Genomic DNA, 144179 nt, shown 5'->3' with positions numbered 1-144179 from the left:
GCACCCCTCAAAGACAAGTGACAGCTACTGAGAACTTCCAAGCTATATTTATTACCCAATTTAACAAGGCAAGATTTTACTTTGTTATGAGAAAAAAATGAGTTTCACTGAAGATGAATCATTGGTAAGAATATTGTTTCTTCCTTTATCCCGTGAATCTTCAAAGGACTACAAGTTATTTCATGTTGTTTAGAAGGCAGCTGTCCAAATACTTGTCTTGGTGTAGCCCCATCATCCATTCATTTAAACCATTATGTTATGACTCTGATTAGAACTGCCTTCAAAAAGATTTTCTTCTCATTGGAAAAAAAATCAAGTTAAAAAAAAGAAAACAAAAAAGATGTATCTTGAGATTTTTAAAGTATAAGACAATCTGAAATTTAGATCCAGTCTAAATTATTACAAAAAAAAAAAAAAAATTCACAGTAAGAGGTAAAGGCTATAAATTATTTCAACCTGTAAAATTTATTTATTTAGTTACATAATTTCAAAGTGAATGCTTTTGAAAGCATTAGAACTTCTTTTCTGATCATTTTGAAAGAAGAAATAGAAAAAAATATTCCTGGAAATTATTTTGCTTTTATTGAACTAACATTTTCTTATGGAAAAATGTTACATCAAAAACTTCCTAACATGCTCCAACTTTGAACTCCCTTAAATTATATTTTAATTAAGCTTATAATTTTGCAAAAAGTTACTGATTCACTTTGATATGAATAAAGAACCAGACCTGTAGCCTGGGATTCTAACGTACAGGTATTTGTCCTAAAAGAAAGTATGCTATGAAAGGAGTGTTCCTGATGTGCATTTCTGCTATGTGAAGTTCATTGTCACAATTTTTGTTGTCTCATGAGATAGTTCAATTATTCTTGTCCATTTCCTAATTAATCCTAAAATACAATAGACAATACATTTCTGGATGATTATATAATGGCTCAGGTAAATTTCTATGGCAGAAGACTGAAGAAAAAGTGACTACTCAAAAACTTTAAAAAGTGCTGCTTGGAAAGTCTTATTAAAATCATTATTAAAATAATGAAAAGAGCCTTGTGCATTTACTTAGTATTATTGGTTTCCTGTAACATGTCTGACAATCAGTTATAAAGTTTCTATTGTGTCCACTGTGGAGGCTTAGAACAATTTCATATTTTTTAACATTTTTTTCTTGTTTATTCTTTAGTGCAGGTGTAACAAGTTGCCTGCCTGAAGTAGCCTCTCTATTATTAGCGACATTCCTCCAGTTCTTCCTAATAAATTCTCATGTGGTTAACAATTCATGTCCTTGTTTGTGTTATGTTAACCATACAAAAAAATTTTTCTGGAAAGCTTAATATGGAGTAGTGCTTGATACTGCTGGTTTTCCAATCAATTTTGTAAGTTTTCTTTTTTTGGAGTTAATTGTTCTGCAGCTTTGGGGTACAATGTCTTGAAGAAGACTTCTCCAGGCCTATATCTAGAAGGAAGGAAATTGTTATTAAAATAACCCTCTCCTTTGACAGAGATCTACTTATCTCTTCATAATTCATTATTAAAAAAAAAAAAAGTACCCTCTCAAAAATGGATGCTTCTCTTCTTCCATTTAGAAGAGATTTAAAAAGTCCTTATGACAATAACATTCATAAATATAGTCATCTGTGAAAAGCTGCATCTGAGCTAAGTCACTAAGCTTGTTAAAGGTTATTAAACACTAGTAAATATTTTTCTTCTTCCACCTTAATTCTGAGTGATACATTCATGAAAAGACTTTACTAAGCTATTCCGCATGCCTTTAGGAAGGAGGAAGCCCAGAATGACATGACATCAAGGATGTTTTCTTCACTCTGACTTCTCTTTCAGTCTTGTGGCAAATTTCTGATTTTTTTTTTTTTCTAGCTATGATTTGTGAGAATGCAAATGGTACATTATAAAGGCTATCTGGAAGTGAAATATACACAACTTTATATATATATTGATTTGCCACAACACGGAGAGAACAAATAGCATTGTTCTTCCTCTGACACCTTTCTTTGTGACAACAATTTACACTTTGACCCTTTCCTTGTCTTCACAATAATTTAAACTTCTATGGTAAAATATTTAAAATTTAATATCTAGAGAGTGATGTTATAAATTTTCTGTGGAGTTATGTCATCTTTAGAGTTATGTTATAATGGGCTCACTTTCTGCATCTTTCATGCATTTTTCCATCTCCTACCAACTATAAAAGCCCTTCCAGAAAAATGGAAAAGCTTCTCAAAAGTTATCATACAATTGCCTAATTTAATTTGTGGTGCAGGAAAATTATTATAGTGAAATTCAATGTAAAATCTTATGGAAGGGCAAGGTTACATTTATTCACAAAATCTCTAATTGAGTTGCTGTAATGCAGTCACACTGTCATACTCACTCTCTAATAGATTTAATTCATTCACCACTCACATTCACAAACTCAATAGTAATAGAAAGATGCAGAACCCAGAACTTATACTGCGCAGACTAGAGTACAAATGTATAGTTTACTTGCTGGGAAGAAGGTGCAGGCTCAAGGAATGGGAGAGGAATCTGAGTCAAAGGAGTGATTCGCCAGCAGCAGATATTCACAGAAGACAGTAGATCACATATGGCTACTGATTCACTGGCAAAATAAAACTTGGTAATGGGATTTAAAGTTAACATATGTGAGAGTTTTTAAAGTTTGTTTCCTAAGGAGACAGAGACTTGTTGATTAGGCTGTCTGCATCCCTCCTTACCTCTGATAATTTTGAAGCATTCTGACAAAATTCAACCAAGTGAAACAATGAGGAAGACATACTAATATACTAAATTCCTATACTTTCTGTAAAAACGTAGCTGTGTCGATAAGAACACCATGAACACATTCCATGAGGGAAAGAATTTTGATAAAACTCAAATTTGAAAAGCATTAGAAGTTCTATACTCAAAGAATGAGAAGGGGTTCTCATATTTCTGTACATATATATAAGGATTCACATATTTCAGGTAGATGCTGTGGTCTCTAGAACTTTAGCTAAATCAGTTAGACACATAAACAAAATATTGTATATGCAAACAAAGACATGAGGGAATATTCTTTTTATTTTGAGATGTAACATAAATATGTTATTCATAATTTCCATTTTCTTACTAATGTAGGTGCAAGAGACCTATAAGCCATTCTGGTAACCTTTATCACAGTTCTGCAGAATGATGTTGTGTGTCTTGTTCAGTTTTTCCATGTTTTGTGTTTCTCATCACATGTTTTATTTTGTACTTCACCTATCTGCAACCTATCCTTGTTTGAATAAGACAATTCAAAAAGTTCTGAACAAGAGGATATTAAGAACTCTATCTTAAATATATTTATTAACTCAGATATATTGGAGATAGGGAGAGAGAAAATCTACCATATTTGTGGAAAAAATTCAGTGGAGTTGGTTTCACATTCAGTCAGATAAATCTGGATGATCTTTTCAGGGAATGCATACATACTTTAAGGGCTATAAAAGATGCTATTACATAAGCATGCAAAAAATCTACAAGGGAAGGACAGACTTTTTGAAAATAGTATTTTTCCTTTGTGTAAAATGTTCTGCAAAAGAAGACTCATCTGCGTATTATCCCTGTAGTGAGCCATTTAAACAGAAAGGCAAAAAGTTCTTTAACGACTATTTAAAAATCTTAACTTACCACTTAACATAGATTCTTATCACAACATCCATCTCTTGTGGCAACAGTGGTCTATTTTTTCATTTCTGATACAGTAAACAAGATTTGTCCATGGTCTGAACCTTGAGGTCATAGAATTATTGTTTCCAAGATATTTAATTTGAAAATATAATTTTTTTAAACTTTTTAAAATCTGTAAATTTTCCCACTGTTTCATTTATTAAATGGTTATACAGGATTATTAATTTTAATCTAGTTGTTGAATATGTAATTTGCACAAAATACGAATAAATGCTTCTTTTGAGAAGTGAAATAAAATGACAATGGCTGTCACAAGACAAGTAAGATGTGTATAAAAATATTTTTTGAAATGTGTAACATACCAAATCTTTGGGTTTTGGAAGATAGTTTGCTGACTAAACTCATCGTTTTAGTAAATTATTTTAAACTCAAAACACTGGTGTAGGTTTGTAATGAAAACTGCAGTACTTACCAGTGGACTAGAGGCAACCTTTCCACTGCCATGTTTTCTGAGCTGGATATAAGAGTAATATAAAACAAACAAAAAAATAGAATCAGTTGTAATAATAATAATTAAAAAAAACCCAACACATGGAAAACCAGCACGATTATTCAGAGTGGCACATGAGTACATGCATGCATATACACAGCCTCCCAAAAGTCACAAATACGCATAAAGACACTGACTGTTTTAATAGAACATTAATAAGAACCTTACATTTCAGACTGTATTTTCTCTTCTGCACTGCTTCAGGGACATTTTGTTTCTGGAGAAGGTACAGCATCACTGGCATGTAGCTGCCTACTAAAACCTCAGCTGTATACTTTCATGTCTTATAGCAATGAAAATCTAACTGGTATGTTTGGAAATGGATGGAATTTTGTGAATAAAGGTAGTCTTCTGTTGAATTGCTGCCATTTTAAGAGATAAATGGTGCATTCCTACGTTACTGTCTAAAATAAGTGCTGATTCTCTCCCATGATTTTGGCTGCTCATATCATTATTACTGCAGATGTCCTTAGCATCACAAGAAAGCAAGAGGTTAAGAAGATGAACTCCATGGAAATATGAAGTTACTACTTCCCACCATGATATATCTGTTTCCATCCTTGGAATATCTGGGAATGAAATGAATGATCGAAAGTTTTGTTTCAGATATTGTGATCTTATTCTTTCCTGATTAACACTTCTCCTTTTTTTTCAAGTTGCTCAGGAGGTTTATGTTATTCTTCTCTTCTCCTTAACATACATGAACTCTTGCTGGTCTTCATTAACAAAATGATCCTGATGAAGACTGAGGTCCCAGACATTTGTTGTCTTAAGGGTTCAGGAAAGGTTTCAAAGATTTATTTCTTCTTCCCTCTCTCTATGTAATTACATAGTAGTGGCCATAGCAATGCTGTACAGAGCAGATAGATCACTTTTTTCTACTTCCATCTGTAGGTATGGAAGGTATCTTTTATATTTTTAGGTATCTAATGTGGTCAATGCAACCAGTTCTTCTATATTACATAGACTACCAGTGGAATTTCCAAGATAATACCCTCTTGTATTACCATCTATATTACTATTCTCTAAAATTTCCCTCAGAACTTTACAGATATAACCTGCCTTCTCAATACTCATGTGTTTGATTGTACTGAAATTCACTGTTTTGGATTCAATCTATTTAGCCAAGATATTTATATTATGGTAGCAGTATCCTGCCCTATTATTTATTTACTTTCCCCCCAGTCTCTCTTATGAGCAGATTTTATTATCAAAGATATATAAATCATCATTCTAGATCATTAGGAAAAAAGCATTAGTGTCATACCTAGTATCAGTTCTTGAACTACCCCATTAGATTATGCTATAAACATTGATATCATTAGCAATGACAGTTTAAGATGTCATATACATGATACCAGACATGAAATCAGAATTCTGCTCAGGAGATAAAGCAGCTGTAAAATGTATCTTTTTTTAGAGAAAGAAGAGGCTACTAATTGTTTTAGACTGAGCTATAGTAGGTTACTCTTTATTAGTAATTTGTACATGGATATAGATAAAAAGCAAGTTCCTTGACTGCTGATTTATATTTGTAGATTTATTTACCGCTTTCTGTGTCTGAAATCAAAATAACCACTTCTATCTCCAGTTTAGAAACTATATTGTATTCTGATCTATGATCAGGCAGTTCTAGGATGTGAATCTCCAAACAAAAGAGAAATTTGTAACATTAAAATAAGCAGAAGCAGAACATGCACAACCCAATAAAATCCCACCCTTGATGACAAGTTGAGTCAGAAAATTAAGATAAATGCATGTCTGTCTTGCAAAAATTCAGAGGGGAAGGAGGAGGAAGACAGCTGCAGCTAATGTACCCGGAGTTTCCTCTCCAGTTCTTTTATTACCTTAATTTAAAATGAGTTTAGTGCTAATAAAGTTTCTAAGCAAAACAAAGTTTCAGATAACAGACAAGAGTTTGATTGCATAGGGAAAAAGGCAGAATGACTGCACAGGATCCAGCCCTCTGTTCAAACATAGAATTAGATTAGTTATAGAACGTTAGTTTTTTCTGCTACAGAGATTGGTAAACAAACATCTTTCTTGGCTTCACCTACTCACCTTTGTTACAAGCATAGGGAGCTTAGTAATTATATCTGCTGTGTAAGAGAAATAGCAGTATCCTTCATTCTGTGGCTTTATTTTCTCAATATGTGGCTGACTAGAAAATAAATGCTCAATGTAATTCACATAAAAGCCTGATGTTGACATTAGTGTGTTCAAGAGATTGCAATTTTGACCAAATTTGAACATGCAATTGTTTTAACTTGTAAAGAGACAGGATTCCCAAACTTGATCTTTTTCAAATCAAATTATTATTGTTAATAATTGTAATAATTTTGTCTTTCTGTTAATATGTTTTTACATAAGGGCATCCCATTTGACCTTTTCTGAATGTCAGCAATAATATTTAATATGAATATGCTTCACAGACACTTTAAATAATCATATAATGTTTAATATTAAAAGATAATAATCTTGGTATTTGTACTCAAAATGTCACTGAATATTGCATGAACAGTGATCACCCTAGCTTAATAGCAAGATGTGTATCCAAACCCTGGTATTGTCAGATAGCTTAGGAAATTAGTATGGAAGATAATTGTTTTCATGCATATTTGTTTTTTAATTACTGTGTGTAGAACACTCTTTTGTAAGGAATTTGATCATAAGGATCTGTCTTGAATGATTACCTGGAAATATGTGAAAAGGAAAAGAAAATATTAATTCCTTCTATTAATGAAGATGCATCTTAATGTTCTTGAATTCTAAAAATTCCTGGTAATCAATACATTGGAGACCATATCCAGTGAAAGGTCTAATTTCAGAGACTTAGTTCCCAAATGAACTATGTGTTAAGGCACTCCACACCAGTAGGAAATTCAGATTGAGTGATTTGAAAAAAAACACTTGAATTGACAAGAGACTTACAATGAACCAGTAGGAAGTATTATTTACATGTGGTGTGCTTGAAAAAGATAAAGAGTTTTTAAGTAAGATTTTCTTAAAAGTTTCTCCATGCACGTTGACTTAAATCCTAGAATTGCTTTCCAATGGAATTTTCCTACAATTGCTCTTTTCAGTATAATTCAGTAAGACCCACTGAGTTTGTCTAAAACTTGAATTCTGAACTAAAAGCCCTCTCTTTAAATTTTCAAAGCTGTCACCAAGAAAAGGGAGATCTATCTTTAGAGTTTTCCTCAGATTTAGGACCTTTAAGTCCACATATCCAGAGGAATTATGTGTGCACTGGTTTAAGGGGAAAAATAAACCAAACAACATACTTGACCATGAAGAAAAACCAGAGGACGTCTATCAGTAGTTCACTTTTTAAGGAGAGTGGATATAAAACCTGAATTTGTCAGGTTTTGCACTTTAGTATTGAGATTAGAGGAGGGATAACTTTGGTTTAAAAAAACCCCCTAAGAACAAATGAAAGATACTGCTTTAGAACAGGAATGAGGATTCACATCTCCCTTCATGAGTGCTCTTACTGCTACATAATAGTATTATACACTTGTCTGTATTGAATTCCATTATTCTGCAAATACCTTAATTCCCGTTGAAAGATCAACTGCCTGGCATATCCTGGAAGTGTCTATGTGTTGTGCATGTGTCATAGGATGAGATGGGCAGGTACAAGTTTGAAGGAATTATGACATCTCAAACGTTGTGCATGATAGATCTTCTGGCAAAAGACGCAGAAAATTTTAATTATGCATATGCAAGCACAGGATTTGAAGTCCCTGAATATCCGTTGGCCCAAGACTGAAGTAGGGACTTAAATAAAATTAATAGTAACATTATTATATCAATCTTGATACAAATTAATTGAAGGTTATAAATGGAATAATTCTGTTAGATGTTATTTCTGGAGGTATATAGTGACTGGTCTAGCCCTGAATTCAAGAAGATTGATGGCTATGAGGCCCATGTCTTCATAGCCAAACCTGTTTTCACAGAATCACAGAATCATCTAGGTTGGAAAAGACCTTGAAGATCATCTAGTCCAACCGTTAACCTAGCACTGACAGTTCCCAACAGCACCATATCCCTAAGCGCTATGTCAACCCGACTCTTACACACCTCCAGGGATGGGGACTCCACCACTGCCCTGGGCAGCCCATTCCAACGCCTAACAACCCATTCTGTAAAGAAATACTACCTAATATCCAGTCTAAACCTTCCCTGGTGCAACTTGAGGCCATTATCTCTTGTCCTATCGCTTTTTACTTGGTTAAAGAGACTCATCCCCAGCTCTCTGCAACCTCCTTTCAGGTAGTTGTAGAGGGCGATGAGGTCTCCCCTCAGCCTCCTCTTTTCCAGACTAACAACCCCAGTTCCCTCAGCCACTCCTCGTAAGACCTGTCCTCCAGACCCTTCACCAGTTTCATTGCCCTTCTTTGGACACGCTCGAGTAATTCAATGTCTTTTTTGTAGTGAGGGGCCCAAAACTGAACACAGTAATCGAGGTGTGGCCTCACCAGTGCTGAGTACAGGGTTAAGGTCACTTCCCTGTCCCTGCTGACCACACTATTTCTGATGCAAACCAGGATACCATTGGCCTTCTTGGCCACCTGGGCACACTGCTGGCTCATGTTCAGCCGGCTGTCAATCAACACCCCCAGGTCCCTCTCTGACTGGCAGCTCTCCAGCCACTCCTCCCCCAGCCTGTAGCGCTGCTGGGGGTTGCTGTGGCCAAAGTGCAGAACCCAGCATTTGGCCTTACTGAAACTCATGCAGTTGACCTTAAATATTGCTCCAGCCTGTCCAGATCTCTCTGTGGAGCCTCCCTACCCTCGAGCAGATCAACACTCCCACCCAACTTGGTCTCATCTGCAAATTTGCTGAGGATGCACTCGATCCCCTCATCTAGGTCATCAATAAAGATGTTAAACAGGAGTGGCCCCAAAACTGAGCCCTGGGGGACACCACTCTTGACAGGTCACCAACTGGATTTAACTTCATTAACCACAACTCTTTGAGTCCGGCCATCCAGCCAGTTTTTTACCCATCCAAACATGTGCCCATCCAAGCCACGAGCAGCCAGTATCGTCAGGAGAATGCTGCAGGAAACGGTGTCAAAGACCTTACTAAAATCAAGGTAGACAACATCCACATCTTTTCCCTCATCCAATAAGCAGGTCGCCCTGTCGAAGAAGGAGATCAGGTTTGTCAAGCAAGACCTGCGTTTCATAAACCCATGCTGACTGGGCCTGATCATCTGGTTGTCTCGCATGTGTTGTGTGAGGTTACTCAGGGTGAGCTGCTCCATCAGCTTCCCTGGCACCGAAGTCAAGCTGACGGGCCTGTAATTTGCTGGATCAACCTTCTGACCCTTCTTATAGATGGGCATCACATTGGCCAATTCCCAATCTGTCGGGACCTCCCCAGTCAGCCAGGATTGCTGGTAAATGATGGAAGGAAGCTTGGTGAGCACCCCAGCCAGCTCCTTCAGCACCCTCGGGTGTATCCCATCCGGTGTCATGGACTTGTGTATGTCTATGTGATGCAGTAGGTCACTGACTCTCTCCTCCTGGATTGGGAGGGGGGGGGGCTGTTGTTCTCCCAGTCTCTGTCTTCTGGCTGAGGGGGCTGGATTCCCTTAGTACAACTAGTCTTTTATTAAAGACTGCGGCAAAGAAGGCATTAAGCACCTCAGCCTTTTCCTCATCACTTGTTACCATGTTTCCTCCTGCATCTAGCAGGGGATGGAGGGTCTCTCTGGTCATTCTTTTGCTGCTCACATACTTATAAAAACATTTCTTGTTATTCTTGACTGCTGAAGCCAGATTAATTTACAGCTGGGCTTTAGACCTCCTGATTTCCACCCTGCATAGCCTCACAGCCTCTTTGTAATCATTGTGAGTGGCTAGCCCCTTCTTCCAAATGCCCTGAATTCTCCTTTTCTCCCTGAGTTGCAGCAAAGCTCCCTGTTTAGCCAGGGTGATCTTCCCTGTCGCTGGCTTCTCTTACAGCACCTGGGGACAACCTGCTCCTGTGCCATTAAGACTTTCTTCTTAAAGAGTGTCCAGCCTTCCTGGACTCCTATACCCTTCAGGATCATCTCCCAAGGGATTCTGTCAAGCAGGTGCCTAAACAAATCAAAGTTAGCCCTTTGGAAGTCCAGGATGTCAGTTCTGTTGCCTCCTCTCCTGGCCTCTCTAAGAGTAGAGAACTCTACTATTTCATGATCGCTGTGCCCTAGTTGACCTCCAACCGCCACATCATCCACCAGTCCTTCTCTGTTCACAAAGAGGAGATCCAGCAGGGCACCTTCTCTGGTTGGTTCACTCACCAGCTGCATCAGAAAATTATCTCCCATACATTCCAGGAATGTCTGGGTCTGGTCCCGCTCTGCTGTTTTGTATTTCCAGCAGATGTCTGGAAAGTTAACATCTCCCACAAGAACACGGGCAAGTGATCGTGAGATTTCTCCTACAACTCTCTGTCCTGGCTGGGTGGCCTATAATAGACTCCCACTACGACATCTGCCCTTTTGGCCTTCTCCCTGATTCTAACGCAAAGACACTCCACCCTGTCTTTACTACACTTGTACTCAAAGCAATCATAACAGTCCCTAACATACAGCGCCACCCCACCACCTCTCCTTCCTTGTCTATCCCTCCTAAAGAGCTTGTAGCCATCAATTGCCACACTCCAGTCATGGGAGACATCCCACCATGTTTCTGTAATAGCCACTATATCATAATCTTCCTGTTTTATCTCGGCTTCAAGCTCCTCCTTTTTGTTACCCATGCTGTGTCCATTGGTATGCATACACTTCAGATGGACTGATGTTTTTCCCCCTTCCCCCTTCAAATCTAGTTTAAAGCTTTCTCAGTGAGCCCAGATAACTCCTGCCCCAACATCCTTTTCCCCCTGTGGGACAGGTGCATCCCATCTGATGTCAAAAGGTCTGGCGTCCTGTATACTAACCCATGATAGAAAAATCCGAAACCCTGACGGTAACACCAGTCTTGGAGCCACAAGTTCATCTGTTGAGTTCTCCTGTATTCTTCTTCATCCATTCCCCCCAGCTAAAGGGATGGAGGAGAACACAATTTGTGCCTCTGACCCCTTAATCAGTTTTATTTCAGTAGTTTACAGTATGCGCCTTGGAGTTTCCGCTGCTGTCTTACAGATTTCTTAAACAAAGCCTACAACTTACTTATCTTCTTTCAAGAAAATAATTCTTTACCACAAAGCAAAGCACATACCTCATTTTCATTTAACTAAAATATTGCATATGAAAAACAAACCAACAAACAAAAAAAATCTCCTGCCCCAGGCAATAATTGCACCACCTGGAAAGCAGAAGCAGGTAAATCCATAGAGTTGCTGGAAAACTCTTCAAAACTCCCATCAAGACAGTTTCTATTTTTGTGATACTTATTTTCCTGCACATCTTCCTGTTTTTCATTATTGTTTATTCTATTATAAATTCTTAGAGACTGGATTATAGTATGACTGGGTAGATATTTGCCAAGAAAACAGAAGTGATTTATGACATGCTATAGCCTTTGTATAAAATAAATGGGCTTTTACATCATGGTTATATATGTTTGTATATGGCCCAAGGAGACAAAACTGAACATTTGTTGTAATGACCGTCTTATACACTGTTATTTGTAGCTAGAATAAACAGCATGGATGCTTTGCTATCAATAAACAAAATAGCCGTTCTTATGCTAAGATCTCCAGTTAGTTTCTTACACTTTCTTGAGCTGCTTCCCTGAAAACTGCTGTTAAAATAGTTTTTTATGCAGGAGGTGTTCTTTTTTCCATCTTCTTCTTTTTTTTTTTTTTTTATTTTATTTTTTTGACGAACAAGAACCTTTTCAAGACAACTTCTCAAATATGAGATGGAAGATGCTTCATATGTCTCCTTCTGACTGGGTATTCACTGTTTAGAAAGGTTAACAGACTGTGGTTTATTCTCACGAGAAGCTCAATGTTACTTTTGTTAGTAATTCACTAAGACTAGGAATTAACAGTTGAATATGCTTTGCGACTTTGTCGGGTTTTATTATGATCATTTTTTTCCTAATGAAAGCACAGGAGTCAGGAAAACCTTAATTTCTCCTCTAAAAGCAATTTACCTTGCTGTGCAGAAAAATATTGGAGAGTTAGATGTACAGAAAAGCATCTGGAATATTTTTGGGCATGAACAGTCACATAAGGAAAGGGAGGGAAGAGTAAAAGAGAAGGAATACTTGTTTATATGAGAATCTTCATTTTTTAATTAGAAAATTCTCTTTTATTTAGCCTTTTTGAGATGTGGAAGGAAAAATATCTCTTTACAGTCTTTTTTGGAATCATAGATGGAAAGTACAAAGGAGATAGATACAGATAGAGATATAGAGAGAGTGTGTGTGTGTGTGTGTGTGTGTATGGGTGAGTGCGGGTGAGTACATACATGTGACATTCAGACTTCTATTATATAGTTGTCATTTGGAGTATTGTGTAGTGTAAATGCTACTTTTTTTGAAGTTTGTTTTCCTTATAAAATGAATCCACCTAATTCTTATTTTATAATTTTAAATCTCAGAACAAGACAGATTGGGTCAATTAACTATAGTAACAAATAAAGACTTAGCTCAGTGAGTGTGAGACAAGTCATTATCAAAGAAACAGGGAAGACTGGATATTCAGCTGCCTTTGCAGAAGTTCTTGAACTTAGTAGCAGAAAGGTTAGAAAAGTCTTACAAATAATGTTAAAATTACTCTAAAATGTATGAAAAGAGAAACAAAACACATCAGAATATATTATAACAAACACTTTCATTTAAACTGATTTAAAGTTAATTTGTTTATATAATAAACTACAAAATGAATAAGGGAATCTGTTACATTGCATGTACAACAAAATTGGAATACCGCACAAACAAAAAAAATTTACAGGTTTCTGCAAAATAGTCTTGAAATTTGTCTTTACTAATTGAAAAATTAAATTCACAGAAGAGAAATTATAATAAATTAAGGGACAAATAAAACCTTGAACTTATTAAGTATGAGAAGCTCTAAATATTGATCAAGACTTCAGAAGCAGTCATCTCCCAAGGGGTGCGAAGGGGAATGGGAACAGAAATTAGAGAAAGCAACAGAATACCCTTATTTAAAAAAAGCCTAGGGACACTGCAGGAAATTAAAGACCAAATAGTTTAACTTCAATTTGCAGGAAAGTATTAGGAACTATTTTAAACCACCAGATTGGAAAATGCTTAGAAATGCTCAACTTGATTAAACGAAGGTTGGAATAGGAAGGCTATGCCTTACTAATTCGTTAGTTCTATAAGACTATCATTGCCAAAGTAGACAAAGGAATTGCAGTGTAGACATCATACTTAACAGCTGCTCAGGAAGCTTTTTAATATCAGAGGTTGTGTAAGGTGCAGAATCATTGAACAGGAGAGAGTCTGGCTTATTAATTTAAAAGAAAATGGCTAAAGCACAAAAGGACATAGAACAAGCCACTATAAACCTGGAACAATATCATTTGGGAAAGAAAGAAAAAAAAAAAGGAAAAAAGAAATGTGATCCCATAGAAATAACTTCTGGTCTAGTGCCTGGAAATGTAATACACTGGGTTCAGGATGAGATAATACAAAGGCCTTGCACTGTAGATAAAATTCTATAAATAAAAGAAAGGTCGAAATTTAATAAACTATCTCAAAATATTTTATAAAACTTTTTTTATGGCAGGCTTTTCCCTCCAACTTATAACAGTAAAGCAAAACTGATGGAAGTACAGTCCATCTTTCTTTGTGATACTCTTAAAAAACTTATCTATAGTATGATACAGAAGTTGCAACAGATGTGCTTTAGGTTTTGGTAAGGATTATAAATGTCAGTGTAGATCAGAAAAAAGTAAAATTCACTGTTCAAAAAGCAAGTTGCATTCTTCTGTTTCTATCCAGAATGTATTTAAGACTTTGAAGTGTGAAAAAAGACCATCTTATCTTCAAAGAAAGGTAAAAACAAAACAAAACAAGAATAAAACCACAATAAAACACTCATGTTAAATGGATGTGAAAAGACCACTTTCATCTTGCTCTTCATCTGTTTGGAAGACTGATGTGGTTTTCACTTGCTAGAAGTTTCTAGTGAAGATGACAATAATATCTCAAATAGCCTGAAAATTGCTGAGATCCCTTTTTTATCTTCTTCAATTTGTCTTTAGCCTGACAACAGTTACTTACCATTATAAAAGAAAAATTGAAAGAAAAAAAATCCTTCTGGGTTTGTGGCCACTGGAATGTCAAAAGACTTGGGAAAATTTATCTATATAAAAAAATCAAAGGAAAATTTCTGTATAGTTTAAAACTTGTCTTTAATGTGTAGGTTTCATTTATTTAAGATGTGATGTTTAGGAAAAGATGGATAATCCTGAGTCTCAACCGGACACTTGTGAACTCAAAAATCTGATGACTTGTACAAGGATACCAGTATATCTATATCAAAGGATAGTTACTTGAAATATTTATAAGCTGTCATAAGCTGAAGTCACGCTTTTCCTGTGTCCAGCAAAAAATTACTAGTGAATTTCTATGAATATAGACCTATGTGTCACCAGTCGAATTTAACTGTATGGGAGGTGTTGACTTCTTTTTATTACATATGTTGAAATTAAATGGCATGAAATCTCGAGTTATATTGCCTCTGCATGCTACAGGTTATAGTATCTACTAAAGGCTAAACAAGTAATTCTGTCTGTTCTTCAATACAATTAAAATAGTATCACTTTGTAGTTTATGTACTCCAGATTAAAAATTCCCTTGTTTCAGACATGCTTCAAACTTGTTTTTCTTCTGTTTACCACCTGTCTGGATTAGGCAAGCACTTTTGGAACACCAAATTTCTCAGAGTTCCTGGGATAGGAAGAAAACAAATTTCTTTTCAGGGGAAAGCTAGTTGTCTTGGAGATTTTTGCAAGAGCAAGACATTGAGGGTTTTCTGAAATATTACATTACCATTACCAATACTGAAATGTAAGTTCTTATATCATTGCAAAATATACTCAAAAGACATCACTCAGCTGACCTGGAAAATGACTTTTCAACTAGCACACTTTTCTAAGCAGGACACACATGTCCTAAAAAGAAATGGAAGGTTTGATTAGCATAATTCCTTTACCAGTAAGTTATCTATAGCCAAAACAGAGGCCTGTGACATCTGTAAGCCATAAATGTCCTAATCAGGATGTCATTAATGTTAGCTTGCCTTGATCCTGAATGTAAGGGTTAATTACACTAACGTGTAATTAACAACAACAGCATATAAGCACTTTGTAACTCAGTGTTTATACAGCCAGTCATAGTTTTACTATGTGAATAGTGAGCAATGTGACCACCAAAATGTCAGAGGTGTAATTGCATACAAAAGGCATCAAGGTGAACAAAAATTGCCAGACAAAGAACAAGATAAGCACAAGGAACTGCAAATAGGCAGGACATCCTAATGAATATGCAAGAAGAATGACTACCAAGAGAAAAGAAAAACAAGATAAGCAATACTGAGAGCAGGTGAGACACCACCTCCCACACCCCCTTTGGGGACGGAGGCCAATAGCATAAAAGCATCAGGTATAAACAAGGAAAATTAGAGAAGAAACAAGACAAGCCTACTTTGGCTTTGATGTCTCTCATCAAACAGGTTTCAAGCCTGATCACCCAGACCTCAATGACTAAGAATCACCAAGGACTACAATCGTTAGCACTAAATGTATGGTATTAGCTTTGTGGTATTGTATACTGACAGGTAAGTTAGAAAAATATTTCTAAAAACTAAAAGCCATGAGTTTTCATTGTGTCACAAGTTAAAAATGGCAGTGTCAGGTCTTTGGTATTTTTTCCTCCTGTAGTGGAAAAGATTTTGCCCCTCCCCCTCTCCCAGCCAGAAAAATGCTCAACAGTGAGTAGAAAAATTTGAAAGCAAAAAGGAGAAAGGGAGAGGGCTTCTTATTAAATAAAGGTTAAAACTTGCAGGGAGGAAAGAAGGCAATCACTGAAAGTATGTACCACACACTGAGTAAAAAGGACAGCGAAGTGCAAGACAAGACACGTGAGTACCAGAGTCCTAGGATGAGCATGCTGAGAAAGAAGTACCTGCCATCATTCTTAATGCCCTACAACATTACAGTTTTTTATAGCTTGCCTCTTACTGTCTGTGGACAGCCCATCTCCTGGAACCAATAGTGCTGTAACCATGTAATAAATATATTTTCCTTATATATATATTTTTATATATAAATATATGTGTGTGTATGTTATTTATATATATTGGATTTCTAGATGGTTAACTTTTTTTGGTTTTAGTATGGTAATGAAAATTTGGGTTAGCCTTAGTCTTAAAAAGTTGAGTCTAAAAATGGGCCTTTGTAAACAGAAGACTTTGCTCAAATATCAAGTGGATAGGAATGGAACATGTGCAAGGCTTAGTGCAGTAAGTACACCTGGGAATTCCTACTAGAACAATGAAAAGTGGTGCAATGCCCAGTTTAACCATCTCCCCATTTCTCAGCAGAAGCAAGCAGTTCATTGCGATCAAAACCGTAACTGTCATGCCCTTGTTTGCCATTGGGAAGTTATAGATAGAATCCTATCCTTAGAAAACAAAAGCAGTTTCCCTCTAATTTTGCTGGTAACTGATATTTTTTTATAATCTGCTCACCACAGTTGAGAGTAGAATTGCTGTATTTTTGTAGACCCAATCACCTTTTAACATCCCATGATATCTTAAGTGACTTATCTATGGTCACATTTCAAATTTGGCAGGACTATAAATATGGCCAGGCTTTCCTAACCTCTTATCTTTTTCTTTGTCACATTCTTATTACCTCACTCTTGACTAGTTCCAGCAAAGTGCAGCTACATATATCTCCAATATTAATCTGAGCCCATATGCTACATCATTGTTGAATTGCAAACGTAAGAGGATAGCTGCAGCTTCTCTGAACACTTCATGAGTTATTTCCATCTATTTGATCTACTCTGCCTTCTACAGAATTATTCATTGTGTTTCATTCTGTAATAGCTGGACTAAAAGTTATTTTCAGATCTGGACAACTCCTGTGCACTGATTTTGGACTGCCATAGCTATAAATGTCTGGAAAAAAAAGCAAAAAAAACCCTGTGGCAGCTGACATCCCAGAAAGACAGATATTCATTGTAGGGAAAGGAATGCATATCTGGCTAAAAGGCAACTGTTGTATGGTAAGCCTTTGTGCTTCATTAAATACCAGGAACATGCAAGAAGAAAAAAAGTCACAAATTATTCAAAGGCCTATTAGAATCCTGAGAGGTTCCTGGAGATATCTAGCTTTGGCAATCCGTCTTGTTTGGTATAGATGTTTATGTGATAGTAAACATAATAGATGTAACTTGAATTAAAGAATGTTTCTTATTTTTTAACTCTGAATTAATGCTTATTACATCCCTCACCCTGTAAGAACATATGGATTGTGTGATTTACTAAATATCAAAGCATTCTGTTGTTTGTATTATAAATATATTTTCTAGAATTTTACTGAAGCAAATATAGTAATTCAAATGAGTGAAAATTGCACACAATTCTTTAGGTTGAAAGATCCCTTTTAATAATTATATGCTGAGTACTTTCTGGTCCCCAACATCGTCTGACTTGCTAATTCTGTTTTCCGTGGCCTGACATTATTGGGAGAGTTCTGCACAGACTTTGCAGTGTCAGACCATGTATGACTCATACCCTCTTCAGACCTTCATAGGGATTTTTTCCTAAGCACAATGCTTAAAAGTTCTAAAATAAATGCAAAATATTAACTTATATACTACCTACATAACAGTTTATGTTTTCTGCTGTCTCCTCAGAGACCTACCTCATTCTTGTGTTGTGTTTTTTAGTGGAATTTTTAGATGCTTCTCCACCTTAATCTTTATAAAAACAATATACAACCTGACAAGTCTCACACATTCTTTGTGAAATTTCCTTGTATGCTCCCTTCTTCCTATTCTCCCACCACAGTTCTGGCATCATTAATGATTGCAAGATGCTAGGTTGTTCCACAGGCCATAAAATGGGAGGTCCCCTGACTAGTGATCAAGTATATGGCCCCAGGAGCAGCAGAGACACTGTGAAGTCTCCTTCCTCAATAGACCACTGAAACAGGAATAATTCTGCACTGGACTGCTACAGTCTTGTGTAGTTGGATGCACACAAGTTGGAGCGTATCCTAAGGGTGGCCCAATAAATCATTCATATAAGAGACATGTGAAAAAGTTTACTCCATTACAGGGGATATCTCATAATCTAGTGCGTATATAAATTTACATAAGATGCATATATAACTTCCATGAGACTGAGAAACTGTTATAAGTCACAGTAAGCAAAAAGCATTCCCTTAAGTGTAATAGATGGTTCACTGAGAGGGAAAGAATGTAATTTCAACAGTTTTAAAATACGGTCCATGTCTTAACTTATGATTTAAATGTATAATCTTGGATTATGTTAGTTTACTGAATCAAATCAGTAATGGCTCATCTTACATTTAAGCCTCCAACAGAATTACAATTGATAGAGCACAGTAAAAAGATTATAGATCTAAGTGATCATCAAGATATAATGACCTTTTCCTTTTTCCAGTCACAGCTGCAGGAAAGTTGTCTCCCACACATATTAATGAAAATAACAACATTTTAAAAAATAAATCTTTGGGGAGATGCAAGACTGGGTGGCAGAAGGAACAAAAGGGGACAATCAACAGAATAATAAGCAACCTAACAAAAGGAGGGTTTAAAATATCAGGAGATAACATGTGTTGTTAGTTGGTCCTCACTCTGTCTCTCACTTTTTTTCTCCAGTAGGTATGTATTTACTCATTTAAAAATATTAAAATTTTGGAAAAATAAGCAAGGATATAAAGAAAGAAACACAGAGGTTATCTTGAGGAAAGAACACTGAAGTCAGCATATCTATAGTGTTTCATGATTTATTATTCACCAGTGGCGAGAAAAGTCAGGAATGATAAAAGGCTAGTTTACACTTCATAAATTGTGATATACCAGCATATTTATCACTAATATTCAGAGATCGTATGAGATGTTATCTTGCTCAAACCTTTAGTGACTCAACAAAATATCAACATGATTACAATGTACAAAGACAGATCTCCTATTAATGCTGATGTACTATAGCACATGAATTCACTAAAGAAGTAAGTCTTATTGACTAATTAAAACTTTATTTTATGTAAAACTTGAAAAATTAAATTGCTGCTCAGCTTTTCATGTTATTTTCTGGCAGTCGGCAGATGACTTCAGAGACTAGCTTGAACTGTCAAAATAATTTATATATATTAAATGTCAATGCAACTCAGGAAAAAGATAAAAATTTGCTTTCAATATGACATTTATATGCCAGTGCTTGATTTAGATATGCAGAGGTAGCAAGACATGTTAGCTAAAAGTAGTTATGCAGCATATTTCTAAACATGATGTCCCATTTATGTTCAAAATGATGTGGACTGAATCAATTAGGAGAAACAAGTGAGTTCCAAGAAGTACTTTAAAAAAGCTGTGGAGTTGCTTAGTAACCTGATGTTATACTTCATTTCCCAACAGAACTATAAAGCTGTCAAACCAGTAATGGGGAGCTCCCCAAGATAAATGACACCTCATATATTTTGCCAAAAACATGATTCTATTAAATATGTTATACCTAACTGTTGGGAGTCATGCATATGCATAGAGTAATACATGCAACAGGACAGTTATCAAAGAAATTACTTTTAGTTGCACTTCATCATAAAAATCCCATACTTTCCCTCCTTAAATGCATTATCTTGTCAAATAGGAGAAGGTACTGAATCCAGAATGCCTAAGGGGAAAATTCTAATCTGTCTCATCCTTAATGCTATAGTTACCTGACATCAGCTTTGTTCTTCACTGACAGTAATCTAGCATAATCTGCTGTATGCATCCTAGACTTGGAAACAGCTTTTTTTGCCTGAAACCTCTTTGAGAACCCTGAAGAAGTCATCATGTAGTCTTCTATCATAGGAGTTTTCTTTCACAGGATAGCAAAATAGATGTGTCTTAAGTTCCAGTGAAAATGCAAACTATTTTCAAGTGCATTTGGTAAACAATGCAAACATACCAAGGGGAAAGATATCAGTCTTGCTTCCTCAACAACCAAGTTATCAGTTCCTAAGCCTACTTTCTTTTAGAAACGGAAACAATTTCTCAAATGGAGAGAACTAAACCTAATATTTCATGAAAAATCTAGTCTAAAAATCAGCCACAGGAGTTCTGCCAGAGTCTGAGGTCAATGTCATTTATTTATTCCAAAATACTATTTATCGGGAAGAACAAAAAATATCTAATATAATACGATCAGCTCATCAGTTGAGGTGAAATGGACTGATGAAGTCAGTCTAGTTATGTTGATTCTATTTACTCTAGAGTTCAGTCTATTTGATTTTTTTTCCAAAAATATAATAATGTCATATTTATAAAGAAAATTGACGAAATGGACCACAAGGTTCTTCTCCCTTTTAACAAGTATTTTCTTGAATTCAATCCAAGTAATTTTCACACTGTATTCTTTTGTTAAGCAGTTTAAGTGCTCCTGAAAATCTAAGACCACAGTTTGTTGTCCACTTCTCTAAATGGCAGAACTAAAACAAGATAAAACAAGATAGTTCACAGTGCTGAAAATGAAAACAGTCCCGAAATATATAGTGAAAGATTTAATTTTTTTTTTTTTTTAAAGAAGTGTGCATAGGTAGAAATGTCAGATAAAATGGCTACAGTCAGATCAAGATTCCAGGGATTTGTTGATTGTTTAAAACTTGCATTTGAATTATAATTTAATTAAACAAATGTGTGAGAGTAGAGCACCAGAAGTTAACATGGGCTACAGTAAAAAAGACCATATCTGATCTTCCTACTCTTTCCTGATATCTAGAATTTTTAGCATATCCTTTAAACCAATAATCATTATATTGCATAATTTTCAACCGGCAGAAATAAAAAAATAATTATTTTCCTACTTCCATTGAACATGACATTCATGAAAACTTTTTCTTATTTTCTAATGCTGGGAAATGGATGGTTGTAAATGCATGGTTTCTCAGTGTAATACCATGATAATTCATAAGTGCATCAAGAAATTCTTCTTTTGCATTGCCTTTCCTTGCCTTGCTGTTCCTCAGTTAACAAGTGGCTTCTTCCTTTCAGTAGAGATTCTAGAAATTATTAAAGGACTCAGTGAAATTTAAACAAGAAACATTGAGATTGTTCGGATTTATAATATTTTTTTCTGTACTAATTCCTTAATTTTAGTCTGCACCCTTAGCTCCATGGATTAAAATTAGATTAAAATTTACAGATTATTTGAGTAGGTAATGTCACAAAATATTTTTCTTACCAGTTTACTCATGGCTTGATATACAAGAGCAAATTATAAATTTCAAAGTTGATTAGTTGATGACTCTATGTTAGCAATATAGCTAGTTTATTTCCATTAGCAAATTACTTTGTATAGTGTAATAAAATTACCTCATTTCTTTTATAACTACTTTGTCAGATCTTTCCAAATCTTATTTGGATAAGTTTTCTGAGCTAAAATGTTTATGCTTTGTTCATCAGGTACAGTAGTTTTTCAACAACCCAAACATTTTTAAAAGACTTGTGTAGATGATTTACTACATGATATAGTTTTGATTGATAATAACTTTATTCTTTAATATATGTTTTAAGAAAAGCATGAAGGAAATGTCAGAGTTTAAAATTAAAATGCCTAATAGCTACCTACAAAATAGAAATAGACTTCAACTTGTTCCATCTTTTTTGGTATAGAGACATACAGATTCAGGAAGAGACCTACTCAACTCACTCACAGAACAAATTAAGTTTGTTTCTATAAATAGTACTATGGATCAGTTTACAAATGTGGTGGTTTAGCCCCTGCCGGGGTCTGAGACCACGCGGCCGCTGCCCCTCCCCCACAAAGGGAGTGAAATACAAAGCCCCAAGACTGAAATAAGGAAAGGTTTAATACAACAATGCAATAGCAACACAACCAACAACAACAACAACAATAACAGTAATAGTGATAGCAATGAACAGAGCAAAATAGCTACCAATACAGCAGTGAGAAGCACGATGTACAAAACCACGAGTGCACCGCGCTCCCCGCCAGGAAAATGTGACCTGCCAGGATGTGACATCCGCATGGTATCTGAATAACCCGGCTAGAGCTCCCCCCCAACTGCTGGGGAAACTTAACCTATCCTGGTTAAACCAGGACACAAAATATTAAAAGCAGTTTACAAAATAAGAAAAGAAGAAAAGATTTGTAAAGATTGCATTATGATCTTTGTTCCATACATGGAGTACCACTAGTTCTTATGAATCTGGAGATGCCCATTGTAAAGGAAGCTCAGATGTGATGCATGATTAATTTTTATGCAATGCATTAATAGATGATATAATCAGTGTGAAAAGATTGAAGGTGCTCTGATCTTTATGTAAAATTTTTCAGTGGAAAAAGGAGCACTTGACACTGTAGATCACTTATGAAAGATGTCTCCAAAAGGCAATGCATCCCACTGGCATTAGATGACAGAGCAAAATCACTTTGATGAAGTGAAACTTAATGTGAACAGTGACTGAGAAAATCCTCTTTCCTTATTGAAAAGATCTGCTATTTGTATGTGGATATTTGGAGGTTCGGGTTTTTTTCACTTTGAATTGAAAACCTTCTTGTTCAAATTTTATCACAGAAAATACTGCAAAGACATTACACCAATGGAAGGACAATGGGATTCTTTCTACATTGTGCATTTAGACTAAAAGGGTAAAAACTTAGGAGTTTTTGTTCTGTCATTGTCTACACAGATATGTTTTGTATCAACATAGTTGCTTGCGGTTGGAAACTTAGGACTTAGGTTTCTGTCTTTTACCTTAACACACAAAATTTTAAATGTATTTCTTCTTCCTCCTTGCCACTGACCTTTCATTTCTGGAGTAAAGGTAACAGAAAGTACATGGAATAAAAATAACCAGCGATGTTCACATTCAGAAAAACATATCAAAGTGACCCTAGATTTCATATCATTAACATATGAGACCCCATTTAGATGCTGTCAAAGAGTAACTAAGGTCTTTGTAATATGATAAATGGAATTCTATGCTGTTAATTTGGTAGGCTTTTTGCCTAAGTATTATAGGTGATTTCCCTTTTTATTTATGATGACATTACATTTTTTTCACAAATCGTGAAGTATTTATATTTTACAACCAAGGTATAGTCAAGAAGTCATAATAAGTTATTTTTTCACATATTCTGCCTCTACTGTAAATTTATTTTGTATGTCATCCCAGTATTATTAATACACACATATACACACACACATGTATATGTCTATATGTACATATATGCTATTAAAATCTCTATGTGGGGAGAAATTTTTGTCTGTGGTCAGAATCACTGTAACTACTGATTTATTGATGTGCACTTTTACAAGTCCTACCTTCAAAATCTTAAATAAAGTTTACAGAAATTAAGTACATTAATTAAAATAACATTAGAATACAGCTACAGGCACCACTGAATATTGGGTTTGGGTTTTTGTTTGTTTGCTTATTTTAATATTGTCTAATCCTCTGATATAAAAATGTGGACAGACTGAAAAAGTAAAGGAATTTTTAACAGAAAGAAGTCCTAGTTCTGGACGTCCTTCTTTCTGAGGAGTCGGCAAATTCTGTAGAACATCTGTTTGGATTCTTTCCCTACTTCTAGAGAATATATGAGATTTTTAAATTCTCTATAAGATTTATAACTGAAACTAAGTCAGTTGAGCTTGTAATTATCTTTGTAAGTTTTGACACTCATGGCATGTCAACAGCAGTTTAGAGATCCCATAATGTGTAATTTCTATATGTTTATGAGCTTTCTCCCATAACAAATATATCTTCAAATACTAAGGCATTTTCAGTTTGAATATTTTTAACTTCAATCCCTATGAATATAATATATTTTAAATTCCTTCCTAAATTAATGTATGGAAAGGAAAAGATTCACATTATTCCAAAACTTTTTTTTTCTTTCATTTGTCTAATGGTTTCTAGGCATATGGTACACAGAAATTGTCCTAGAAGAATAATGACAGCAAGTATTAACAGAAAGAAATCAAATAAAGCTAAAGCACTTCCTCTCCCCAAAACGGGAATTTACCCCCAAAAAAATCATAGATGAGGAGTCTTAGTGTGAAATCATTATGTACAGGTAGATATCTGTGAAATAAACTGAATATTCAAATGTTACAACATGGAAATAAATGGAGAGCACAAAGCAGATCTAGGGATGGAAAGAATCAAATATTATAAAATACTTTATTTACATTCTTAGCTATGGAGCCCCTTCAGTGGCTCTAAGTTGAAATTCACACTCATTTGCATTAGCTTTTGTACCAGAAAGATATAAGACATTTTTGTAGTTTTGCTGGAAACTGACCAGATACAGTGAAAAAGAAATGGAAAGGTGATGTCACAGACAACAACAAGATATTTAATGTTGACTTCAAGGAACAAAGAGAATAAGGGTCTCTTCATGCAAATGTCTTTGGTTTCAGAATCCAGAAACATTATTGAATTTAGTGACTATCCATATAACAGTTCCTCAGTTGCATAAGCATTTTCCCTCATCCACAGCAAGAAGTTTACCATCATTAAGTCCTGATTAGCTTTTATGATGAGATGGTTGGTACTGTGGACAAGGAAGAACAGTGGATGCCATATACCTTAACTTTGGGAAGATCTTCTACATAGTCTTCCATAGTGTCCATATAGCCAGCTGGTGAATTATGTCCTGGATAAGTAGACAACAAGATGGGTGGAAGATTGACTGGACTGCGTTTTGCACCAGAGATGGAGGGGAGTGAGGTGAGAGAGAAAGAGAGATGGTGCAGGGTTCTTTCTGGATCTCAGTAACTCCCAACAACAAAGGGCTTAATAAAATGATTGCTTTCATAAGACAGAATAAGAAGAGGAATATATATGCCAAGTAAATCTTACATCCCTTCACGTGCTTGACCCCCTTCATTTGTGTAGGATCGGTTGGAGCCCAAATAGATATTCCTACAGTGCACTGTGCAGACCACACCCTGTTCATGGACAGAAGTTCTTACTTTCAGTCATTCCAGCTAATATAGAATTTCCTTCTTCAACTTTAATGCTATAAAATGCTCTCATTAGAGCTTCTTCCTGCACTTTTAGACAAAGGCAAGGCCATGCCAATAGTGTCATCACTGGTACCAAGTGGGAGCTACCTGCAGGCTCTTCTGTTACAATCAGATGACTGAGATTTTCCTGTAGCCTAGGAATATGTGCAGCACAACACAGGCCTGAAGACCATGATGGATAAGCAGCACAGCACAGCACAGGCCTGGGACTACTCAGGTTAACTGCTGTGTGTTTCACTAACTCCTAAATATGCAATGGTCTCCTGGTCAGGATCAATGCATTCCACACCCTGATCCACATACAGTTTATCTTTCCTAAAGACACATTATAAATTACAGATTATAGTAATAATGTACAGGCTTCCCAAGCCCTAGGTATGAGGTCCAGCAGAACAGTCATGGCCTGTCCAAGTTTACTGAATCCTCAAATGCAATGTTTTCAGCAGGACTCCCATAGAGCCAGGATGCTCAAAGTGGTGTGATCAGCAGTACAAAGTCTAACTGACAGATGGTTACTGGCAGCGTCCCTTGTGGAACAGTAGTGGGACCAACAATGTTCAATGCCTTTATTAAAGACCTGACCAGTGGGATGGAATGCTCTCTCAGCAAGTTCATATATAATACCAGATTGGAAGGAGTAATCAACCATTAGCGGTTTGGAACACAGAACATTTGAGAGGCCTGAAGACCTAGATTTATTTGGCCTTAAGATGAGAAGGATAAACAGAGGTCCTTTGGCTGTGTGCAGCTACCTGGAGACTATAGAGAAGATAGATTCAGACTCTTCTTGGAAGTGCAAAGACATAGACTAAGAGGCAATAAGCACAAAACCTGGGAATATTTATTAGAGAAAAGTAAAAATTATTTTATTGTAAGAGTGGCCAAATATTAGAGAAGCTCAGAAAGGTTGTGGAGTATCCATCATTGCAGATATTCAGACCTTGACTGGGGAAGGCACTGACCATCCTTGTTTCACAGAATCACAGAATCATCCAGGTTGGAAAAGACCTTGAAGATCATCAGTCCAACCATTAGCTTAACACTGACAGTTCCCAACTACACCATATCCCTAAGCACTATGTCAACACAACTCTTAAACACCTCCAGGGATGGGGACTCCACCACTGCCCTGGGCAGTCCATTCCAACGCCTAACAAATCATTCTGTAAAGAAACGCTTCCTAATATCTAGTCTAAACCTTCCCTGGTGCAACTTGAGGCCATTACCTCTTGTCCTATCGCTTTTTACTTGGTTAAAGAGACTCATCCCCAGCTCTCTGCAACCTCCTTTCAGGTAGTTGTAGAGGGCAATGAGGTCTCCCCTCAGCTTCCTCTTCTCTAGACTAAACAACCCCAGTTCCATTAACCGCTCCTCGTACGACATGTGCTCCAGACCCTTCACCAGTTTCATTGCCCTTCTTTGGACACACTCGAGTAATTCAATGTCCTTTTTGTAGTGAGGGGCCCAAAACTGAACACAGTAATCGAGGTGCGGCCTCAGCAGTGCCGAGTACAGAGGTAAGATCCCTTCCCTGTCCCTGCTGGCCACGCTATTTCTGATGCAAGCCAGGGTACCATTGGCCTTCTTGGCCACCTGGGCACACTGCTGGCTCATGTTCAGCCGGCTGTCAATCAACACCCCCAGGTCCCTCTCTGACTGGCAGCTCTCCAGCCACTCCTCCCCCAGCCTGTAGCGCTGCTGGGGGTTGCTGTGGCTGAAGTGCAGAACCCAGCATTTGGCCTTATTGAAACTCATACAGTTGGCCTTAACCTATCGCTCCAGCCTGTCCAGATCTCTCTGTGGAGCCTCCCTACCCTTGAGCAGATCAACACTCCCACCCAACTTGGTCTCATCTGCAAATTTGCTGAGGATGCACTCGATCCCCTCATCTAGGTCATCAATAAAGATGTTAAACAGGAGTGGCCCCAAAACTGAGCCCTGGGGGACACCACTCGTGACAGGTCACCAACTGGATTTAACTCCATTCACCACAACTCTTTGAGCCCGGCCATCCAACCAGTTTTTTACCCATCCAAGTGTGTGCCCATCCAAGCCATGAGCAGCCATTTTCGCCAGGAGAATGCTGTGGGAAACGGTGTCAAAGGCCTTACTAAAGTCAAGGTAGACAACATCCACAGCCTTTCCCTCATCCAATAAGCAGGTTGCCCTGTCGTAGAAGGTGATCAGCTTTTTCAAGCAGGACCTGCCTTTCGTAAACCCATGTTGACTGGTCCTGATCATCTTGTTGTCCCGCATGTGTTGTATGATTGTACTCAGGATGATCTGCTCCATCAGCTTCCCTGTTTAATTGTCCCTGTTCTGAGCAGGGGTTTGGACTAAAACGTCATAAAAAATTAATCATATAAGTTACATAAAAAAGAAATACACAAGAAAATCCCCTTGCAGTGTACAGGGTGATGACAAACCAGGCCCATCACAACAACAGGAGGAGGAGGCAGAGCCAGTGATAGTCACCTGATACTTATCCCTGAGTGAGTTGCAAGACATGCAAAAAGATTTCAGCTGCCATCCAGCTCAGCAACTTGTTACCTGTCTGCTCTGATTCTGGGATAGCGGGGCCAGTAGCATGGAATTAGAGGGTAGGGAGGCCAGGCAGCTGGGATCCCTGTCTAGGGAAGGGGGCATTGACAAAGCCATTGGAAAGAAGACACAAAATCTCTGTCTCTGAAGACAACTCCTGTCAAGTGTGAGGGAGAGGTATCCCTTCAAGGAAGATGTTACGTGTCATCCAAGTGGTAGCCAATACTTGAGGAAGATGGTTTACTATGACCCAGATAATGCGCGGCTACCCACAGATTCAGATGAAGTCCAATGCACCCAGCCCATGTGGAGGAAGTTTGTATGGAGCACACCATCATCATATGCCAATGCATTAGCAGTAATGGACTGGAGAGATGAACAGGGACCAACAGTGGATGAACTGGCTCGCCAACTATGACAATATGAAGAAAGTCTCTCTTCCTCCCTCATTGCGGCTGTGGAGAAATCTCAGGAATTCCAGCAATTTAAAGAGGACATGTCCTACTCCCCACCTGCATGGACTAGGATCTCAGCTATTAGGAGCAATCATTTCTCTATTCAGGAGAACTGGTATACACCACGGGGGAAGCTGTGGTATTGCCTGTTTGACTATGGAGAAGACATGAAGAAATGGAATGGAAAACCTACCTACCTCCTAGAAGAGCGGATATGTGAGTTGGAAGGAAGAACACGTTCAAATAGGGGGTTTTTTATGAGAAATGCTGCTCCGGTTTCCAGTAATCAAGTGCCTAAACAGAGCAGAAAGGTCGACTTTGCTCATGATCCTGTGAGAAGAACTTCTGATTTGTATTCACAAGAAGTGAGTGACCAAGATGACACTGAAACCCGCGCACACCATTTGTCGTTAGCGGGTATTATGACCAATGTTAAAGGGGTTCTGCTTCCATCCAGGTGGAGGACAGGGACAACCGAGTTTATTGGCCTGTGCGGATTCGATGGCCTGGCACATCTGACCCCCAGTACTATAAGGCTCTAGTGGACACTGGTGCTCAATGAACACTAATGCCATCAAATCTGAAAGGAGCAGAACCCCTATGTATTTCAGGAGTGACAGAGAGGTCTCAACAGCTGACTGTATTGGAGGCCGAGGTGAGCCTAAGTGGAAAAGAGCGGGAAAAACACCCCATTGTCACTGGCCCAGATGCTCCATGTATTCTTGGTATAGATTATCTCAGGAGAGGGTATTTTAAGGTCCCAAAAGGGTATCAGTGGGCTTTTGGTATAGCTGCCTTGGAAACAGAAGAAATTAAACAGCTGTCTGCGTTACCTGGTCTCTCAGAGGATCCTTCTGTTGTGGGATTGCTCTGGTGTCACAACTGTTGACACAACTGGTGTCAATTGCCACTACAACAGTGCACCAACGGCAATACCGCACCAATCCAGACTCTAATCCCTATCCATAAACTGATTCATAAACTAGAGACCCAAGGAGTCATCAGCAAGACATGCTCAGCCTTTAACATCCCCATATGTCCAGTGTGAAAGTCTAACGGAGTGGAAATTGACAGTAGACTATCATGGCCTGAATAAAGTCACACCACTGCTGAGTGCTGCCACGCCAGACATGGTGGAAGTTCAGTATGAACTAGAGTCGAAGGCAGCTAAGTGGTACGCCACGATTGATATTGCCAACGCATTTTTCTCCATCCCTCTGGCAGCAGAATGCAGGCCGCAGCTTGCTTTTACCTGGAGGGGTGTCCAATACACCTGGAATCAACTGCCTCAGGGATGGAAACACAGCCCCACCATTTCCATGGACTGATCCAGACTGCGCTGGAACAGGATGAAACCCCTGAACACTTATAGTACATTGATGACATCATTGTATGGGGTAATACAGCAGAAGAAGTATTTGAGAAAGGGGAGAAAATAATCCAAATCCTTCTGAGAGCCGCATTTGCCATAAAGTGTGGTAAGGTCAAGGGACCTGCACAAGAGATTCAGTTTTTAGGAGTAAAATGGCAAGATGGACATTGTCAGATTCCAATGGAGGTGATTAATAAAATAACAGCTATGTCCCCACCAACTAACAGAAAGGAGACACAAGCTTTCTTAGGTGTTGTGGGTTTCTGGAGACTGCACGTTTCAAATTACAGTCAGATTGTAAGACCTCTTTAGCAAGTGACCCAGAAAAAGAATGATTTTATATGGGGCCCGGAGCAACAACAAGCTTTTGAACAAATTAAACAGGAAATAGTTCCTGCAGTAGCCCTCAGTCCAGTTCAGACAGGACAAGATGTTAAGAATGTGCTCTACACTGCAGCAGGGAAGAGAAATTATTTTTTTATTAATAATAAATATTATTTTTTATTCAACCTACAAATAGGTTGAATAGAAATATTAAAGAATAATTTTTTAAATATTATAATAATTAAAATCAGATTGTTGCTGCAGGGTGGGGGGGGTGGGGTGGGGGGGCAGGCTGTGTACCTGTCACCACGCTTGGTAAGCCACTGCTGCATTTTACCCGTTTTGGACTTGCTATTGTTACTGTTGTTTTTTGTTACACTAAATTTTTTTTATTCAACCTACGAATTTCTTCTTTTATCCCTTCCCTACTTCACTGGGCCCGGAGGGTGAAGTAAACAACTGGCCACATAGCGATTGGTTACCGACTGAGTTCAAACCACAACAATGACCTTCAGAAGTCCTTTCCCACCAAAACTGCTCTCTTATGCTATGATCAGGTAACACTGCTGAGTTTTTAGCTGAACGCAATTAAAAACCTTAAGCACAAAAATTTTTCTTAAACCATTTATTTGCTTCAGTTTCAGAAACTACCATGTATTTTTAATTAATAGTTATGTCTTCTGTAAGCACAGAGTTAGGTTTTGATAAAAGAAAGCACAGTGTTCCTGCTTATGCATATTTTTCAGTGGGACCCAAGCTAAATTATGCACTTCTGTAAATGCTTTGCACAGCTATCTCAATGTAGGAACTCATTTTGTCTACTAAAGCTGATGGCAGATTTGCATTTGCGAAATATTTGAATTAAGTGAAGGAAATGGTGCTTAAAGTGTGGCAACTGTTTAATAAGTGAGTAATTTACTCTTAATGTGTGAACTAGTTTTTATGGGATCATTTATGATAATAGATGTTCAAAGCTCAATCAATGTAAGCAATAGATTTATGGTATATTTAGTCATAATTTAATCCAGTATAAGTACTCTTATTTATTACTATTCACAGTTTCATTCTGCTTTTATTTTCTCCATATAATTTACAGCATGCAACTAAACTCATATAAAGTACTTATCAGAATTTTTCAAACAACATTTATTCACATCTGTCTTAGAATATTTTTACATTCAGATGTTGGACCTAAAACCAGAAGACTATTATCTAATTTGCATAATTATATGAATAGAAGTGTGTCATTTTTTTTCCCATTTCAAAGAAACAATTAGAGAAACCATTAATGAGGAAATTGATCCATTCCTCTGAAACTTCTTTCTTTTTGTCAGAATATTGGGGACTAGTTTTTAGTTTATATATTTCTGATTTTCCCTCATAAACTGTTAATTTCCCTTCTGTTTCTTCAAATACCATGCCAAAGAATTAACACTGAAAATTATGATCCTCTGACTACTAACAGAAGCAAATAAATTGTACATGTTTGGATACATCATTAATATTATTCCAATTTTACATACTCCAGAAGTGGTCCATAATTATGATGTGTAGTCCACAAGAGTGTGTTTTATAGACACAGAAGATAAGCTAAGAAAGAAGCCATTGTCACCTAAAGGGATATATACCCTACGGTTAATTATCCTTAATTGTTTAAATGCTACTTTTAACTGGGATTCTTCCTAGTTAGATAAAAAACTGATGTGATTTTCATACATAATTTACTTGAATTTTCTGAATTAGTGAGGAAAAGATATTACTACAAGAAGTAAGTGCAATTTCTAGCATAAGACATTTTATATGATGTCCAAGATATCTGTACCATAATATATAAAGGCTAAAGACTTCCGTTTCACTAGCAGAGGATGATCAGTAAGCCATATACTCTCTGGATATAAAAGAATTACTTGTGATTCTAGACTGCCAAATTACTTATAGTATCTGAAGCATCTGTAAACGAATGGACATCCTGACAGTCCTCTCAAGCCCTGAAGAGTCCAGCTGACATGCAGGACACACTACAACTACTCGCTATAAAGATTAAGAAAATATCTGTGGTGGAAGATCAGATGTAATGTGACTATATGCACATGCAGAATTAAAAAGATTAACATTATGATGAAATTCTGCATTTAGGTAATTAACAATAGAGTAAATGTACAGAACTTCCTAACAACTTTGATCTGAAAGTTAGAAAAAAGTTCCAAATCTCATTTGTGATGTTTTCTCTATGGTGCTTAAATGATTATTTAACAGGAAATTGTAAAGTGTATTCTATTTGAGACTGCATAGGAACTATTTTCTTTCAGATCTACAAGAATGACCAAAAATATGAATAGTGATAGATCAAAAACTATTTTCCCTTCCCCCCAAACTGCAAACAAACTTTTAAAGTGTTTTAATTTTAAATTAAGTTTTGCTGGATTTGGGATTTTTAATTGGAGAAAATGAAATATAGTCAATAGCCTAACAGAGGCCAAGGTCCAATATTTTGCTTTATTTAAATAGATAGACATATGTTTCATAACAAATTATCTGTAATTTGCTGGAATATCTTTCTGTTTCTTTTGCCCTATTTCATGTTATTATGGTTAATTTCCATGAGGCTTACTCCAGCGAGACCTGCAACAACATTTCATTGACCTTTCTGATTATTTTATCTTCTATCTGCAGGTCTCTATAACATCAAATTTCTCTCCGCTTTCTTAAGTTTAAAAGACTTCTGTTCATCTTCCTCAAAACCCATAATTTGGGATGGCATTAGATTAAACATAACTTGGGCTGTACCCAACTTCGAAACCATGTGGCAATCAATCACGTCAGTTTAGTTGTGAATATGCCAGTTTGTTCATAGTTTAAACTACACAAATAACATTAGCTTGCTACTGACTGTTCCATAATACACTGTGAAAATGCTACACTGGCTGTGTAACTAAATTTAAATTCTTGAAGGTCAGTATGACCAGAAATTTCCTTTTGATTTAAAATACTTTATTCTTTCTTTCTTTAACTCTTGACTCAAGTCTGCTGTTACTTAAATGCATACAGGATTCAGGGGTTTGAGTAAAAATGGGAGACTCCTAGTTTTCATTAATTTTTATTCTGGAAATATCTTGAAGAGAATTATGAAACCATGAGTAGCATCTTGAATAAGAGCATTAGTTTTGTATGCAGTAAGACAGTTGAGAAGTGAGTTGCTGCCAGCCAGAAAGATTTATGTGAGGGTGTCTAAAACCAGAATATTTTGTTATACAGATTAGTGGCAAAAAATTCCAGAATCAAAGAAAGCTGAGTTTATTTCAGTTTTTGAATAGTTAATCATATGAACTATATAAACATATTAACTATATAACTATATAGTTAATCATATGAACATATAAACATATCATATGAAACTGTATCCTCCTAGGTTAGTGCCAGCAGACATCCTCTAACCAGTACTTCCTACTTCCTCTGGAGTTACGATTAATCATTTGATATATAGATTTAAACTGGTTATTACTACCCAGTAATCCATTTTCAGAGGGTGGGTGGGGTGTCTAAATGAGTTAGCAGATGATTCTAATGAAAGAGATATCATAATCTCTGAGGACGCTTACATGAATTCAAGTAGTGTTAGATTATATATATTAAATAGACATCAGGCATTTTATTGATATCACCTAAATATTCTTTACATTCAAAAGATCATTTTTGCTAATGAACATAAATAGAAGAACTGAGGAAAAACAAAAGTGGAATGATAACATCTTTATACTTGGATTCACAGGTAAAGTATTTGCATCAAATGAAATTGTATACTTGCCTACACCAATGACCAATTATAATGGTCATGTGATCTACTTCAAAAATAATTTAAATCTGGGCTTAAAAATATCTCTACTGCTTACGAGTCGTCCAAGATTCTGGGTTTGAACAAACCTCATCTAGTTAGCAAATGTATCAAACCTAACATTAGCAACTACTGTGGATTAAGAAAAAAATAGTGGGACTATCAGACAAAAAAAAAAAAAAAGAAAAATGCCTTTTGGATGCTGATAAATGGGATAAAATTTGTAGTCACTTTTAAAGACAAGAATCCCTTTTCCCCATGTTTTAATACGCTTAAATGCACAGTTTTTCCCATTTCCCTTTGCTTATGTTGTATGCCAGATAATTTACAGTATATTCAAAATACAACTCTTAGGTTACAAAGGTATTTGAATTATACAAATATTCTAAAAACCTAAAATATTAATTTAGGATTTTGGGAGATGATGAACTTGAATATATTATATTTCATATATATATATTCAGATTTTCTTACAAAGTATTACTCTTATTGAGAAGTTTCATTATATTTTGTTGCAAATATTATATGTGATAGCAGGTAAATTGGTTGTTGTTTTCCACAAAGTGGTGAGAAAGAAAAATAAAATTAAACTCTTCAACACTTTTTAAAAAAAAGTCTAACAAAAATATATGATCTTTGTTAACCTAATGTCCATATATATTCTGTCTACATTTGTTTTCTGGAAATGTTATGTCCAGACAGATGGCAATAGGTGAAAATCTTTCCATGGATTTCAATTGATTTAGGCAAGCATGTTTCAAGTGAGGAGAAATTGAAAGTATGGGACACACAAATCTCTTGCTGGTACAGTTAAAATAAAACTCTATTTGCCAACATTATTTGAATCGACTGAATAAAATAAACTTTTTATTGTGCAATTATAACATAAAGAGGGTACATTTATTGGAATTAATAACAAGTTACGATTTGTATTGAGGAACAAAGAGTGTGGAAGTCCAGTCCAGAACTTAATGACACTACAAGTTAGTAAAAAGTTTACAGTCTCTAGATATGAACAGGAAGGACAGATGGTTAACATCTCTTTCAGACTAACAGTTGACACACTATGAAGTTTTCTGAAAAATGAAGCTGCACAGTAGCCCCCCCCCCAAAAAAAAAAAACCCAGAAAAACTATTTTTAATAGAATTAAATTAAGAATGTCATTGCAATATTTGAATAATGAAAATAGTTAATTTAAATTTTGAAATATTTTCATAATTAAAACAGAAATACTACATTGAATCTTTGATCTTATTTTGCAACCTATTCTTATTTTGCAAGTAGTACACCCCATTTAAGTCTGAAGGAAAAGGACATAGACTGTAAAATTTGAAGAGCAAATTCTGCTGAACATTAAGTAATAAAATATAAATTGTGTCCATTAATCATGAAATGTTAATTTTGTTTCTGAATTCTGTTAAGAACTAACTTTAAAAATTGATAAATGAAAAATGGCTGTTTACAGATTCATAATATTACCTTCCAGATATTTCATATTAATGCAAATATACATGCTTAAGAATGTAATTAAATTTTGGTTTAGTTTTAAGTATTGTTTTTCTTGTTAACAGACTAACCACTTAAAAATACTATTAAGATTACATTCAGAAATCAGGTAATTTACTATTTCAGCTTTCAGAATGAGCATTTGCTAATCACTGTTAAAGCTGCTATAATGTTTAATTTTATTGCATAGTGATATGATACAATATCAAACAACTAATAAATAAATATTTGGCTGATGTTATGATTGCATGGGACAATATCACAAATTCAATGTATGTTATAAAATATACAGGCAATAGTGACATTCTAAGTGATTGCTTACCTATATAATTTTCTCATTGCACATCTTTATTCAAGTTTTTTATAAATCTTAGTAAAATTATAATGATATTAAGGTTAAATCTTCCATATCTATATGAATTTGTGATGAGAAACTCTAGAAGGGAAAAAAGCATAATAAGAAGAAAGCTGAAAAGGCTACATTTGTCTGGGATACTAAGGGAAATTTTTGACAGAGAGATTAGTCAGAAACTCAATTACCTAAAAGGCTTGGCAAAGAGTTTATTCTACGGCAAAACTTTTCTTTCTCATAACATTAAATAACTAGATGGTATTGTATAGTAACTTAGATTAGAAAATCTATGAGACTTCTTTCATAAAGCTTCCTTTTCTCTAATTTTGTGCATTTTGGGGGGATACAAAACAAAATTTTTGAATCTAAATTTTCTGCCTAGCCTAGCAAATACAGCTACAGTGCCTTTTAGAACTTCAGGATATGGAAGTAAAGCATGCTACTAGTGTGACTTCTATGAGAATTTAACCTCATAAAACTAGACAGAATTTGTGTATAGTGGATTTACTTTTAACCTTTAGTTTGAGAATAATGGTTAGTTGGTCCAGATTTTTCTCCCTTTTCTTCTTTTTTTCTTAATACCTTCCTGCTGCTTTTCTCCTCTCCTTGTTTATGGGTTGTGTTTGTTTTTTTCTTTAAATCAATAACTTATTTGAGTTCATTGTTTAGTATTAAAGGATATTCAAATCTTATTTTTGTAACTATTAATATCATGTGCTTAAAATGGCTATATTACTATAAAATTTATTTTTATTTTTGGACAGGGGAAAAAATAAAAGAATTATTTTCATTAGTAAGGCCTTCATTAAAATAGATGGAATAGTCTCCACTGATGAAAAAAATAAATATTATTGCTTTTGCTTTTAAAATGCAGAAACAAAAGCATATATATATATATACACATACATACCTATATGCATGTATATATTTGTGTGTGTGCATCTAGATGTTACTACAGGTGTAACCAGCAATTAAGGAAATCAAAATCACTGACCTAGATTTAGTTTTTATTGCTGGTGGTGTTTTCCTACAGGATTTGTTATTTTTCTGCAAATTTTAGTTAGCTTTCTGTATTATATTATCATATTATCACATAATGGAGCAAACAAAAAATTTCCTAAAGGAATTTTATATAGGAAGTTTTTAATATGAAATAAAAAATTCAAGTAATCATAATTAAGTCTTTAATTCTTTTAAATATGAATTATTACAAAACATGTTTTAAAATCCTACACAGAAATGTATGAAATAAGCAATTTCTTAATTTTTGACATCAAGAAACCCCACCTGTGAAATTCTTTTTGGAGCAAACTTCAGGTTTGTTTTCTTTAGCTGGATAGGTAAGCTTAGTATATTCAGAGAAGTATTTTCATCTACCTTGTAACAAACTACCAAAAGTGACAGACTTGATTTTTTCACCACCTGATGACAATCCATTCAGAGGAAGATAGGTAGGGATTGTAAAATTCAGGATTCTTGATTGCTTGTGTTTGCTGGCATTGTGTTTTGGGAGGAGGGGGACGCATTGCAGAATGCAAAATTTATTTTTACTTCAGGTTATTATAGTTCTGATTTGTTTTTTTTTTTTTTAATCTGGAGCGTGCTGACCAGAGTGTGTAGTTGGTACTCTAAAAATATTAAATAATATAAACCATAAGTGATTACTACTAATTACAGGGAGAATATTTAGGAGAAAAATTAAAATAGAAAAGATGAATTATATATGCTCTTAGGGGGTTATGTTAACTAGGTCGTATAGAGGGAAATATAATGAGTATTCACTGTCAACATTGTAAGACATTATGGAAATTATTATAAATGAAGATATTTATTTAGTCCATGCCAGACCAAGCGAAGAGATTTCCAGAAGGTAGGCCAGATGGTTAAGTGGGTTTTACTGCAGCTCTATGCTGACCCATCCCCAGTGCTCCAAAAGTTGCCATCATGTCTGTGAGACACTGTGAAATCAATAGTAATGTCAGCTGAAGTGTGCTGAAGGATTGTCAAAGTTTGAGAACACAAATTTTTTGCGCCTAATTCTCAGGATTCTTTATACACTGTGAGGAATTTCCTCAGCTCTCTGGGGAATTTAGTGGACTGAGGACAATTAGAAACTGACCATGCCATAAAAGTTTTTTAAAATAGTGCACTTCTGCATCTTTTAGTGTAAAGTATTCTGTTTCTAGCAGATTTTCTTAGCACCCAGGGTCACTTGTTTTGATTCCCTTTTTTGAAGGGGTAATTTTTATTTTGAAAGCCTTCAGCTGTATTATTACCCAAATGTCTCATCTTTTTTAAAATATTTATAAATGTTCAAGAATAATTTAAGTTAAAAGCTAAGTAATATCAAATTTTCCAGACTTCAAGGAACACTGTAACATTCTAGTAGTGTAATGGTAGGCTAACCCAGTATCCACCATAACTCCTATCTCTTTCTTGAAAGCTTTTACCCAGTGTTACTTTCCCCAGTAGAGAACTGTCCTCTTATAAAACGTTATTGTCAGAATGTCTTTCTGATACTGTCCTTAAAGAGTAAGATATCTGTAAGCCCGCTCTGAACACTTTATAATTGATCACTTCTTTGTTATGTCTTTTATTGATGATATTTTATCATAATTCTTTTTTTTTTAATCTTGTTTACAAGGCATTGATCTCTATGCTCAAAGGTATTAAGTAGAAAAAGACTGAGGCAACAGGAAAGTGAACTAGTCACTTTACTTATGCAGCCAGTTCCCAACAGAAAGGTTTATTTAGAAGGAGACTGACTAGGATTACTCAATTTCCTGCTTCATTGAGGATCATACCATCTTAGTCAGTTCCCTTGGCTCTGTGTATAAGGAGCTTAATGAAGAGAGAAATTAATTCTCAGTGGCAACCACCTGTAACTACTAACTTGTTCACTCATGTTGTCAGTCCTCCCTGGCCCCCATCTGACTGTGAGAACACTTTTCACTCATCTAAATCCTATTTTCTGAGCACTCTAGGATGATATTTGGACTTCTGTTATATGAACGGTGTCTAGTATAAAGAGTCTACAAATACTTATGTATTAATTTGCATTAGGAATAGATGATAGTTAGTTCATTGCAGTCCCTCTGAACAACAAGTTTAGGCACTTACCAGGCTGTCCTCTTTTGGATGGGACTACCGGAGTCCCAGCTATTGCTGGTGCCTGTACGCTAGCACAACTTAAAGAACCAAAGATACTGCAGTCCAAAGAGACATTCTCAATCAAGAGATGCTTAAACTTAAGAAGAACGTGACTGATTTTAAATCTATGCAGTTGCATGCAGTACTGTCCTGGCGGTGTGCAGTCTGCGTCTTGCTCACTCCTAGGCCCAATCACAATTCAGAAAGGAGACATTCCATCAATATGGAAGTCCCGAGTAGATAATATCACTTAATACATGCTGGCATGATCACACTACATAAAAATCTAATCTCACCACTTTATTTAAATGTTAATTGTATCCCTCTTTTTTTTCTTCTTTTTTCCTGGTTGGGATAGAATAGTTAGTCTGTATTGAGTTTGCATGGCAAGGTTTTGGTAGGGGGGGGTCTACAGTGGTGGCTTCTGTGAGAAGCTGCTAATAACTTCCCCTATGTCCAACAGAGATGATGCCAGCCGGCAACAAGACCTGCTGCTGGCCAAGGCCAAGTCTACCAGTGATGGTGGTAGCACGTCTGTGATAACATATTTAAGAAAGGGGAAAAATCTGCTGCACAACAGCAGCTGGGAGAGAGGAGTGAGAATATGTGACAGAAAGAACTCTGCAGACACCAAGGTAGTGAAGAAAGAGGGGGAGGAGGTGCTCCAGGCGCTAGAGATTCCCGTGGTGAACACCATGGTGAGGAAGGTTGTCCCCCTGCAGCCCACAGAGGACCACAGTGGAGCAGATATCCACCTGCAGACTGGAGGACCCCACACCGGAGTAGGTGGATGCACCTGAAGGAGGCTGTGACCGCATGGGAAGGCCATGCTGGAGCAGGCTCCTGGCAGGACCTGTGGACCCATAGATAAATGACCCCACACTGGAGCAGGTTTGCTGGCAGAACTTGTGACCCTGTGGGAGACCCATGCCGGAGCAGTCTGTTCTTGAAGGATGGCACCCTGTGGAAGGGACCCATGCAGGAGCAGTTCATGAAGAACTGCAGCCTATGGGAAGAAACCATGACGCAGAAGTTTGTGGAGGACTGTCTCCCATGGGAGGGACCCCACACTGGAGCAGAGGAAGAAAGTGAGGAGGAAGAAGTGGCAGAGGCAATGTATGATGAACTGACTGCAACCCCCATTCCTCGTCCCCCTGTGCCACTGTGGGGGAGAAGGTAGAGAAATCAGAAGTGGAGCCCAGGAAGAAGGGAGAGGTGAGGAGGTGTTTTAAGATTTGGTTTTATTTCTCATTACCCTACTCTGATTTGATTGGTAATAGATTAAACTAATTTCCTCAAGTTGAGTGTGTTTTGCCCGTGACAGTAATTGGTGAGTGATCTTTCCCTGTCCTTATCTCAATGCATGAGTCTTTTGTTATATTTTCTCTCCCCTGTGTAGCTGAGGAGGGGAGTGACAGAGCAGCTTTGGTAGGCACCTGGAGTCCAGCCAAGGTCAACCTACATACTGGTTTTGACTGGGATAGTTAATTTTTTTCGTTGTAGCTAGTATGGGGCTATGTTTTAGATTTGTGTTGGAAACAGTATTGTTAATACAGGGATGTTTTAGTTATTGCTGAACAGTGTTTACACAGAATCAAGGTCTTTTCTGCTTCTCACCCCACCCCACCAGTAAGTAGGCTGAGGGTGCACAAGAAGTTGGCAGGGGACACAGCCAGGACAGCTGACCCCAACTGACCAAAGGGATATTCCATACCATATGACATCACGCTCAGCATATAAGACTGGGGAAAGAAGAAGGGAGGGGGGGATGTTCGGAGTGATGGCCTTTGTTTTCCCAAGTAACTGTTGCGTATGATGGAGCCCTGCTTTCCTGGAGATGGCTGAGCACCTGCCTGCTGATGGGAAGTGGTAAATGAATTCCTTGTTTTGCTTTGTTAGCATGCATGGCTTTTACTTTACTTATGAAATTGTCTTTATCTCAACCCACAAGTTTTCTCACTTTTACTCTTCCAATTCAATCCCCCATCCCACTGCAGGGGACTAAGCAAGCAGCTGCGTGGTTCTTAGTTGCCAGCTAGGGTTAAGCTACGACAACCCACCACGCAGTCACACACCCTTAAAGGCTAGACATTAAACATTAGCTGTACCCAGAGAATTAAGTCTCGAAGTGCTTTGAAGCAGAACCCAAAATGTACATATGGCTAGTTAATAAGGTGGCTGAGAACATGTTGCATGAAATAAGAATTTGCATGCCTTTCTCAGAGTAACAGAATCATCAGTATATAGTCTGAAGACAGATGCCTGCAATCATTGCTGGCCATCACATCTCCCAGTTATACACAATTTAGGTTCCTTTTCATGACCTTAAGAGATGAAAATTCACTTCCTTGTTTTGTGTTAGGGAATTTATCTTATTCCATACATAAATTTCCGAACTACAAAAGGGTCTTGTGGATGAAAGCCTTTCTCACCTCCATGCTCAAAATTCTGACTGGATTATTTCTATATTTTATAACAAATTCTGATAACAATGACTAAACTTAGGACTTTTCTCCCTTAAAAAGCACCCTAACCCACTGATTTATACATTCCCCTTCCGGTGTGACTAGTCAAATAAATCCCTAATTTACAGAAGGTAGTCTGTAAACTAGATAACTAGATAACTAGATAGCTAAAGCAGTGTTTTGGCAGATAAATTATGAGTTGGATATTTTCAGAGACAGAGAAAATAAACCTGTACCTTCTGGCAGTGTACTAATTAATGAAGTGTTAGATAAAAGAAAGAACTACAATTTTTCTGTCATGACATTTTTTTTTTTCTTTTGTCTTAATGGAGAAGGACTTTCATGCTGACCAAGTAGGGTTTTTGTGGCTATAGAATTTAGAATGAATGTTGACAATTGTTGATAATATTTACTAATTATACACATAAAAAGGGGAGTTAGAAAACAAAGCCACTCTTTATATTTTCCTAAAGGAGAACATAGACAATACCTTCCTTCAAAAAGTAGATTATTTTAGCCTAAGTAGAGACAAGTTAAGGTAGCCATCTGTTTTCTGGAGCAAGGTGTCTTAAGAATTCATTAAGATTTAAGATCAAGATTCTCCTGGTTATCTACCTCAGAGTATCAGGCAAAAGGAGTTTCCTGTACTCATTGCTGAATTCACTGAATTAATCTTCAGATGTTCCTTTAGAGACAGAAAGGGAACAAGAAGATAAAGTGTCTGAAACACTGCCCTGGGTTCAAATTTGCTTCCTCTTGAGGATTTGATTTATGAGGAAGTGAGCTGATTAGCCCAAAACATCTCATTTCACAGGAAAATTCTAATCATGTTAAAGAACATGCATACTTCTTGTGGAAAAGGTGCTCTCTACAGCATCTGTAATCTGCCTCAAAACTGTTAGGCAACATCTGATGCCAAAATATCTTTTAAGACTGAAAACATAATTTTTGTAACTGTAAACAAATGTAAACACATGTTTATATACATATTTCAGGCTTTCAAGGTCAATTCAGGTCTTGCCTATTGTTTGTAAGTATTTTGATGGGAAAGTATTCCATCATCTAAGATCTGCATTGTAACTGTAAAGATAATTATAAAGGAGAAGATCCTATGGTTATCAGCTTGCTTATCTAGGGAATGTTACATATCTCAAAAGTCTGCATTAATATCGTGTTACATTTTGGTTTAGTTTATCCCTATGCTTACTAACAAGCACTGTGATAATGTAGTTCTTCCTAGCTGTTATGACAGAGTTAAAAGAAACAGCGATCCATCTTACTATTTCCAGAAGCTTCATTGCAAATATCAAGACAAGTAATTTGTATAATCCATTAAACAAAATAGAACAAAGACTGAACACTTCTACCATCATTATCAATGTCACTACACATATCAGAATCAACACCCACATGTTTATATATAGCATTAAGAAAGAACAGACATGACATATCTATATTTTCATATAAAGAAAAACAGAAAACCCAGAAATATATGCAGAAACTACCACAGCTTGGAAGAGAGTAAAACAGATTTTAATTTTCTTTAACATTTTCTTTTTATTTAATTTATTCTTTTACAAAGCTTGCAGAAGATTTTTGAGCACAGTACTCTTAAAGCAATTCTGTCATCCATTTCCCCTCTAGCTTTTGGAGCTCTATAAATACCTCTAAATAGCTAATAGAAGTCAGAACAGCAGCAAACCCATATACATAAGAGTAACAGTCCTGCCAATGAGATTGTTTCAGCTGTGGTTAGTATATCCTAATAGGTTCATCAGCAATCACTAAGACAATGAACTATTGCTAGTCTGAGAGCTAGTTGGCAGAAACAGCATGTGCACTGGCAAATTAAAGACTGTACAGTATTAAACTAGTCATAGTGCATGAAGTGACAATTATGCACATATATTTATGACTTAAATTTTTCTATTTATTTAAAAACTTGTATTTTGTTGGGACAGGTAAACCTTTAGCAAGCTTTCACCCAGCATTCAGAAACTATATCTTTTTTCTTGTTTTCAAAAAATATCCCCTTTAATTGTATTGAACATTAGCTAAGTTTGTTAATAAAGCATTAGTACTAGAAGAATTTTAAAGTGGCATTTATAAATCCATGTTAAAACTTTCCAAAAAAGATTCCTCCTAATTCAGTTCAGAATTAGTTATTTTACTCAATGAAATGAAGAGAGAGGGAAAATTCCAAGACAGAAAGGTTTGTTCCTGCACTGTAAAGATGGTGAGCAAACATACCAAGCCTACAGTGGATGTGCAGGCACTTCATTGTACCAAATAGAAGATATTTTCTAGGCATAAATTCTATAGCTGATCTACAATGGACACATTAGGTCTGACAGATCTCACATACAGAGAAAGGGAAGGCACACATACACAAAGTACAGCTGATCTGAAATGCATAAATCGACCCTTTGCATGGGTTCTGTTTAAGGTACTGGCCAGTTCAAGCCAATCTATTCACAGCTTTATCAGGCTGCTGGGAACCCAGAAAGACTATTTTAGCAGCTGAACCATCTTCACTATTTGGAAAACAATTGTAGCTAGAAAAGGAGAACGTATCTACAAACATATAGTAGCACTCAGATCAGTGTTAAACACAAAAGATTTGACACAATTTTAAACTGTAAACATACGGAAACTGACAGATTAGAAGGAAGAAGTGAAATGCTTTCTTTACAATTACCATGATAATATCCCAATGTGCTAATGTATGTAACAAATAACATGTTGTCCTAATAATAGTCCTGTATTTTCAATAAAGTACAAACAATATACCTAATCTGCTGTTTTCAACTACTAATTCCAATTCTGAAGGAATGTGAATGGACATGAGTTTTTTAATTTTCTATCTGCTTCTGAGGTGCTGTAATTAACTTTTTAACAGGAACAATTTTTTTGCACACAGTTTTTAACAGTGAATGGATGGTGCCAAAAAAGTTCTGCGGACTAAAATAGAGAATGTGAAATGATTGAGAAAAACAGATTGTAAAGTATATTCTTCCACACTGTGAAATTCTAATAATGACAGATTGCTGTCATCATTAGAGACTGAGCTCTGTTATTTGCCAGAATAATTACACAGTTCTGACAAATAAACTGGAAATATTTCAGCACAGAATATTTGAGGCATCAATATTCTTCACAACAAAAATATTTGTGTGAATATTAGAATATGTAAAGCATCTCAGGCTCCATAGCTTCACGTATGTTTTCATCTGTGCCAATCTGCAAATTTCCTCTAGCTCCACAAGAAGCTGTTAAAACCTACCTCCAGCAAACTTCACTCTTTCCCACTGATACCCCTTTCACCAAGAATCATGTATCATGGTCTTGTTCAGGACCAACTCTTCCTTTTCTGTTTTCTCACCACACACTTCCTTTCTTACTTTCAGACAACCTTCTGCTAACATTCCTACTGTGTATGTATGGCTAAATTGTATGAAGTGAGTTATTTTTAAACCATTCTCCACATATTTGCACCCTGCTTGCTTGTGGATTTGTGCTGGTTTGAAAAAGGCAGTCACCTTTACAAAATGGGAAAAAAAGGACATGACGACCACTGCATGTGTTTTTTACGCTTTCTCAACCTTACTGATCTCTTCATTTATTCTTCCTTCTGATTTCTTCCTCCCTTCACACCATCTGTTTCAAATTTTAAGTAATTTTTCACATATTTTAATTAGTTAGGTTTTTATTTATTTTAAGTGTTTCTACCAGTCATTGATTCTATTACCTTGGTAATACTGGCTCTGATATGAAAAAATATTTTTTCTTATTCTGCATTATGAAGAACTACTACACTACTTCACTTCTATGACTGTTTCCTATCCACAGTTTCCTGGATATGATTTCACAAAACTTACAACAGGTCATGAAATACATTTTACTGTTTCCAGAGTGTTCCAAATGTTGTATGTTAATAACATTTATTTGATGTATTGAATTTCATAATGTTACTCATCTATCCTATGTTTTCTCAGCAGCAAAACAGACATTTAGTTTGTATTCTCTTTGGCACCGATGTAATAAGAATGGAACTTTCATGGAGTAGTGCAAACTTTACAGGACATTTTTTTTTAAATGTTTTTCAACTCTACACACATGAATGCACAAAAAGAATATCAGAAATAATGTTACCAAATATCAAACCAAAACTGAGTTACAGATGATTGTTACCACTGCAGTGTTTGAATATCCGTTTGAAATCCATACTGTATTTCTAGATATAAATCCACTGGATCATTTATGAAATTTAGAAGCATAATATATAATGAAAATATCAACACTGATGAAATAAATTGCTTCTGCAAGAGAACAATATTAAACTAATAAGTGAGTATGTTTTACATTCTTTCTAAAATGGTGAAAAATATCTTATTGTAGGAGATTTCTATTCTGAATAATAATTTATTTGTTCTTGTACTTAAAAAAGCTATTTGTCAAACTGATTTGTTCCTTGGACTGACTGATATATCCATCAATCTTCTCCAATCAGCCCTGGCCTAACAATGAGTTGGGAAAAAAATGAAAAATTAATCTGGCGTTAATCAGACTGTCATCAATGCATTCATTTTCTGGTGAATCATCCCGTGTTGTGTTTAATATTTGTTAGTATTTATGGTAGAAATAATTTTGATGTCATACAAGTCCATCTGGTACTTAATGATGCAATCAGTTAATGGCCTAGGACACTGTATTTGTCTTACGTTAATACTTCAGTCACTATTTATCTATACTCAATCCACTGTTAATATAAGACTAATGACCTGTCTCGTAGTCAAACACTGAAAAGAGTGTTAGAAGCACACTCCAAAAATGTCACATGCAGAGTTTATCTGGTAAGTAGGATGGTTCTTGTTATGCAACAGTCACAGAGAGACTAACAAACATATGTACAAAGTATGGTTTATTAATTTTTAAAAAAAAATCAAATTCTTTAGTTTGCTACTAAAAGTACAAGACAGGGAAACAGCAGATATTGAGGATCATCTTCCTTTTCAGATGGTTACGTTTTTGCCAAAGATATTTTACAATTTGAAAAAGAAAAAAAATGTTCATTGCTGAAACAGAAAATTAATCTTTCATACATCATTTTGGAAATAGTTGTTCCTTCAAAAGAGGAATTCTTCAATTTATCAACAGCTGAAGGAATATGGCTTCTATTTCTAGTTCTAGTCATTGAAGTTTATACCTATCTATGTGTCTTGATTTAGCTTCCACACTTTTTTTAACCTCATCTGTCTTCTCTGATTATTAATCATTTGTTAGAGATTATCTTTACCTTGAGTCCTTTATAGCAGTCATTACAATAAGAACAGGGCTCTCTGTGCTTGCCTGTAATAATGTTGAAAGACAATACAGAAAGAGATCCCCCCGTGTCCTTGATTCTTGTCCCATGCTATAATAGCTACCAAATGCTACTATACAGTACAAAATAATGCAGTAATATGGAGCTAAGATTAGGAAACTAGTACCAAATTTTTCAATTTAAAAATGTCTGAAAAACAGTGTAAGAATGTAGACTGATTTCAAAAATCAGATGTAAATATGTTTTAAAATCAGATAAGCTGGTGAAGGACCTGGAGAATAAATCCTATGAGGAGCGATTGAAGGAGCTGGGACTGTTCAGTTTGAGGAGGAGAAGGCTGAGGGGAGACCTCATCACTCTCTACAGCTACCTGAAAGGACATTGTAGAGAGGTTGGTGCTGGTCTCTTCTCACAGGTAATTAGTGATAGAACAAGAGGGAATGGCTTTAAACTCCAACAGGGGAGGTTCAGACTTGACATTAGGAAAAAATTTTTCACAGAAAGAGTGGTCAGACAGTGGAATAGGCTGCCCATGGAGGTGGTGGAGTCACCATCCCTGGATGTGTTTAAGGGTTGTTTAGATGAGATGTTGGGGGATAAGGTGTAGGGGAGAACTTTGTAGAGTAGGGCTGATGGTTGGACTCGATGATCCCAAGGGTCTTTTCCAACCTGAATGATTCTGTGATTCTGTGATTAAAGGAATATTTGGTATAGTGTAAAAAGAATATTCAACCATTATTTACAATGAAATTTGAGATTGAAATAATTTGGTGAATTTTCCTCACACAAAGGAAGTTGGATCAGAATATTTCACATTTACTATGACAATGAATACTCAGAAGTCAAAGGGGCTATAAAAACTGTCCAGAAGACTGTAATTAGGAATTATTACATTATCAATGAGACAGCTGTAAATATTGATGTCAAATGAAATGTTTGGCTATGAAAATGTAATGATCATTGACAAAATGATCATCTGGAATTTGAGATTTGCAAGATCTACATTGTTTATATATTACATTTTGGGGAAAAAGGAAAAATTTTACCTTATTACTTATTTTGAGGACAGAATAGACACAGAACTGAAAAAAATTAGACTTTTATCACACTCTGACAAGCACTGTACTTCAAGGGGAGGCCCTGAGCATTTTAATTACATTGAAATTCTAGCCCCCAGATAAATAAGATCTATGACAGATATCCTTGTATATGAGGAATAGAGACACTGAGTTCTTATAAACTCACTGTACAACCATGATAATGTCTAGGTTTCAGCAGTACTTTGGCAAAGGTCCATTGACTAGTTTAGATGCAAATAAAAGGAAAACTTCTTAATGCTAGAAAATAGTGAGATGCAGGCTATGATGTATTGTAATTCTAAAGAGTGATAAAGTCTGTAATACACATGAAATCTGATAGTATATTCAAGCTTTTTATTTAAAACTGCTAATGTATAAAATGGATTTTCAGAGGAGTATATTATTTTGATCTTTATTTTTTGAGTGAGAACCACTCAGTGTCATTTGTAAGAAGAAATGATACAGAAAAAGCATTTAAACAAATAAAATATGAATGCTATCATCAATGAACAAATGAATTGTGTTACATAGAATTAAAGAACTAGGATAACAATGTGGTCACTGTCATTCCACAAGCAGTAACCAGCTGGAAGCAGCATAGTCTAGATGTGCTCACCCAGCAGTAAATTTTTTGTTGTTTGTGTTGTTATGAACTATTTAGAAAATTCAAGCAAGAGGATGAACAAGGAAGAAATCCACCACTGGATAAGAAAAATAATGACAAAGTTAAAAATAAGGTACAGGATAATTATTATTTATTAAGTATTAATTAATCAACTATTAATTATTTATGGAATTGTTTTCTCTTTCATGAAGAAATAAAGTGTTTTGTACATGCAGTATTTTTTACTTTGATGCCATTGAAGACCCCTATAAGGAATGATCTATTTCTTAATTCTAGTTTGTGGAGTCATTTCTCATCTGTAATGATTCACTGTGAGAACAATTACCAAGATGATATGATGTTTTTCAACATTTTCCATTTTAAAATATTTTCTAAAATGTATTAGGTTCCAAACATAAATATTAGATCTAAACCCAAACAAATAAACACATTTATAAATAATATTCCTGGAAAAGGAATTCAACCTGTAAGAAAATCTGTACTTCTTTTGAGTATTTTAGAGGTGTATGATGTCTTTATTTCCAGCAAGGGAGTGCTGACACAAGAAAAATATAAGAAAGAAATCAGTACACCTTGAAAAAATAATTACTTACTCATTTTAAATGGAATAAAAAAGGGGAAGAGAAGGAAAACAAAAAACCCACAAACAATGTTTTGGACAATTGAACGACATAAAATTCAAGGCTAAATCATTGCAGAAATAAAGGTGAAGGAAGGGACAGAGCCAGCAGGACTAGCAAGAATTACTACCCATTGTCCCGATCCAATATCGGGGAGGGTTCTTAAACGATCCCAAGAGCAAGATTAAGACACAAATGAGGTCAGATGCCGTACAACCTTGTGAACTTTATTTTCCGTAACAACTGATAATAGCGATAGGACAGAGACAAAAAGAAAGGAAAAGTCAGAATACCTAAGCAAGCAAATGGTAGAGATAAAACAAGATTAATTACCACCACCACCACGAATCCAGCGATGTCCCATTGGCTTGGTCTTGGTGCAGGTAATGGTGCTCCAAGCTCCAAGCTCTGCCAAAGTCCTAGCTCCAAGGAAGGAGAGAACAAGAAAGGATCCCAAGAGAGGAGTGTGCAGTCCTTTTATTGCCCCAGTCCCCATGATTTCTCCAAAAAGTCCACCCATTTCCACAGAACTCACTGTAATACATGCCGCCCCGTGTTCTTCCATGCGTGCATGCCCAGGTGTTCATGGTGGTCATGCTGGCAAGGGGTCGACCTGTGGCACCTTCAGCCTCCGCACATCTTCCTCACTCTGATTTCCTCTCCACCCAGCTCGCGCGCAAGCACAGCTTGATAGGCACTGCCAAGGATGTTGTTGCTCTAGCTTCGGACAGATGTGGTTTCTTCGGGGACAATTCGTCTCCTTCAGAGCGTACTCCTCCATGGCGACAGGATGTTGAGGCCAGGAAGTGGTAGTGGTGCAGCAGCAATGTTGAGACAAACACAGTCCAACACAGTGCCTTACACCCATATTATCTCAATCATGAGAATATAGTGAGGACTCCACTTTAATGGTAATTAAACATGAACTCACTTAATAAACGCTAATATTCTGATAGCCTTGTTTACAAGGCTCAGTGAGTGATGTCCTCTGAAGTTAATGCAACACCTCAAGGAGGAAAGCACTACTCCACATAAGTCAATTGGTCAGAATATGATAGATGAATAGTAGGGATGACTTGTCTGAAAATAATATTAGGTTTTGGCAAAAAAAGCCATGTTCATTGATGGAATTCTAAGGAATGGGCGTGTTTCAATAAAAGATAAAGCAATTAAGACTTTGTTTATTTCTATTGTTTTGGGTACACTTCAGTCATAACTTTTGTAAAAAATTATCTTTAAGATCCCATGTATTTATGTAAAATATATAACAATTTAATAATTATTAATAAGGGCAAAAACATGATGTTGTAATCATTAATGAACTAAAACAGCAACATTTTTTTCTGAGAAAATAAAAATGGAGATGATAAACTAGTCAAAATCTATTATCCTACATTTTTAACATGAGAAGTGTTGCCATGGTGATTTTAATCTTACTGTAAACCTACAAAAAGCTACATAAAATTTTGTCTTCACTCTTCAGTTCTGAATCACAAGACTATTCCATTTCCTTAATGATAATTTTGATTTTTAACTTGAACACAACTGTAGAAGACTCTGCTCTGAGTCATATTTTATTAGTCAAAATATCCTTATTGCTTATAGTTTGTCAATAATTGTGATTAGTCCTATCTTCATAGCTTGTGTTGATTAACAATTGTTTAATTTTTCTTCCTTTTCTCATTTAACACCATTCTTTTTTTGCTTAATAGTCATCTACTGAGATGATTTTTAAATTCATATTTCAGTGTATGTTACTGAAATATGAAACGGTTTTATCTCATCTAAATTTAGATGAAGCAAACTTAAATGGTTTAACTTCAGCTGTTCTCTGTATCACTCAAGGGGAGAAACAGACATTTCTCAAAGACAAATTGGCCTACTTAAATTGTTTTTCCTTGGGATGGATGGAAAGGTTATGTTTACACGTAATGAGCTAGACCTTAGATTGGTGTCTTAGATGAAATGAATCCAAACATAAATGAATTAGGGAAGAAATGTAGCTGCGAAATTGATTTAATTTTGGTTAAAATTTTCATGTACATTTTAATTATATACTGAATATTAAAACCAAAGAAAAGAGCATTGACTTCAGTTTTCTGTAATATGTAATGTAAAAACAAGCTAAGATACACTGTTGTAGACCAGAACAACAAATGATATCTAGATCTATTTGGATATATTCTGCGTGGGGTTTTCTTTTGTAGATTTTTGCTCAGTGGATATTTTTTTCATCATCTGACATAATATTTTAAAGTGAAAAGAAAATATTACTGTCTAAAAAACCTGTCAGAAGAAAAACTTTCAAAAGAGAGAACATGTTTAATGAACAGTTGTATTTTTGTCAATATTTGTCTTAAAGGTAAAATTATTTTTCTTTCTGGGGTGCATATACACATGCTTGAAATTATTGAACACTTTTGAAGGCTCTTCACTTTTGTCTTCCTGTCCCTCCTTTTGTAAAAAAATATTGTGCTCTACACTGATTTTCTTAGTTTATGTAACTTGAGTTTAATGACACAGAAAACAACTGGTGATAGTTTGCTTTTATTACCTAGCTCTCACAGGTGTGTTAGTAGCAATGTTTGCGGGACGAGAGTTGCACAGTCAGGAGAATGGAATATCAGAAAATGTGATGGATCTACAAAAAATATTTTTATTCTATTTTTTAAATTCATCCTCTTATTAGTATCTATGCATGTTCTAGCTCTTTGCAGAAAGTTATTAAAGATTCTCAGACTATTAGGAACTTAATTCAAAATCTGCAAGGGCTTCAATGCCCTTTGGAACCATGAAGAAGTGAATAAAGGCATTATATGGTATAGTTTTTATAGTGTACAACTAAACACGAAACTGGGATTCCTGTATTAAATTCTTACAGGCCTAAAGTCTGGAAATAAGTTCTATTGTTCACCCAATTATTTAAGGCACATAGATTCTAAGAGATGGAAATTTTGAAATAAATAAAATATACTTGTATTTTTCATAGGATCAATTTTTGAAAAACACAAGAGATCCCAGCTTTTGGGTAGTTGTATGCTTTTATTTCCTGCAGAGATTACTTATTTTAAAAGGAAATGAATATAATTAGCTGATAGATAAAGGAACAATTAATTTTTTAAGGTTCAGAGATAACACTAGATTCTGAAATTCAGTACATCAGTTAGGGAGATTGAAGTTCAAAAGATACCATACATCCAAGTTTAAATTTTATCACTATTATTTTTATTAATCTCTGGAAAGCAACTTTATTTTTATTAGTCTGTAAAATATAAGTTTTGAAACTTGTTATTCTTTTATTTTAGATATTAACTTTCTTTCTGTTTGAGGTTCTTTAATTAGTTTCTTCACAATCTAAACTGCAAAATCTGAAAAATTTAGGCTTATACATAACGATATGCTTTAAGACAATCCTTCTGGTTTTGAATTCCTAAATCTGTATTGCAAATATACATTCTCTTATTTATTTCAGTAGTAATTATGTTAAGATTAATTCTAAAGTAAACAAAATAAAGTCTTGAATGTCTTGTTTATGTTTTTATAAAACTAAATCTGGGTTGATACAAGTCTTGGCCAATAACCTTCAAAGATCTTTTTTTGAGGTTTTTGACTTCATTAAAAGTTTAAATTTATTCTTCAGTTCATAATTAGTTACAGCAGTGAAAATTATTAGGATGCTAAATGTGCAAATTAATAGTTGTAATAGGCAGAATACGGTCTTATTTTCATTGCCATCAAAACTCATGTTTGGTTGGAAATTCCAGCCATTGGTGGATGCTCATTCATATGAGAACACTTACAAATGTGATGTCCTCATCACAAACAAGGGTTGCAATTCTTACTCTTTACTGAGTTTCATGTGAATATAAATAAAGTCTATGTATGGTCCAGACACAATATGCAGAATTATATAAATACTCTGATATATATTATAAACTAAAACCTTATAGATTATAGCCACAGTAATGAGTTAAAAAAATAGTAATACAGAAGCAGTTGTTAAAACACAGTTGAAGTTTCATCTCGTATTAAATTTTATTTTTCCATATCATTCTTGTCAACAAGTATACATGTAGCGAATATATTTGTATCTTATTGACAGCAAATACCTAAGACTTTGTGCAGTCTTGAACATTTAGTTAAAGGTGCAACAGAAATGTTAAAGGTTGTTTTAAGTAAGCTTTCAATAATGTTATCCATGAATGATTGTGTATTGCAGTAGACAAATGCTATTAATATATAGTAAAATAGTCCTCTTCCTATTAAAAGGAATGTCTTTAGAATATAGTTATATATTGCTAATCGGTTAATATAATATGATTCTAGTAAATTTGTATTTGCTTATACTCAACAGGTTGTATACAAAAAGTAATTTTTGTAAGAATACTTCAGTAGACAATATGCCTCACATGTAAAGAAAATAAATTTTGAGGTTAAAAATTAATTTACAACTTAAAGAAATCTGAAGGAATATTGAAACAAAACATTAGAAAAATAAATTTTAACAGATATTCCTCAGAGTATTATTGCATCTGTTTAAGGTTACAATGAAAGGTTGGAATACAAATTCATGTGTTTTTTGAAAATGAGGATTTCCTTGGGCCACTGATCTTTATTTTTATTCTTCTGTAAGGACTCAGAAAGCCACAGACAAGATAATGTAAACTGAAGAAAAAGATACGTACATTTGACACAGAAGAGTGCAACTATTTAAGTACAGTTCTGAGACAACCTTTCTTCAAAAGAATAAGAGTAATTGAGGGAATTAGCTATATTTTAAAGACATACCTCCTTGTGTGAAACTTGTATTTCTTGGACAGTTTACCAGAAACACAATTAAAGCATGTACATCTGTTTATTCATACAACTATCCAAACATTACTAATTAATTGTTTTATTTGGATTTGCAATTATGCAATTGAAAATATCAATGAATGATTGTAAATCAGATTAAACCTAGTCAAAGAAAGAGGAGTGGTAATAAACACTACAAATTCTTTTATTACTACTGAAACAGCAGACAAAATATAATTTGTTGCTAAATCAAAGTTTAAGTCTGTTTGTGTATGGTCTCTCAGAGATTGTAGTAAAAAGTTTGTGATTAACATAAAGCTACTGATTTTCCTCTCTTTTCTCTGCACTGGATGACTATATTCCATCTGGGAATAAAAAAGACACCATGGAGCTGGTTCTGGGAGCCAAATACAAAAAACAGTCGTTGTTATGGTATTCTTCAAACCACTCCAACTCAGGATTATATTCTGCTCAGTATATTCTACTCTACTATAGTATTTGCAATATTAAACAATCATAAACCACAGTCAGGCATCACAAAGTTTAAAACAATTCACAACTAGATCTTACATTTTCTTTTTTGCTCCTCAAATGGTTGTGCCTTTGGTTAGGCTTCCTTTGGAACTATGAGTTTTAGACCTCAACAGCACAACTGACAATAACAAAAGCAGAAACTCCTGAGGACAATAATGTATGGGATGTAATATAGACATTGAGCACTGTGAGAATTTGTTGCTCAGCATTAGACTTTAGAATGACCAAAGGCTGATGCACCAATAACTGCAGTTCTGCGTTTGGTCTGCAGAGACTTGGCAAGTTGACTCATGCTGGCCTCTGCTTCTTTTTCTCCCTAGAAAAAGAAAAACTGCACAAACAACTGAAGAAGAAGAAGAGGATTATGACCAAAGATCCCAAGTCTCTGAATTAAGGAAAACTAAGGCTTCAGGAGTTCAGTGTGCATTTTAAAGCCAAACAGTGTTAGATTTGATAATATATTTATCTCAATTTGTTTCTATAACATAATGACTCCTACCAGATTCTGGTATGGTAAGTAATTAGGTACATCAGAAAGGACAGTTTAATTTTATATGTCATTTCAAGTACTAATGAAAATGTTTCTACGATGTCATGCATAGGAGTACATAATGTAATCTAACTATTTCCCAGTTATGCCAGTGGATTGAGCACCTTCCTAATCTGCAAAAAATGCCAACTGGTCTTCTGCCAAAATAAATAATTCATAGAGGATATCATAAATTATAAGATGGTGAGAAAACATGATCTCTGAGGAACAATCAGGTTTATTTAGATGAGAAAAGAAAAGACTGGGAGGAACACAATGATAGCTTTGCAGTATATCCAATGTCTTCATAAAGAGAGCAGTGAAAACTAGTTCCTCCTACCTGTTCTATTTGATTCATTGAAGTAGTTTCAGTTTGAGAGACTTTCTCTGTTTTCAGAAGTGTGAATCTAGTGAATTCTGTAACATTGCTGGGCAAACAAAACAGTTTGTTATTTGGAGGCCTAACATAATTTTAACTCTTTCACTATATTTATGTCTATTACTTAGCACAAAAAATGATGTAAAATGACCATGAGAAAAAATAACACCAATAAAAGTTTAGTGAGCATGGCTGACAGTTCTGGTATATCACCAAAATATACCCCACTCAGACTTAACCTTTCTTTTACTAACTAGCATGTCCATCAAACATATGAACTGCAAACAATTTGGAAATAATTAAATAGACCAGCTTCCTCTGAGACAGAAACAGTAGAAAACTACTATGTTTGGAGAATGGCCAATATATTTGTTAGCTTTTGTATAAATCTGTACTTGCAGTGGATATATATACACACACATGCCTTACACATATCCAGATAACAGTATTAATAGTATCAGTCATTTTGTATTTGTGATAAAATAATGTAAAAAAAATATAATGGATTGTAGTAGAGAACTTGTGTTCACCTCAGGATTTCCATCATTTTTCTTTTAAACACCGTCCCTCAGGTTAAGTTAGATAAGTACAATTTTATTCCTAACAGACTGACTGCTTAGTAGTATCTTTTGAAGTAAAATATTAATTTAGACACAGTTTTTTCTTCATTTATTTTTTCCCATAATCTTAAATTCCATATTAGCATAACATGACCACTTTCTTTTTTCTTATTTTGATTCTCTGACTCTTATTTTATTGGGTGATTACAATTTTAAGTAAAATCTTTATATATTAAAGTTGTAACTGAAATGTATTATTTTGAGATCTAAGTTTCTCTGGATTCTCTTATTTCCCAGCTGAGATCCAGGAAGAGGGGCTGAGGAGCTCGTATAATGAAGGGTTTTATCACTGTGCTATTTTCTCATTACCATTGCTGTTGGCACTTCTAGGTAAAAAAATTTTCGTGGTAACTGTGCAATTACATCTAAATCCAGTTCTGCCTGATTCACAAGACTGCATTCCTTGACCTCAGGTACTTTGTCTACACTCTTCTACAACAATTTTTATTTGAGAGTCATCAACAGTTCAGTATACATATTTTTCTTGTCATTACTATAAACTAAATTTTAACTAAAACAATTTTATGCGATAGTTACTTGTCTGTTAGGTAATTGCTATCACAGCTATCACAAACTAAAGTCAGCTCAGACTTATAAAAAGTCAGTGGCTTCTTGATAGTATTGGCAGAAACCATATTTCCTATGCTGCACAATGTTCAAATAGGAAATTAAATTGAATGAAGTGTTCATGCTTCTTATTCCCAGTTTTTCATATTATTCAGATATATTTGTTATCTGCATAAATTGGGTGAAGACAGAGAAAAATATTTGATAAAATTTGGATTCGAGAGTTTTGAATAACAAAAAAGAGATTGAAAAATAAAAGATGATGTTCAGGAAATTATTTACTTTTTAAGAAAGCCACTATACTAAAGTAGGGAAATCAAATCTGAAATGAATGCTTAAGCCTCTGCATCAAATTAATGCTGCATTGTTTCCAGGAAGCAGCAATGTTCATAGTTTGAATCCTCTAAAATCCCTGTGTCTGTTCTTCAATGTTATGTTTGTGTTCAAGAGCCTTAATACCTCTCTTCTTTTTTTTATTTCTCTTACATTTTCTAATATTATTAATGAAACCAAAGTCTTATAAAATAAGTTTGTTACTTTCAAAGTTTATATTTAGTTTTTCAAAAAGAACATTTGGAAGAAAAAGAACAGAAATCAGAAAAGGGCAGTGTTATTAAAAATGTCGGTTTGAACAGAATAATATGTGAGGTTTGTATATAAGCTAAAAAGTGGAAAATTAAGAAGTTGACACTGTTCCATATTCAGTTAAACTCTATCTTAGCGCTTCAAGTATATCTGTAGAGAATGTGTGTAAGCATAATACTGAAAGCGTGCATTCTGAATGTGGCTTTGTTTTCACTGTAGTAGTTAATTTTTAGGCAAAAGCACAGTTTGTGAGTTTGTGCAGGGGAAGAAACTTAATTTGCATGTATTTTAGTAATCAGTTTTGCTCTCTGAAACTCAGTAGCTACTTTAACTTCACTGATTTTTACAATGTCATATAATAAGATGAGCACGGTGATTCTCCTTTCACATCAGCTACTTTGGAATTGCACAAAAGATTTAGCTATATTTTTTATATGAGTTGTGGTTTCATTAGCTATAATTAAACAATTAACATATTAGAATTTAACATATGAAGGCACATGATATCTACCTTGTTTTGGGCAGTGGTGACTTCAAGAACATAAAAAAAATGTAACACTTTTATAAAAGGATCAACATTAATAACATTTCTTCCTTATCCCAAGGTAAAGTAAACAGAATTTTGTTTATTGGTTGCATGTTCAATGTCTAAGATAGCTAAGATACTAAGAAAAGAGAAATTAAATGGGACAATTATTAAGTTTTAGTCACTTCATCAAATGCAGAATCAATGACTCTCCCAGTGACAGAATATCACAAAAATGAAAAAGGAGAAAAAAAAATGTTAAATAAATAAGAAAAATTCCACATTTCTGTCAGACAAATATATTGTGTTTATAAATGCCCTCCAACTCTTCTTTCCCCTGGCCTTCACCACTATCTGAGTGGCTTTCTCCTGTGCTCCTTCATTCATAGATTCCCTATCCATGCCTTAATTTCTTCCTGGCAAGGCTGTTCTGTATGTCCCTTCTGAATTCCCTTTCTTTTTTTATAGAAACAGTGTGTTAGAAAGAAGGTGCTAAAAGAGAATCATAATCACAAAATAAAAATCCTAAAATCATACAATTATGTCACAATAGAATGTCATAACAACATCATGATGTTATTGCTCTGCAAATAATACTATAATTCCAAGGCTACGTTAAGCTATAAAGCCCAAAGCACAACTAATAAAACAAGTTCTGAACCTATTTATTGAAGTAAGTGTATAACTTAGTCCATGAAATTAACATAAATTGGATACTTTTGATCCTAATTTGAATATGGGCATAAGATGCAATGGTACTCTGATCCTTACCCAATTTTCACTGAAGAAAATGGGAGATTTTTTTACCTGATTTCAGTAAGTTTTAGGTAAGATTTAGTGTATGACAGAGTAGAGAAAAAAGAGATATTATACTATTTAAAGCTATTATTTAATTAAATTAGAGACTTTTAGTTCTATTGACTTTTTCTAGTTTAGTAGGGAGGAATATTTCTTAAACCTTCAGAACATTTCAGAAAACAATAATATTTATTTAATTAATTTTATTTGTCTGTTTTTCGATGTTACAAGTGGATAGTACAGACACAAGTATGACATACGTGTATAAGTTTCCACATTTTATCCTTTTTAAACATATAGCTACATCACAATCTGTTGTATAGTGCCACAATGTTAAAATCGTGTGCATTGACTTTGGATGTTATTGAAGGGGGTTATTTTGCTAAAGTTTATTAGGAGTAAGCTAGCGACATAATGTTACACATTTGCATTTAGATTTAACACCTGAATTTTCAATGGTGTCCTTTTTGAGAAATAGAATGAATTCATTGCTTACTGAAATTGTCAGTCTAATAGCACTAGAAGCACATTATGTGGCAGCAGTGTCAGATCCTTGACTCTTCTGTTCTAAGGAACCTCACCTCTATTAGAGATTGTCAGTGAAGTGAGATCATTTTATGTTCATAATCATTCCTATTTTTTTTAATACTATTTTTATTTTATTTTCCAGCCTGCTGAGCATTGTTCAAAGTCATCTCTCTTGTAAAATAGTTGTACTACACATTAGGAGGGCAGTGGATCAAAACTGCCAGTTTAGGACATATGATCCTCACACAAAATGATAAAAAACACAGTAAATGTTAACACAGCACTGAAAAGCATCTATGCTAGTATAAGACACTGGCAAACCATACCAGAAAATCAGAAATATTCTAGAAACAGGTGTAAAAAAAAAAAAAAATAGTAGCCGAAATAGCGGTCATAGCAACAGAAAGAGAAAAGTAATCCATATTAAGAGCTCAAATACACAATTAAATCAATATACATCTGGGCAAATGCTAAACAAGGTCACACACACAGAAACTGTAAATATCCATCATTTACATGAAAAAAAAAAAAAAATAGAAGAGGTAGGTCATTCTTGACTACCACTTGATCAGGTGGTCTAAAAAGTAGTAAACCAGTAGATTATTCCTGAATTAAGGTTTAAAGAATAAATAAAGGACAAAATAAAATGTAAACATGGTGAAGTGTCATTGCACATATAAGGTTGCATAGAGTTTGAAAAACTTCTGAGTAAAAAAGACTATACAGTATAATCCAATACATTTTCAAACAAATTCAATAGTATTATGGGTTGTTTAGGGAAAGGATATTGAGGGCAAAGTTTGCCATGAATATGGAGAGCAGAAGCAACTAAATTTTATAAGGTAGTGATAACTGGTAAACAAAAAGCTTAGACTAGTATAGGAATGTAAAAACTCTATGCTCGATGGGTGAAAAGTCTATAACGGATATAAATGCTTATGCTTCAGTGGATACACCAGTCATTGAGTATTTAGAATTAGGAAGACACTTCTTCTATGAACAGATTATTTTATAATTATTTTTTTAAAAAGGGATATAATAATGTCAGTTATCAGAAACAAAAAGGAGGGTTAGACAAAACTGATCTGACATATTATGGTACCTTGTGTAATCTTTTGATAGAGGATACTGATGAAATAGAAAGCATTTTTTGATAAATTGTCGTAAAAATATTAGTCTTTCTAAAAAAAAGATATTTTCATTCTTCCAGTTTGCCCTAGAGGGATGCTGTAACCCAGTAGCAGCATCTGTGCTGAATAGTTTTGTTATCACATATATTTATTTAATGATAAAACCAGGTCTGTGAAAGGATCAGAAGAACTAGATTCTAGAATGTCTCTGATATGAGTCAGCTATAGGTATAGAAAAGTCTACTCAGCTAACTCTTTTCCAGGTCACTGATGTTATACCCGAATAGAAGAAACCCCTAGAATATATACAGCATCTAAGCTATTGATTTCTTCTTAGGAAACTGACCTGCAATGCTCAGAAAGCTGCTATTAAGGAGAAAGGCATAACTGTCTAAGGGAGGAACATTTATTTGGAAGTGTCTTCACTGGGCCCCCCCCCAACCCCTTCCCTCTCTCATTTGTTAGTAAAATATCCAAGATCTCAGAGTAGTTTAATCCATGCGGCTTGACCTCACCACCTGTTTTAAAAAATTCTGATCTTTATAGTCAATCTACAGTAAGGCTTATCTAACATAATCTTTAGCAAAAAAACCCCCACCAACACCAAAACAACAAAAAACTACAAGCCTTGATCAAACACTATATGTCCAGGATGCATCATAGGTTTGTTATGATGTCAGACTTATGTTCAATTTAAAAAAAAACAAAACAACCATAGATACATAATATGATGGAGGTTTTGTAATATTAAGAGTAATGAGTTTTCCTTGAGACAGCTATAGTTTTTTTCCCCTATCAAGCAATTTCCAAAGCATAAATTCTACTTAAATGAAAACTATAGCAAACTTTCTTGGTTAATGAGATTCCATGTTAATCCCCCATGCTGCAAATCAATTATTTAAAGCTTTTTACAGCTAATGGATCATATAGTACTTTCTGATTAATGCCAACAAGCTAGTTTTAATGCAGTGAAGCAATCAACAGTCTTAACCACTCTGTTTTAATAATACTTTTCTGTGGTTAGAGAAGAAATATCACAAAATATTTTCAAATAAAAAATTTTTACATGAGGAAGACACAAAACTCAAACTGCAGCAGAGAATATATAGCTGTTCTTACTAGTAAATAGAAAAAGAGACATTATATATTAATTGCAAATTCTGTTTCTCCTATTAAATAATCAAATATCAATGCTTAACATTTTACAGAAGAGTCATTTCCACTGAAGCATGTATATTAACTGTTTCTCACTCGATCTTGATGGAATAAAGTTACCAGTAATATAGTATAAATATTGTGTTTTGTATATTCTACTAACAGAAATTAATGTAAATTTGTATGTTTCTTCTCAGTTCATCTGTGGTGCACGTGTGGTGGATATTCTATAATGGCACTGAGTGAGATATTCTCGATGAATGTATGTAAGAATTATATATATTATTGAGGAAGGAAACTTGGGATGATAGGGAAAAAAAGACACCATGGTAAATTGCTAGTCTCCAGGCAGCAAATAATTACACAATAAAATCTGATGTGCACTGAAAGGCAGAAAGATGGTTAGCTACTGTACTGGTTTGGACTGGGATAGAGCTAAATCTCTTCACAGTAGCTTGTATGGGGCTATGTTTTGGATTTGAGACCAAAAGAGTGTTGATAACACACCGGTTTTAGCTCTTGATGAACACAGCATCAAGGCCTTCTCTGCTTTTTACACTGACCCACCAGCGGGTAGGCTGGGGCTGCAAGAAGAAGCTGAAAGAGGACACAGTTGGGACAGCTGACCCCAACTGACCAAAGGGATATCCCATACCATAGGATATAATGCTCAGCAAGAAAATTTAGGAGAAGAAGGAGAAACGGAGGGGACATTCGGAGTTATGGCATTTTTCTTCCCAAGTAATCGATATGCACGATGGAGCCTTGCTTTCCTGGAGATGGCTGAACACCTGCTTGTTGACAGGAAATAGTGAATGAATTCCTTATTTTGATTTGCGTGCACATGCACCTTTTTCTTTACCTATTAAACCATATTTATCTCAACTCACGAGTTTTCTCACTTTTACCCTTCCAATTCTCTTCCCCGTTTTGCTGAGGATGCGTGAGTCAGCAGCTGTGAGGTGCTGAGCTGCCTACCAGGGGTTAAATCATAACAGTTTTTTTCAGTGTCCAACATGGGACACCAAAGAGGTTGGAGATTCATTACTTGATTCTTGTAACTGCAAATCAGAAGTTCATCCATTAGGGTCAGGAGTAAGATCAGTCCTACTGTCTCTGAGGAATTGCCCAACAGAAACTGGAGCAGTAATTTTCCTGGATAGACCCTTTTTGGTCATTAAGTGCAGGCCACTTGGTGGGGTGTCCAGTACACCTAGAACCAACTGCCCCACTCTTTGCCATGTGGGCAAGCTTCTGTACACCTGCAATATATTGATGAAATCATCAAGTGGGGCAAGACAGCAGAGGAAATGTTTAAGTAAGGGAACAGAGTAATCCAGTTCATGGTTTTGCCATAAAACAATTTAAAGACAAAGGACGTGTACAGGAGATTCAGTTTTTAGAAATAAAATGGCAAGATGGGCATGGTCATATAACAGTGAATGTGATCAGTAAAATACCAGCTACATCTCCACCAACTAACAAAAAAGAAACATAAGCTTTCTTAGGTGTTGTGCGTTTTTGGCTACTCTGCCTCAAACACTCTGATTTACAGAGTACTTGTTTTAAGGTAGCATAATATGAGACGTAATATTGCACATAATCTAAGAAAATAAATAAAGTAATTGGAAAAAAAGAAAACCAACACAAACCTAACCATCAAAATACAGAATAAAAGGGATGCAGGATATAAATAAAGATTACTGTTTTATGTAACCTTGGACACTTGGAGTTACCGCATGGTGAATTTTGTCCTTCACGATTTCGGAGAAAGAAAAAACAAATCAAGGTATTAGACATACATAGATCACAGTATTGCCATCAGTAAAGAAGGTTTTTGTGATGAACACTGAAATGAGACAAAATATGAAGACACAAAGTATTAATTACAGGGCATTTTCATTTTTTAATACAAATTATTTTTGTATTTTAACAAAACCCCATACTCATATGTACAGAAATAGAATATCTTTTAGTAATAAAGATTTCAAATATAATTAAAGGGTCTTGTACTTAATTTAAAAATATTTAAAAGATTTTGATCGAATTTAGTGGAACTTTATCTTCATTCAGAGAAGGGCTTAGGAAGGAGGTATAACAAAAACAACATTGCCTAAAATATGTCTTAGGCAGATAGCTAAGGAATAGTTGATGAATTTCCTTAGAAAGGATCCTGCTCCCAAATCCTTGAGCTCAGTCCCAGATGTGTACTAATTCCTTATTTCCTGGGACTTCTCAGGAGTAAGGCAGCAAAATTCTCATCTAAGATCTTTATCCCTTTAGCAAATTTGCAGTTGTTCTGTGCATGCATGTGCGTGGGTGTCACTAGTAGTATTTGAACCTTATTGCTTTTTTTCCTTAGGAAAGCAGACCAAATAAAACCAGTAGTGATTCTGTTCAGCTTTTGCAGAATGGCTAATACTTAGACAAATGCCAAAGAAGACCTGGGTACACCTTCCCACCAGAGCACAAAGGAATTAATCATCTCCCATGTTACTTCCAAAGTTAATATCCATAGGACATTCAGGCTGAGGGTGCTTCTCTCTCTGTAGCCAGCAATTCTAGACTCATGGGACGAGAATGATGGTAAGCAAGGTGAAGAAGCTGGTGTCTAGTATTACTCATACATGGAAGTGAACAGCTCAGCTGAGATATCTGCACCAAAGGATTGTTTTTGTCTTTCAACAAATTGTTCTTGAGGTAAAAAAGAGAAACAGTGCAGAAAAATGCAGGAAAGATAGACTATAAGAGGCCTACACCCTAGCTATGTCACTTACGCTCTAGAAAAAAACAGCACAACAGCTCCTAGATAGCCCAAAGACTGCAACAAAAAAAATCAGCAAATGAATTAATATGAACGCCATTAAGTGTTTTAATTAGGAATATGGCAATATTAAAAGAACTTTTTTCAATTTATTTTTTTCCCCCAATTTATTTTATGAGTAGTTTTAGAGTTTTTCTATCTGAATTATAAAAAGATTTGAACAATAACTATATCTAATTACTTGTTTTGAAAGACATATCTCTATTTTTCATGCACTCACAGGAAAATATCAAACTAATAATAACTGAATTTATTCACATAGGGACTTAAATAAACTCAGATATAAAATATACTAGAACTTATGTGTTAATGTAGAAAGGAATTATTTCCATCTCTTTTTAAATTGCTTATTCTACAGTTGACCTTATGAATAAATCTACTATTACAGAACCATCATTAAAGTGTGAGGATGATGGTTTCTATTATATAAATTTTTCTAAAAGCAGTTAGAGTAGCCCAGCAAGATAGCAAATAATTAAAACTTAAGTAGTGTGTAAAATGCAATTAGCTTGATTCATTCTGTGAGCATACAGAACACAAAGTGTTTTCTGCTCTGCAGTGATCTGTATTGATGTGTAAAACAGTACCATAGATGCATCTTTTTTTGATATACAATAACTTTTAGAGGAGTCTGTCTTTTTTGCCTTTACAAATCTTTTTTATAGCTGCAAAGAGCCTAGCTTTTTTGAAACAAGTCAGTCTTATGAAAAAGAATATTTTAAAGTACATCTAGATGGTGATGGTGTGGGAGGCTTGACATTTAAAAGTTTCTACTGTCCAGGCAGTAATTTTCAAGTAACATGTTAAAAGGATTTAAACTATTAGACTAAAGAACTAAGAAGGAACCTACCGAAGAAGTTACTGAAATATGAGTTGAAATGGGGTGAACATAGGGGGAGGACTCTTTAAGAGTTGTTTTCTCTTAGGATTTAATATTGATGCCATATAGTATAAAAAAATATGATAGGTCTGCACTTATGAGAAACAGCTCTTACGGGTGACTTCACTGGAACTGTCAAGATATGTTTTGATGAATATAACTGGGACAGCTCCCAAACACCATGTGAAACTACACTATAATTCACAGATGTTTGCTTTACTTACTCTATTTCTTTTATTAAATTTATATTCCTGGTGGTAGACAGATTATAAAACAAGCCAACAAATGATAACAAAGCCATATTTTGACTACTTCATGTGAATGATAAATTATTTCCTTACAATTCAAATGCTTTTGCTGCTATTTTCTCAACACTCACTTATTATGAGACTTCAGATGAAGGAGTGCAATAAACTAAGACTGTTTCCCTTATTTATATGGAATGTGTGAACCATGAAGGAGCGGAGGGTTGTAAACAGTATAACTGTTTACACACTCTCGTGCTGCTTCTTAGTAATTAAGTACTGCATGCATACTAATAGATATGCTTATAAATATTCTCATTACCTCTAGAAGGTACTGTTATCCTCCATTTTAGAGGTATGGAAGTGAAGCCAATTAGCCTATTTTTGCTCTAAATAATGTTGAAATGTCAAGTGGTATATATTGGGGATTGCCCTGAAATATAAATATAAATATTGCCTAGCAACTTTTAAGAAAATCATGTTTTGGTGAAAGTTGCCCAGCAATCAGTTATTACAGATTTAACTTTACTACTGAAGTCTTGGTTCTGACTTTGTTTCATCCTAACAGCAGAGTGGATATTTGGAAGAGAAACACAGTATGGCCTAATCACATATGTGGTGTTTTGGGTGATTTAGGAACCCTCTGTTCACATGAAAATTGATCATATTCTAAAGAACTGGTGATTCCATTTTGATTTTATCCTGTGAAAAATAAAATTTACTCAAGTTCAAATTAAAAGAGGCAGTTGCAATGTGATAAAACTTAGCACATCATACAACTAAAAATGCAGTCAGGCAGCACCAGTTCACAAAGGTAAAGTACATTAGGGTATACGCACAGGTGACTGAGTAATGGGAACACTGTGGAGTAACAGAGATGTCTTGGGTTTTGTAGCCATTAAATGAGGCCATAAATAAAGCCTCTGAAGAAATATATGCTATTAATAAAAGCTGATGTCAATAGTACTGAGTTAGTACTTAGGGGGTGTGTGTTATGTTGAAAGTTCTATCTCTGTGTCACTTACCCTGCAATCGAGAGAGTTATTGATCTATAAAATGTATGGATATAGATTTCTTTTAAGGACAGCATTAGTCATTATAGAGGCCCAAGTATAGCTACTGTGAATTCATGTGCACCTTAGCAAAAAAAAAGTAAATGCTGAGGGCACTTTATACGCGTATTGGTTGTTTCTAGAGAATTATCTCAGCTTTCATGATTGAATTTTTCTTTTAAAATTCACTTCCTCAGATGGATGCTATTAAAAGTTCAGAAAGATTTTAAGTACTCCTGCTCAATTTTTCTTTTGTGAACTGATCTGAAAAAGGTACACTGAACTCTGCACATTGCATTAGGATAGCAGATTCAGACATCCTGCATCCTTGCATAGAAAAGACAAAACTGGTTTTACCAGTTCATTCTAAGATTAGATTGTACAATTAAAAATACCTACCATCTATATCTACAGTAGAGCTTAGAGGAAACCAAGAAGGAAGACAGGCTTAGCTTTTCTAATTGGTGCAGATATCAAGATCACAGTTAGTGGAATTACATGTTCTTATGTTAGCATGAAGTTTTGTCTCTGAAAATTAATTGCATGAAACTATTCAAGTCAGAGTGTATCTGACCATGGATAAGCTAAGAATAGAAAGTAAAATTCATTATGTTAGTTTATCAACAGCATATTTATTCTGGTCCATGTTGTGCCATGCCAGATAAGCCGATTGTAAGTAGCAGTATTTCTGTGTTCATATAATATTCTGTTTGTCTAGAACACTATGCTTTCACACTCGTATGCAGGCTTATTAATCCTGAGCTAGGGAGGATCTCTTTCTGAAGTTTTTCTTTGTGCCATGAAGGCTTAACCAAAAATGCCCTTCTTGTATGAGATGTGCTATCAGTGTTATCACATGATCGTTGTTTTGGTAAATGATTTTCAAATTCCTCTGTAAAGCAAACTCTATTCTGTAAAACAAGACTTGCAAATATGGATGACCAGATATATACCAGAAACATATCCTCTCACTGATGGCTTGCTTAGTTTCAATTGAGTTACTCCCAGAGATTAATTTGACTCATTAAATCAAAACTCAATTCTCACCAAAACCAGCTGTAGCTCTCCTGCTTATCTAAGAAGCCTTGAATATCTAAACTAATGTTTGATCAGATAAATTAATTAATAGGGTTGAAAATGTGTCAGCCAAAACATGAAGAAAATTTTTTGCTTCCACCCAGCTGACTCCTTGCAACAGCTCTAGATGAGCAGGACATCTCTCGATTACAAGAACAACAGCTAAATAGAATCATAGAATCATTTAGGTTGGAAAAGGACTTTGAGATCATCAAGTTCAACCATATATTTAAGGACAATGACTATATCAGGAATATTAAGGATTCTGTGAGAAGAATAAAGATGTAATAAAGCAAGTTGGTGCCTGATTACTTTTCCTCAATAGTTTGTAGGGTGGCACAAATTTAACTGCTTTTCTTATGATCCAAAATTGATTTTATTTGGGTGGTAATAGAGGGGAAAAGCATCTAATGGACCTTAACAAAGATGTGACTGAAGCATAGATGCCTTAAGCGCTGAGATTACGTTATTATTATTATTATTATTGTTGTTGTTGTTGTTGTTTTGTTGTTGTTGTTGTTGTTGTTGTTGTTATCTTTTTATTAAAGAACTCTACAGAGCAGTAGAAAATCTGGAAATTGTTTCTATGAGATCTTTTAATTAAATCTGCAAGCAATTTGGACAATCTGGGTGAGGAATTGGGGGGAGAGCATTGCTGTAAAGCTTACATGCACTCCAAATTTGTGCTGCCACTTAGATGCATGTCCTTCAATGTCAACTTAGAACACTTTTCCTGAGTATGATAAGTACCTCTATATACATATTTATGAGCATGTATATAAACACATATATACTGATGTCTTCAGTATGAACAGGATATTTAAAGAAAGGTAATATCATTTATTGGATAAAAGCATCTAAGTTTTCAGGATCATAATGTCCTTACCCTGTCATTGTTTGCAACAAGATTTTGCTAGGAGATATTTTGTTGATTTGCACCTGAAATCTAAAGCAAACCCAGCCATTTTAATCAAAAACCACTTATGAAATGAAAACTTCCCCATTCACTTTAAACTGGACATTTAATCCTTTAGCTACTGAGAAGTCTTATGACTTGCTGCTACTCTTAGTGAGTGAATATTAGGGAGCATGATGGATGTTTATTTGATAGTCATATTTTATTCATAACACAGAATGGAAGTGGCTAATTACCAGGAAATAATCATTCTTTTACTGTGTCCATGCATTTAGATGTTTTATGAAGATGCTTAGAATCAGGACATTCCCAAAGAAAAATGCTGGTTAGTCATTTGCTGCTGATATACATTACTTAAGTCTACAGGAACATCCAAACTTTTCTGCTCATTACTAGCTATGATACTAAGAATTTATTAAGAAGTTATAATCTAATAGTCTGCTTCTCTGAGTCCCTCGGCAAAAAAAAGTTTTTGTTTTTTTTAAAAAAAAATAAATAAAAATCATGTGCTTTCATAAAAGTTTGGCCTGTCCTCACACAAATTAAAATTTAAAGTGAATCTTTACATATAAAATACGTACAAAATGTTATAAGCAAAAGCTTTGAGACCAAACTTTTCACAGTGGATTAAATGTCTGTGAAACTGTTGAAATTGTTTAATAAATTATATATTATTTAAGGAATTATATATTGTTTAAGAAATTGGCAGTTGTGTATAGGAAAATACTCATTTATACACCAACAGTAAAACCCAAAGTGAATCTCTAAATCTGTGTATATATATACATATGGGTTTCAGAAAGATTTCCCAATGTTCTTTTTTTTTTTTTCTCTATAAGTATTTCCATGCAATAGTAAAATACCATTTCTTAAATTTTTTCTTCAGTGTACCCTGAGTTTTATCTTTGAAAATCTTGAGTCTAGAGACTCTCACATATAACATCTTAGTTAAATTCGAGGTGTAACTAACCTGTGCCAAATTTGTACTCAACAAGAGAATTCTGTGGAGGTCTATGTTATAAATGGAAATAGAATTGTAAATCTCCAGGTGAATCTTTATACTTAGTACTGCAGTTAAAACACGAGCATTAGATAATAATTTGCTTTTTGTAGTGAGAAGTGTAAGTGCATTTGATTGACTTAGAGAAAATCAACAACAGTAAAAATCTTTAGTTGGGTTTTACAGCAAAAGTGATTGCAAGTCTCTGAAACACATCCTAAGAATTTCCTAGGTGTCTGGTTAATATTACTAATATCCTGATCTAATACTTAAATGAGACTAGCTTAGTGATTTTATTACATTGATTTAAATTTTCATTAAAAAATATTATTGTAGTATTTTATTATTTAAAAAAGGTAAACTGAAATACTGTTTTTGTGGTTTAGCTGTTTGTATTTTCTTAAATAATCACACTTCTACAAATGAAGGAACCTCTGAAAACTAGATTTGTCATCAATCACTCAACTTAAAATCTTGATCATCTTGTGATTAATCTTTAGCTTTCTAAAACTAAATTTTTAACTTTGAAAAAAAAATGTACATGTACTTTAAATAATACACCTACAAAAATACAGACATAAACAACCACATGCTTAAGGATTACAAAGTGTACTTTTCAGTAATCACACAGAGCTATTTAAAACCCTCTCAAGCATTGTATAACTGGTCTTGAGGAGGGGAAACACATAGGTTCTGGTAACAGCTAGATAAAGAAAAATCATATTAGAATACTGAACTTCCCTGAAAAGCTTATTACACAAGGTTGCCAATGACATTGCTGCAATAGAAATGTCAGCGAAGCATATGCAGCCTGTCTTTGAAAGATGTAACCTAGAGAGCAAAGCAAACCAAGGAACACATTTCTGTAGATGAAACAAAAGTAACAAAACAGGACAAATAATTCTGAAATAAAAAATGATACTCAGATGGGTTTCTTGAATGAAGAAAGCCAAGGTTGGAAGAGTACAGGTCTGTGTTACATGAGCAATTTTTAGATATAAGTAATCTAACAATCTAAAAAGTTATTTATTTACATGTAAATAAATGAATACTATGTATAACTATGATCTTCAGTTAAGACCATGCAATTTTGGGTAATGAATTCTTGATGAGCTTAGCTGCTTGATTGTCAGGCATCTTTCAAACAGATACATTAAAAAATTTTCCTCAGAATTATTAACTACTGTTTCAGCTGGAAGCAGTGAATTTAATTTACTGCTTCTCAGTGGTATTTTTCTTAGAAAAGTAAAGGTTTTTTCCTGATGTTTCCAATAGGAAATTCTAAGATTTATCAAATAAATGACATTTAACTTATTTTTTAGTCTAAAATTGATTCAGATAGATAGGGATAGATTAACAGTTTTAATAGTTTTCTAAGAACTTTTACTGAAGGTGTGCAGGATCTTTGAACACCATGGTCAAAGTCTGAAACTCATCACTTCACAACTAAGAAAATTAGTACCAAAAGCCTTTTTCAAAAATATGACAGTAAGGGCCAAAATGGTGTCTGGAGTTTCCTCAGTAGTCTTCAGTAATAATAAAAAGAAACAGCTGACATTTGCAAGATAATGTTCAGGAAGGTTCAAAGTTCCTAGAATTTAAATTAAGATTCTTTTCTGCAATTTGTTTTCATACAGTGGAAAGACTCTTTCTGGTATCCTGAAAAGAGAATTTGCAAAAAACTTAATATAAAAATTCATTTGTCAAGACATTTTAAAAATTTTTCTTAGAAATTAAATTAATTAAAAGAAGAGAAAACATTAATTTTTAGAAGTAATTTTTTATTTTTAAAAAATGTTTTGAAAGAAACATTCTAACCTACTCTATATATTTCTCAGAATGATGTTAGAAGGTGGTTAGTATGGTCGTTATGTATTGTGCTTTGTTTCTTATAAGCTTAATACTATAGAGACTATTAACTTATTGTATTTCCTTGATTTTAGTGATGTTTCCTAATAATTCAGTTTTATACATCCTTTTGAATTTGTTTTTTTTCTGTGTCTCCTGTCCCTCTTGGTCCAAACATAAGGAAGACATAACTGGACTTTGCTTCTCCATTCACAGAGAACTAGAAGCTTTCAGCAGATTATACAGTGCTTCACAATAGCTTTTGGTCTTTTCCCAAGATCTTTACTTGCTGGCCTCAGCAATAAGAAATAACACTTCAGTTACATAGGAATAAGGGGGTAGGGTGGAGGGAAGTATATCCTTATGCAGTTTTAAACTAGAACTTGAATGAATGAGAGGAAAAGAGACAAAGAAATTCAACTCAACGTTCCATGAGGTTTTTTTCCAGTTAAATGTTACTATATTCCTATATCTAAATAAAGAGTAGGATTTTCCAAGACTTATTTATTAAAAAAGACCAGTATTTAATACTTCAGAGATTTGAGTGCAGCTTAAAAACATTTACTGTACTGTTTAGACTGGAAAACAAAATTCTCAAAATATTTCTTTTATTTTTCTTGCCTGTTTGTGAGATTTCTCAGGTTCCTGTTTATCAGGGGTTGGTTAGGATGAAGAGACACAGATTGTCTTTCTGAGTAATGTGAACACTGCTGACCATACTGGCTCTGAGGATCTCTCAGAAATGTAGATGGCAAATGATTCAAAATATACACCAGCAGCAAGATATGGCAATCAAAGGCAAGACTACATGATTGCTCTGGAGTGCCAGTGAACAGGAGCTTTCATTTACATTGCACATTCCATCGTTGCTATGTACTGTCATCTCACTGTCTTTGCAAAGATGTATTTGCTATGGATCAGATTTAAGACAGTTGCAAATAAGAAGATTAAATTATTTATGTGGCTATTTACGTGGTTAGCAGTTCTTGTTTTATTTTGCTTAACTATGTTATTCTTTAGAAAAATTGCTTTCATATAAATTTACTTCAGTACTTCCTTCTTTTTCACTGTGGTACTGAAATGAAACTTGCTAGAGAACCTGTCTAAACCAGGTGATGTAGACTCTTCATCCTGTAATTAAGATGAATGAAGCTCAGCAAGCTTTGAGTTTTGGATAATCTTCCCAAAGTTAAGATGCTTAGCATGAGTTTTTATGAAGCTGTCTGACTGAGGTGATGTTTTTCCAAGTAACATTTAGCTTCTATCCTCTTGCAGATACTTCGTATACATTGAGTAGTTACTCCTTGATAATGAAAGCATTCTCTGAAGTAAGCAATTTTAAACAGCTCTGTCAGGGGATATTCAAAGATCCAGAAGAGTTGAGAAAGGAATTCAGCAAGTTAATATTCCCATGTGCTCCTACCTTTTCCCTATTTAGCATTTGAACTTCTTTTTTCTCTATCTTGAGAATGGAAAAAGAAAAGTACTTGCACTGCCCTTTTTCACAAGGTGAATTTTATTCTTTGCACTGAGATGACAAGTCTCTTCTTCTCTTTAATTCATCTTCCAGAAATTGTAAGGATATGACCATAAGTGGATGTGTAAGTTTTGTGGCATATAGAGGCTTGCATCATCATTTAATTTACCCAACCATTTTAATCCTTACCTAGAACTACTTTTGACAAAAGAAAGTAACTGAGGCGCTTGACAGTCCTTGTAACATACTATACCTACAATTCATCCTACCTTAAAACAGACATCTCTAATTTAACCTCGTGAGGGTTTTTTTATTGCTTTCTTTTTGTTAAAAAAAGTTCATTTCACTTTCTCATGAATTTACTTACATTATAAATTTAAAAAAAGAATAGTGTCTCCTTGTCCATAGTGTCCAAATATCTAGTTGTAATAAAATTCAGTCACTTTGAATATATGTGATATATAGACATGAGCACTGTAGCATGAGAGCTACATTTATTAGGTACATTTAGGCATCATGGGTATTTCTTGTCTAATAATAATTGTCTAATAATAGTTCATCAGCTTGTACTGTAGCATGCTGACATTTGAAATCCTTTCCTCAGTCTTAGCAGGAGATTCAGTGTTTTAGATTTTCATTTGCCAGACAGACTTACGGACTAGCAGTGTGAATGTATATTCTCTCTCATTTTTGTTTCTAACAGAAATACTTTTATCGGGACTACCCATTCATCATTCAAGAAAAACTAAGCAGACTTTCTCAAAGCTGAATGAGTGTGATTGTGAAAGTGGGGTTTTGATTTTTTTTTAGGAAAGTACATCAAATAAATGTTTGGGGTCTTTTTCCTCTTGAAAAATTCCAAGCGGTTTGCTTTATGACCATGGTTTTAAAGGACAAAAAATAAGACAGTGAAAAAGTTTAAAAGTTGGATATTATGGAGAGCATTTGTGTGTGTGTGTGTTCTCACTAGCTGACACAAGTTGTTACCAACTTTATGCTTTATACTTTTTTTAAGCAATTATGTAAATTAATATGCATTTATGCAGATACTTATGAACTTCTATTTTGTTTCCAATTAAGGAATGAAGATCTCGATTATACCGAAATGATGGTTCACTTTTACTCATTATTTTTGACATTTTCATTAAAAAGGAAATTGGAATTCAACTATAAATAGGCAAAACAGCAGTTTGAGAAATAAAATACAATGCCTCAGACACATTAGGAAAAGATATATCGAAACATGCTTTTCAATGAAAACTACAAGAGAAGCACATGTACGTTAGCAAATTTATTAAAATATGTATCATTTTCCTGGCCTTTTGGATCTCTTCTTATGACACCTTCTTTCTTTTCATATATTGGAAAAAATTTGCCTGATTTTCAACGGTCCTTTGCGACCACTGCCTGCTATGAACTGAACAAACTGAGATGAAAGAAATGTGTTCTCTATAACGACAAAAACTTTTTTAGAACTTCAAGGCCTTTTTCCCTATTTTATCATAACCCTGAATGAGCCCTCTGAAATGATATGGGTCTTTAAAAAGATCTAAATAAATTAATTAACAGATACATGAAACCACAAAATGTAACTAGGAGACAGTTTAAAATCTCATAGGAGGTACATGCATTTTAAAAATACCAACATACCTAACAGCCAACCTAAAAATACCTCATAACTTGATAGGAAATATAAAGTCTTTGATGCTAACAAAGAAGGGTAATCTATTGTCCATACTGAGAACACAAAATGGTGCAATAGACAGAACGGAGACAAAAACATCTGTGACTACACCCACATGCAATCAGAAAGAAAAAAAGTCTATCAAATTATTGAAGTCAGGAGAGACTTGATAATGAACACTGAATGCAGCAAACAAGCAAAATAATTTTTTTTAATCTTACCCGTCATAAGTAATAGTCATAATAATCATCATTGTAATAATAAAACAGTAATAAATGAAAGAATAAGAAAGCACTGACAAGATTAATATGATTATATAGTTAACTAGTTTTCTATAAAACTTTTTAAGGTAGACTCTGTGTGTGTGTTAATGTGTGTGTGCGTTCATATGTGCAAAAACATGCTCATGTCTTATTAAATCTTCCTTGGCAATTGTACCTTTTCTGTTGATGTGTAGAGTTTGACCAGAGGTTAGGAAAAGAATCGTCATTAAAGATGAGTCAAGTCTCTTGTTCTTCAACATATTTTTCAAGCTTATGTACAGTGGAAAGTTGTAGCACTTAGTTGTAGCAATAACAGTATTTATATTCGAATTCCATTTGGGATGCTGTAAGGCAATTCCAGTTAAGTTTTTCTTAGTTTTCACTCTTGTGTTTATACTTAAAACAGTATAAATGTTATATTGGTATAACATCTGTCAAACTAGGGCCTGCATTAAGATCACTTTTTTTGTAAAAATAAACACCTGTTACTGAATCTGTTAGAACAAAGTTTCTTAAGTCCTGATAGCACTGTGGAGGTCATGATATTCTCATGCTACTGAGAAGACTCACTTTGGATTTCAGCCTAACCATCAGTATTGAATCAACCAATAATCATCAAAATCTTTCACTACCTCTGTTGCCCTAAATTTCTAAACTCTTCTGAGGTGGTGTTGAAGACCAGAAGGACCTTTTCCTGGCCAGATAAGTTTTATCTGACTATGGGAAAACTATGATCTGTAAAAAATAAGTAGGATGTTTTGGATTGGGAGGGGAGTTGGGGGAGGTTGGGTTTTTTTCTTCAAGTTAGCTTATACTGTGAAACTTCCAGAATAAAGGATTTTAAAAGTCCTTCTGTGTGCTAAAGATGAAACTCTAGTTCTCCCATATATGAGGAAACCTTTTTGAAGAGTTTCTTATTTTTTTCCAAGTATTAGTGCCAATTTGTTCTTTACCATTGAATCTTCCATATTTTCACTCCAGAAAAACAAAGTTATGAATTAAAGTACACCATAAAATAAAATACTATGAAGCAGCTGGAGAAAAATCTTAACCAGTGAAAACTTAAACTTCATAGCAACTTTATGTGAACGAGTTTGGGGCAGGTCCTCAAAGATGATTTAGAGTTATGAGAATGACTCTGAAGATTTTTAGTTTTGAAGAAAAACAAATGTGTAATGTAAGTTTATAATTTTCCTCCTGACGTTCACTGGATGTTGTAGTATGTCCAAAACATTGCATGTTTTGCCTTTCAGTTCATATTCTTTTAACTTAGAAACAGTCAGTATAAAGTGAGTGAAGTTGCACAAGTGGGGTGAAAGATCAAAACAAGAGGGTCATGGATGTCAATGTGGCTCTCAGATTTTAATTGTGCTAATTGTCTATGTAACAGCTAAACCAAAACATTAACATATTCTGTACTTATTTTTCCTACTTATCTTCACCCTCATTATTTTTTTTTAAATATAATATTATCTGGCCTTGTCTGTGTAAAAAATGCTTTCAACCTGCAAATTACACCTTTCTTTTAGAATATTATATGCCCCCTGTCTTCCTTCCAGATCCATGGCACAGACAGCTAGAGGTGACAACCACTCTATTTAAGAGAGAGGTGACTGGGACAAGGTCATAGGTCTATGCTTTTTAAACTGTATTATATGATGCAGGATTCAGCATCTGAGCAGTACAGATCTAAATAGATAGTCTATGAAAGCTTTGTGATATTTATACTATTCAATATGTAAAAATAATGAATGCAAATTATTTATATTCGTGTTCCTTATAGAAACCTGAACTATTAATTAGTTGGTTTCCAAAGGTTCACTTTTACATCTAAAAATTTCCTTGACATATATCAAATAACAGATGTTTGAAAACCATCATTTAAGAATACATTATTCATTAACAGCAAAGCATATCTACCTCATCCATATCTTCCGCTAAAGATTAACACCTCTTTTGTAACACATTACTTTTGTTTGTCTATCAATAGAGTAGGTTTATTGTACGTGAAAAACTCAGCAGTCAGACACTGTCTGGAATTTAAGTAATACCAGGAAATCCTTAAAAGCTGTACCTAATCTTTCATACATATTTAAATACTGGAATATGGTTATGTCTGGGGCTTTAACTTGCATTCACTTCAGTAGATTACATAGTGTCTGGCCGTATAAAAGCCTGAAATCTGTTTTAATGTAAAATAAATAATTTTCATTTCAATTAGTAGCTGTAATTAAATTAATTAGTATTAGGAAACAAAGTAAAATTATTCTAATTTGGGCATAGTTATGTGTAAGCATAAAATATAATTCTCTTACTGATTTCTCACCATCAATTTCTTTTCTTTTCCTCAGCAGACCAACGGTTTTTTTCAACACTTTTTATAGAAACCCCCTTGAGAGACATTAGATATTTCAGTAGGATATTAGCTGACAACCAACCTGAAAAGTAGAAGACGTGATTCCCAATCAGCAGAAAGCCCAATGATTTATTGCTTTTGATTAGTTTGAGATTCTCATTTGTCTTCAAGGACCTGGAAAGCCAGTCAAAGACTTCTGGGAAGTGATACACTTTTAAAAACTTCAATAGATGCTAATCAAGAGCTTACCAATTGATCACTAAACCACAGGTTCATGAGATCATATGAGATATTTTAACTGCTTTACATCTGAAATACTTAGGGTTACTACAGTAAAATTATATTTTAAACTGTAGTGGGCTCATTGTGAAAGTACAAAATGTTCTTCAAATCGGCAGAATACCTCTAAATGTGAAGGAGAAGACGGTGGGACAATGGTAAGTGGCAAATTCTGTGACAGCAAATGCTTATCTCTCCCAAATCAAAGTGTTTGTCTGGAAGATTTGGATTTTTTTAATTTATTTTTTCTGAAGTAAGGAAAAAAATCAATATCTTTGTTTCAGATGTGCAAGTCAAAAGAAACTGAGGAAAAACTGGTCTCACAGTTGGGCTATAAGAAGACCTGAATATATTTCTAATTCTACATTTCCAGTTGCTTTTGGTATAGCTGCAGTTTGCCTTTCTAGCAATCCAGAAAACAGATTTATTGGCTTTGGTGTTTTAATCAAAAACTGTACATGATTATGTATATAAGCATAGATTGAAACGTATCAATGCAACCCTACTTTTTCATCAAAAATTTTCCCAGAGAAAAATATAAAAAGCATAATACTTGTTCAGATATATCTAAACTGTCTGCATTTTTTTGTGGTTTTACAAACAATACTTCCTTTCCATCCATTCAGGATTTTTCAGTGTTATTTCCTTTCCTCATGTACGGAATCTACTTAGTCTTTCCTCACATAGAAAATGCTTCATGAAACTGATCATCCTGATCACCTAGAATTAGCATCTTCAGAATAAAACTTAAAAATTGAACAGAAAAAGAAAATAGTAACAGCTACTAGGAAGGATTTAGAGGCTCCTCATTACAAAATAATCTAGGCCTTAGAGCATGGGAGCATATTTTCAACCTGGACCTAAGGAATATTTATTCATTTTACTAATAATTGTTAATTAAAATGCCCATATAGTCAGAGGCATTAAATTGCATATGAAATTAAGCCTAATCTATAGTAAGGAGACACCACAAATACCCAAAATACTTCGGTCATTTTCAAATAGTACCTTTTGTGTCATAATCCAAAACATTGTGGCAGAAGAGTAACAGAATATCGAGATACTATTTCAGTGGAATATTCAGAGTGTCTTCTGTTTCAATTGTGAGACTGTTTCAAGTCAGTTTTGGATAACAGGTTGTGTAGGGGTTAAGAGGTATTTTAATGTGCACCTGTAAATGAAAACTCATTAAATGGTAATGTCATCATATCTTTTTCTTTATTAAACAGGATACAATGAGTTAAAGATTACATTTGAGCTTTCAACTTGAGGCTGAAGTAGCAAGAATGATTGAGTCAGTCTCCTATCAAAGAAGAGGTCTTGATCCCTATTGCTACCCTATTTCTGACAGTACATTTTCTCTTTATACCATTACTAGGTAACTCACTGACTCAGAAGAATGCTATTCATTCTGGGGAGAGAGGGAGGAGAAAGGTATTAGTTTAAACTAGTTCATTGAAGAGCTCTGTTGTGCTCCAGTTTTAGTACAACATAAATGACATAAGGGAATATGAAAGGTAGAGGGATACCATGAAGAAAAAGGATGCTTTGTTCAGTGATAGTATGATATCAGATCAGCACAGCCTACAGTGTAATCACTTTTTGTGAGTATACTTTGGTGAAACCACCACTTTGAGTTTGAAATACTATATGTATATATAACACGGTGCATTTGCACAATATTGAATACAGTATGCTATTGAAGACCAAGACAAACTCTTAGCTGGTGCAAAACCAGCAGAACTACATTGAATTCAATATGTGTTCACATAATTCTGATGGAGTGCAACATAAATAACTAGCTTGTTAAATAACTTTTGTCCTAATGGACAGAGGACAAGAAGTTTCAAGAATATTAGATTATCATATGTTTATTTTAAAACACATGGCCACATTAGAGGAGAAAAAGCTTATTAAGCTATGTTTATACTGCAGAATAGCACAGAGCAGGGAAGTAAGCTTGATCATGGGATCCCTCCACAGTGGAAAACTGAATGGACTCACCATTTAGTAGATTTCAAAGGACCAGATTAAGACATCAGTTCTGAGGTATAAATCTTTAAGAAGACAGGTTTCATTACTTCAGTTTCTCAGGAAACTACTAAGAGAATTATTCTAATGTCATCATTTAATATGTCGTTTCCTGTCTTGAGTTTCTCTCCAAAGTTCATCAGTTGCACATAATGACAACATGAGGGAACAGCCTCCAAGCATAAGGCAAATCTCAAATTTCTTTGAAACCTCAGAAGGAAAATCTGAAATGTTAGATATTTTTTGTTTTTATGGCTGTATGTGGACTTTATTCAACCTTGAGTATTAATCAGTAATACCTGTAATCTGTGAATGTACATGCAGAAAATAAATGGAAATCAGTAAACTGTGGCTAGAAGAAATGCATTCTTTCCCTCCATAGAAAGAAAACATATTTTTTAACAAACTATTCAGATTGCTATTACATGGTCTCCTACAGATGTCAAATCTCCATAAGTGAGACAGGATTCTGAGCAAGCACTAGTTTGTCACCAGATGAAAAAGCAGGGCATATAAACTGAGGCATTGGAGAAATATATTACTGGAGACTAGATGCAAGCAGAAATACATAAAGACTGTAAACATAAAAGCTATTTCCTTCTTCCTGTGGTGGTACATTTTATAAAGTGCTTTCATTATTGTACTGCATTTCTGTATGACATTTGCTTCTGTAATGCTTTCTACTGTTCTACTGTTTTTCTCTCCCTGTTTTTGTTGTGGTTTTTTTTTTTTTTTTTCCACTTAAATAGCAAGAATTAGAATACTGACATAATTCTGAGAAGAATGAAACATGTCTTTCTTTCAAATTACGGTCAAAGCTAGTAGTGGAAGTAAAAGTGTCCTTTGATAATATGTAGTCTTTTGCTAGACATATTCATATTAAATGTTTATTGTTTGGATGCACTGCATGATGATGAAACTAAACAGCTTCTTCCATAAGAAATAGAATAGTCATTGTCCTTATCATAAGAGGTTCAGTGACTTTAGATTGTGTCCAGACACATGATATAACCCTGTATGTAAACAGATCCTGTGAATAATATGATTTCATATAATACTCCATTTATCAAAGAATTATTAAAACACAACTAGTTGATACAGTTCCTGCTCATATTTCATGGAAATCATAATAACACACCCATGCACTAAGACATTAAGCAGGTTATATTGTTCAGTTTATTCCAGAACAGACTATACATTTGAGTTAATATAATGCAATATGAATGGTTAAGGCATTAAGTCCATGATTTCAAACAGGACTGTACCAATGTAACAGCAAGTTTGCACTCTTAATGGATTAGGTTTTTTAATAGACTAATCTGACTATTGTTTAAACACTCGTGTGGTTTATGCAGGACCTAGATCTCTAGCTGCTCTATCACTGCAATTCTAGACATAAGCACTACAAAGAATTTCAAGTGCTCAGGGAATTCCCTGGTTAAAATGAGCTGGGTTGGATGGCTGAAGAATGGACACTTTGAATCACAGCTGTGTATTTAAGTATCCAAAGATCTCTTCTATTGTAAAATGTGTCCTAACAAAGAATTTACATTATACTTCCTAAGGAACTGTCACAGACATTGCCAGTAGCAAATGGATGGTACGTGGAAAATTTAAATGCATGTAGCTAAGGCCTTTTGCATCTGTAAAAGTAGAATTACTTTAAGCAGACTTTAACGCTAGCTTGCTTTGAACTTAAACATTAAGTGCACTAATATATTATAATTCTATAAGTATTTTTGTACCTAGTGGTCCAGTAAAAATAAAATTTCCATTTTTGTTCTGGGACAGAGACCTCAGGCTAACTGTACCTTTTGTTCAAGGCCTTAGTTGTGGCTTATTAGGCTTGTTATCAAATAGTTATGAGAATTTACTGCATGAACCAGAGCTTGGTATCTTCTGCCTCCTCTTACGATGTACAATTTTATCATGGGAATACAAAAAAGGCCTTGAAAATATAAGCACAGTTTGAAAACAGTAAACAATTCACTGATGGTCAAGTACTGATCACTGAGAAAACACAGGCTTGAGAGCTGGGTGAAGACAGGTTTGCTTTTAGAAAAGGAGCAGCAGCCGAGCAAAGTTAAAAAAGAGCAGAGCAGAAGGTGGCACATGCCATGGCCTGGGAAACTGCCTCAGTGTTGCAGAGTGCATAGTCTAGAAGAAAGGGAGGCCAAGGGTTAGCAATTCTCTAGAAACTCAATGGTCTTACAAAAGGAAGAGATATCAAATTTGAGGAGCTGGGGGGAGAGGAAAACCCCCAACTACTGCATTTCCAGCTTCTCTTATCAACAGGCTCTGAAGGCTGACTATCTTGATAGCTAAGATTTATAAAGGACTGTAGCCAATAGCTATGCATACTGTTGCATAGTAACAGCTAATATAGGATGTGTTTATTATGAACTGACTCTTTGGAACAAATAGTGATAATGATAAATAATATGTAAGAGTTATTAGCATGTAGTGTGTCATTAATGAATGCCAGTCTAGTTAAGTTTTATTTTAAAGATAAAAACTGATTTATCAGTCTTCTAAACACTCCCATACCAACAGTCTCTAATTTCCTAAGTGATATGTATAATCAGTTGCAAAACTCAACGCATGAGGTTCACAGGTCAGGAAGGCCCATTAAAGGCAACAGAATCTGCATACAAATGAAAAAAAATAATTTTACAGCTCTGTCTTGAGAGTCCTGAAGAACAGTCGCTATAGTGTCAGTAGGAGAAGTTATCATCTCCTTTTTGTTCCAGGCTGTCATAGTTTGGCTGTCACTGGACTGGCCCTTAGTCATATTGTTAATGACCTCTGCTTTAACTTCACAAAATTATTTCTTGTTATACTGCCTCATTCTCTTTCCTGAAGTACTTTTCTCAAAAAATACTACTGACTCCAGTCAATCAGGTATTGCAAGTCTTGAACATTATTTCTCAATATTACTTAAGATCTTAATGTATGGGTGTAATATCATATACTAACTTTGATTGTCCTTCACTAAATTTGTATTCCTAAATACAATGAACTGCATAAGACCTATCTTTATATGTGTCACTACAGCAAGGAACTAGTTTTGCAATTAGTGATTAATGAAAACAATGTAAAAAGTATTAACCATTATCTGTGTCCAAACCCTGTACCTATTCCTGTCTGTATTATCCGTACAATCTGCACATTGCTTTTTTCTTTAGCAATCATTATATTCTGTGGTAAACTATTAACATTTATTTCATTTCTTTTTTAACATATATATTAGGCCTCAACTGAATCTATCATGCAGAATGAAATGCAAAGCAAATAGCACATTCACAGACATTTCTTTATATAGCACTATCCAGGATGAAGTCACAAGAAAAAGCTTTACTGCATGAATTTGCCACCAATTCATAGTTAACATTAAGAAAAATATGTTTATGCTATCTTGCCAACTTCTATTACCATGTGTGCTTTATAATGCACTGAAGGATAGTGTAGTCCAGCTAAATGAGCATATATTAAAAGGAATAAGCCTATTAAAAAAGCAAGCCTCCTCTGCATCAAATATAAGATGCAATAAAGGCTTCTTTTCAAGTACATTATTTGTTAAAAGGATGCATTATCCATGTGCCAAAACTGAACTTATTTACACAATTCCTGAGTCTTTTTAAAGAAATGTCTTTTAAAAGAATTCACTTGGCAAAAATGAAGAAATAAATGAAACACCAGGGAAAGAGGAGATTGACAGCTTGTAATGTATTGAAAAACTGAATTAGTTACTGTATGTTAATCAAGATGGCTTTTTAGAAATCTGACAACTAACAATGAAATCTTCCCTTTCCTCTACTTCAGAAATACTAGAACACCATATTTAGAAAGCTTTTATCTTTATTTCTATATTTCTTATTTTCTAAAGTTAGCTGCCATTATTAGCAGGAACTTCATTTTCCCTCATTGGTTAAGATGAATTATAAGCAGTCAGATTGTGTTTCTTTTCAATGTAAGAATCACCTTAATAAAGTTATCTAAGTTACTCTGGAAATATGAAGGCTAGACAGAGGTTCTGGTGAATTGATGCTGTTGAAGAGAATAAAAAGAAAGTTTCTTTAGGCCTATATATAAAGTAAGTTACGAGTAGACTCTCCTCTGAGTCTGTATATAATATAGACCCAGTTTCTACTGAGGGAAGGTACATAGATTGGTCTGTTCTTTTCAGTCTTCATAATCTTATGTTGCTATCTTTTCTCTTTATGTGATACATTACTATTGACAATGCAGGGATTTCTATGGGTGATAGAAACCAAGCATTTGGAAATCACTGAGCCAAAATCAATAGAATTGACTTGTCCTTGGGCTGTCTGACTTGTCTTTTTCAGTGAGCAATTTCATCAGAATAAGGAGTCAGAATGGACAATCTTTATTCATAACTTATTGTGATCATTCACATAAATTAAGATCAGGTCATCTTCTGTTCATTTAGCTCAAGATCTTCCCACAAAAAAGCTTTCTCAGGTCAGAGGTCACATGGTTATACAGACATCTACTAATGCATGTTAAGGAGAGAAAAGCTGAGATTGAAGGGATGTGGAAGACATAACAATCAGTGGAGGTGATTCAGGATGCTGTGGTTTCCTAATCAGTGCTATGTAAAGTGTCATATATTCCACATCATTTCAGAGTGGAGAAGCTTCACTGTTATATTATGTATCTCTCTATCGTGGTTTGAACTCAGTCAGCAGCCAGGCACCACGCAGCTGGTCACTCATCCTCCCCCCACCCAGGAAATAGGGGAGGGACAAAAGGAGACGAGTAGGTTGAGGTTTGACTTAGATAGATTGGATCGGTGGGCCAACGTTAACAGGATGGGCTTCAACAAGGCCAAGTGCCAGGTCCTGCACTTCGGCCACAACAACCCCATGCATCGCTACAGGCTTGGGGTGTGGCTGGAGAGCTGTCTGGAAGAAAGACATCTGGGGGTGCAAATTGACAAACAGCTGAACATGAGCTGGCAGTGTGCCCAGGTGGCCAAGAAAGCCAATAGCATCCTGGCTTGTATTAGAAATAGTGTGACCAGCAGAAGTAGGGAGGTGATAGTCCCCCTGTACTCTGCATTGGTGAGGCCACACCTTGAGTATTATGTCCAGTTTTGGGCACCTCAATACGAGAGAGATATCGAGGTGCTGGAACGAGTGTAGAGGAAGGCAACGAAGCTGGTGAAGGGCCTGGAGAACAAATCTTATGAGGAGCAATTGAAGGAGCTGGGACTGTTCAGTTTGAGGAAGAGAAGGCTAAGGGGAGACCTCATCACTCTCTACAGCTACCTGAAAGGACATTGTAGACAGGTTGGTGCTGGTCTCTTCTCACAGGTAATTAGTGATAGAACAAGAGGGAACGGCTTTAAACTGCAACAGGGGAAGTTCAGACCGGACATTAGGAAAAAATTTTTCACAGAGTGGTCAGACAATGGAATATGCTGCCCATGGAGGTGGTGGAGTCACCATCCCTCGATGTGTTTAAGGGTCGTTTAGATGAGATGTTGGGGGATATGGTGTAGGGGAGAACTTTGTAGAGTAGGGCTGATGGTTGGACTCGATGATCCCAAGGGTCTTTTCCAACTTGAATGATTCTGTGATTCTGTGATTCTAAAAGATAAAAAACAGTTTGGTGATTGTAATAAAACAAAACAATAACAATAATGTAAAGTACAAACAGGTAATGCACAATGCCATTGCTCACCACCTGCCAACTGATACCCAGTCCACTCCTGGCTAGTGATCCCAAAAGAATGAAGATCCCACCTTTGCCAACCTGGAAACAAGGGAGAACCCTCTTTCCTTATATACTGAGCATGATGTCACATGATATGGAATACTCCAATGGCCAATCTGAGCCCGGCACTGTGGCTGTGCCCCCTCCCAGCTCAAGAAAAGTTAAGTCTATCCTAACTGAAACCAGGACACTCCCTTCTTCAATATGGCTAGACCCAGTCCTGGGGGATTGATATATATGATAGTCCTGAGAGATAAAATTAACTGAAATGACTGTATAAAGGCAGACCAAAAAGAAATGAATACATGGGATATGCTTGTCTAACAGGGTACCTAAATTACTCAGTTTTATAGCAACAATACTTCCAAAGCACCAGAATAGTAGAGATGAAGGCGGCAGACTACCACTTGCAGGAGCTCTGACAGAATAGGCAACAGTAAGTGAAATGATTTTTAAAAATGCTGTTCTAAGACATTATCTGTGCACTTCTCAGGTGAAAAAGCAACTCTAATTACTGTCTTACTTTTCTTGGCAATCTTACCACTCCTGTCTTGATTGTGTGCAATATCATTGTACTTAGTCATAGTAGCCAGCATGGTAACAGCTGTACTGAGCAAAGAAAAAGTAATCAATTACTTCCAAGTAATCAGCATTATATGCCTGTAAGATTACTTTCCAGATCTAGCAGTCAGCAACTGGTAATAGATTGGTTTCTCAGGGGAACTTTGTCAACCCTGTACATCAGCTTTTGAGCCACTATTAAGCCTAACTTAAGTGTGAAGTGTCTTCCTATAATGTTTATTGGATTATACAATTCATAAAATCAAGGCATATGAGAACCAATTCTATTGTTTGTGTATGATGAATTATACTACTGGTGTTATTGAAGTTTCAAACTTAAAACTCTATGAGATTTCAATATTTAACAATGATTGTAGAATACCTTTAAAACTACTAGGAACAAATTGTCATAACCATTGGGTATAAACATTTGTGATGAACTACTTTTTCACTCAGAATTTCAGTTTTATCTCAAAATAATTAGAGAATTTAATCTGTTAAAAGAAACTATAAGAACTGATCTAAAGTTTAGAAACAGAACAGAATCCATTAAAAATGTAACAGAGCACCTTATTTCAACTCATATTTTGTTCTCTTTGGTACAATTTCATTTCAAACCACTTTATGTATAAACTTGTCCAGCCACGTTGTCTATATTTTCTTTCATTGAGTGAGTTTGATTGTAAGGCTACTTTGGCTGCATTGATTGTGAGGTCACTGATGTGACAGAAGTGAGTGGTATGTCTTTGTATGACTTACCTGAGTCAGAGGGTTTAAACTAGGGCTGTGATTGCACAGCTGTGAACTGACATTATTAGCAAAATGGAACAAAAGAACAGTGGAAGAAAATGGAGTCACTGTATCTCCTTCTAGCTCTGATGAATCTGCTCTTTAAACTATGTAAAGTCTGAAACTGAAGACATTAATATAGACATCAGCAACTAGCTATAATTTCTTTTGTAGCATTCACATAAAAGCGACATTGCATCATCTCTCTCACTGCTTCTCCACTGAAAATAATCTAGCTTCCTCTGTCTTCCCCTTGTATGAAGAAGCAGACAGAGTCCAGCTGTGCATATGTTCTCTGGAATCATTTGCTCATGATTCTCTAGGACAAGAATGGCAACATCCTCATCTCTATGAGGCAACTATAGCAGATAGCACACAAAAGGTAAATATGTACTAAATGTATTAATGTACTAAAGCAGATCATGTACTTACTGGTGTAAGTAAAGGGAAAGTGTTCAACGGGTCCTCAGTAGCTTTTTCCTCATGTACTTTGCTCCCCTCCCATAGTTAAAAATGGGAAAAGTTGGCACAGAGTTACATATCGTGATTCAGTTTTTCCATACCCTTTTAGTATGTAGGATGTGTCCACACTCTGGTCTCTTAAGCATTGAATACTGTGATAGTCTGAACATTACACAAGCACATGTCATAATAAGACAGAGAGTACAGACATGAAGACATGAAGAGCTGGTGTATATGTCCACAGAAAGAAGAGAGGTTCATCCAGATTAGTATCTTAATAAAAACAAAGAACACAATATCTTGCTGAGCAATAATGAGATTGTATTTGGGCCATGACATTTGAGCAAACACAGTTCTTTTTTTTTCTTTCCTAATAATATTGAATTCCTTCAGAAATACTGAAATATATCTTCCACTCCTTGCATTGCCTTCCATTTATTTTTTTCTCTCTTACCAGCCATGTTTTTTGTTCCTCCACTCTTCTCATCCAGTAACAAAATACAGCTTTATTAACTGACAGATTTTCTTGTGCATTCTTTACCCTTTTCCACCTTCAGTAGCTAACATGCTAAAAGTTGTATTCAGAAGTCATAATACCTTTATTTGTAGATCAATGGGAAGAAAAAGATTGAACAATTTACTTTTAATAGTGGAAAAATCTGTCTCTTTTTTGAGATTATTCTGATTATTTTCTAAATCAAAACATTCTCATTGCTTGGATCAAAAATGATTAGTGAAATTGCATTTTCCAATGCAAGGGAACTTTTGTTTTCCAAAGATCTCAAGTTTCAACAGACATTTAACATCTTTCTTGTTCTCAGTTACGTGCTGAACAACTCTTTGGAAGCACAGGCAGCATTCTGAACAGGAGGATGATTTTTCTTAAAATATTGTATGCACATTGCTATGGGGTAGACCTTGCCCTAAATCCACTGTTTTCAGTGCAGCATGGAAATTTACAGATTTTGCATTTATTATTTGCAGAATAATATGAACTCTACAGTCATTTAATATCTATATTTCATATGGCTCTTCTTCTGTTTCTATTTATTTTTTGTTCATATCCAAATAACTATTTACTGCTTTCCCATTCCAATATTTTTTTTGAAGTATAGGGGATTTAAAAGATTAAATTTCTTCATATGTTATGTAATTTAGATTTTCAAATTAACCAACATGGTACATGTCTTGAATATCTTGGTTGCAAAGAATGGCATGTTAATATTGTCTTGTGCTTTACAGACCATATACCACTGATTTTAACAATGGAAGAATTAAAAAACAATGATGAAACTGTCACCCTGAATTCTCTTTGCAATATCAACTTCATTATATTTAGGACTGCATTTGGTCTGCTAGTTTCTCACACTTATTATGATCAGTAAAACTCCTGCCAATACCTTCAGTTACAGACTTTCAATGCTTTGTGCCTTTGGTTAAGAAAGCATGACAGTTAAGCACACCCAATTGGTGAAAGTAGTCAGCTAGTCTGATATTTGAGAACTGGTTCAGTAACAGCAGTAATAACAGTCACTAATAGTACTGTTCATATAGAATCTCATATTTCCCCTGATATTTCTACTGCTGCTATTTTAAGGGAAATTCACACGTTCAGGCCTCGAAATGAGAGAATTCCCTTGAACCAAAGGTGATCTAAACATTAAAATAATTATAATGAAACAATTTTCTAATCATCAAATGAACTGGTATATTTTGATTCACATTTTGTAATAGTTATAGAACACATAAAATGCAATATTTTAATATAGTTTATTAATAGAAACCAAAATTTGAAACTTCACAGACACAAAGACGAGTCTTTATTTAGAACTACTGTACAAATTTGATTAACAAACACAATTTTTGATGGATATGCAGAAAAAGTTGCAATCAATTAATTAGATTCCCTCCTAAACTGATACCAAAAACCCCTAATGTAAGGAAAGTACTGACTAATTTTATATGTACAGCTACTCACTGTATTTCTGGCAGCAGTCTATCAGAAACATTATTATCAGTATTATAAAGCTGCAGTGTATATAACTAGAATCTCTGTCATTTCTTAGTGATACAGTATGCAGTGTCCACAACTCCTAGGTCAGTGCTCAGAGGGAAGAAAGAAATACCTCTGTAAATGCTATATGCTCTGATGGAGGTCATAATTGTTTTGCAATCCTTGTCCCACTTCGTTTCACTTAAAAACTTTCACTAAACTTCCTTTAATCCTAAGGATACTAGAAGCATGTTGAATTTATGACTTCTCTGACATAAAAAAATAACCATTTATCAGTCTAATATTCTGTATTCCTCTATGATTTATTAAAGTTAATGAGAAAGCTAATTTCTATATTTAAGTTCTGCCTCAATTTTTATGAAATTCCGCAACAGGTAGAATTGTGAAGGAGACTCAGAACTAAAGGAATATCATCTGGTTGCATGTTCTGCATGCCCACTATATGCTCAGTAGTAAAAGTATAGTCTGATTAGCATTGGACTACTGTGTGGCTTCCAATTGGCGAAGAAATAAAGTGGCACAATTAGAAGAAAAGTATGCCTGAATATTTCCTTAAAATGTAAGACTTCCTGGTGACTGGGAAATTCTTACCAGCTAGGAAAAGTGAAAAATCCTGAGTGTTTCCAGCCTGCACATGCTGTACCTCTTAATACATAAAATTCACACAAATCAGCAGAATGTGCTCTCTTTAGAGGCTGTGGAGCATCTGTGGAGCAGCGTTGTACAGATTTGAATACTAGATGCACAACCTGCCTTGAAGGTCCACATATTCTCCCAGAACATCTGTGTAATGCAGAACATGATTAGGCCCTATTTTACATTATTTTCTTCATTTGATGTATTGTATTTCAGGATCTCATTATTCCTTATCCTCTTCCCTGAATGCATTCCATTTCATCTTCTGGTGAGACATCTGTGCTTAATTAATTACTGAAGACCTAATAAAAATAATCTGTAGACAATTTAATATTTTTGTGCTCAATAGATCTAATGTCCACTAAAATAATTTGCTTTGGAGAAAACAAGACTCTTATTGCTTTGGACCCTAATTATATGTATATCAGCATCTTATGTTCTGTTGTACAATGTTAATGTACACTGAAATGTGGAGGAATCCAAATAAGCAATATTTGGTAGTGAAGACTAATGACAATTGGGTTTCAGGGGTTTTTTGTTTGTCTGCCTCTTGTCTCTGTAAAATACAGTACTCTTTTTGGTTCACTTGCAATTTGTAGTAACGCTAACTGCGAAAATCAGGTTTTATGAAATGGTGTTTCATAAACACTGGCGGACTTTTCAGTGAGATTCCAAAGAAAGTATAAGCAATTTTATTGTTAATTTTTTTGTAACACTTTCAGTAGGAGTAATGGTTGCCTCACTTTATGTTAGCCAAATTTAAAATAGCAATAAATAAGAGTTTTGTAGATTTACCTGTGTCATCTCAAGGTCAGTTTCACAGTCCTAAAAAAAGAAGCTTGTCTAGCACCGTATAGCAAACAGCACAACAAGAAAACATGAAAAACAAGGAAAACTGCCTTATTCTTAAACTCTCTAAGAAGCGTTCAAGAAGTGACGCTTTGATTTTCAACTGTTTTTGCTGTAGGACTTGTGTTTGGCCTTAGATTTAAGGACAGGATGAAAGAGAAAATTAAAATCCAAAAGGCAAGGTAAGTATTTTGGGGGTCTAATACACATATTAGACATGGAAATTTGCACTAAATGCCCTTGTTAATCAGCCAATTTGGATGTCCTAAGACCACACAAATGGCCTCCATCTGGGACATCTCATGGTTTCCGTGTTGTAGTTTTTGTAGACGTCATGAGAGACTGAAATGTCACATGACTGTCTCAAAGCTTGCTTGTGGCTGTGCAAACCTCCAAGACAAGCTGCTGCAGCCTGTGAACTGGTCTGGGGAATGTTACCCAGAGAAGTGGGAGTGTTGTCCAACTCCTTAGACAAGCCTCAAAGCGGCAAACGTGTACTGAGCTGGCCCCACCGTGTAGCCATTTGTGGCTCTATTGTGTAGGCCAGACACCATGCCTGCATTCCTAATGAACTGACAAGACGCAAAGGTTCCTGCCCTGAAGCCAGATGTAACAAAGCCTGTGGGACCAGAAAAAAAACCCTAAAGTTGGGCAGATATGCTAATCAGCGGATACGATGAACTTAAAAGGGCAAGAGAAATTTTTCTCAGTGTGCATCTACCATCGAAGCCAGATCCGTGTGCACCCACCACCAAAGAACTGAAGACTGAGGACCAACGGGACGCCACTGGATCCATGGTGGTGACTATTCTTGCAGCCCTATCCCGCATCCTTGCTTTATTTCTGTCTTTTCCTTCCATTCTGCCCTATCGCCACCCCTCTTCACTTTTTTAATAATAAAAACCGATTTGGGGTATATGGCATTTGACCTCGTTTGTGTCTTAATCTCACTCTTGGGATCATATTGAAACCTCCTCCAACATCGGATCGGGACAGATGTCTCAGATAAAAAGGACATTTTAAATTATGTCATTTAAGATTAGACATTTAAGATTAAGCAACTAAACTTCAACCCAGATGTTTAATCCCAAGACTGTGATCCTGAAAAACTTTGCTATAACATCGAGAACTTGTTTCTGACTTAAACTTCTTACTATAATAAAAATCTCTTCTGTTCATATCAAGGTATTTACTATCTGTTCATTAATAATCTCATTTCTAAACCCAGCTAGGTTCTAGAAGACACTTTTTCACCTAAATCCTGAGAAATTTAATCAAATCACATTTATCTGGCATGTTGGTATTCAATCAGATCTATTGTTCTGTACAAAAATAAAACCACTAACCTGGCTATTGTTTAAAATACAAAGTGGAGGATGATGTCTTTCATCCATGGTATGCAAGAAAATGTTCCTTTGCATTCAACCTTCTTAACAGAAATATTTATACAGTTTCCTGATTATCAGGAATTAAAGCACAGGTTTCTGTCCTCCTGTTTAAGTATCTTTATTATGAGCTAGCTGTTCTTTCTCTCACAAACATATATAGACATATACACACACAGATACCCCTTTCTCTTAGAACTACCTTACATGTAGTCTGTTCTTACATATTGATAACAGATTCTGTGGCTGTGTTTAGAAATAAAAGACTGTTCCTTTTCAGGTTTTGAGTGAAATGAAGCACTTGCTTGCCTTCAAGGCAAGTTTCCCAGGTGCAGATCCTAAGCAGACTGAGAAAGTTTCTTTGAGGGCTAACCAAAGTACTTAACCAAAGATCTACAGCCTGGACCACTTTGTTTCCCTGTTTCTGCCTATAAAACTTGGGGAAAAAAAGGCTTTTTAAAATTCATCTGTTTGTTTGTCTTACTTGCTTACTTTTTAAACTCTTCGAATACAGTCTGCTTCTTACTGTTTATCCAGAAGGTGTAGAATACAGCAAACTTGTACTTACCTTGTACTGGTAGGCACTTCTCTAATATAAATGCAAATAGTAATATTGGAACTAAGAATCCCAAGGTGTTGTTATGTAATTCAACACTTTAAAGTCATCTATTGTTTCTCAAAGTCTTCACTGAACAGAATGCTATTCCATTTTAATTGTGTAACTTGCCTTTATATAATTTTAAGTTTCATACAAGAATTCTTTGTAGAAAATAAGAAACCTTAGAATGTACAAAGCAATAATTAACAGTTTCCTAAAGTTGTTAAAAAACTGGAAAAAAACCCCAGACAAACCCACAAACAAATTAACCAAAAAAGCTCATAAACATTTTAAAAGATATATTATCTTTTGTATAGGCAAGTACTTTAAGGTTAGCTCAATAAAGAAATTTTATCAACAAAGCAATTCAGCCAAAGAAGCACCTGGCTACTTAGGTAACCACTCCTACAGTAAGAGAAATACTGTTCTCAGTACACTCCACAAGGAACTCAAGAGAACTGCTCTTTCAATACTTGCAAGAAGAGAAAAAATGATCTAAACTAGCTAGCAGGAAATGATGAGGAGACAGTTTTTCAGCACTGTCAAACATTCTGTTGCTTCAGACAAGCCGTCTCTTGCTTACAAAGTTTCAGAGATCTGGAATCTCTTACTTTAATACTTCAGAGGCTTGACCCTTTAATCTGAGAACCTTGACTCACCTCAGCTCAGCAGAGGGCCCAAAGAGGTAAAGGAAGAAAACTGACAATTGTATCTAGTGATAGACTTCTGAGGCTTATATGCATTAGAATAGGATAGCTATGAAGCCCACTTTCATAAATGAAGGCATTGAAAGAAGTTAGACAATGGGCACAAATTAAAAATGCTTTGTTTGTAGACACCCTCCCCACCCTGCCCGAACAAAAATCCTGGCACTAATGATAGTGAGCTTAGGACACTATCTATTTTTACCTGTAATGGTTTTAATATTTGAAATTACTTAAGGTAAAGGTACACCAAAACTATGACAAACATTATCATACAAATACTATCTCATAAAAGAATCTTTTCCCAGTTAATCTGTTGCTGTAACTCCCATTAATATTATTAATAGTCTCAAGATAATAATATTGCTAAATCTGGAATTAACTGGAATTTTAAAAATAAGTTCAAAAGGTTGGACATTATTTCAGGACATGATTAATAAAACAGCTGAATTACTCAAAACTGTGGGGTTTACAATGGTTATTGCAATAGTTAGTGAAAGTTAGGCTTAAAATTTGTCATTAGAAATACTGTCCTGTATTGTTTAACACTTGATGAAGAGTTCTACTTTAAATGCTACGACTTTGTGACATCACAAAACCTGTAATATTTTTCTATTTAAGAATGTCTTGAAGGCATTAATGAAATAGCTTTCAATGTTTCTGTGTGACAGAGATGATAAGGGCCTGTTTTAAACCTAAATTTAAGCAAAGTTTCTTCAGGACCACTAAAAAGATGAATAGGGTCATTAAGAATGAAAATCAGATGTTCCTGAATTTTCCCTATACAGGCCATCTACACAAAACTTTTCCTTTCTCAGATGTTATATGACAACTTAGAATAACATGGAGACATCACAGTGTGTATACAGCCCCAAAAGTAACACTTGCAAAAACGAGAAAAGCAATAACATGCACAATTTTAAAATTCACAATTCAAAACTCAGTAAAGAAAGCACAATAATAATAAAAATTCTTATTTTGACAATTAGTAGAAATAAAATAGCATAAAATTTCTTACAAACCTTACCAACAACAATTCTAACTCATTATTAACACTAGTTATATTATATAGAATGAATGAAGTTACTGCTTATGTTGTTTGTCTGAACAGGTATGTAAAACAACAACCTACAGTTCATAACAAGGGCTGCATATAATCATGTTACCTTAGATTCTTATAAGCTTTTCTAGCTGGTCATTTAACCTTCCTGCATATGATTTTAGTCCTTTTGTACCCTCAGATAAGGTTCTTAACAAGGAAAGAGTGATTACTAAAAATTGCAAGATCTTGTCCTCCAGCCAAAGGTTTCTATAGCCTCAGGAGGAGTGTAGTCATGGAACTAAAGGATCACTCTTTCCACACAGCTTAAGCTCCTCAGAAGAGGCATGAAGCCAATGGAAAAGTTTCCATTTCTTAGCTGTAGATGACATTTAGGGCTTCTCCACTGTCTGTTCCAGATGTACTCCTTTACACATGTTCAGGAGGTTTCTATACTGTCATGTGCTGGATGCAAAATCTATTGATTTTGTGGCAACTCTCTGACATGGAACAAACTGACAGGAGAGTGAACAAAGAGTTAGTATCATGGATTTGAGTCAGGAATCTCTTACAATAATAATTAGATATAATCTTTTTCTTTAATGTAAAATTAAGCAGTTTATCAATCTCTGGGTTTTTTTTTTTTTTTTTTTTCTCTTTATCTCTTTCTAATTATTGCTTTATCCTTTCATTTCCTTGTGTACCTGAGTCTGGATAAGTAAAATGGATATTTTTTAACACCATTTCTGATAAGAAACATGTCTTAAGTGTTCCTTAACTAAATAGAGTGTTTTGACCCAGCAAAATCTGTCCAAATGTAATTCATAAATGCAGGAATAAATTGTCCTTAACCAGAAAACAATTTGAATGAAAGGCAGAATAGTGATAGATCTTTCATAGTCCATGTCCAGTCTTTCTTTATGAACCATGTATTTTGAAAAATCAGCCTTTGAGGAAATGAATTTGGTTTCTCTACAACACCCCATTGCATATGACTAAGACTTTTTGCATATGCTGTTTCCAAGAATATTTTTCAAACTATGTTACTATATTTTAACTAGTAGAAACTGGGAATGACCTGGAAATGTCAAAAATATTTTTAAGCCTGGAATGAATGAGTATCAGCTTTCAAGCTGATCAGAAGTCAGGAATAGTAAAACTCAGTATTGCCTCTGTTTCTCAGTTCTTCCCTTACCAGACTGGTTAGGCTAAATTGTAAAACAATGTGATTTAAAATCTTTCTGTCTCATATGTGGAACCTTTAAAAAGGAACTGAGTCAAAGGTCAGACACAATAGTTATTACATTCAATTTTTAAAGCATAATGGGAGGTATGATATTTGTCAAATAAGAACATCAGAAATCAAACCAGACTGGGAATAGTGTTCAGAAACAGACTTGCAATGGTGTTCTACTAAACAGACTTGCAAACATATGATGGACTAAGAATGAATACACAGGCAGTTATGGCCTCTAAGCAGGGATGCAGCAACTTGATGGCATTTCTAAATGCTGTGAGACAGTAAATCTGTAACTTTAGATTAAAAAACCTAATGGCAAAAAGCATTTTCAATGAAGTGAGTAGCTAATAAACAGGTTCAAATTTTAAAACCATTCATGTTCTGAATTTGTACTTATGTGTAGACCACCATGTGATGATTTAATGAAAAACTGTGCTTCACACTCCATGTAATTACATTCTAAACCAGAATATATTCCCACCAATTTTCTGCTTTCAATTGTTAACTGCAGTCGGGATTTTTGTTAAGAAAAGGGTTTTTTGTCTAATATTCCTGAAACTAATAAATAAATAAATAAAAATTTTAAAAAATTTTAAAACCAACAAAACTGAAGAGATTTTACTCAAAAACTTATCTGAAAACAATGTATCTTCAAGAAGAAATCAAGTTGAATATGTCAGCCCCAGAGATACATATTTGGGGTAGTTATGAGAAAGTAAAAAAGGTTATAAGTATTTTTCATCACTCAAAACTGTTGCAAGAACATTAATGATATGTGAAAATATTTAGTTCCCTTAGTTTAAAAGAAGTTTTCCTCCCATAAGGTTTATAAATTTAGAAGTTAAATTATATAATAAAGTTTTATAGTTCTATAATTCTGGACATGCATGCTCTGTAGAGAATTTATTACTGCATTCCCTGATCAAAATATTTTATTATTGATGCCAAAAAGAGAAAGTCTAATAATGAAAGAGGGTTGATGTAAAATGAACATCATCATTTTAATTTGTTTCATTCATGTGGGAGGTGTTTGAATAGTAGGATGGAGAGATCTGTATAACCATCTTACTATACCAAAATACGTGGTATGTTAAAGAACTAGGACAATGATACAGATTTCAAGAGGAAAAAACAAAGCTTTATTTTTATAAGATCATTTTAATTTTAAAAAGAACCTGTTATAGCAGGTTCTGCAGATTTATTAAATTGTTTCATGTAAATGAGTTAGAATTTTAGATACTCTTGAGGAAGAGAGAAACTGCAAAACCAGTTCGAGAAAGGTATACAATTATTCCTTCTATTCTGTTTTTTTGTTAATTTAGAAGATCTAATGCTTATAAAAGTATATCAATATCTCTTAGACGCAAACTACACTAATGTCTTATCTTCTTTAGTCACTAGATGATAGGACATTTCATGTCTCACCAATTTATGGCAGCACTAGACACAAATACATAGGTGACAAGAAATGGCTGCAATATCACATAACACTAAAGCTCCTCATTCTTCTTAATCAGTTTCAAACTTACTGGCATTTTTAAAGATTAATTGGTTTGGCCTAGGTATGTTAGAGCTTGGCTTTCATCTCATTCCACAGTGTAACATCTATGAGTATTAGCACAAAATGAGTGATTGTATCTACTTCTGAACAGGACTCCTTCATTGAAAATAACCTGAAACAAATGCTAAGATATGCTACCCTTAAAATTTTAAGGAACAGTGGACTTATTCTAATCTTGCAGAACTAATGATCAAATTGGCAAATAATCCCAGGAAAATAATGAAAGATTTCTTTCCATCTCAGAGTCTTTATTTTTACTGAAAGAAGAAAAGTATTTTAGTCTCCTATTCTCCAGGACATATTCTTCAGATCGCCTGTAAATGATCCATATGAGCTGTGCCATCAAACAATGGTTCAGCCCGCAACATTCTTAATGCATCATTCATATGAAGACTTTAAATGTTTTAGGGATACACAATTCCTTCAACATGTTGCACTGCAGCATCAGAGTCAGCTTCATCAAGAAGTGTAACTGAGCTCATTAGTTATTTAGTCTCTTGGGTAATCAAAATTTGTTATCACAGTTGACTCTAGGTACTAGAGTCAATAATATCTTGCAATAAAATGCTTGAATTTCATCTTGACACCAAAACAAGTAATTTCTGAATTCACTTGCAATATCTTCTGCTTACTCTTACCTTAGAGCTTTTTTAAGCAGAAAAGAATATAAAGTGGCAGCCATTTAAATAAAACCCAAGGATGTTAAAAAAGTACTTCTGGCAGTGTTTGTTAGGTATGTGATTTAACAGCGTGTGTAAAGACCATTTAAATCGAAACTGAAACAAAGTTTGGCAAGTTATGCAGAATTATGTATATTTATTTTCTAGGAAAAAGATTTCTGTCCTGATGGAGCCACTGATAAATTCAATCTGCTGCACTAGCAATTTTGAATGTACATTTCTGGTATGCTTTCTACAAGATGAATAAAACTAGACGTTGAACTAGTACTGAAGAGAATTCATTAAATTACAGTGATATTTACAGATCCCCACTAAGATCAGGACTGCATTGTGTTAGTCTTGTACAAATGCATTTTTAAAAGAATAAGCTAGTGCTGAAGGACAAGAGGGATGAAAAATGAAAAAAAGTTCAATGATTTGTCCAAAAGCACACATATAAAGATTAAGACGGGTATATAGAGCTAATACTGGACGATATAGTTAGATTCCCTAAAGTGTTGATTACCTTAAGCAGAGAAGCTGTACTATAGAAGGCATAGTCTATGCTCTCTTTCATACCCTTTTTGCAAGCACCTAATATACTCACTGTTAGAAACAGAATATTTAGATAAGTGGACCTTTGTTCTGGCCCATTATGGCCATTTTATGATTATTGGTTTATAGTTACTTTTCTTCAAAAAGTAGATTATGAATCTGAACAAATTCCTGCAGCTTGCTCCAAAATCTGTTTCTACCCATTTTTTAATGTCCAAACTTGGTCTGTGGTGGATAGGGGAATCCCTTTCCCTACAAACTGCTTATCTCACCATACAATATCAACACTGATTGATTTGTTTTAAAGTGTTATACATGTTTACTTAACACCAACACCAACAGCTATATGTATAAATAACTCGTATTTGCTACTCTCACAGTCATAACTGCAAAATAGCATGAAGAAATAAGTTTATGAAATACATACTGGATGTTTTGTTATGTACAGAAACCTAGCCAGCAGCAAATATTGCCATAAAGTTACTCTAGCAATATTATAACCAGCTAGTACAGTTTGGGAGGCATTTGCTACAAACACTGTTTGCTCATAATATATTCTGTCTGATCTGAAACCTATGGTGCACTCAGTTTCAATTTCTAGCCTGGACTACAGTACTCCCTAGATACCCATAGGATCAGAACCAACCCCACAGAGCTTAAGTATGTGGATGGTTGAATCACAGAATCATCAAGGTTGGAAAAGACCTTGAAGATCATCTAGTCCAACCCTTAACCTAACACTGACAGTTCCCAACTACACTATATCCCTAAGCGCTATGTCAACCCAGAGAGACCCTTAGGAATGTCACCTGAAACTAGAGCCTGGCCAAGATTTTCTTCCTTACCGCTTCAGAGAGGTGTTCACCAATAGTCATATCTGCAAACTAAATCTAGCAACTGCACTCTCACAAACTGAGCAAGGAAGGTCATTCAAGCATTCAGGCTCTCCTCTAACTTGGGTGCTCATAGCTGCTTTGCTTGCTTCTTCATCAAACCAGTTGTGTGATTGCTTCTTTGTTGTTCTGATATATACCAGAAGCACCATAGCTTAACCAAACAGTGGAGGGTGGGTTCACACAGGAAAGTTTCAGTCCTATTTAAGAGTTGCTGGCACCACTAAACTTTGCCTCCAAGATGTGACTGGTGCTTCCATGAGTGGTCACTTAAAGTAAAGGTACTTTAAGCTGGTGACAGGCACTAGAACAGGTTTGTTGGCAACAACTGTCTCTCAAATGTGGTGTTGATAGCGAAACAGCTTCCTTTAAATTACCTGTAGATCAGACAGGCAGAAGAGATCTTACTTCATGCAAGAGAGAAAAACAGTCTGATGTGAGAAACTAATTGCTTATATTTTCTCCTTTCAGTATCTGAAACCTGTCAGGCTTGACTCTGACACAGCAATCACAAAGTCAGTAAATTCAAACCTGGGTCAATTGTGCAATGGTTTCCCTACACCAATCTCATGGAGAATTATGTTGTTTAATATAGAGAAGAAATAATTTTCATGTTATTTTGAATACTTTAACTTAACGCCTCTCTGTTGTAGATATGACTCTGTATCACCTTTTATTTAAAGCTATGAGCAAACTCTACCATCTGCCCCAAATGAAGGAAGATAGCAGTCAGTGTCCAAATCCCTTTAGTTTCTTTAAGTGCTAGTATAGAAAACAAAAGAAAAAATATTTTGCAGTATTTATAGTATTTCCTACAGTGAGTATAGAAATACTTAGGTAAAGTTGTATCTACTTTAAGATAAGAGGATCACCATTCCTGTGAGTTTATGTTAACTAGTTCCTTAACACTTAGAGGCCAATAAACGCAAGCTTTTAAAATCTGTGTACAGTTCAGTAGATGCTGGGCTTCTAAACAGTGGGAACATCAAATACCACTTACCAAAATAATTGCATATTACATCTTTTGGTGACAGTTCACCAGGCCCTCTGTAGTCTGAGGCATACTCCTACGAAGTGTTTGACAGACAAAATGAGAACATTTGAACAATGGAAACACCACATTTTAGCAAAATACTGTCCTGGTTTCAGCCAAGATAGAGTTAACTTTCCTTGGGCTGCGAGGGAACACAGCTGGAGAGCTGGGCCCGGATTGGTCATTGGAGTATTCCATATCATGTGATGTCATGCTCAGTATATAAAGGAGGTGGGTGCTCTTGCATTTCTGCTTCTGGTTGGCACAGTGGGATCTCTTGTGCTGTTGGGATCACTGCTGGGGGTGGGCTGTGTGCCAGTCACCGGGTGGTGAGCAACTGCATTATGTATTACCCGTTTGGACTTTCTATTGTTACTGTTGTTTTGTTACCATCACTAAACTTTTTTTTTTTATTATTCAGTCTATGAATTCTCCTTCTTTTTTGTCCCACCCCTATTTCACCGTGGAGGGGGGAAAAAGTAAGCGACTGGCTATGTGGTGATTGGCTACTGGCCAAAACTGAGTTCAAACCACGACAAATGCTGAGCTCAGTTATTTGAAGAGAACTTCTTTCTAGAAAGAGTTGGCTCAATGGATACACAACAGATGAGACTACAGAGAGAAAATGCTGCTAAAATGTGTTCAGCTGTCTTTGTGCTCTGACCCTTTATGTAAACAACTGGAACAAGTGTGAAATGTTTAGTTAAAATACCTTATGACTGAATCAGTTAGGATCCAGTTTAACCAGAGAATACCATTGCAGCACAAAAGTATACGAGTCTAACAGATTGCCCAGAGCTAAAGTTTTCCTGTCTTTCTGAATGATGCTCCTCATAGGATTTGGGGGGTTTTATTACATATGCATTTTTTAAGTCATCTTTTCTGAAATCTAATGTGTTAACTAGTTTCTGATATTTTTGACAACAGCTTTCATTTCTGTATTCAATCTTCCTGCACACATGAATTTTTCTTGCATTAGCTTGATATATGTAGAAGATTCATTTCTGTCATTATCAAAAGTTTTATCTACCAAGAAAAACTTAGGAGTGTGTCAGCTCTTTTAAGAGTGTCTAATCATTATTTGTGTTGAGCTGAACATGTAATTTAAACCATCAGAAAAGATGATACCGAAAATGGGTTCCACAGTTGGAATGACTCCACTAACTTTCACCAAATAACTTCCTTTCAGATGAAGAAAAACCACCTCTCTTTCCTGTAGGTTTAGTTTCACAATTAATTTTAAATCAATCCTTTTAAGGAGATGGCACAGCTTTTCACATATCATCTTCTGTGTGTAAACTAATAATTATTGAGTCATGTAGAAATCATGGAGTGTAATGATTCTGCTAAAAATTAATTTGGGGAAAAGTAAGATTATTAGACTGAACTCATCCCCTGCACTTCCTCATGATCACTAATGCTAACATGAAGAAGACATAATTCCCTGGGTTAGAAGGGAACAGGTGGTCAGTATTACCCTTTATGGTATCAAGGAATCGTATTCTGAAAGTTTCCTCCTAGTCACTTCCATTTCTGTTGCAGTTCCTGCTTTCTGCTTTTCAATTATTTGATTCTTTGTTATTTCATACTTGACTCCCCTGTTTTAAAAAACAAGCAAACAAACACTCTCCTTCCTCTACTGAGCTTTTGACCTTTTATGTACAACAAGAACTGAGGATGTCTACGTACAAGTTTTGAAGTAACAGTTCCTGGTGCTCAGGAAAATTTAGATAAGTTTGATAGCAATAAAGTGTCTTTTAATAAACTACTTGTGCCTATAGAATCTTCTTGTGTGGAAGAGCTTTTGTTGTGGTTTGAACTCAGCTGGCAGCCAATCACCACATGGCCAGCTGTTTACTCCCCCCCCCCCCCCCCCACAGTGAAATAGGGGAGGGACAAAAGAAGAAATTCGTAGGTTGAATGAAAAAAATTTAGTGTTAGTAACAAAAACCAACAGTAACAATAGTAAGTCCAAAACAGGTAAAATGCATCAGTGGCTTACCAAGCGTGGTGACGGGTACGCAGCCTGCCCTCCCCGCAGCAGCGATCTGACCGCACCAGAAAATCCCTCCTAGCCGACCTGGAAACCAAAAGGGGATGAGAGAGCACATGTCCACCTATATACTGAGCATGATGTTACATGATATGGAATACTCAAATGATCGATCAGGACCCGGCCCTCTAGCTGTGCTCCCTCTCAACCCAAGGAAAGTTAACTCTATCCTGGCCAAAACCAGGACAGCTTTCAAAAAAGGCTTTATAACACCACCTGTGCTATCATCTTTTGGTTGTTATTATGGAAAAACTGCTGGAGAAAATAATGTGGAACTGGGTGCATAGTGGACTTCATTTACACAGTATTGATTTTTGCCTGAAGGTGAATGCTGCTGTCTGTATAATAAACACTTTAAAAATTAGTTTTTATGTTTAAGAAGCTACAGATAGTATTAGAGAGTGTAAAGTATATTACCCTACCTTGGTGTTTCTATTTGTAATACCTTGCACAAGAACAGAATGGATAGTTTAATTTTTAGATTATTATTCTCATTTATGTAGCGGTCATTGTGTTTCATTACAGCTGTACAAGTTTAATTTTGATCTTCAATTTTATAATTAAAAAAATTCTATAAAAGAACATTTACAATATCCCCCTCATGCAGCTTCTGCTCCAGTGCATTACTGCTGCTCTAACTGTCACTTCTATGAGAATTTGCACTTCAGTATTTGCATTGCAGGGAGGATCTGGTTAGCATCTTTATCTTCATTGAAGTATGTACATATCTGAACATCCATAGCACAATCCTTGTTTCAAAATATTCCCTTTAAGCCATATCCATTAAGTTATTTTCTTACATTTGAGACCAGTGCAGTATTTTCTTTTTGACAAATCCATTTATTTTGTACTTTTCTGAATATATGAGAAAATGACTTGCAATAATAAAAATGTCTACTGTTTCATCTAAGTGTATGCATTATATATGTGTGTAAACATCTACATTTGAAAGTGCATTCTGGACTTTCCTGAAGTTTGTCCAAATCTTATACAAATTATCCTCCTGTTTTAATGAATTTTTATCTGTTGTAAATAATTTAGGGTTTTTTTGTGGTTTTGTTTTGTTTTGTTTTGTTTTGTTTTTTTCAGAGAAACAAAGAAATTATATGAGGTAAAGAGATTCAATATGTCTTGTTCAAAACTGCTTTTTCTTCTTTAGATTAAAACATATGGCTTATTTATTTTTTATGTGAATGCCTTGCTTACTCTTTTAGAAAACATTAACTATTCCATACAGCTGCTTCTCTTTTCAGAATTTTATAACAAAATGGGATATCTTGCATCATGATATTTGTGGAAAATCAATCTTTTTAATAAAGAAATATTTCTTTTCACACTAATCTGATCATCAGTGAAGCAGTGTACATAACCACTGAAATGAAGAAAAACAAAAATCTAGTATGATTTTATGTTCCCTCCTATAGCAAAATCAGAGTTAATTTTGTCTTATATTAGCAAGCATTTTATCTTGCTACAATACATCAGATCTTTTATTAAGGATCTTATTGTCATACTTAAGAAGTGTAAAAATGCATGAAACAAAAATTCAACAATAGAAAGAATAGCCTTTATTTGGTTCAGAATAATTCTTTGTTTGTAAGAACAGCATTTTGACACACTTGAATTAGCATGACCGATCTTTCTTCATCAACAGTCTTACCTTTTCATAACTAGGCTGGTAAACAGTTAAACTGCAAACTCTCAGCTTTGAAAAAATGGAAAAACTTATTGAGTTATTGGAAACTCATTCTTCATGAAGGTGAGGATCAGATGTTTCTCTTTGATCTCTTTGTTTCCATTTAATTGCGTAAGGAAAGTTTCTTTTATTGTCTCCAGGAAATGGAAAGAGATTAATGCGAAAAGGCACAATTGCTTTCTGAACTATTGTTAATAAATAAATAAATAAGTACAAAGGAAGGAGCTGATTCAAGTCCTTGAAATCAATCAGATACTTTGTTGTTACTCTGGGTATTCTGAATGGGGCAATACATACAGGAATGTAAATTCACATTTAATAATAAAACAATTAAATAGATACAGTTGCTGAATAATAAATACAAATGTAGGGATATAGGCAAGCTTATCTTTGAATAAGCTATTCAACTGACAAAAGATTAAATGAAGCTGTGTAAGAAAGCATTACACAGCTACCATATTATGGTTCTGCTTTAAAAATAATATTAAACACATTTTGGATCAATAGAGCATAAGGTATATCACACTATTTTAACTTTCCAAAATGCAGAATTCTGAAATGTATTAGCAGCCACAAAAAGCATTTTTTGGCGTGCCTCTTTTTCAGTGATGTATCAGCTTAGTTATTCCTCAATCATAGCCAAAGAATGATTTATTTACAGCTGGGCTTTTTTTTTTTTTTTCATTTTCCATGTATGCTATTTTCTGTTTTGCCAATGCAACACTTCCTTACTGTTTCAAAAGCAATATGGAGTAATTTGGTTTTTGTCATGGTTTAAGCATGGCTGGCACCTAGGCACCACACAGCCACTCACTCCCCTGCCCTTTCACTTAGTGAGAAAGGTATCTCATATGGATCTTCCCAGGGCTATGCATAACTCTTATTCATCTCCTCAAGATACTTATGGCTACTAAATGGGTTAAATTTCAGTTAAAGCAGAATATCTGTTTGTGTGACTTAAATGCTGTTGGAGACACTTCTACATGGCAGGAAATATATGCAAGATCCCTGATCATATAAAAAGCAGTAACTTTCCTTCCAGTCACTCAGAGTTGTACCAGGTTTCTGCAGCCTCTGCCATTTTCATTAAAAAAGGGATTCTGCCATCACTGTCTATTTTTTCTTTATTTCTATCCATAAAAGGCTTTTGAAACAGGTCTTTGTGGCTTTTACAATAATATGGATGTTCTTTAATTTTTTTGCATTTGTGTCCTTCATTTCCACCCACTGTTCCCTGGAGACAATAGAACAAACTTCCTTTGTAACATGAAAGGAAAACAACTCAGAGACTAACCTGATAATAATACCTATAAACATTAAGAACTTCACATCTGCTGTGTCCTGGTTTCGACCAGGATGGAGTTAACTTTCACTGGAGTATTTCATACCATGTGATGCCATGCCCAGGGATACAGGTGGGCGGGCTCTCTCGGGGCGCGCCAATTTCGGGTTGCGGTTCGGTCGCCGTGCTCGGTAAGCCACTGCTGCATTTTACCCATTTCTTTTTGGACTCACTATTGTTACTGTTGTTCTCTTGTTATATTTAGTAAATTTTTTTTTATTCAACCTATGAATTCTCTTCTTTTTGTCCCTCCCCTATTTCACTGGGGAGAGGGGAGGTAAACGGCCGGCCATGTGGCGTCTGGCTGCCGGCTGAGTTTAAACCTCAACAGCTGTCAGTCTGGAAGCTGTTTTATCATTTATATGTTGGGTTATCAATCTATGATGGGTAGCGAATCTTCATTTTCTTAATATCCATGTTGTTTCTTGGCGTAGTTAGGATTAAATGTTCATTAGAATAACAATTGCGGTCCACACACTGAGAAACCTCAATATCTGCTTTAATACACTTTACTAGCAAGATGGCAAAAATCTATTTTCATACATGACTGTTCATGATGTCAGACACTAGCAACACTCAGTCATTTTCCATAGTATGCACTGTTTGTCTCTGGGCAAACAGAATTCAATGCTTGTCTCTTGGTTCTTCATCAATATCCTTAGTTGACAAAGTCAGCAGTACCATGAAAAGCAATTCACATTCATGTACAGGTTTTAAAATCAATATTTTAACCATAAGTACCAGAATTTTCCTTTCTCACAATAAACACATTTTATAGTCTCCAGACTAAATTCAGAGCTGTCTTGCCTCGTACTAAGGGAGAGAGGTCAAAAAGCAAAACCGTTTTGTCTTTCAATGCAAGTTTCATCTGGAAATTAAGTTATTCTATTCTTATGAAGAAACATTGACTGATTTAATATGCAAAGGTAGTTCCTAGTGCATATGGACCATGAAGTGATATGAACCTTCAAAGCTTTCTGTAAGATAAATGGGCCAGCACAGTTTCTATCTGCACAACAAAAGCTCATTTAGAGTTGTTGTCATTGATTCATATGTAATGCAGCAACAAGTGAAGACCTTCAGAAGAGAATCCTGTCATCACCACTGAAGTGTCATAGAGATGGCTTCAGTTTTCTCCTCTTATAGCAACATGCAGATAAATCATACCTTTCTGCTCACATGCTGCAAAACCACTTTTAAGCAGCATATTTAAAGTTCTTCTGACCTGTATATATTTCAGCTAATCCTAAGAGAAATGACTTATATACAGCACTTGATCCACAGTTTAATTTCAAGTAGTGTATTTCAAATTATGTTCCAAACAAAACTTGTCTTGTAGTCAGCCACACCTAGAAAATGAGATGTATTTTTTCACTTGTCTGAGCTGTTAATTTGTGGATCAATGTATCCTAGTTGTAGAAAGGTATTTTCTGCTCAGTACTGATCCTAGGATATAACTATTTTGCATGTAATATCAGATTAATGGTAACCTAAAAATCATTATGCACTAAAGAAATCTCTTTTAGTATTGGAGGTGCAGGGGGACTGTTAGCTGCAGTTAACCTTAGAAAAAATTCCAGTCAAGGAAATGCTGAAATTTTAACTCTAATGTAAGCAAAAAGAAATATATTAACTTTGGCAGAGATTAGGAAAAATTTAGGGTTTTTTTCCTTCAAGTACAATATTGGTTTTCTTAAAACAGAAGTCTCAAGCACTATCCTTAATAATATACGATATCAGCTTTCTTCTGGTTTCTGAGTCTGAACTTCAGTTTTGGGTGCAAATTGTATAGTTTTCTTTAATATATTTTGTAGGTATTTTACACTTGGCCAGTTCACTCCTCTACAAAGCTTTTTTCAAATAAATATAGTTCCTCCCCCTCACCCAGCCTCACTACATATAAACCTGTGAAATTCTGATTCACTTATATTTTGGCTGTAATAACATGAAATTGGTGTCTTCTTCATATACCTGCAGGATTGTCTGTGAGGATAAATGTAATGTTACTTCTTCAAATATTTGCTACAAATACTATTGTTAAATTACAGAAACAACACCTATACACCAATTTGTTAAAAGTTACCAATTATAGTTCTCCCAATTATAAAATAAAATAAAATAGTCTGAACAACACCTGGTGTATAGTTTTCTGACTCAAGGAATTGTAAAGGTAATAGACCAGTCTCAGCTGATTCTAGTGGAGACACCCACTCCCCATCCTTACAGAGTTGATGGAAAATGACAGGTTCCTCATGGGGAATGATTCAGAGCAGATGCCTTAGCTCCTTTGTATGTCATTCCCATCAGAAGTTGAGGGGGTTTTTTTTGAACGATAAAACACTTTCTGGCTCAAATGTCTGCATTAAAACTGTGAACTTAGGTGCAACAGGGTGGTCCTGAATATTGCTGATGAATCCCGACACCTGATACAAAGCAACAGCTTCTACAGCCATTTAGTTTAGTGTTCCTATGTTTCACCTGTTTGCTGTGTTAACAAACTGATACAGTTGAAACTGCCTGTAGCAGACAAACAGTAACTATCCAAATACATAATTATTAAAGGGGTGTAGAGAGTAATTTTGAAATATATTGACTATCAGCTGATAATCAGCTGCTTTTTAGAGACCAATCAGCATAGAATCATAGAATAGCCCAGGTTGGAAGGGACCTTGGAAGATCACATGGTCCAACATTTTGTGGGAAAGAGAGCCTAGATGAGATTATTTAGCACATTGTCCAATTGCATCTCTAAAACCTCCAGCAATGAGGACTCTACCACATCCCTGGGGAAGCTGTTCCAATAAATGATTGTTCTCACTATAAAAAATTTCTTTCTTATGTCAAGATGAAATCTATCCCAGTGCAACTTGTATCCATTGTCCCTTGTATTCTCCATGTGGCTCCCTGTGAAGAGAGACACTCCGTCCTCTTTATAGCTACCCTTTAATTACCAGAGTACGTGATGAGGTTCCCCCTGAGCCTTCTCTTCTCCAGGGAGAAAAGACTGAAATCCTCCAGTCTTTCCTCACAGGGCAAGTTCTCCAGCCCTTTGATCATCTCCATGGACCTCCTTTGCAACATCTCCAGTCTGTCTGCATCTTTCTTGAATTGAGGGAAGGGTGGGTGGAGGGTGGTTGGAAATGGTGAGAAACAAGAGGGGAAGGAGGTGCTCCAGGCACCAGAGCAGAGATTCGCCTACAGTCCCTGGAAGCAGCCATGGTGGAGTAGGTATTTTCCTGCAGCCTGTGGGGAGGACTGTGCTGAAGTAGATGCATATTTACTGAAGGAACTGTGGCCCATGGAGAGCCTGTGCTAGAGCATATTTTTCCTAAAGGATTGTACCCACAGAAGGACCCACACTGGAGCAGGGGGAAAGCATGAGGATGAAGGAACAGCAGAGAGGAACCGTTATGTACTGATTGCAACCTCCTATTCCCCATCCACCTGCACTATATGGGGGGGAAAGGTGATGTTGGGACTGAAAGAGTGAAGTTAGGCTTGGGAAGAAGGGAGGGTTATGGAGGAAAGGTGTTTAATGTTTATCTTTGTTTCTCTTTGTTATCCAAATCTATTTTAATTATAATAAATTAAATTACTTTTCCCCAAGTCATGCTTGTTTGGCCTGTGATAGTAATTGGTAAGCGATCCCCCTGTCTGTCTGTCTACCCATAAGCTTTTTCATCTTATTTTTTCCTCCCCCAGCCTGTTAAGGAGGGGGAGTGAGAGAGCAGTTGGGTGGGCCTCTAGTAGCTGGCCAAGGTCAACCCATCACTAATAATGTAAAAGTGCTTGATAGAATCTTTTAAATACTGGGAGCCCATTGTATATTTGTTTCCTACTTCTATTGTCACCGTTTTACAATCCAGAAGTTGGAGATGACAGAGAGACCTTTTTTTTTTTTTTTTCCCAAAGCTAAAGACTCAAGGCAACAGTTGAGTAACAGAGAGAAAAATGCAGAAATACCTGTAACAACCCAAAAATTAGAATTCTATGAAATCAATGAGTCCCTTAGGCTAATTCATTCACGCTGATCCAAAATAAAATAGTCTGCAGCCTGCTGACCCTAAGGGCTCTGGAGGATTTCAGGACCTGGGGCTATAGGACTCCTTGCTTTGGTTTAAGAGTTTAGCAAAGTGATTTTCTGAATCAGGCTTGAATTAGACTGTAAATGGATATATAGGCATTTCTGGACTCAACTCTATAGCACAACTAAAGTAAGGTGAACTGGTTCAAAAGATGGATCGTTTGCATGCATCCTTATGCTTCCTACCTCCAAGCAGATAACTGAATTTCTTTTCTGTTAACTTCACAAGCAGATAGCTGACCTGAACATTTTTATGCACATGCAATTTTATTTTCTGCTCTCTTTGTTCTTGAACTAAGTTGGCTTGCTTTTTTAAAAAAAAAATAAAAATGTGCAATGCAGACAAATATGATGATATTTATGCCAGCACAGCCTGTGCTAACTCCAGCACCAGGTGCAGCACAGTTCATCAGTGTTGGCATGGCATTGCATTAACTATATCGCTTTTGGGACCAAAGATGTGCAAAGTGCTATATTCCAGCATATGCACATGCTAACTCCATTTCACAGCTGCATAAGAGCTTCCATGCTTCTCTCTGCCATGTAGCTTAGAGAATTTCATTTTTACTAACATAACGAAGTACCCACCTTCTAGATCTCTTTATGCGTAGCTTTGGATATTTTATTTATAATGTAGATAATCAAGGAATGTTGCTTTCCCTGCTCCATTCTGGATTTGACTTCTGTTTCCAGTGTATATTTTAGAATGAACTTTTTTCTAGTGACTGTGTTTTGCACTCACTACAATAGCAAAATGTTTAATGTATATTTTCAATTCCCTCTCTCTATATTTAGTTATTTTCAATAAATTCAATCAGGTGTTCAGGAAACTATTTCTTTTAAGAAAAGAGGGGAGAGAAAGGAGCTGTTTAATAACTGCAGAAGTATCAGAAACTTTACATTCTCCAGTGTTCTAAATGCTTCAGATAATTTTTCCAAAATCATCAAATATTTTAATCTTTTGTTTTAATGAGAGATTTTAAGCCATGTAACTTTTGCTTTACTTTAGACTTGTTCTGTTAATTTTAAAGAAATAAATAGGACACAACATCCAGGTTTCTAACTTGACCCCAATGTTATCAAACACTAAACAGCTAGAAATGGTACAAAACAGTTACATTTAGTTCCATAACAACAGCAAACATTAAAGCTCTTTAACATTTTTCGTTAAAGACACAGAGAAAGGATAGTGTGCTAGTTTGTGTGTATGGCAGGGTTTTTGGTAATGGGGGAGGGGGCTACAGCAGTTAGCCCCCTGTGAGAAGCTTCTTGAAGCTCCCCAGCTCCAAGCTGGACCCGCCTCTGCGCCAAAGATGAGCCAATTAGCGACAGTGACTGCGACTCTATGATAATGTATTTAAGAAGGGGAACCTGGGAGGAGGGGTTGGAGTTGTGAGGAGGGGTTGTGAGGGTGACGCTTATGCAAACACTGAGGTAAGCAGGAGAAAGAAGGTCTAAGGGTGGTGGTGGGGGTGCTAGTGCAGAGACGCCTCCTGCAGCCCATGGTGAGACAGCAGGGCCACCCCCCTGCAGCCCATGGAAGTCTGTGATGAAGCAGATGCTGACCTGCAGCCCATGGAGGACCTCACGCTGGAGCAGGTGGCTGCACCCAAAGGAGGCCATAACTTTCTGGGAAGAAGCCCCAGCTGTTGTAGTTTGGTGGTGGGAGGCTTGCAACACACAGGAGTGACCCATGCTGGAGCAGCATGGAAATGCTGCAGCCTGTGGGAGGGACTCATGCCAAAGAAAGATCGTGGAGGACTGTCTCCTGTGAGAGGAACACCACTCCAGAACAGGGGAAGAATGAGAGGAGTCCCACACCCCCCTGAGGAGGAAGAAGTGGTGGGACTGATGGCACCCCCCAATCACCTGCCCCTGTGCCACTGGGAGGGAGGAGGTAGAGAAATCAGGAGCAAAGCTGACCTTGGGAAGAAAAGAGGGGATGGGAGAATGTGTTTTTAAGTTGTATTAATGCTTCTCACTGTCCTACTCTGTTAAGTGGTGTTGTTGTTTGTGTCTGAATTAAATTTATATTCTTTTTTCTTCCCCTAAGAAATCTGTATTTTACCCGTGACAAAATGGGTGAGACATCCCTCCTTGTCCTTATCTCAATTCTTGAGCCTTTTGCTTTATTTTCTCCTTCCTAGTCCTGAGGGGGAAGGGGTGAGCGAGTGGCTGCATGTTGCTCAGTTGCCCTCTGGGCTCAAACCACAACAGATAGATACAGGAAGGAAGAAAAAAGAAAAAGGATGGTTGGAAGGAAGAAAGAGAGAAGTAGACAAGGAGAGGGAAAAAGAGGAAGGAAGGAAGGAAGGAAGGAAGGAAGGAAGGAAGGAAGGAAGGAAGGAAGGAAGGAAGGAAGGAAGGAAGGAAGGAAGGAAGGAAGGAAGGAAGGAAGGAAGGAAGGAAGGAAGGAAGGAAGGAAGGAAGGAAGGAAGGAAGGAAGGAAGGAAGGAAGAGGAGGAAAGAAAGAAGGCAAGCTTTTAATGAATATTTCCTCTCCTTCTGGCTGTACAAAATTTACAGTGGAGTGAGGTAAGGTAAGGTGAACCAGAAAACAAACATAAAGAAATAACTCCTCATTATACTGACTTGGATGAAGAGTGATACCAGAGGGATATCTTTTTCTTTGTTTTTTAGGAGGAAGTCTGACCAGCTTCTTCTGAAGACAACACATAAGAAAACTGTAAAAAGAAATATACAAAATGAGAAAAGCACATCAATAGCATAAATAATCTTCTGCCTGTGGTGCTAGTTCTTGCTTTGCTTTGGAAATACGAACAATACACATTGTTTTAGCAGCCACTCCAAGATGTGGCATGTATGTAATAATGTCAGACTGTTGAATACTTTTTCCTCCCTGCATTTCTGGATGAGTCCCCAACAGTGTGAGTGGTAGGTTGACCTTGGCTGGCTGCCAGTTGATCACTCAGCCACTCTCTCATTCCTTTTCTTCAACAAGACAGGGGGGAAAAGTAAGATAGAAAATCTCATGAGTCAAGATAAAGACAGGGATATTGCTTACCGGTTACTAACATGGGCAAACCAGACTCAGCTATGGAAAGATTGGTTTAATTTATTTTCAATTAAAACCAGAATAGGTTGGTGAGAAACAGACAAAAACTAAAACATATTTCCTCCTCCCCATTTTCTTCCCAGACTCAACTTCACTCCCAGCTCTTCTACCTGCTTCCTCCCAGTTGGTGCAGGGGGATGTGCAATTGGGGTTGCAGACAGTTCATAAAAATTCATCTCTGTTGCTCCTTTCTCCTCATGCTCTTCTGCTGCTGCAGCATGGAGTCCATCCCACAGGATACAGTCCTTTCAGAAACTGCTCCAATGTGTATCCTTCCCACTGTCTGCAGTTCTTCAAGAACTGCTCCATCATGGGTTCTCACCACAGTCTATCAGGAAAAGATTGCTTCAGCACAGGTCCTCCACAGGCTTCAGTCCCTACAAGGCGCATGTGGGCTCTCCATGGGCTGCAGCTTCCTGCAGGGCACATCCACCTTCTCCAGTGTGGGGTTCTTCAGAGTGTGGGTATCTGCTCTGGCATAGTCCTCCATGGACTGCAGATGCAAAACTTGCTTCACCATGGTCTTCTTCATGGGCTGCATGGGGAATACCTGCTTGGTCCCCCTTCTTCTCTGACCTTGATGTTCCCTCTGTTTGTTTCTCACTCTCTTTGTTCCGTCTGCATCTGTCTGTCCAGTATTTTTTGCCCTTTCTTAAACATGTTTCCACAGAGGTGCCACCAGCTTGGCTGATGGGTTCAGCTGTGCCCTGTTGTGGGTTTGTTGGAGCCAGCTGGAACTAGCTGGAACCGGCTGTGTCCAGCACAGGGCAGTTCCTGGCCTCTCCTCACAGAGGCTGTCCTGCAGCACATCCACCCCCACTTCTGCCTTGCCACTTAAACCCATTACAATATGGTAAAAAAGGCTTTTGGATGACTAAGGTTAACACTTTTTAAATAAACAGAACGCAGAGAGGCAGAAAAGTAGCAAAGAGAAAAAACAGTTTGGAAAAGAAAAGGAAAACACTGGGAAACATAGCTTTGCTTTTCAGCTGCTTCTGAAAACTTCACAAAAAATTATAAATGTAGCAGTTAGAATTAAATTCGAAATTTTATTGCAAAATAACAACATGTTGTGTTGAAATATATTGCAGAAGAAAAGGCAAAAGGGGTTTTTTTTCTTCCTTAGAGCTAAGACTACTGTACGTGCTAGGCACGCTGTCTCTGACCACATAAAAGCTGCTTACACGAGCTGGGACTTCTATGGCAAGCAACCTTACAGATAGGACAAAGTGAAGGTAAAAAATCTCAGATCTCAGGACAAAAATTTAACAAAATGACAATTCTCACAGTTTAATTTAGCTCTTTAGCACTTTTTTCCTAAATAGACTATCTGGAAGCTCTAATACACCAGTTTAGGCAGAGATGGGAAAGGCAGGTATGATAACAGAGCTGCTGCTGCTTTGTGTATTTGTTCTTTTCTTCTAAAGGGTGAAAAAGACTTTTATTCTGTTGCTGAATTAGGCCTGCTTACAAAAATATTCCTATTTAGTTCTTCTCCTTGATTAGCACAAGCTATTTTAGAAACAAAATGATGCACAGCAATGAGGGACGTTTATTCCTTCCCCCACAAGTGACACAGATGTGGGATGGAGAGACTAGACATGACTACTCTTTCCCGTTGTTTCAACTTTATGAACACCTACTACTGAATACTTCAAAAGAATTTTAGATCCTAAGTTAGATGGAATGAGAACAAAGAATAAGAGAAGCCAAACGGTTCAGCAAATGTGCAGTTAGGAGGGTAGCCTCCTATTTTCCGTCTTCAACATCAGTGAGGACAGGTGATAGGATTGATGCAGGGTGGGATAAAGGCAAATTATTCGTGAACTTTGTTTTCCTCAGGGTATGTTTATTAGGACAAGTTTGGCTCACACTGGGTCAATTATGCTTGGACATATATAACTTTAAAAAGTTAATGAAGTTGCAGTCTAATTAAACTACGTTATGATCACCCTTCTTTCTGTCCAAATCAATAGGTTTTTGATAATAGCAATCTTCCCTTTACCTCTCTAGGAAATATTCATATTTTAATTAGATGCCTGGATTAAAAAAATATTATATTCTCTAAGGAGATTTTTTTTTTCTGCATTTTTTTCCATGCTGACTTGTTTTGCTTACATCAAGTTTGTATGACATCATCAACAATCCAATTGTAGTTATATCCTGCTTAGGATTTTTGTCACACTTGCTAACTTTAAGCCTGCTGAAGTCCAGTAGAACTTTCTCTCTTACATGTGCAGTCAGTGACCTATTACAGTCATTTTATAAGCATATGAATGATGTTGAAAAAAAAAATCTAACAACCAAAACGTCAAGATCTTATTGCCAAAGTTGTAGATAAACACAGATAAGTACTAAAAAAAAGGATACTGAAACCCTTAAGTTACTCTACTTCCATCTGAGATATCCTTAGAGTTCTGGAATCTCAGCAATAAAGTCATGACAAATCACTTGGAGCCAAATTCTGAGATCTATTTGGACAGTCTGTTAAGTAACTCAAAACATACAATATTTTAACTGAAAACAGGACTGGAGGATGTCAATGTAAAACCTTCAAACTGGATACTGTGTCATGATCCTCTAAATTACAAGTAAGAATAGTATAGTGATACATCCTTACTTCGACAAATTAAGAATGTATGGATATATTCTAAAATTACCTTCTTCAGTGGTCGCATTCCAACATGTCCACTGTGTGAGAAAGAAGTCCTGCAGAAGTAACAGAAGGCACACAGTGTAATTAAGATTGCTTAAAAAAAAGTTAAATATTTAAGGTGCTATGTGAATTTTGCATATGTAATTTTTAGGCTTATTAATAACTACAGTGTGCTTTCTGTGGAAGAGATATTTTATATTTCATATTTCTACATACCTGATGGTATTGAATGATTTATGTTTGGAACTGTATGATTGGCAGGCAGAGAAATAAGTTTCACTTTTAATAAGTAAGCAATAAAAAAAAATTCTGACTATTTAATTCTTATAAATGTATTTATGTTTTAATATTAAGTAAAATTTTTCTTAGTAGAATAACGTTTGCTGGAAAATAAAAATCCGTGAGTCAATTCTGAATTTATTCATTTGTCATTTGGTTGGTTATAGGCTCCATGGAAAAAGAAACAGCTGATATGTACAGACACTGAGCATTTCTAGTCTTGCATTTTAGTGAAAATTAAAACTAAATTAGTATAGGGCATGAGTATTTTAGTTTGCTTATTTCCAGAATTCTTTATACCTAAGTTTAATCTCTATCATTTTTTTTTTTTACCCAGACCATTTTGATTATATAGTTCAGTATCTAGACTTTTCAAACTAAGATTGAACCAGAACACTTCTTTAAATTTGGTTTATAATTTTTCTTTTTAATAAATAAAACTTTGTCCACAGGATTCAAAAGTGGTGGTTCTTGTGCATCTTGTAAGCTTAAAGAGGAACATGACAGTCAGAACAGATTTTTTTGTTTAAGAAAAAGAAATGAACTGTCTTTTACCTAAGATGTAAGAAAGGAACAGAGGGTCTCAGGATCTTAACTGTTAAGAGACATATGTATGATGTGACAGTTGTTCTTTTTTCATACCAACCTAGAAACTACAATGGCAAATAACCATGTTTAGCAACTTTGCCTCTGGTTTGTTTTTGGAACAATACTTGACAATTCCGTTGGAGACAATAAAATAGTTGTTGGCACATTTTAATTACTATATAAAGGCACAGTCATTTCATGGAACTTCAGGGGGTAAAGAAGCCATCAATTACTGTGCTTAGCTTGAGTTTATTTAAACAAATGATTTTCTATTTATGGATACATAAACTATACACTTCCAGTCCTTTGTGATATTTACTTCCAGGAGATTCTCATTTGGGTTATAAAATATCCCAGGCTAACCATATATATTAAAAATCAATGTTACAAAGGACAAGGTGATTATAGGCACCCTACAAGTGCTTTGGAAACAAATATACATTTGTAGAAATCTCTGTGCCACTATTCATTGAGCAGAGCAATATGTTTAACACTGAAGCCCTCAGGCATTTTAAGCCTTTAGTAGCAGAACACAAAAACAATTTTGGCTCATGGGTCTTAAAGCTCCCCCTACTGATTCAGCTCAGTTTCAATAAGGTACAGTAATAAATAAATAAATATATAAGCTAACTATGGAAACAGTACAAATAGAATATGCACACACCAGGAAGTAAATACTACATGGCCTTATTCAAACTGAATGTTTGCAACACTTCATAATCTTTCCAAATTTGGGATAGTCAGACATTATGAATTAAGATAGACACAAATGTACACAGAGATATATCTCTTATATTAAAAATACAATTTGTCACTTATGACAGCATAGGGGGGAAAAACTTACCTGGTAGTTAACAGTACATTGGTTGATATTTTCTAAGTTACTTTAGGATCTCACTCTCTAGTTTGTGTTAAAATAGGGACTGTACTACTAATATGTATATATGTAATTATTTATATTCAGTGCTTGTGAAAGATAATTTATTTTATCTGTTTGGTCCAAAAATGCTTTTTCTATATATTGTAATACTCATCTTACATTGATGAATATATGTTTCATTGAAAGAAAGAACTTTATCATGTTCTACAGAATGCTGCTTTGATTTTAAGAGAGATAATGTTTTACACTTGACAACTACTCTACTTGTGAATATCAAACATATAGGCCCTGGAAAATTCAACATTTGTGGAGAAAGTACTTTTAACTACTTTGGATAAATACATTATCCTACAAATAATAATTGATGCCATAATCTAAATATACAATGCACATAAATAGTCAGTGCTAATAGACTGACTCATGAAAATCTTAATATGAATTGAAGGAACTTACCAAAGTAAAGGTGTGTAATGTTCGCTAGGAGCAAGCTTAAAACCAGTTAAACAAACACCGTACAGTCACGTGCTTGACTGAGTTATATCTCTAGCTTTCCACTCAGGTCCTAGTCCACCTGCTAAACAGACATCATATTTTAATGTAAGACAGATATATTAGATAATTCTTTATAGTAGATCAAATTTTCTGTTGAGTCAGGAAGGTTTGAACTTGACTTTTCTCTTTAGCTGTTCAGATATCAGAATGATGTACACAGCAATATTATTGCCAAAATACATCAAGTTCCTGTCTGAGACCAAGTGGATTACAACATGGAACTATGTTTGGTCTGTACAAGCAAACCCCCTTTCACTATGAGTGTTTAACCTCTGCTTGTACTCACTAGGCTTTTTCTTCATTTATTCTAATTCCCTGATGTGTGCAAATCTTTTCCAGGCTAGTCCTTGCTTATTTTTCTGGGATGGCTGCTATGTCTGTTTATAGTGGTTTTCGATTTTTAGTCATTCACATTCCTTCGTCTTTTGCATGTGTTTCTCAGACCTAGCTGATTACTGCATTCATACATTGATACTGTTCAACAGTAAATGGTCGCTGTACCTTTTACACAATGCTGACTGTAGGGTGCCGTTATGGAAAAACAAAAGAAAAAAAAAACCCACAAAAAATATTTACTTTCCTAGGCATAAAGGAAATAAAATTTTATAAGAATATTGTAAATGGATTATAGTAAGGAATCAGCCACAATCTGCAGATGGGGACTGGGTATCCTTTATGTAGTGGGTAGAATTTTAGAACTTGAACTATTTTTACCTCAGTGGTCATGGAACTTCTAGCTGAAAAACTACACTATATCCCAATAACATGCTATCTCAGTGTATATCAATAGAGGCATTTAAATTTTGTGCTGACTTGATAAAAGAAGAGGAGGAGAATTTTCCTCTTGCATACAAATATATAGTATCATATCATTCATTGTAAAGCTATGCAAAAGAAAACAGACCCAGTTCATGTGTGGGGTAGACACTATGATATACTACACAAAATCATTATTTGATAAAGTCCTGAATGCTTTCAGATGTCTTTCTGGTATTTTTTAATTTGGTTAGTTTCTGGAATACTTCTTAATATGCTTCTCAGAATATCCTATGATACTGCTGGTGAGAAGTGCTATGTAAAAGTGTCAGCTTTTACAGAATATGATCTGAGTTCTGTAGATGATGGGCTTGCTCAGAATCCCAAAGACAATTGGTAGCAATGACAGGAATTTACAAATTGTACATCCATGTTCTAAAGTTTATTTCCAGGACTTAGACATGGAACAAATGGGTGGTGGAGAGAAATATGACCAGAATTAGTAAGAGAAACCTGAACTCTTTTAGGTCCCTGACCTCTGCTGGCTCTGTTTTCAGCTAATTTACTGGCCCTTTCTACTGTTAGTTCTACTATATTTGCTACCTTGTGCAGTCTCTTTATGATCCTGTCCTCTCCTTATGTATTTTTTCTTTACAAAAAACCCCACGTCTGATTTAGTTTAAATTCTTCATTTTCTGTCCTTATTTGCAAATAAAATTTGAAACTATTTAGAATACATCTTCATCCTGGCAAAATTTTGAAGAGACAGTCAGTCTTTTCCAATCATGCAGACATTTTAACTGCTCATTTCTGTGCACTTTAAAGTTTTTAGGTTCTTCAGATCTTTTTTCTTCTTCAAATAATCTCAAAAATTGATGCAGCGGTTAAGACTAGATTTACCTATATGTTAAAACAAGCGAGATAAAAGCCTTAGAAAAACTTCCAACACCCCTAACAGTTCAGACCTCACACTCTTAGGTGATGAGTCTATCTTGTCAGAATAATCCAGACAATGAGACTAAATTTCTAACTCATCTGAATCTAGTCATAACTGGTAGAGGATCAAACTGTCAGTGAATGTTAGGTTGGGTCTTGCATAGAAATTCTATATTATATTTTTGTCTATTCATTCTGCATTAAGGAAAGATTATAACCTAATTAATAAAATCTCTGTAAGACAAGTGCTTTGTTTTGTTTTCTGTCTACAAATAAACCGCTTTGTGCTGTATGCAGTACCCTTAAAAGAAAGGTAATAAATGATCAGTCACAGCAACCACATTGTCAACTTTAAGTGGTGTAAATCTCAATCAGCTGAGGCTTATTAGTTATCAAAATGTATTTTACTCAGCTTTTTTATTAAGTATGTTATCAACTTTACAAACTAATATAGAAGGTAAGCTTCAGTAGAGGAGGTGCTTCACTGATGGATGCATGAGGAGGATATGCTTTCACAGGCTCTTCAACCAAACCTAATCAGAGTTCCATTGGTCCTGCTTCAACACTCTTATTCGTCCCATTCACAAGGAATAACCCTGTCCCTCCCTCGTGCCAGAATTTCTGCACATGTGTAGCAGGTTAGTTCAGCGATAGCCAAGTTGCCTGAAAACAGTCCTGAAAAAACGTGTCTATTTTTTGGCCATTTTCAGCTAAGCAAAACAACTTACCAAATGTTTATATGAGTGTCACAGCTAGCACTAATAGCTGAACTATGCAGCTGAGGGCTGCAAAGGGTAAGATTGGTGTATACACAGGCTAGATTAGCTGTAGTTCATGTGTAATTGTGCCTGAGCCAGTAAAGACAGACTTTGTTTTTTTCCCCATTTGGAGTCAAATAGTCAGTCATAAATTGGCCAGTTGAGTCCAAGAATTGATATCTGGTATAAAAAGAGACATTTCCACCTCCATGGATATTAAGACATGCATATAAGATATGCAGTGAAAAAGAGTGGCCAGTCTGTATCTTCTAGTAAAAAAGAAAGAACCAAGTTCAGTAAGACTTAAACTGTCTAGGTCCTCTGAAGAACTTTAAAAGCAAATCAGTTTATAATAAAACCCAGATGCTAAGATACAAGCATTCTCATTAAAATGTAATCTCAGAAACAAGGAATGCAGAAAGACAGAAACACTGTCATGATAAATATACAAGAGGTGGTCTGATGGACAGAGGAATTGAAGGACTTTTCACAATTCTGTCTTAATGCTATTTTACTTTTATTTCTTTGCATTTTTTTATCAAAACAAAGAAACAAAGGACATAGCTGTTTGTATTGGATGCTGTGAATGAACACTTCTCTTTTTACTAGACTGTAAGCTGTCTTGAGCTCAGGATAGCTTTGTAAATGCTACAAGGTTTTCCTAACTGAAAAATCTAACAAATGCACACAGTGAGACAGGATACCTCAGCTACTGTCAGCTGTCAAAAAAGGGAATAAAGCATTTCCCAGATAGAAACTGTCTGGAACAAGTGGAGAGCTGCAGTCACAGAAGTCAGGAAATGAAGAACTGTGTTACAGTAATCAGAAGAGACCAGGATGAATTTCTTGCATGGAACAAGAGAAACAGAAGTGTACTTAAACTCAGAGGGTACTCTGAGATTCAACACTTGGCTAATTTATTGCATAGATTTTCTTTAAATGTCAAAGTCACTATAGCAGTGGCTGTATTGCATAACTGTCCACATAAAATTTCTAGAATATATGGGTTTGCTTTATACAGTACATATCTGGTTCTTGATGGACTGCAGAATATATGTATTAGGTTATTTTTTTACAGAACTGTTTGAATATTAATGACATAAATCAAACATGATTTATCAGCTTTTTAGAACTGCGTAATAGTCATACTTTAAAATAATGTGTTTTATTTTTATGCAGTGTACAATTTGTTAATAACTACCTCTTTTTAAAGTTGTAATGGAATAATCACTTACAGTCAATCTTGAATTATAATTTTATTGTGTTTCTGTGTGCTGAAAACAGTGCACCATAGCTGCAAGTATCTTACTCATTTTAGACCATCATCTGTAAAAATTATTTGATTATAAAACATTAAGTATACTAAGAAAAAAACTTTGGTTGTTCATTTAAATGAGAGATGATTTGTGAGATTGTGTCAGCCCAGTCTTGTATACCTTGGTCTAACTTAAAAAAGAGAAGCTGATAATATAAAAATGTAAACTCAAAATCCTAATTCTTCCTCCTGGGCAACATTTTTTTCTCTCTTCACTCTGTTTATTCTGAGAAGAAAAACAAACCAACCCATAACATGCATTAATTACAGTGTTATGTGGGCAAATGAATTTATTTTGGTATATATTTCAAAATGTTCCCATTTTCTTCAGCTAAACATATTCTAGAAGCACACATAAATAAAAGGATTTTGTTGTCTTCCACTGTTTGCATACAGTTAAACCTACAATGTGTTAAGTCAGCTTAATGGTCCGTAGTATCCCTACATACTCTTAAAGAGATTTTGCAGATCTGAAATGTCAGCAGAAGGTTACACCAGGGGAATGGAAAATGTCTACTTCTATCTCTATGAGGAATTAGTAATTAAGAACATATTACTTCATTCAGTAGTGTCTTCCTAGCACTCCCAGTCAGAAGAATTAGACAGACAGAAGTCACTAACAGCTAACTGTGCAGTCCAAAGATGTCCCTTTTGATATGGAAGCAAGAGGTCAGCTAGGCTTTACAGGTAGCTTCTACTAAGAATGGTGGGCTTAATCAGTTTGTATTTATAGTATTGAAATCCCCATCCAAACTCCATAAGTCTAGCCCTACAGAAGTCCCACCTTATCAATATCCTTTAGAAGCAATGATTTGCCATTTCTGGAAAAAAGAAAAAAAAAAAAAAAAACAAACCACAAAAAACTCAAAAGAAAAAAAACACCCCCACCCCCCAAAAAGCCCCAACCCACGAAAAGAGTGAAATGCAATCATTTAGGCAAATTAATAAACAAATAAAACATTAACATGTAATCCTATTGACTGTAATGTCATTAAAAATATTGTATTGGAATATTGCTGTCAATGGTATTAAGTAGTAGGGAAATAGTGAAGAGTCTTTCCAGGGATCAGATATGAATCTTCTTGTTTGTGACAACTGTCTTTACTTTGAAGAGCTGCAGAAGAAATGCACTGGGGAAGGCAACTTGTGACTGAATGGGAGAAATAAGAGGAAAAGTCTGGAGGTAGAGGGAGCAGGATTGAAAATGATATAGCTCTTACAGAAGGGGGTCAGAATTCTCTGCACATCTGAGTATCACGTCCAAGTGACATGTCAGTACTTGTCACAGACAGCTTCTCTGTGTTATCCTAAGGGTAAACTCAATGCAGTCCACACAAAGAATTGCTAGTGTACATCTCCATCACCACCCATTATTAAGGAGTGAACTGTACTCCCAGGTGATCTTAGTCATTATTCTTTGAAGTCGAGGAGAATACTGCCAGTTTATCCCAGTTCAAAGTTTTACTCTTGCGTGTTTTAAACACCTTTAAAAATAACTTTAATTAGGGTAGGAGGGATAGCAACTAAAGTAATCTGTGCATTTATACTCTAGTTCTGGGTTGCAGAGGTAGTTGTAATGAACTGCTTGAAGCAAACGTTACAGGTTGTTTTTCTGCTGAGAGAAGTCAAATGAAATGACCTTCTTTTCATCTGCTATTCTTTTCCACTTTTGAAGTTAGTTTTTTGAAGAGATGATCCATTTATCAGTCATATCTGCATGAAAGTCATAAATTTATCTAATAAAAATTCCAGTAATTTGTTTTAAGGTGGACTATACAGACTAGAGTCACTGACTATTTTTCTGTTAAATATTTTAATTAACATTTTAAAAAGTGAAAGGCTTAGAAAAGTTAGTTTAAGAACTGGACCCTAAGTGAAAAGAGCTTCCTATAACCAAAACACAGGTGTAGGGAGGCAATATTTTAAGCTGTGTATTTTATCCCCAGTTTTGTTGATTGCTCTTTACTAGATTGACTCTAATTTATATCAATTGTTTATGGTGCCAAAAGCTGGTAATAAAAGATCATTAAATGGAACTGCTAGGCTGGTGAAATCCAGAGCTAGCAGGCAGAAAAGCTGATGGGAATTGCTAGAGCAAGAGTATTACCTAAAGGTTTCTCCAGCAATTGGAGTCATATTTACATGTGAGCACATGTGAGCAAGTACATCATAACAATACAGAAGTTGATAAAGGCCATATATCTTTAAATATATACCTAATCAGAATTAATGCAGTCCACTAGTATGAAGTATATGCTCTTCTTCCTTCAGAAGAACTGGTTTTTAATATCTAATTCAAAATTAATAATGCAGCAGGAATGGATTAATTATCTCTGGTGTCAAAATCCTTCTTCATAAGTAAGATAAGGAGAGAGAAAAAGCATGAATAAAAAAGAAGAGGTTCAGTAACCAAATTACTCCTGTCCTCATCAATTCCAGAGAATAAAATTTTTATCCACCTCAGTAACTGATTGGAAAGGCAGCAAAGGGAAAATGTAAGGGAAAGTTCCTAAACCGGTACAATCAGTATGTTCTCAAAGTAGATGAAGAGTGAAAGAAGAAATAAAGGATAATATAAAATAAAATAAATTCCAGTATACTTTATTTCCCATTGACATTGGAAACCTGGTGGAAATTTTTATTCTTCATTTACTCATATGAAATTGACTGTTCCTATTCAGTATCTGGCCTGCCTCTTATGAGAAAAATTACTCTGAAAACAAAACAAAATTTCCTTTGTTATTGCCATAACAAAAATCAAAATCAGGATGAAGTTGATCTAAAGAAAATATTATTTTCTTGTTGATAACTGGCATAGGCCTCTATTTGACCTTGAAATTATTTCTGAATAGACTTGGATTATAGCAGTAAATATGTGAAGATTTTAAATTTGCAGTGATCACTTTATTTGGAAACATGTTTAAGACAAGGAAGAATTACCCCATTTCTGTGCATAAAAATAATACAATTGATTGTTACTATTATTGCTGTTATTATCATTACTTTATTTGTACCGCTGTGGCATTTGGAGATTTCATGCAATTATTTTGGCAGAATGTAGCACTAAACCTGCATAAGATCAATTTTCCTGTTTAACAAATATCTGTAAATAAAAGTGGAAAAATCCTTACTTCACATCTGGATCAAGCCAAGGAATTTCAAAGATAGTTACAGTCTTTTCAATGGAGACAGAGACACAAGAATGGTCAAATAAATAGGGAGCTCACTTAAGATGTCATAAATCCAGTTTCAACTTAATGCTCAGTCTTATTTAGACCACTGTTATGATTTCAATGTTCTGTGTTCTACACATATATCTTAGCCACAGGTCTATAAACTCCTGGGTTGTGATCCTCTCTGATCTTTAACAAAAATTATATCCCCATGGAACCAAGACCCCTTTTCTTTAGAAAGGGCTAATTAGTTTCAGAGACTATGACAAACATGGAAAAAAAACCCAGAACCCCAAACCAACCTAATTCCTACCAGCTTACATTATATAAGAGGTAAAACATACTCCTTACCCTGAACTTTTTGCAGTCCGTATAGACTAAAGATAAAAGGAAAAGAGAGATAAGAAAGCAGGAAGGTGACTTGTTAAAGATCATGGAAATCAGCAGCACTATCAAGCACAAAAACCATACATGTTGGCCCAGTCATTTATTTCTGACTGCCTGTTGTCTCCTGGGTAGCTGAGCTTGTTATATCATCCTTTGGTTTGTTGTTCAGTGGACAGCTGTTCTCAATTTTTAGTTAATAGTTCATTAAAATATAAGAATCTAGATGTCCCTCAGACACACGGATGCTATAAAAATTGTAACAAAGAACGAAATATAGATTAAGGTAGTTTGATATTGTCTATATATATTTCTCAGGTCTCAAAGTGATTGAGAGCTCAGATTCATGTAAAAAAAAAGTGCTCAAAGTGACAGTAAATCTTCAGTGTAGAGCTGAGCCTTGGCATGACAAGCATACTTGTAGATAATAATAAGTAACTATGTGACAAATTACACAGAGAACTTCTAAAATAATCTCTTGCTAAATATAAGAAACTGAAGCAGTTTACTACCTTGGAAATATGAAGCTGAAAAAGAAAACAACACGAAAATCTAAGAAAGATGGAAATAGGCAAGATAGCTCATTACTTTTGTGTTACTGTTTTTGATGCCGATAGATACTGACCAAAGAATATTCATGTTTTTTTCAGCTGGGATGTACTGGTTGTTGCAATCTAGATCACAGAACACGTTTATCTGCTTTACCATTTCTTTTAATGGCAGTAACTAGCTCTCTTGTTTGGCAGTGCTATTAAGAATTTGCAGACCTCACTGATATCTGTGACCACCTCCAGATCATCCCTGCTCATCAGAGACACAGATGACTGGACGGATTTGCAGTTTGTAAGATTATCAATCCAGTATGTGTTAGAGTTTTTCACTGACAGGTATCAGAAAGAGAACCAAGAAGAGGTGAACTACAACACAAGGGGGGATTAAGTATTTTAAGTAATTTTGGTTTAAGATTTAAAGTATTTTTGGAAATCACCATAAAATAATAAAAAACCCCACAAAATAATAATAAAAGCCACTCTGATCATACAGAACCACAGAATCATCTAGGTTGGAAAAGACCCTGAAGATCATCTAGTCCAACCATTAGCCTAACACTGACAGTTCCCAACTACACCATATCCCTCAGTGCTATGTCAACCTGACTCTTAAACACCTCCAGGGATGGGGTCTCCACCACTACCCTGGGCAGCCCAAGCTTCTACAACAAGCTTCTAGGCAATGTGCTTGCTGGTACTCAAAATCCAAGTATAAATTGATGAGGCATAAAATCATGAAGAAAATATAATTTTGTATATAATCACAATCACATACATACATGCTCCTAGAAAAAGTATTATTCCTACTAGTTAATATTGTTATGTTATTGTCTGAAAGAACATTCCTCATTCAAAACTCATGCAGTAAAAACTGCAAAACTTTGGAAAATTTTTGATGTAGGTACAAGTATTAAAATTCTGCCCGGTACTTTACGTATTTGTTTTACCATCTTTTCAAGATTTTTCCTCTCCTTTCCTGTTTTTCCCTCTGCCCAAAAAACGTTATAAGAAAAGTTTATAATTTAAATAGAACTGTTAAAATAAGCTTTCATTGCACACTTACTAAAATATTAGAAAACTGATCATTACGAAATCTCTCTCTATATAAGGTATGCAGTTATTGTTTACCTTATTGCATGTCAGTTGTTAAAAAGACTGTGTCGTTTGAACACATAGGTTGTTTATTTTACACTCTTTGAACATTTGCAGTCCAATGTAGGTGGGCAAAAATACACACAATTAGAATATTTGAAGCACAAACATGTAAAATAATAACAGATCACAGTTTTCCTACATGGTTTTCCTACAGTTTTAGCTGTAGGTCTGTGTGCTTTACCGGGAAGTTAAAGCTTAATCCAAAGGACTTCAGTATATGTAAATCAAACTTTGAAATGCATAACTTCTAGGTATCTCACCTCTAGAGTAGAATGCAGGACCATTTGTCAGATACACAAAATGCTAACATTAGCATGTCTGTTTTGATTGATGCAATGTGCTGAGACAAAATCCTCATCTTGAGATTTGAATGTCTTTTGCCACTTAGGAACTCCACAGAGTAAACCCCTTTAAAAAAAAAGAAAAAAAAAAAAAGAAAAAGGCAATGCTTTGCATCATGCTGAATTAAAGATTCATCATATGAAGTATAATACTACACTTTGTCTCATTGACTGCTGCTATGACATCTATTTCAGACACTGCTTTGTCACCAGTAGCTTTATATAAAAACAGCTGGCTTCTCCAGATTCAGGTGTTCAACACAAAGTCAAGAACTTTAATAAAAATGACATTTATAGTCAGAACCTGAGTTAGCTTTTCACATATAAAATTGATGTAAAATTATTAGAGTTTTGGGTTTGGCTTGTATTTGTACCTAAAAGTAAATATTAGAGACAGAAAACAATGTATAATTGATTTTCCCCTGAAGTTTGGAGAAGAAGTTAGAGTTTCCTTCAATTATGATTTTAAAATAAAACAAATAAAATAAACTGAATAGATTGTGTATTTTGCACTGAAAAAAACTGAAAATAAATGGAACTTTTTCACCCGCATAAATCTGAGGCATTTAAGAAATTAAGGAAATTATCATCAGTGTGTCTTCTTGTCAGAAGCACCATATATATACCAAACAACTGTACTGAATCAGCCGTTACTGTGGAACAGGTGTTGAAAGTGTTTGCATGTCAATGACTAGAATTCTCAGAAATTTTTTTTTTTTTTTAACCCCAGTGGGGAAAATTGGAGTCAAGTGGGAAGCAGTGAATGTGCCTAAGGAAAGCTGGAAGTATGGCATCTCAATGTCTTCAAATAGTACAACATAAATTTAAAGAGAGAGGAAGGTCTGATTGTACAAAAAGTTCACCTTTATGCTCTGGTTTCAAATCATCACATTATAGCATAGAGCAACATCCTCTCTATCTCCACCCCACCACCCACTCCAGCTTTGAATACCTCATCAAGGTCACTGGATAATTCTTCCATTCATAATTCTTAGATTTTAGACTCCTCTGACTAAGAAAATTCTTTGTCTGGATTGTTCCATAAAAAAGACACCTAATATTTCTATAACTGGCTAGTATTTTAAAAACAGAACAACTCTTTGTAGAACAAAAGAGACTTACAGAAGAAATACTATGTTAAGAAGTTACTTGTCACCCTTCAAAACTTTCATAATAGGCACTTGAAATTATTATTAAGATATTGTGACTGTAAGAGGTAAGATCTCTTATCACGAGATATCTTTTTTAAAACAATTGACACAGCATGACCGTCTTCTACATGGCGCTTTATTTCTAAGAAGTCAATGATTGGTATGTCATATACTGCAGGTTAATACAAAATTGACAATAAAATGTTTCACTACTTAGAGAAATGTTGCTTTTGATGTTGTATAAGAAATTAGCATGACTAACAAAAAAATGGTGCTGATTATCTGCAATGCCAGAAAAGTAGAATAAAAAGCTGCTCTGGTGAGTTCTTGGAGACTACATTTCACATGACTAAGTTGTTAGTCTTGTGAACTACCACATAAACACATTAATAAAAAGCAAGTAACATAAAATGGAGATAATTCTTAAAAAAAAAAAAAGAAAAAAAGAAAAAAATAGAATTGTTCTGAAGTTGGCTTTTGTTTGTTTCATTTACTAGTGGTTTAGGGCCCTCACAATGAGTGAGAAAGACTGAATTAGCTTACCAGCCTTTGTATTGCAGTGTTTCCAATGTCACTATTGTCCAGTCACCATTTCCTCTGCTATTTGAATCATATGTTTCTCTTAGACCATGCAGTTGAAGCCTTTCTACCCTTATATGTCATGGTTTGAGCTCAGAGGGCAACTGAGTAACACGCAGCTGCTCTCTCACCCCTTCCCCCTCAGGAATGGGAAGGAGAAAATAAAGGAAAAGGCTTGGGAACTGAGAGAAGGACAAAGAGGGATGTCTCACCCATTACAGTTACGGGCGAAATATAGATTTCTTAGGGGAAGAAAAAAGAGCAAAAATTTAATTCAGACACAAACAACAACACCACTTAACAGAGTAGGACAGTGAGAAGCATTAATACATCTTAAAAACACCTTCCCCCATTCCCTCTTTTCTTCCCAAGCTCAGCTTTGCTACTGATTTCTCTACCTGCTCCCTGCCAGCAATAGGGGGTGCGGTCAGTCCTGCAGCTTCTTCCTCCTCAGGGGTGTTGGACTTCTTGCATTCTCCTGTTCCAGCATGGTGTTCCTCTCACGGGAGACAGTCCTCCATAAACTTTCTCTGGCATGAGTCCTTCCCACAGGCCACAGCATTTCCAAGCTGCTCCAAGTGTGGGTAACTCCTGCATACTGCAATCCTTCCAGCACCGAACTACAACAGTGGGGGCTTCTTCCCATAGAGTCCCAGCCTTCTTTGGGCGCAGTCACCTGGTCTGGTTTGGGGTTCTCCATGGGCTGCAGGTCGGCATCTGCTCCATGGACCTCCATGGGCAGCAGGGGGGCAGCCCTGCCATCTCACCATGAGCTGCAGGGAAGTCTCTACTCCAGCGCACCTCCCCCACTTCCTTTCTTCCACTGACCTCGGTGTTCATAGGTGTCCTCCTTGCAACTCCTCCTCACAACTCCAACTCCTCCTCCCAAGTTCCCCTTCTTAAATACGTTATCACAGTACAGCAAATAAAGATAAGTGCGTTGAATTTTGATTTTGATTTTCAGTGGTGGAATGGTAAATAACCTGTAAGATATTCTTATCTCTTTTGCTATCTTCCTTGTTTTCACCAGACTTTTTATAGAACACCTGTAAAATAGACAAAAATATTTAGCATATTCATATGTACATATCCATTTCCTGACCTGTAAACATTCTTTTCCCAAAGAATTGATTTAATGAAAAGCTTCATAAAGATAACACATGATTAGAGATAGAAGAGCTGTGTACTTTCGATAGAAGATACCTTTATCCAGTTATGCCACTGAACCAGAAATGACTGCTAGTCCATTTACTAACACTTGTGCTGATAACACAAAACCAGAAATTGAACATTGTTTAGTGACTTCCATAGATACATCTACCCAGACAAAGGTGTATTAGCTCTCTGAAGTAAAGATAACAACTGTTCTAATAAAGCTTTGAGAATATTTATGCTAAACATGACAATACATCAGTTTACATAGGGAGTTTATATGTTCTGAGTTTTCACCTTTATTAAGAGGTGAAAGAAGGGGAAAATATGAATTTGAATTTGTTTTTATCTCAAACATGGCTAAAACTTGAAAATATGTATGTAGGTACAGATATATTGCTCCCATGTAAGTGGCACAGGATTGGAATAACCATGCTCCTTCTTTTTAGTGTTCTGGAAGCCATCATAGATTTAAATAAATTTGTAAGAGCTAGTTGCATCTCTTTTCTGCAGTAACAATATGCAAAACACAAAAATATCTGTGATGAAGTTCTCAGGGGCCTGAGTGCATTTTGGCTCATGGGGATTTGGCTGCTGGGACTCAGGGTCAGATTGGACACAAGGCTGTGGCTGGTCTAGACAAAGTGCATCAAGACAGCTCAGGGGGGCCTTCCTGCTCTTTTTCTCAGAAGCAGATTTAAGCCAATGCTGTCAGGTATGGTCTCAGCTTGAGCTGACTGCAGCCATGCCCCAGCCTGGCCAGGACCTGGACACTCATCCTGACCCCTGGCCTGGTTTTATCCTGTCCCCATCCCCATGGTCCTGCTGGACCATCTCGATGCTGTGTCTGACCCTGGTTCCCCTCACCGGGCCTTATCCTGACTGTGACCTGTGGGCTGACATCCCAGCCTGACCTCAGTCTGTCCCCATTCCCAGGGAGGTGCCCAATGCTCATGGTTGGGGCTGTCCCCCAATCCTGTCCTGCTTCTGGCTGGGGCAGTGGGACCAGCCTTGCTGCCAGGCCCTGCCCTGCCCACCCTGGGGGAGCCCCCACACTGGCAGCCCTTCCTGCCTTCAGGGAGCCACTGGCCCCTGCTGTGCCCTGTTGCACTGCATTAGATAAGTGCTCATAGATTTCTGACGGTCAAGAAACTGGCCTCATGCACATGAATCATTCTTGAGAATAATAGTTCATAGATCTAGCTAAATTTAGCTCTCAGCTAAACTTAGCTCTGCTTTTTCAAATAGGATAAGAGAATTTTTTTAAGATTCACTCATCAAGAAGCAGGTAAAATTTCAAACTAAAGCAGGAAATTACAGGGGAAAGAAAAAAAAAAAGGTTAGCAGATTGATGATGAGAAGCAGAAAGAGATCTGTGAGGTTAGAGAGGACTCAATGGTCTTGTTATTCAAAACATCAAGTGTTTGGAGATAGATAATACAGATGATGTATCAAAGGAAGTGGAGTCAAATTAATATGCCTTAGTGGCTCTTTTTCTAGCTACAATATATTTGGCAAATTCTTTTTAGGTTTAGGGAAATATTTACAGTTTAAGCCTTTCTATTTTAGCTTTATAATATGTTTTGTGTTGGTCACATGGTGGATAGATTTCATGCTGCTTTTCATCAGCTTCTATTCCATTTAAGCAATCCTCACTTCACACTTCTATCTAGAGAGGCAGAACTGGATGTGCATAAAAATGCTATTCTTCATTTTCTTTCCCTTTTCCCACATTGTTCAGTACCCTTAAAAGAGGATTAGTAAATCCCTGGTTACTTAGAATTTCTCAGATGTCACTATGCTTTATACCATTTCTCTTCAGTACAGCCATTTCACAAAGTGAAAAGAGAACAAAATTTTCTGAAGAAATAATTGAGCATTTCTGATCAGGTCTAGGATGAGTGATATTTCCATGCTGTATTTTTAAAATTAGATCTTGAGTTAACTGAATGGTAGTAAGCTGATTTACAGGACTTTAAGAGATGACTCATAAAGTTGTTTTTTCACAAGCTCTGTAAATCTATATTTAAATCTTGATTTCCAAAAATTGTTAAGTAATATATAGTTAGTGGAGTTGTTTGTTTTTAACAGCAACTTCACTCTGAGCAAAAAAAAAAAGTAACCTCACCCTAACTGCTTGGAATAGTAAATCTTTCCATGGTTATCAATTATTAAATCTAATATATATCACATTCACTTTTATTTACTTTTAAATAATGGATAGAAGTTTATTCTTTAAATTTTTAAAAAATATATATGTCCTTAACTGAACAGAAAGTAGTTTGCAAAAAATTCCAAAATCTGTGGAAAAAAAAGTCTCAGAATCCACATCACTAATGCAGAAATAGTTGTCATACACATGCTGTGGATTGGAAAAGGTTCTGAAAATGAATATGTAGAAAAGACTATATAGATAACTAAAGGTACATGGAAGAGTTACTAGACTATATATGCATAATTTTTTGTGTTTCTGGATGTAAAGCCTACTTTCTGTTGATATGAACGGTCTTAAAATAACCTTGATGAATACACAGTAGGTGTCTGATATTGTTTACAGTTAAAATAAATATATAAAAGGTTCATTTTCAGGAGAACATTTATATTTATAAATAATGTGTACTAGAGTAATTTAAAGACTTAATTATTTGCAGTATGTGTTTACTGGTATAACTCCATACATTTAAAATATTTACTTTAGGAAAGAATCTGACCTGCTTTTATGCTATCTGTGGACAGTCAATCTAAACATTATGTTATATAAAAGTGCTTTTGTTTGCTTGAATATTGTAGGTTTCCTCATGAAATAGTATGTGTAATGGGACAAGAGATATCTTTATCAAAGATATTCCCAGTACCTGGGCTTGGCTCAGTGTGGATATTCCTTAAAATAAGGGCCAATAAAGAGGATGTTTTTGTTTCTTCGGACTTCCCTTAGCAACTGGGTCATGGTTAAAAAGCATTTCACAATGACGTCTATATGAAGGGTGACACTCAGAGTACAATTAAGTGGAAACTAAAATTCAAATTCCACTGTGTGAGTGAAAATGGATAACTTCTCACAGAAGTTATAAGGCAAATGCCTTAGTAAAGTCACTTTTAATTCATCTCGTTCACTAATATAGGTGAATGAAAACAACTTAAAACAAATCTCGAATCAAACCAGATGACAAGAGTATCAACATTCAATACTTTTTTGCTGTTTTTTATTTTTTCCTAGAAAGGACCAATCAGTGAGTGAGAAAATCCATTTATAGCAATATGGATTTCAATCAAATTATTCAATTAATTAAAACTGAGGATAGATTGAAAAGGATCCTCAATTAAAATTTGTTTCTAAGCTTAGTAGTGATAGCTATTCATTTTTTATCTTTCCTGATTTAAAATTTTAAAAAATGAGATATTTCAAAATATTTCTATTCTGGTTCTCAGACTAGAATTTCTAATCTTCTCAAAAATAGATATATCAGGAAAGCTGAAAGACTTCCAAAAATATATTAAACATCTCCATTTAATGCTTATAATGCTTTTGATGAGCTGATTGATAGTTCAGAGCACAGACTATAATCATAACATTATAGTGCAGGTAGGATTATTCTCACACCTGGAGTATCAATGCTGATCTGTTCATAGCAGGAAAAAAAGAATGGGAAGAGAGAGAAAAAAGTGAGTAAAAACCAAAGGCAACTAAATCTCAGTGTGATAAAGTCTGATCTTGAAGGAGGGCAATAAGAGTGATGCAGTGGACAGAGGGTGCAGTTCGGTAGGACATACTTGTGGTTATTCCATGATGTTGTAAGTCAGCTGATTTAGATTCTCCACTGACACATTACAAAGACGTGTGTACCAAAAAGACATGGCTTAATGTCTTTAGGCTGGATTTATCCTGCTTAACTCTCCTTTATTTATAGTGTTCTGATGGGTTTTGTTGCCATAGCAATTCACTAATTTTTAGTAATATTGACTTATATCTTCATCTACTTACGAAGCTTGAAACCAATATTAAATCTATTTCCCTTAACGAGGAAACAAAAGCACAAAGGGGTTAAAGGGCCCATATACAGCCTGCCACTGTTAAAGGTTTAGATAAGACACAAACACTAGAAGTGGAAAAAACAATTTATTTCACTACAGTACACTAAAACCAGAGGGTCGATATAGAATCAGCACTTGATTATCTGTTTAAAAGTAATTGAATTTGGAGAAGCACTCATGCCATGGCGTAGATGGGTAAATACAATGCACCTAGGTTGAATCCAGGGGACTTAGTAACCCATTTGTAGCATTGTGTTAAGGCAGCTATATTTTCTCTAGAATCAACTCAAGTCCAGAAATGGTTTAGTCACTATCAAACAGGTCACAAGCTCACAAACTCTACCATGTCAAATTGGCTTTATGCAACATTAACCTGGGTACTTCTGAGCTCTGCTTCCTGGTAGTAAATCATCTATTTGTATTTACATTGCCTAGATGTTTACACTACACAGAGTATTCCAACATCTCTGGAAATGATTGTTTAGTTAAATAAAACATTGTTATATCTTATTAAAAGGTAATCATCCCAATTCTGTGGATTGTGGCAAAACCTCTTGTGCACTCATGATAGCTTTTTGCACACAACTTTTTAACAACATATTTCACAACAAGTGAAAGAACATAGATGATATTATTACTGTTATTAATTTTCATTAATACTATTATTTTTATTTATAAAGTATCAGTTTACCACAGTCATGTGAGAGGCAAACCATGGACATTCGTGCTGGAAAATTCAACCCTCTGTAATAGAGATTGGCATGACTGACTTGTAGAAAGCAACACTGATGAGTGAAAAGGCATAATAGAATAAGCCATGAATCCAGTGAAATAAAAGATAATCAGGTTGTGTTTAGTGTAACAGAAAAAGAAAAATGGGAAAAGATGGCATGGTGAATGCAGAGAGCAAAAAAGAGGATCTTCTGGATGCAAATGTCCTAAGAATTTACATTTACCAAAGCGAAAGTACAGAGTGATGTGCTGAGGTGTGAGACAGTGGCAATCTGAGCAAGACCTGTATTTGTACACATAAATGGTAGCAAAGAGATGAGATACGTTTCATTTTTCTCTGAAGTTACCCTTGTGTGCTTGTATAAATATTAGATAAAAATACAAACCTTTACCATATAGTACATCATTATAACCTTGTTGTGTTATGTTCAACACAAACTTAGTCATAGAATCATAGCATCATAGAATGGTTTGGGTTGGAAGGGACCTTAAAGTTCCAACCCCCTTGCCATGTGCAGGGACACCTTCCACTAGACCAGGTTGCTCAAAGCCCCATCCAACCTGGCCTTGAACACTTCCAGGGAGGGGGCAGCCACAACTTCTCTGGGCAACCTGTTCCAGTGTCTCACCACCCTCACAGTAAAGAATTTCTTCCTTATAGCTAACCTAAGTCTACCCTCTTTCAGTTTAAAACCTTTACTCCTCAGTTTGTAAATGTCATTAGTCCTCATCTCAATGTAATGTTTCATAATATGCTTTGTAATGTTTTATTGCCTACACTAAATATGTGTTTAAGTAATGTCTAAATGTTGATGTTATCCAGATGACATCCAAAATAGCTAAAGGATACGCTTTGTTGAAATTAGGATGAAAGTTAATTTTGATTGCAAACTTTGTGCTCACAGATATCTAGACTTTTTTAGCATTCATATAATCTGGGACAAGAAGTCTTGAGAGTTATTAAATATTATTACCTTAAGAAAGAACCTGCTCAGATAAAAAGTGCCATAAATGACATACAGGTTAGGAGGAAAAATAATTAGTATAAGAGGAATCTGCTGCCATCAAAAATTACAATAATGTGGGGGGTTTTATTTAGAAAATATTACTTGAGAAATCGATTTCTATAGTATTAGATTCAAAATCCCATCTGAAATGAGAAGGCTCTTTTGAGTCAGAAGCATTGTTATGAGATACTTTAAGTCAGTAAACTTGAACAGTTTGGTTTGGGTCTTATCTATAGCAGATGTATGGTGAAAAAGAGCATGAACTGAAATTTTTGCAGGCTAAAAAAAGAACTTTTCCATTAGCCTGCAACATTTTAAGTACTGGGTATTGAAGAAACAGAGGCATTTTTGCTCCTTCACTTTCTCCTATCTACCCTTACAATTTTATTGGTCCAGAAGACTGTGAATAGATTTGACACAAGCCAAACTACTTCTTTTTCCAGATTATTGCCATATGATGGAAGAAACTGTTCGTATAAAAGATGCTGAATGTCTAGTGGCAAGCTCTTCTTGGGAACATGCTACTTTGCCCTGAATAGATAAAGTTTTGTTTATTTGAAATTATATGTACATACACCTGTTAAAAGCACAAGGGCAAAAACCAGGGATTTGCATGACACAAAATAGACATTTCTGCTGTGAATGAGACAAACCTTCTGCTGATGAGCAAGTCTAAAGTGGCTCGTCTATGATAGCCAACCAGAAAAATAATAGCTGGCAGAACACTAATTTTTATTCAAAAATACTATTTAGTACCTCTGGAAACCTCATGATGGATATCTCAAGCCACTATACATATCCCTTCATGCATAAAGTCACATTAGCAAAAAAGCAAGATGTGTATCTGTTCAAGAAATTGAAGTTATACTTCACCTTTAAGGAATAAGAGGTCTAGTAATTCTATGTTTATACATGTCTTTCTTAAGGATATTAACAGATGACAAATATTAGTCTAGATTACTCAATTTCTAAAATGTAGACCTGAAATCACAACAAACATTGTACTGATGTTTAAATATATATAAAACACTATTCATAATATGTAGCTCCAATTTTCATGTTTATTTGTATTTATGTCTGTGTGCATATTTTTCTATATGTCCTTTCTTATTATTATAAAGCAAAAATGATTTATAAAATATTAATATCATTACCCTCATTTGAAGAAAGAATAAATGAAGCATAGAGGACCAAATTAGCTTTTTAACAAAACCATCAGAACAGGAAACACTATTGAACAAAAGTAAATATAATCCTTTTCTGATACATAAATTAGAACAGAACAACTTAATTGATTCTAACATGGGTATTCATTATTTTGTAAATATATCTTGGTATTTAATATTTTCTTTTTTACATAAAGATGTTTTACATGAAATAAAATGCTCTGAGAAACATCATAAAAATAAAGCAAATCTAGGGTCATGGTAAATAGTATAGATCTGTTTCATGTTTATGACACAGACATGCTGAGCAACACTAGCACAGAATCTGCCAAAATATTTATGAGACAGAGCTGTTGTGAACAACTATTTGCATGAGAAAAAGTGTTCAAAGGAAAATACAACATAGAAAAAGAAAAGGCAGAAACATGATACATGAGACTTGGCTTTTATGAAAAAAATGTTGGCTCCTGTGTTTTAAATATGGAGGAAAAAACTACAAATGGCATCACTGAGTTCATATAAAGTTTTAAGACTTCTGTCTTTGGTCTCTAAAATGGTTAGGGATTCTGTATCAGTTGTAATATCATGAGTTTGAGGAAAGACTATAAAGTTATGATGATGAGTCACTGCCAGATACAGAATTGCCTAAGTTTCTTAAATCTTAGTGTAGGAGAAACTGACTTAAGTGGTCTATATCTATTAAGTATTCTACAAAATCTTGTTTGATAAGTGAGACAGAGAATATTAATCAAGTAAGCTTTGTAAGATGTCAGAGAACCTAAACACCTTAAAAACAAATTGGAACCCCTTTCATTCCCTTCAAAATTTGATCAGAGAGAGAAACTAGGTATCTTGTAAAACTGCATTTTCTTAAAGCTTTCACATATCATAAATGATGACCTAAGGATAAACTTAAACTTTGTAGGAATTGTTGATGAAGCACTGCCATCTTTTGGTTGTACAAATACAGAATATGGAAGAAGGACATAATTGTCACAGAAATAAGGACACAGGCTGAAATCATAAAACAGTGGTTTTGTTCTAACATTTATCTACTTTGCTTTTCTAGATAACTGGTTGCAACTGTCCATTAATAGACTTCTTCATTATATTCTGATTTCAACATCCTACCAGTGAAACTAATGCAACAAAATGGCTGCAATGCATTATGAAGTCGTTGTTGGCTTTGATAGAAAATCAACAGCCTAGGATAATATGCTTTTCTGTAACTTTTGAACCTGCTCTATTCTTTATTTTTACAAGGAATTGATTAGCAATAAAACTTTTATTACATTCTAGATAAATTTTGAAATTATGAAATTAATAAGCAGTGATGTAGATGACAACTATTGTATGAGAATTATCTAATAACTAGTCCGTGATGCTAAAATCAGCTGTGTTTTATATTAATAGCAATGCAAAATGTTCTCCATTCCTTAAGTTATGAATCTGATGTTGGTACTCTAAGATTCAGTGCTATGGAACCAGTAAATTCCTTGAAAATGTATTTTACCAGTTACCTATTTAACGGCTTACAGACGACACACAATTCTAAGTAAACAGTGTAATACGAGAGAATGTTTTTCTTGTATGTGGAAGTATTTGTCATATTTAGTAAGTAATGCAGTACATGCTTTGGATGTGGAAGCCCGGTATGAGATTCAGTTTTATTTAAGATGTGCAGTGTTTTGTATTTTTTTTCCAGTATTATTGTCATACCAGTTTATTACCTCTTTTAAAATGCAATATTGTTGTCATAACCTTATAACAAGCAAATTATAGAAGAATAAATATAATTTTCACATAAAGATTAGTATTTTACAAAAAAGTTGTGTTCATAAACTTATGTCATACTAAAGCATTGCTAAATTAACAATTAAAGTCCTAAAATGATCAACTAACCTCACCTTGAATGTAAATGGATACAAAATTCTGCTTGTAAATGCTTTCAAGCTTGATTTGAAGAGAGAGATGGGAATTCTGCCATATGCCTAAGACATGATATGGTATTTTTCCTGTTAACTCCAATATGGGCAAAAGTGTGAAGTGCAAAATATGTTTGCACTGCTAAGGACTGATTACCAGCACACTTGTTTGAAAATTCAGTCAGCAGGCAACATTTGGAAGGTCAGAGGCCTGTGATATGGAAATCAAATAATTTTCTGATACTGAATGAAAGATGAGAGGCTTTGAAGGATTTATAAAATTAAGACAAGAAGCTTCTGCACATCTGCTGCCTGAGGTAGTGATAAAGGAGGCAATGTCAACATTTGGCAGGTCAGAACAATTGTTACATCATGTCAGATACACTGGTACCACTGGCAGAGAAAGTTGCAGGTGAGACTAATTACAATAGTAGCAGGAAGTCTGCATACAGGGCAGACAAGGTGTTTCTTGGCATATCTCATTCTCCCATCCTCCTGTTGACCATTTTTTTGGGTACAGCATACTGGGTCGTCTCACCTAGTCCAGGTTATCTCCTTCATTCTTGCTCTATACAGTCTGCTCACACTGACACTGCGTGGATTCCTGCACTAGGCATTGTGTGTGCTTTGGGCCAGGGACCCAGCTGCATTCATGCTACTGCTGGATACATGCATACCTTGCAGAGAACAATTGCTCAGAAGTAACTGCCTGTGTGGAGGCATTTGGCACAATACTCAGCACCTGATATCAAGAGACAGACATTCCTTCTGCAAAATAAAATGAAGCAAGTCATGTCCCCTCATTGGTAAGACTAGCACTATTTGGACATATTTGAACTAAGAAAATGATCTTTTGAGTATTTTGGTTAGATACAAACAGGAAGATTATATTTATGAAACGCACAACCTTTCTGAAATAAACTAGATAGACTCTTCAATTTTTCCTCTAGATGACATGAGAGAATATGAGATGGTATGAATATGTTTTCATTGCACAGATAAGTTGGAAGGTTCAGATACTAAAAAAGTCATGCAGAAGAAAATCTGAAAGATGGAGACTTTGCCTTAATTTGGAGAGTGGACTCCGGCTGAGCAATATCAAATAATCTGAATAACTGAATGACAGACTAGAGTTACATTTCAGTTTTGGAATCTTATTCAGTGAGAGGAAATAAATTATGTAGTCTATACACACGCAGAGGACACTTTCTCACAAAATGTTGCAGTCTGTGTTAACTGAGATCCATTAATTTTTCTTTACATTGCTCCATGTTATTGCCTTTACCTTCCCCCTCTTTTTTTTTTTTTTTTTTTTTTTTCTTAAGGAATACAGACTATTTACCAGAGAATCAAGTTGTTATAAATGCTTGTGAGGATTTAGTGTGCAAAAAATGTTCAGCTGAGAGCTCTAAGGGATATGAATACATGGAGAAAATACAAATGAGCAATTTAATGAGAAAAAAATTAAAAGTGGGAACACCTGCACACTCTCAATACTTTGCAGACTGATTTATTTCCCTCTCAATATGCACACATAATTCCCACTAACATAACTGGAGTAACACCCATATATTTAGTGAAAAAATAGCTATGAGTGTTTCTGTCACTTCCATAGGTATCATCACTTTTTCAGTCAGTTTCTGTAGGACAGGGACATAATGAGACTGCTAATAAATCTTCTCTTTTTTATGTATATCTGAATTTATAACTGAACAGTCACTTGGAAACACACATTTAGGGCTTGGTTTCCAATAGGGAATTGGCCCAAGCTTCCACATACATACACCTGCATGAACATTTCCAAATGTTAACATCTGCACATTAGTATTAAAATTGATTGATTGTATACATCAGGACATCACTGTTTATCATGCAAGAAATTTATAACAGGAAAAAAAAATCTTTTCCATGCAATGTATTGTTAGTTATAAAAATTCATTTTTGTAAAAGGCTTCAGAAGGCAGAACTGAGAAAAAAGAGATTAAATACACTTCTTAAATCACTTGCTCTCAGAACATGAGAATTCATATTTGTTAATTTTGTATATTCTTTCCCTTAGCACTTTTTGTTGCCCACTTCAGGGATAGGATGCTGTGCCAGGTAAATCTTTAGTTTGACTCAGCATGATCATCTTTTATGTATGCATAGAAAGGTATATGTAGTTACACTTGAAGGGGCAGCAGAGAGCCAAGATCTTAAAAACTAGCTTCCTAAGTCTTAGGAGTTGGATTTAAGTCTAGTGCACATGTCTTCTTCAGTAAGAACATATTCTTTAATAAACTGCTTCAAGTTTCCAATTATATGGATGAGCTACTTCTCAGTACAGGATGACCAGTATACTCTCTTATAAAGGCATTGAGATTCTCATATGAAAGCAAAAACCTTATGAAACTGAATATTGAAATTGTGATGACGATATTAAGGTTGCACAAGTAAGCATGCAAATGTCAGTGATTTCCTCACAGCCATAAGGGAACAATTTTCTTCCCTTATTTTTCTCTTATTTTTACATTCGTATATTTGAGAAACTTTAACTTAACTGTTATGCACCTGATTTTCCTCTTTCAAAGCCTTATCCTAGACATAGTAAAGTCAAATAAAAGGCTTTCATTGGCCCCAGATGGCTTTTAGTCTAGTTTACAATGAAAAACAATGTAATGGCTTTTAAATTTCTTGTATTCTAGAAACATTGTTGTAAAGGAACTGATCAATCTTCAGTATCACTCCAAAATGAAATCAGAAGTGCTTTGGATGATCAGTATTTCTGTTTCCATACATGCTGTTAAAGATAAGAAGTCAGAAGGCCACACTTTCCACCTTTTTTTTCTATTATGTTGCTTTATGCCTTAATGGGAAGGTTAATACAAAATTTCAGGCATGTTATCATTTCAGGCATGTGATCATTTAAAATATACAGGTAATTTGATGATTTTTCATAAAGATTCCTAACTGGTGATGGTGAAAAAAGTGTCATGCTCTCCCCGAAGTGGTGGATTGACATTGTAGAGAACCCCACAGAGACTGAGGAACACTGGGATACATAGTAAAAAGCGTACTTGGCTAAGGTATGAAAGGGAGACAATGTCAGAAAAAACAAAGGTAAAAGCCCTGGTTCTGCAAAATATGAGAGGATCAGTAAACTCATAAATAAGTATATAGGCTTTTTCATGAAGTTTGTTATATACTAGAGAAAAGAAAGCTTTAAAGGAAGATTGACAGGCAGTAAAAAAGATAATAATATTAATTACTTAAATGTAACTAGCTAAGTAAAAGAGCTTTAATATGCATATAGAAAAGCATCACTTCTCTAAAAAACCTGGATACTACTTTTTCCAGATAAAATAAAACAAAAAAAAGGCAAGACTAATGTTCATAAATGAAATCTTTTTTCATGATTTGAGTCAGAAATATATTAACTGGAAAAGTGTAGTGAATTCTCTTTCCCGATGCATTTTGATTCTTCAAAATTATTTTCATTATTCAGTCCAATATTTCTGAGCTTAGTCAATGTCTCTGAAATTCTACTTAAAAAAACCAAAAACAAACCAAACAATAATCCAACAACTTAATTTTAAACAGACAGAATGAGACAATTTGTAAAAAACTATCTTTCTCTGAAAAATCTTGAGACAAAAATGAAGCTCAAAAGATAAACTTTGGACAGGGTGCTCAAGATGGAGAACAGAAAATACAGTTTCCAAGTTTTCAATTATCCAGATGTCTGAGATGTTCTATTGTATTCAGGCATAAGAATTATGTTTCCAGATCTATAAAGATGAAAAAGAGGACTTAGGTATCATGGAGTCATGTGAAGAATAGTCTGGAGAAAGAAGATCCTCCTGGTATCTTATGTGAACCAGCACTTCAAGATCATTTTGCAAATTTCTTTTACAAAGTAGAAGCAGTTTCTAGAGGTTCTGTAGGAGCTTTCTGAAACTGTAAATAGTAAGTATCCAAACACTTTATTATGTTTGAAATATCTGACCCAATTCAGGAGTAGTTTGGATTGTTGGGAATGGTATATAGTAACTCTGGGTTTTGTCTTGTTTAGGTTTTCTTCTCAGTAAAATAAAACATCAGCACTCAGGCACTTTTCCTTTATTGGAAATGTGACATGTTTGGGAAGAAAGAACTGGATAAAATTGAATTAATGGTGTTGTCTACATCTAATGCTTGCACTTTTGGAAGAACGCTTTTACTGGTTCTTCACAAAATTTCTATGAAAAGAATATACTGTATAATTACTGGCATTGATTACATATTCATATCTTTGAACACCTTAAGGGAAAACACGTTGAAAGAAAAAAAATTCTGAATTTGAAGTGGATATGTAGTCAAAAGTGAAAATTAAAGTGAAGCAGACATTTGCCTAGTAGGTAGCTTTCAGAAAAATCCTACTTAGCCTTGTATGAAACAGATGGGATATTTGTCTCTCTCTGAAGAAAATGCATCTGCTTTATTCATCCCATCTTCTTTTAGGCTTATAAAACATGCCTGTGTGATAGGGAAGCTGTGAAATAAAAGGTGAAATGGTTCAGAAATACAGAGTAAGAAATACACAGTCAAACTGGAATAACCCTTTTGATTTCAGCAAAGATTTATATATTAAAAGTCAATGGGTGGCTTAACCTTTCATACCCTGCTCTGGTTACTCCTGTCGTGCACCCTCTGTAATCATACAACTGCCATTATATAGCCAACTCCCTTGTGCATCTTGGGAATAAAGTCAAGTTTTCAAAATATTTTCAGTTGATTTAAACATCTATTTTCAAAAAGCCAGGAAATGACCAATCTCTTCACTGAATAAAGTATTCATGTTCAAAATGAATGACAGACTGCTTTTACAACTCCCTGTGGGATTTACTGCTTTGCCGTTAGAAATGTGATTCTTTACAGTGGGATATCAGGGATCTCTTGTGTATGAGTATTCCAGAGTAATAATACTCATGTTGTGGAGGGTTCAGGTCTTACAACTTCGTGCAGTGGCCAGAACAATTTAAACAATGCCTTTAAATTGGCCTTCTGTTTTCTAGGGCTTTCAAATGAAGATTGTCATTCTTTCTGGAAGCTGTGCTTTAGTGAAACACAAAGTATTGAAATCAGTTTGGGGATAACTGATTAAATTTTAAAACCTGTAGTATAAAGGACAAAACAGATGATATAGTGGCAGCCACTGACTAGAGGTTTTCTGACTTCCGTGAACCTTTGAATCTTTTTAAGTGCATAAATCTTGGACTGTCAAATAAACATTTGCTAAACATTTTTTAAGAATTCTGTACTACTGAAATATTTTTTTATGGTAAGTTTTGATGCTATTGGTACATATGTATCTATAACTATATTTATTAAAGTAATTGAAACATTATCTGATTTATAAGATTTTAGAACTGTGAATGCTATTGTGAAACTATTGCAACTAAAGCTGGGACCTTCTTTCCGAAGCAAGATACAACCATCCTCACAATGGACACAATGAAAAGTGTACGTTATCTCAGGTTAGACTTCTAAAAATACTATACTGACAGTTGATGTATTAGAAAGTAGAAAAGTCCGTGGTTTTTTATTACTTTCTGCTTGTTATTTTACTATGTTTTCCTTCCAACTATATTCTCTTTATCTTTTCTCCCTGAAACTAGTTTTCCTGTCAATACTAATGATCCTCCTGAATTGCTTCTTTCAGGATAGAGTTTAATCATACGCATCCAAAATTTTTGGTTGCAGTCCTATCCATTTACAAAGTATATAAGAATGCTTTTCCTGAACATGGACGGGGCAAACAATGAGAGGCAGCTTTACCATTCAAAAGCTGAAGCATGCTTTCAGCCAGTGCTTTGCTCCCAGAAAAGGTTTTTGGCTTTTTGCCAAAGCTACATTACTGGTACTTTATGGGCTGTCCTCTGCTTTTCTGTTCAGGTGCCTTTCTGATGCTCTTCACACAGCTGGCTTTGATGGTAACAATATCGGCCTCTAAGACTGAAATACACT

This window comes from Strix uralensis, chromosome 4 (assembly GCF_047716275.1).
Source record: "Strix uralensis isolate ZFMK-TIS-50842 chromosome 4, bStrUra1, whole genome shotgun sequence".
NCBI classification, from domain to species: Eukaryota; Metazoa; Chordata; class Aves; order Strigiformes; family Strigidae; genus Strix; species Strix uralensis.
The sequence above is the reverse complement of the archived record's forward strand: the minus strand, read 5'-3'. Positions refer to the sequence as shown.